The sequence below is a fragment of the Equus asinus genome, chromosome 1, assembly GCF_041296235.1.
Source record: "Equus asinus isolate D_3611 breed Donkey chromosome 1, EquAss-T2T_v2, whole genome shotgun sequence".
Taxonomy (NCBI): Eukaryota; Metazoa; Chordata; class Mammalia; order Perissodactyla; family Equidae; genus Equus; species Equus asinus.
The window spans coordinates 188316670-188447251 of record NC_091790.1 but is presented as its reverse complement, the minus strand read 5'-3'; the positions used below and the strand labels follow the sequence as shown (position 1 = coordinate 188447251).

General features: G+C 40.3%; 1 protein-coding gene, 1 long non-coding RNA gene and 1 pseudogene across 2 annotated transcripts; 1 reads left to right on the top strand and 2 right to left on the bottom strand.

Annotated features, from left to right (window-relative positions):
• Nucleotides 1-21688: 21688 nt before the first annotated feature.
• Nucleotides 21689-50503, bottom strand: BPGM (bisphosphoglycerate mutase). Its single transcript, XM_014839387.3, has 3 exons — nt 50284-50503; nt 37965-38626; nt 21689-22661 (listed from the first exon to the last, which is right to left on the bottom strand). The coding sequence occupies exons 2-3, from the start codon at nt 38563-38565 to the stop codon at nt 22483-22485; spliced, it is 780 nt and encodes a 259-aa protein (XP_014694873.1). The 5' UTR covers nt 38566-38626; nt 50284-50503; the 3' UTR covers nt 21689-22482.
• Nucleotides 50504-50592: 89 nt separating this feature from the next.
• LOC106830009 (uncharacterized) lies at nt 50593-82987 on the top strand. Its single transcript, XR_006512516.2, has 5 exons — nt 50593-50764; nt 73984-74047; nt 77590-77780; nt 79278-79541; nt 81061-82987. It is a non-coding gene; the product is annotated as an uncharacterized lncRNA (long non-coding RNA).
• A 38403-nt stretch (nt 82988-121390) lies between these two features.
• LOC139046160 (aldo-keto reductase family 1 member B10-like) overlaps nt 121391-130582 on the bottom strand; it is an 11296-nt pseudogene continuing 2104 nt past the window's right edge.

The following is a 130582-nucleotide window of genomic DNA, read 5'->3' as shown; positions in this document are numbered from 1 at the left end:
AGCCTGTCCCATTAGTTTCCCTCTCAACAGAGGCAGAGGTTCTGTGCACACCCGGCCCAGCCTCGGGCTGCCAGGCACATCTCCACGTCTCATTTCAGTTTAGACACCTCCTCCCTGTTAAATACTACCGGGCCCAGCTTCCACCCTTGACGCAATCTCTGCTGCCTTCAGGAGCAGCTGGAAATCCTTTCTGCCAGGTGTATTTTGTCTGATCATGCTTGGCCAGTGTGGAGGTGAATACAGAACTAAAAGGCTCTCTATGTTTTGGGGAGCTGTGAAAGTCTGTGGCCAGGCAGGTGAGCAACAAGCAGCATTCCCAGAAATAGCAACAAAGGGATTCTTTAAGAAGCCTGGTGTTTTCCTTTTGATTTAACACTCTCTTACCTATGAGGGGTTTTGTTCTGGACAAAGAGATCTATGTCCCTTTCTTTGTTACACAACAATTAAGCAGAGCCAGGACACATCGGTCAACCTCTCTGTGCCTCAGTTTACCCCATCTGTTATAAATAAACTCTACTCTGTGGGAAGCACATCGTTTATACTTGGGGAGGGAGAGGAGAGGAGGGAAATGAACAGCTTCTTCTTCCTCATTTTAATCCATGGCCCAAATGTAAACAGCAGCCCATTTCTAAAACTCGGCTGACAGAGGAAAACCAGTGAGGCGATGCTAGCAGGGCCTGGAACCAGGCTAAACAGAAACAACTGACATGGTTCCACCTCTGTCCCTTCACAACCAGCACTCACTGGGAGCTGCTCTTCAAGGCCAGGCCTCCTGGGCCGTCCTGGGTGTCAGATGGAAATGATTTGGGCACATCCGGTATGGCCTGAATTTGATCCTTTGGGTAAGATCTGAAAAAGAAAAGAATGAGAAGAAAGAAGGCAAACGCATCCCCTGAAAAACATGCTTATTGAAAGCTTGATATTTAATGCTCACCCCTTAGAGCTGTATTCCTAACTCTGGGTTTGTAAGACACAACATGTTTTTTCCCCTAATCCTTTCCAAAAATGCATTCCATAAATTGTTAACATCCCTGCCAATGGCCCCAGTAAACTCACATACCAGCTTTAAAGTGAAGCCCCTTTAAACCGATGCGTCAGTTCTTTGAGTTAAGGGGATATTATTTCCAGATTCCTATGGCTGCTAGCTTCTTTTTAAAGTTGCAAATGATCATGTTTCTCTGTTGCTGCTAATTTTTAGAGAGAAATAGATACAGTGGCAGCAATGCTTGTATACAGTAGCTGTGGCATCTTCCAAAGCCCCTCACTTAGCATACTCTGCCATACCCGACACCCCACCACTGCCTCCTTGTGGCACCGGCTTTCTCCTAGGGGCTCAAGATTCTCTTTGTTCAGGCTGGCCAAGAAGTTCCTATAAATATTATTGTGCCATTGTTATTACTATTTGTTTTATAGCAGAGAGGAAGTGGAGGGTGGTGATTTAATGCATGGGCTCCAGAGCCAACCTGCCTAGGTTTGAAGCCCAGCTCCACCACTTGTAGCTGTGTGACCTTGAGCAACTAGGTTAGCCCCTTTGTGCCTCAGTTTCTCTATCTATAAAATGGGAATGATAACAGTACCTACTTCATACACTGGTATATATACAAAGCAGTTAATCAGGGCTTGCACAGAATAATTTCTACACAAGTGCTAGTTAGTATTATACAATTTGTTTAGGTAGGGCTTTTAGCCATCAGGGACTGTTCTAATGACTTTAAACCATCAACGTGGAGAATGTCTAGAAGGATCTGGGGATGAGTTAAAATGGTGCAAAGAATACAGGGAAATATGCCTAGCCACTTGTGGCCCCTCTGGGTCAAAAAAGGAGGAGGCTGATGAAGGAGGAAGTCATAGACTCCTGGATCAGGGGGAGTCTCTCAGGCCATCAGGCCCCACCCCTCATCTTAGAGCCTCTCCTTGACAAGTTGAGGGCAGAACCAGTGCCAGCCCCCAGGTCTCCTGGTTTTCCACCCCAGACCAAGTTCCCCCCATTGCCGGGTGCTGCCCTCAGAGGGGAGAGCCGTCATTTTTGGCACAGGCTCTGCGTTCCCACAGCGCTGGGGCAATCGTCTCCCTGTTTAAGTTTTGCCAGCTCAGATCCCTTTCACATCTCTTTGCCAGAATAGTTTTGCTTAAATACAGTTTTCTCTCCCCCTGCTGCGGAGTTCAAGGATTTGTAGGGCTCGCTCACGTACGTGATGTGCCTTTGGACGTGCCTCAGATTTTCACAGAGACCTAAAGAACCAGTTTCATTGCTCTGCATTTTTTATGTCCCTTCTTTTTCTCTCCAGTGCTTAATAATTTTTTTTCCCAAAGGGTAAGTGTTCAATAAATGCTTATTGCCAACAAATGGGACATTGGGACCTTGAAATTTTCCTGGACATAATGTATATATATCTCCAAGGCTGCATGATGAGTTAGTATCAGGTTCAAGCCAAAAAACACAGATCTCTTGTTTTCTCTGTATCTGTTGGGAGCAGGGTGTAGATGGATGATGCCTCCACTCAGGCAACACAGAAGGTGTGTCTTTATGACCATGTAAGACATCGATGACACTTAGTAGAAACACCAAAGGTTTCATTTATTATCAGGTGACAGTGGCACAGCAGAGAGGGAAAAGGATAAGAGGCGATCTAGACCAGCAAGAGGGGCTGAATGGGAAGTCAGGAGATTACGTGATTGTTAATCGAAGATGTAATGAGTAGGAGCTTTAGAATTCTTAATTACTAATTAAGAATTATTAATAAAAGTTCCTAGGACCTCCACATTTTCTGGCAGCCCATGCAGCTGAGAGATTATCCTCCTTTGAGGGGAACTCCAAGGCCCACCAGCAGCCCCCTGCTCTGGCTCCTGTGCACAACCCCTGCGCAGCACAGGGCTCGCGGAACACATGCCTTGCTCTCAAACAGGATTGTCAGAGTCTCAAAGCCTGTCTGGGACACTTCTCCTGCAGAAGCTGCTTTTTGATGACCTCAAGGAGACTTTAGCCATCACCTGAGCCAGTGCAGTTCAAACTGTCCTAAGATTCTGATGAGGTGCCACATGGGCCCGGGGAGGAAGCAGGGAGCTGAGCGGGCAGGGCTCTGGGCCCCCTCATCCACTCCCAATGGGGCAGCTCTGCTTTCAAAGAAAGTGTCCCAATTTAGCAAGAAGGAAACCGTAATCTAGAGCACTGCCCTAGGCCATTAAGTCTCAGAGATGAAGCAACTGGTCATTCCGCTAGTTGGTGGCAGAGCCTGGAATAGAACCCAAATCTAGGGCTCTAGTGCCCAGGCCCTTTGCATCTCACCATGCTCTGTTCCAACTGTCTCATATACACATACGCCTCCAATAATGAATGCTATGCAATGCTCAAAGAAGGTTTTTTAAAAAACATTAAGGAAGAAGGCACTAAAATCTCCATACAGCATGCACTAGATTATCTATCGCGAACAGCCCAATGAGACAAAGATATCTTCACACCCAGCTTGAAAGTGTGCTGTTTTCTCTCCTCCACCCCAACTGAAGATAAACAATGCCAACCTTTCATATAATCAGTTAGTCAGTAACTTTGTTTTCCAGGTCTTTCTTCAACATAAGTGTCTCTCCACTTTAGCACCCCTTTCTTCTGTCAAACAGGGGGTAGGGGAGTGTGTGCAGCCAATAATTTTAACTGTGGTTCAATTTACTAAGTATTTTTCATTGTGAGTGAGTGCCTTCAGTATGCTCTGTTCCTTAGTGGTATTTGCTTTTAAAGTCTTATCTCTAATGATTTCATAAAGATTACTGTCCCTTAGTGAAGGAATTTGAGGCATCTGTGATAGAAAAAGGGGAAGAGGCTTTTTCTTAATGGTTGGGGAGATTTTGTGATCATATTAGGTGTTCACTGAAGGTGGCCCGACAGCAAATCGTATTTTGAGCTTTCAAAAGCAGAAATCCCTACCTAGTCATCTGGATCTATGAGTAAAACTTGAAGCATCTCTGGATGATTTTTCAACCACAGGCCGCTCACAAGCCCTTACATACAATTTGCCAGAATTCTGCCCGGTAGGTAACTGTGGCGCCCTCTTCCCCTACTTTCTCTTCTAGTCCACCCAAAATCTTAACGTTCCCCTGCCTCTGCCAACTCCACTGTGGTCTCCACTGTTCCAGGAAATGTGGAGTCATTCTTTGTTTCTTGCTTCATAAGGGGAGTGCACCATGTGACTCCCTGAGGAAGGGGGCAGCGGGGTGAGGAGGCTGAAGTGGCTCAACTGGAGCCTGCAGAAGTCCCGGCTCAGGACTCCCAGGGGAGGAGCCTGCTCTGTCCAGTGTCCCTCAGCATCGCCAGACCAGAGACTGCCTCAGCTTGGCACAGCTCCACAGGACAGCGCCCCCCTTCCCCTCGTCCTCCCCACACATCCCCCCTGCGTGAGCTCTTCCCTCCCTCTGCCCTGGGGCTCCTACTCGCATTCCTTCTATCTCCTGGCATTTTTTCATGTTGTTTTACTTTGTATTTAATAATAGCTCCACATTTTCCTCTTTATCTGAAATCAAGAATCATGCCTGTATCATGCGTTTACTTTGGGAATAAAATTTATGGCACCACTTGCCATTGGATTAATTGCTTTTCATTAGTTTCAGGTTTCTTAATAATTACAGATTGTTTGTCTGTACAAGAAACAGTTCCATCCTATTCTCCAAATTTACTAGCCTTCAATTGCAGCCAGAAACTGGAAGTCTTGAATAGCCCATACTTGGGGAGTGAGGTTCCTGGCTTTTGGCATCAGGGTCTGGCCATACTGAGGGTGGCAGAGAAGGTCATCCTAGATCTTCAGACTTCAAAGCTCAGATTATGGTCCATGCGCCAAATAAAAAGTGAACTTCACCATAGACTGTTGTGTGTCTCAGTTCTCAAACCAATAAAGCGGAATGAGAAAGCCAGAAAGACAAGATATGTTTATTTAATAACAAGTTTACTTTAAAATCAGTTTCGAAAAACCTATACTTCATATAATGAATGGGGTTTCAAAAGCAAGCAAGAAAGAGTATACCCACCAAAAGGGAGGGGCAGAATAAATCCCAATGGAAAATTTGTGCCTTTCTGCGGTTGGAGTCATTTGGTGAAGAAATGATGAAATTACAAATTGCAGAAAAGGGTGTGTGTTTTGGAGTTACTGAGATCCAGGTCTCAGCATGATGCTCAGGCAAGGCCAGCGTTAAATTCTGATGCAGAAGAAAGAGAAGGAAGTGGTCTCGACCAACATTCTTTCCCACCACAGCAGCGTCTCCTTGGTCTAGTACTGCCCGTTCTTCTCCTCGTCTCTTGTGCTTGGAATCAAGCTCTCTCAGCAGGCCCGTGCACCCATCATTCTCTGCGAGAGCATTCATCCTTGAACTCTCCAGGGGAATGGCTGGTAAGAGTGAACTGCAGCTGGAGGCTTAGGGACCCTGGGGCTGCCTAACCCTGCACAGAGGACCTGGGTGTGCAGCCGCAGAAGCAGTAGCAGCTCTCGGAGCTGAAGGTCAGGTTGCTGGGGAGCAGTAGGAGTTTCCCACTGTGGAGAAGCCCTGCTGGCCTTGCCCACACCCCATTTATTGATTCCAGTCCTTTCGGTAGCTAGGATCGGCCTCACACTGACACTAGGAAGAGAGAGCTGTAGACCCGGAAGAATCAAACAGTCCAGACCAATCGGTACTTTCTGCCCCCCAAAACACAAGGGTTTACTTATTCAGTCATCCAACAAACAATTATTGAGTATCAGCTAAATTAGGATGCAAGCTAAACTGCTATGACAAAGAAACATACACTACACTGACACCGGCTTAAGAAAGTTTATTCCTCTCTCTTGCCTCTTACGTAAGATCACTTAGTGACCCAAATTCCTTCCATATTGTTAATGTGTTTTCCTCTTGGGCGATGCTATTCAAAGTACGGTCCATACAGGGGCAGCATCAGCATAACCTGGGAGCTTGTAAGAAATTTCAGTTCTCAGGCCCCACGACAGAGCTATTCAACCAGTACCTCTAGTGGTGGGGCCCAGGAATCTGCATTTTATCAAGATCTCCAGGTGATTCTTTTTTTTCTTTCAGTTTTCTTTTACCGTGGTAAAATACACATAACATAAATTTACCATCTTACTCATGTTTAAGTGCACCGTTCAGTGGTATTAAATACCTTCATAATATTTTGTTACCAGCACCACCAACCATCTCCAGAACTCTTCCTATCTTGTAAAACTGAAACTCTGTACTCATTAAACACTAACTCCTCATTCCTTCCTTTCCCCAGCCCCTGGCACCCACCATTCTACTCTCTATCTATGAATCTGACTACTCTAGGTACCTCATATAAGTGGAATCATACAGCATTTTTCTTGTTGTGACTATCTTGTTTAACTTAGCATAATGTCCTTAAGGTTCATTCAGGTTGCAGCATATGGCAGAATTTCCTTCCTTTTTAAAGCTGAATAATATTGCTTTGTATGTATAGACCATATTTTGCTTATCTATACATTCATTGACGGACACTTGTGTTGCTTCTATATTTTAGCTGTTGGGAATAATGCTACTCTGAACATGGGTGTGCAAATGTTTCTTCAGGATCTCACTGTCAATTATTTTGTGTGTACCCTCAGACGTGGAATTGCTGTATCGTATGGGAGTTCTATTTTCAATTCTTTGAAAACCATCATACTGTTTTCCATAGCTGCTGTACCATTTTACATTCCACCAACAGTGTACAAGAGTTCCAATTTCTCTACGTCTTCACCAACACTTGTTATTTTTCTGTTTTGTTTCATTTTTTTTGCTATTTTGGACAGTAGCCATCCTAAAGGGTATGAGGTGATATCTCACTGTAGTTTTGACTTGCATTTCCCTAATGGTCAGTGACATTAAGCATCTTTTTATGTGTTTGTTGACCATTTGTGTATCTCCTTTGGGGAAATGTCTATTCAAGTCTTTTGCCCCCCCCTTTTTTTGTTTTTTTGCTGAGGAAGATTCGCCTGAGCTAATATCCATTACCAATCCTCCCTTTTTTTGCTTGAAGAAGATTAGCCCTGAGCTAACATCTGTGCCCATCTTCCTCTACTGTTTTGTATGTAGGACACCTCCACAGCATGGCTGATGAGTGGAGTAGGTCCGAGCCCAGGATCTGAACCTGTGAACCTGGGCCCTGAAAGCAGAGCATGTGGAACTTTAACATTCGGTCACAGGGCTGGGCCCTTGACCATTTTTTAATCAACTTTTTGTTGTTGAATTTTAGGAGTTCTGTCTATATTCTGGATATTAATCCTTTATCAGATACATGATTTGTAAATATTTCCCATTCTGTGGGTTGTCTTTTAACTCTGTTGATATTGTTTAGTGATACATAAAAATTTTTAATTTATGTTTTCTTGTCTATTTTTTATTTTGTTGTCTGTACTTTAGCATCATATCCAAGAAATCATTGCTAAATCCAACGTCAAAACTTTTTCCCTATGTTTTCTTCTAAGAGTTTTATAGTTTTGGGTCTTACATTTAGGTCTTTGATCCATTTTGAGTTAATTTTTATATATGTCGGTAGGTAAGGGTCCAACTTCATTCTTCTGCAGGTAGATATACATCCAGTTGATTCTTATGCACGCTTAGATTTGAGAAGCCCTGGTCTTAAGCACCATGCTCATTTGCATGGTCAAAGCTGGGTCTCTGGTATGTCTTTGTGCCATCTTGAAGGAAGGGAGAAGAGAAAATAAATCCTGGGCAGTCACTTCCTTTTAAAGGCTGCAAGGTAGGAGGTTGAACTCTTCACTTTTGTTCACAATCCATTGGTGAGAACTTAGAAACCTAGCCACTCTAGCTACAAGGAAGTCTGGGAAAAGTAGTTCTGGCTGGCTGGCTGGCTGTGTACCTATCTACAATGCCTTATTACAATGCTTTATAAGACAGAGGGAATGTGCCTTAGTGGACATCTAGTAGCCACTGCCACTCTCATCATGTGCTAGGTACAGTGCTATGTGGGAGGAGACGATACTCTTCAACAAGGCAGCCCGTGCACTCAAAAGGCCGGTCTAATAAGGTGTTCCCTCCTGGTGTGATAATTAAATAATAGGGTCTGAGTGTGGTTAGTTCCCTCAGTCTAGAGTGTATTAGATATGCAAGTCTCTCATCTTTAAAAAATGCTATTAATGTCTACGGACATTCACATCCTAATAAGGCCATCAATGACATTGCTCTAGAGCAGAGATTGGCAAACTCTGGCCTGTGGACCAAATCAGGCCCACTGCCTGTTCTTACAAGTAAAGTTTTATTGGAACACAGTCATGCCCATTCATCTTCATAATAGTCTATGGCTACTCTCGCACGTCAACAGTAGAGGTGAGTAGTTTCGAGAGTTTGTGTGGCTCACAAGGATGATGATATTTACTACTCAGCCCTTCATGGAAAAGTTTGCCAAGCCCTGCTCTAGGGGGACGTTCACAAACCATTCTTGGTAGTGGGTGACTGGTAAAAGTCTTTCAGGTGGTCTTGGCGGATCCAAGGAAATGCCCAAAGTTAGGCTCACCCATCACCAAGGGAGAAGAAAGAAGTAAAGAAAGGAAATTGTTTATTCTAGGGACTGAATGGTCATTTAAACTTTCTTCTGTGGCCAATAGAGAGTAGGCTCCTTGAGGACCAAGAGCTTGCCTTTGTATTAGTAGTGAGCCAAAATTCCTAAGATTTTTGCCTATAATGTGCTGAGTTTTTTTACCTACACTGACATCAGTAAGAGTTGATCAGCATGTGTGAGCCCATAACAGAGACCTGCAGGTATTAAGAGATGTTGAGTTCATCCAAATGATGCTCTTCCTGGGAGATGGTCAGCTGCTTATTCCCTATAACCACCTGAAAGAGCCTCCAGCCGAGTCTGGCTACTTGATAGCTGCCTCTAAATGATGGAACAGATTTTGACAGAGGGACCCCCCGCCCCCGCTCTTGAGTTTTGACAGTTTAGATGATAATTGGAGGAGATAAGAATATATAAGAACTACTGGCCAAGCTGAAGCCATAATTGTGCTACTGCTTTCCCCCAAAAAAAACAACATAGTCACTGTGTACCTTTTGACTAGGGACTCAAGGTAACCTCCATTCTAGACTCAGCTTTTTTATTTAAGAGCTGTTTGACATTTCACAAGTCATTAAGCTTCCGTGGGGCTTAATTTCCTCCCCCTTGGAACATGAGGATAATATACCTGCTTTTCCTGCCTTAGAGGGTTGTTGTGAGAGTAAAGTGAGATAAGGTATGTGAAAGAGTTTAGTAAACTAATTCAGGTAGCTGTTGCTGCTAATATCCTAAAACACAGTGGCTTATAATAACAACCATTTATTTAGCTTATGATTTTGTGGGTTAGCTGGACTGTGTGGTCTGGACCAGCTTAGTTGATCATTGCTGGGCTCACTCAGGTATCCATGGTGAACTGGCAGGTAGACTAGTGGGTGGATGATTTGGGATGGCCTCAGTCAGGTGTCTGGTCATTGTCAAGCTCTAGGCCTGGGTAACAGGAGTGACTAGGACCTTTGGATCTCACCATCCAGGAGGCCAGCTTGGGCTTCTTCACACGGCAGCCTCAGGGTTCCAAAAGACAAGCTCCACTGTGCACATGCTTTTCAAGTCTCTGCTCGTGTCACGTGTCCTGACAATCCCATTGGCTGAGCCCAGAATCGTGTGGGAAGGCATTCAAAGTTCCATGGTAAGGGAACATGGGTGGATGGATACAGGGGAGGAGAAGAATTTGAGGCCATTTTTGCAATCTACCAGGCCATTGCCAATTGGGATGGCAGCAGCAGATGCTCTAGGACTCAGTGCCCAACATCATTGGTGGGAGCTGCAGTGTCTGTGCCCAGTGGCAGGGGCATTGGAGTCCTTGCTGGAACCATCCCGCACTGTGCTTTGAGTGTTAGTCTCAGCGGAGTGGCCTTCCAAGCTTGACTTTCTGGCCTTCCCAAAGAGCCTGTGAGGCATCTGATATCCTTTAACGAATTCCTTTTCTGTTTAGACTAGCTAGAGTGGTTTCTGCTGTTTCTAACCAAGGATCCTGACACTGATAGTTTTCTAAGGCTGGAGCTCTGTGGCTTTAAATATTCCATGCTGAAGAAGGTACAATTTTCGTTTGGTTTTATTTTTTGAAAGTAAAATCTTCAGTTCACCTACTCCTCTGTATATATTCACATAATTCAGTTAGGTTGAATATGCAAGCTCCGGACTCCTCAAATATTAAAGCAGATGGCTTAAGAAAACAAGAAAAGCAAACTCCATTCTCCCACTTAGAAAAGCAAACGTTTAAATTTTGTGTGAAAAATCTAAGCTCTCTAGCTCCACTCAGCGTCCTGTTGAACTTACGTGGCACCACATCAATTTGTAAGAGAATGAAAATGAAACTTGCTCACTGTAATTTCACTGGACAACCTCAATCTTCAGCCAGTTTTAGATAGACAGGCCAATTTAAACATTTTTTCAAACGAAACACGGTATGGAACTGCGGTCAATAGCAGGGCTGTGTGGTTCATAAACCTGGATGTGAATCCTCCCACAGCTGTCTGCCAGCTTTGAGACTTAGGTCCTATTACTCAGCTTTTCTGAGCCTCCTCTGTAAGATGAGAATAAAAAAAGTGCTCACCTCATAGTATTACTGTGAGGATTTAACAAAATCTAAGACCTGACTTAATGTGACATTAGAGAATGACCCATGGGAGTAATTCATTATACTTAAATGATAAAATTTAAAAGCAAGATGTTACATATAGTAGTTTTGCATGACTTCAACAGTCATAAAAATAGTCATTGTCATTTTTCTTTCATTGTGATGCTAGTCATAACATCATTTCCAGAAGTGGTACATTTAGAAGTATAGAAGTCTTCCTCTTAATCTCTCTCCCTCTTTTTTTATTGTGGTAGAAAAACGTATAACAAATTTGCCATCTTAACCATTTTGAATTGTACAGTTCAGTAGTGTTAGGCATGTTCACATTGCTGTGCGATGTATCTATAGAACTTTTTCATCTTGCAAAACTGAATCTCTAGCCCCATTAAACACTAATTCCTCCTCCTTCCAGCCCTTGACAACCACATTTCTAATTTCTGCTTTTATGACTTTGAGTACTTTAGATACTTCATATGAGTGGAATGATACAGTATTTGTCCTTTTGTGGCTGGCTTATTTCACTTAGCATTACATCCTTGAGGTTACTCCATCTTATAGCACGTGACAGGATTTCCTTCTTTTTCAAGACTGCATAATTTTCCATTGTATGTACATAGCACATTTTCTTTATCCATTCATCTGTCAATAGACATTTAGGTTGCTTCCATCTCTTAGCTATTGTGAATAATGCTGCAATGGACAGGTGTGTAAATACCTCTTTAATATCCTGGTTTGAATTCTTTTGGATACATACCTAGAAGTGGGATTGCTGGATCATATGGTAATTCTATTGTTAAATTTTTGAGGAACTCTGTACTGTTTTCCATAATGGCTGTACCATTTTATGTCTCCACCAACAGTGTACACGGGTTGCAATTTCTCTGTATCCTTCTCAACTCTTATTTTCTGTTCTTTGATAGTGGCCATTCTAGTGGGTGTGAGGTGATATCTCATTGTAGTTTTGATTTGCATTTCCCTTATAATGAGTGATGTTGAACATCTTTTCATATGCTTGTTGGCCATTTGTATATCTTTTTTGGAGAATTGGCTGTTCAAGTCCTTTGTCCATTTTTTAATTGGATTATTTGTTTTTTATTGTTGTTGAGCAGTAGAAGTTCCTTACATATTCTGGATATAACCTCTTATCAAATATATGATTTGCACATATTTTATCCCATCCCGTAGGTTGCCTTTTCACTCTATTGATTGTTTCCCTTGATGGACAGAAGTTTCTAAGTTCTATACAGTCCCATTTGTCTGTTTTTGCTTTTGTTGCTTGTCCCTTTGGCGTCATATCCAAGAAATCACTGCCAAATCCAGTGTCCTGAAGCTTTTCCCCAATGTTTTCTTCTAGGAGTTTTATAGTTTTAGGTCTTATGGTTAGATTTAATCCATTTTCAGTTAATTTTTCTATATGGTGTAAGGGTCCATCTTCATCTTTTGCATGTGGAAATCTAATTTCCCTAACAGACATTTGTTGAAAAGACTGTCATTTCCCCATTGTGTAACCTTGGCACCCTAGTCAAAAATCATTTGGCCATATATGGAAAGGTTTATTTCTGGGCTCTCTGTTTTGTTCCATTGGTCTCTATACCTGTCTTTATGCCAGTCCCACATGGTCTTGATTACTGTTGCTTTGCAGTACCTTTTGAAACCAGGAAGTGTAAGCCCTCCAAATTTGCTCTTCTTTTTTCAAGATCACTTTGGTTATTCAGGGTCCCTTGAGATTTATTTTTAGAATTTTTTTTTTCTAGTTCTGCAAAGAATGCCATTGGTATTTTGATAGGGATTGCACTGTATCTGTAGATCACTTTGGATAACATGGACATTTTAACAATATTAAGTCTCCTGGTCCATGAACACAGGATGCCTTTCCATTTATTTATATCGTCTTTGATTCTTTTAGCAATGTTTTGTAGTATTCAGTGTACAAGCCTTTCATCTCCTTGGTTAAGTTTATGCCTAAGTATTTTATTCTTTTTGGTGTTACAGTGAGATTGTTTCTGTAATTTCCTTTTCAGATTAGTCATTCTTAGTATATAGAATCACAATTGACTTTTGTGTGCTGATTTTGCATTCTGCAACTTTATTGAAATAATTCCTTACCAGTTTTTTTGTGTGTGGAATCTTTAGAGTTTTCTACAAATAAGAGCACGTCATCTGCAAGCAGAGAGAATTTTACTTCTTCCTTTCCAATTTGGGTGCCTTTTATTTCTTTTTTGGTATCAGAGTAACACTGGCCTCATAGTCATAGAATGAGTATGGAAATGTTCCCTCATCTTCAATTCCTTGGAAGAGTTTAAGAAGGATTGACATTAATCCTGTTTGGTAGAATTCTCCAGTGAAGCCATCTGCTCCTGGGCTTTTTTTTGTTGGGAGGTTTTTGATTACTGCTTCAATCTCCTTATTAGTTATAGGTCTGTTCAGATATTTTTTACTTCTTATGATTCAGTGTTGGTAGGTGGTTTCTAGGAAGGTACCCATTTCATCTAGGTAATTTAATTTGTTGGCATACAATTGTTCATAATAGTCTATTATAATCCTTTTTATTTCCATGACATCAGTTGTAATGTCCCTTCTTTCATTTCTAATTTTAGTTATTTGAGTCTCTTCTTTTTCTTAGTTAGTCCAGCTAAGGGTTTGTCAATTTTATTGATCTTTTCAAAAAACCAACTCTTGGTTTTGTTAATTTTTTTCTTTTGTTTTCTATTCTCTATTTTGTTTATCTCTGCTCTAACCTTTATTATTTCCTTCTTTCTACTGACTTTTGGTATTGTTTGTTCTTCTTTTTCTAGTTTCTTGGTATGTAAAATTAGGTTGCTGATTTGAGATTTTTCTTCTGTTTAATGCAAGCATTTGCCACGATAAACTTTCTTCTTAGTACTGCTTCACTATCTCCCATATGTTTTGGCATGTTGTATTTTCATTTTATCTCTAGATATTTTCTAAATTCCCTTGTGATTTCTTCTTTGACTCATTGGTTGTTTGAGAGTGAATTATTTATTTCCACATTTTAGTGGATTTTCCTGCTTTCTGTTACCAATTTCTAGTTTCATTCCATGCAGTCAAAGAAGATATTTCGTATGATTTCAATCTTCTTAAGTTTGTTAAGACTTGTTTTGTGGCTTAGCATGTGGCCTGTCTTAGAGAATGTTCCATGTGCACTTGAGAATGTGCAGTCTGCTGTTTGGGGGTGGTCTTCTGTATATGTCTGTTAGGTCCAATTGGTCCAACTATGTTGTTCAAGTCCTCTGTTTCCTTATTGATCTTCTGTCTGATTGTTCTATTCATAATCGAAAGGGAAGTATTAAAGTCTCCTACTACTATTGTGTTGCTGCTATTTCACCCTTCAGTTCTGTCAATGATTTATATATTTGGGAGCCTTAATGTCTCTTTACATATGATAAGATTTGGGGTTGGCCCAGTGGCATAGTGGTTAAGTTTATGTGCTCCGCTTTGGCAGCCCCAGCTTTGCAGGTTCAGACCTACACACCGCTTATCAAGCCATGCTGTGACAGTGTCCCATACACAAAATAGAGGAAGATTGGCACAGATTTTAGCTCAGGGGCAATCTTCCTCATTGAAAAAAAAAAAAAAAGATAAGATTTGCAATTCTCATAGGGATTATATTTCACAATAGTGGAATGTAAATGTTGCCATGGGGAGATTGTATGCTCAAATGGCTGAAGCTCTTCCATGGAAACAAGGGCTTGGGCCACTCTTTTGCTTAGAAGACCTTCCATATCTTCCATACATCCCACCATGGACCAATGTGGCTTCTGCCTACTTCTCCAATCCCATCCCCTGATGCTTCACTGCTCATTACTATGTTCATGCTACACTGACCTTACCTGTTATGTTTCTTAAACATCCTTTTCTGCCTCAGAATACATGCACATGCACATACATACACACACTATATCATGTGCGGTTTAGAATATGTGAAATCTTTTCAGAGAAGACTTCTACAACCATCATTGATGTTTGGTGGCTTTCTGTCATGTAAAATGACTTTACATATTTTAAAATGTTTTTTGTTATGAAGATATATAAGATACATAAAATATATTTTATATAAGTCTGTTAGCTTGACTGATGTTTTAATATATTTGGACATACAGCATGTGGGCCTTCATTGTGCTCTTGTCCTGGGCCTCACAAATATTTGAGATGGGCCTAGGGAGAAGTTATATGAATAGAATATCTATTATAGCAAAACATAGAAAGCATCTAATTTTTTTCCCTTTGGGACATTTAAGTTCTATTACAATGATGGAACAGTATTCAGCTATACAATAAGATTGTTTGAAGCGTATAAAACATGGAGAAATGCTTATGATGAAGAAAAGAATACAATGTGGAAAGTAAATTAAGGATATATCTATGTGAAAAGTGCATCTAAAAAGAAGGAAGTGAAATAGTTCTCAGGATCCTAGGATTAAGAAATTTTCTATACTTATTTCCAAAATATTTATAATGCTACATTTAACTCTATGACTTGAATAAAAAGCAAGAGTACAACTCATTAAGTAACCTGTTTCCCCACCATTGTCGCAGCTGCCTATGGAGAAATGCTCTAAGTCGACAGGCTGCTCAGCCTCACTTGCCTTCCTGTCCACCAGGGTTCCCTTCTCTGCTCTTGTGAATTGGCATAATGGGGAGACAGCACAGAGCACAGTACAGATTAAGATCAAATATCTGCTAGACAAGAAATATTTTAAAGAATAAATCTACAAAAATGGAGACTTTAGCACTCCAGTGGGATAAATTTGGAGGATTTTGGAGAGTAAGTTTTCACAACCTTGTCTGGCACCCAGCTTCTTGAGGCAAAGGACTTGAATTCATTCAGTTCTCCTGCCACTGAGAAGAAAAGACAAGGAACAAGTGAGATCCAGCACAGGTAAATCACAGGGCCGTGTGGGAGCCTAAGAGTCCCAAAGGATGAGTAGATACTAGGCAGGAGATGAAGAGATGGCAATGGGGATCAGGTGATGGAGGGGAGACAATGAGTGCAAAGGCAGAGCCTCAAAAGATCACTGTTGTCTCTGAAAGTCTGCATGAAGTCCTGGGTGGCAGAACTTTTGAAAAGTCACCCTGACAAATCTCTGCAGAGGATTGGAGGAGAGTAAAAGCAGAAATGGGGAGATCAGCTCGAAGACTACTGAAATGTTTAAAGAGAGAAAAAATGAGAGCCTGACTCAAGGCAGGAGCGGTGGAGATAGACAGGAGATGAATTTGAAAGGTATGAGGAGAGGGGCCAGTCCGTTGGCACAGTGGTTAAGGTCACACATTCCGCTTCTCAGTGGCCCCATGTCTGCTCGTTTGGATCCCAGGTGTGGACATGGCACCACTTGGCAAAAGTCATGCTGTGGTAAGTGTCCCATATATAAAGTAGAGGAAGATGGTCATGGATGTTAGCTCAGGGCCAGTCTTCCTCAGCAAAAAGAGGAGGATTGGCAGTAGTTAGCTCAGGGCTAATCTTCCTCCAAAAAAAAAAAAAAAAAAGGAGAATCAACCAATCAGGAGAAGGGTGATGGTCAGGATGATGGCTGAGCATCTGAGTGCATCAGTAGGACCAATGTTGCCAGATAAGTCTACAGAAACCAACAATGACTTGGTGTTAGTTTACATTTTAGATTGAAAACTGTCTGCCTCTCTCTCAGGTTACAATCCCATGGGGATCCTCCATGTTTATATTTACATTTCATGTTTACATAGGCTGAGCTCTATGGTTACATAATCAGAGAAAGAAATCCCACAATCAATTCCAGACCTCTTCAGACACGACCTTTCGTAAATAGCTAGAGCTAGGTTTGCAGTCAAATCCAGAGGTATTTATGAATAAATACTGACCCCCAGTGTCTAGGTGCGGGAATAGAGATTAAATAAAGATTAAAAAATAAAATACCGACTCCTGAGAGAGAACCTGGAATTCCAGCTATAAATAACGTCCCCTGCAATCCAATTCAGAATCCTGGAGTGCTTCAGAAATAAAAATACTGACCAGCTAACCTATGGTTACTGGTTGCCTAGAGAACGGTAACGAATGTTCTATAGAACAAGTGTCAGAATGGATTCAGCAGCCTCAATCATGGGTGCATAACTATGTGATGGCCTTTGTCCCCTCTGCTCCAAAGTCCAGGTTAAACTACTCCAAAGAGTCTTCTCACTAAAAGGGTGAATGTCACGCAATTAATTTGACTAATACAAACTCTAGCTCTGTCTGATTCCCCGTCCAGGTCAACATTACATCAAATGAAGTTTCCTCTCAAGTGGTGGGCAGATGTTCTTTTTTCTTTCTCTTTTTCTGCTAAAGATTTTCCCTGAGCTAACATCTGTGCCAATCTTCCTCTATTTTGTATGTGGGTTGCCGCCACAGCATGCCCGCCGATGAGTGATGTAGGTCCCTACCCAGGAACCGAAACTGGGCTGCCAAAGTGGAGCATGCCAAACTTAACAACCAGGCCAAAGGGCTGGCCCCTGGAAATTCCCTTTTCAATAGCTGTGTGTCAGGGGTGAATTCACGAGAAATTCTTCAGGCAACTCTCTGCAGCAAAAAAAATTCCTTTAGCTGGAGTAGCGTCATTGTAAGAAACTGACCATTTAACATCTTGGCCCACAGTTGCTGCAGCTGCTATCAGATAGCAACTATTTTCTACAGACACCTGGCTCTTTGGAGACACGCTTATGTCACATTCTGGGTTACGGTGAAGTTTTTAAAAACTTGGCTTTGCAGAGAATTAACAGGTTGAGCATGAAGCTGTCTTGAAAAGGTAGAGCTTCCTTCATGAAAATAGGATCTTTTTCATCAACCTCATTGTTTTTGCTGAGAAAGAGTCACCCTGAGCTAACATTCATGCCAATCTTCCCTATTTTTTAGTATGCAGGCCACCAGCAAAGCATGGCTGCTAACAGAGCGGTGTAGATCTGTGCCCGGGAACTCAACCCAAGCTGCTGAAGCAGAGCACCCTGAACTTAACCACTAGGCCACTGGGCCTGGCCCCATTCACCTTGTTTTTAAAGTGAGAATAGACTTCAGGCTTCAGTAGCCAACCACAACATAAAATGCAAATCTTTAATAATAGAATCCATTTGACTTCTGTTTGGGGCAATAAGAAGGAGTCATTACGGGCCATGGACCCTTAGCAGTCTTAGAAGGGATGCAAGGAGGAGCAGTAGAAACCCTGACTGCTTTGGAATCACATGGATTCAAGCTGGGCTATAACACTGAACTCAGTGACACAAGTGACACTTGTGAGGTGGCTGCTGCAGGGAGGTAAAATTCAAGGAAACAGAAGCCCAGAGATTTAAGTTTAGGAGCCAAATGGTGGCATGAAGGGGTACCACTGTAGGGCACTAAGGAGATAGAAGGTTTTGCAGCAGGAGAAAGACATTCCATTACTATTTGTTCAACTACAAGGCGATGGCAATCATAATCCTGTTTCTGATTTGTGGTATCAGCAGACAAGCTAATTGTTGGTCTGATGCATAACTGTAGCCCCAAACATAATAGAGATAAAATGAATGCATAATTTGTTTCTTGACAATACAGAATTAAGAAGTTTTTCCCTTACCTAACAAGGACTGAGATTTCAAGAACAAAAACATAGAAACCAGGCACGCTTATCCAGTCATTGCATATGGTGAAACACGTTCTAGTGACTTTACTTAAAACAAGGTTGTTTTAGTTGTCAGTTTTTTTCTTGTCACTTTATTTTTCCTGGTTTTACTTTGAAAAATTTCAAACCTACAGAGAAGCGGAAAGAATAGTGCAATAGGACATTATAAACCCTTTTCTCAATTCATCAACTGTAACATTTACTATACTTGCTTTTTTTCTGTCTCTAAATACGTAGGAGGAAGTGGAGGATGGAGCACTTCTTAAAAAGAGGTTGACTAACCAGAAAAATTCTTTTTTCCTTTTTTTTTAAAGGGCTCCATATTTAAGCTTCTGAAAACTTAAGAGTCTGAACAGAAATAGAGAGTTGATGCTAACATACAAAAAAAAATCACTCAAGGGAGGTTAGTGTTGGCTAAACCATTTGAATGCGAGTGGCAGATATCGTGACACCTCACTCTTAAATTCTTCAGCCCCCAAAATGTTCTTTATAACTTTTAATTAAAATATCCAATTAACGTTCAAATGTTGGAGCCCTAACCCCCAGTGTCATCGCATCTGGAGGTGGAGCCTTTGGGAGGTAGATTTATATGAGGTCAGGAGTGTGGCTTCCCCAGATGAGACTATTAGTGCCCTTATAAGAACACCGCTCATCTCTCCATCATGTGAGGATACAGCAAGAAGGCGTCTATCTCAAAACCAGGAAGAGGGTCCTTACCCTGGGCCAAATCTGCCAGCACCCTGATCTTACACTTTCCAGCCTCCAGAACTCCCAGAAATTATTGTTTAAGCCCCCCAGTCCGTGATATTTTATTCCCACAACCTGTTATCTATTACCATCTGTTATCTATTACCATCATTCTTTTATTTAATCTTAAATTGTCCCAAATTTAGCACTTCAAGCCAATTTTTGTATCCCATCAGTCTTGGGTATTTTCTTCTTTTCTGACTCAGGCTATTCCAAGCTTATTTTATACTTTATCTGCCCCAAACCTGGAATCAAACATTTCCCCAAACATCCTTGGTTATATGGAATAGTATTTAGAAACCAAGATCAAGGGAACTAGGTGTGCTCATTTTTACTAAGTTGTTGCTTCTAGGCCCTTTGAGAGGACAGAGCTGGGGACAGGGGTGAGGGCGGGGAGAGAGAGAGAGGAAAATACACATACACACGTTCATACAAATATCTCCCGTTCAAAAGCAATAGCACAGAGTTATTAGTCATTGTCCTGCAAAAGTCACACATAACAGACTAACGCCTCTAGACAGGAACCAGGGGTAACACATACTATCTATAAGTCAAGATTTGAATTGGAAGTTTGGCAATGGCTGCCATTTGGTTTCTCTAGAGTATCATACAAATATCTCCAGTTCAAAACCAGTAACAGTGTTCTTCATCTTCCTCCATTTTGTATCTCCCTTTCCCCACAGTGAGTGACCTAATTTAACCACCACCAATAAACTTGCTCATTTTTTAATCCTCCAAAACCATTTCAGAATTATTAAATATCTCAGGAAAATCTTGATCTTTAAAAACTTGAATTTAACATCAGAGTCACCAAAACATCCCATATCATCCTGCAGAGGTCACACATAACAGGCTAACAGGCCTCATTATCAGCAACCAAAAATAATAGACTATATACAAGTCAGGACTCGAATGAGCAACGGCTGCCCAGTGGTTTCTCTAGAGCACCAGAAAGGACAAAATTCAGAACCGATTACTGACAGCTTCCATTTTAACTGACTGGAAACTATTTAAGCTGTTTTCCTTTTCAAAATCTATCCTGTTTGATGTTTGTCATTTGTTTCAAAATAATCCAGTGAGACAGGAGGAAGAGAGAGAGGTAGTAACTGTGACAGTGGCCATAAGTTAATGAGGTGGCAGATGGGTGATGGGACTATGAGAGTTCTCTGTGCTATTTATACACTATGCTTTTGTGCATGTTTAAAGTTTTTTATAATAAAATGATTTCTTAAAATATATTCCCGTCAAATCAGAGTTAAGTGTAAGCTTAAATGACCAGCCCCAACCTAAATAAAACGCAAATAAGATGTGGCTTTATTATTGGTACACAGCAAGTGATGAGGACACTCTAGCTTATCTTTAAAAATTGTCTAAGGAACTTACAATTTTTTGGCAACTTAAGGTCCCAGTGTCTTAAAGGCTAGACTAGATATCTAGATTATCCTCCAATAAACAAAACTTTACTAATCGTGGAAAAAGAGTGACTTAAATTCTGCAGATAATTTTGCCAAACAACTTTGTCATTAGAGGGAGATTGAAGGATAAAATAGTCTTATATTTTGGACATTTCATATTCCCCTTGGGATCGGTGGTTTACATTCTCACAGTCCAATGTGAAAACCCTCAGGCTACAGTGTAACACGGCATCTGCCACAGCCAGATCCGGCGTGAGGCAAGGCATGATTTAACACAATGAATGGTGCTACATAGGTGAGCCAAAAACTTGCAAAATCCAATTAAGCAAAAGACAGAAACAGGAAACACGATTAGGATCTGTGATGTTGAAGCAATTGTGGTGTGTTTCTGAGGGAAGAAGGACTTACAAAAGGCTTTCCAGGTAAGAGGGAAGCTGAACTTGAAAAGAGATTTGTCACTTAGAAAAGCACAAAAATGAATTAAAAATGATCTCTGAATTCTAAAGAATATTATTTGGTTAAGCAATGGGACTACAAAGAATGGCTACAGAAGAGAAACCAGACATTGGTCAGAAACATAAAGCATCCACATTTCATGTCTTTATGCACCAAACATGTGGCCAGTTGTGAGCAAACCACTTTCATCTCTTCTTTTCAGCCATTTTCATCAGCTAGTGCTCTAAGAGTCCTGAATTAAAGATTAAATGGAGGCCAAGTTGTAGCAAGGCTTTTAGAATTAGTTTCCTTCTAATGTCAGTTTTACTATAAAACGGATACAAATAAACTAATCCACCAATGGAAAAATCATTAAAAAATGGTAAATATTTGTAACAGCTATTATAGCTGCAAATTTTTTACATGACTTTATTGCTGAAATATATGTTACTTGCTTTGAAATAAGGCAATAAATAGCCTAAAGAAATGATGACTTACATACCTACAGCATCTAAAGATATACTGTGGAAAATAGTATCATTAAGCAATCAACTCTGTCCATGGCCTACCCCAGCTACGTTATGCTACATACTATAATCTTCTGCCCTCAGCTGATGAACAACAAATGTACGTGACAAGCCCCAATATACCATTTCCCCTGCTCATGGGAATAAAATTACACCCACTATACGCTACTTTCCCCCTGACCCCGACCTTCAATTTATTGAGAATTAGGAGTGTCCATGTGTTGGAGGAAGTGCAACTCTTTCAGTGTTACAGGAAGTTACGAGCTAAAGACTACTTCAGAGGCCCTTACTTAGTACTTATCAGTCATATGGAGATGCTTTGGTCATATCATTTTCAACCACAGAATTTTATTTTTAAACCAGTTTTAAGTACCCAAAGATTAAAGTTCAAAAACCAAAAATGAAACAAAAAAGAACAACAGCTATAATTGTCTATATGCTGATAATTCTAGCAGCCCAAGAGGAATTCCACCAAATGTCAAACGAAGGATATCTCTGGACTAGAGACAAGGCAAAGGGTCTGCTGTCTGCTGTTGGCTGTCTTGGATGAACCCATCTGTGACTTTCCCATTTAATGGGCCTCTGGTCTTAACTATCGAGGTATCCCTTTTCCTAGAGGAAAAGACTAGTAATAAATACTTAAGTATAGTGTATTATCTAATATCCTTTACTATTATCCCAGTAAGTCTTAGTAAATATAAAGGTGAACCACTTATTAGATTAAGTGGTACCTGTCAATGATGACTTGATAATAATTTATTGAGTGACATATACCTTAAAATTTACCTCCACTTGTTACTCTCCCATCTCAGAAACTGATGACACTGACTAAGCCCCACTGGTTACTAATTTGAATTAGTGGCTAATTCAAACAGGGCTAGCAGGAGAGCTAACTCATAAGGCTTATGACATAAACACTCGGGCATCCTAAAGCCTTTATCTGAGGCAACATAAGTTATCTAGTTACCTATATACACTCTACCCCACAGCCTAGCTCTGGAAAAAAAACAGGAAAAAAGAGAGAGAGAGATCGAGAGAGAGAGAGAGAGAGAGAGATCAGTATGCTGAACACACTGCATGCTACTCCTTTTGCAGCTTTTCCAAGCCAGCACTTGGGACTTTATTTTTCAGCTCGTTTCACTTTTCCTTGATCCTCCACTTTCTTAATGGCTGCTTGGATAGCTTCTTGGTCACCCAGGAACTGATGAGGCCCAACAGCACGCAGGTTCTCATCCAGCTCCAGGAGAATGGGGACTCCAGTCGGAAGGGTAATGTTGATAATGTCTTCGTCTGAGATCCCTGTAGATTGAGAGGAAGGAATAAGGCTTTAAAGACAAGCAAGGAGGAAGTTCTGTTCAGTCGTTTAACTGCACATTTACTTAGTCCCATGGTAACTGCATGTCAGCAGATTTGGTGACAGATTCCAGCTAAAGTTCCTGGAAGCCAAGAACTCCCCAGAAGTTAAAAAAAAAAGCTAAGACAGAAATTCACATCACACCAAATCTTAGTAAATACCTTTTGGGGCAACCTGTTCTTAGCTGTTTCCTATATAAATTTTAAAGGAATGAAAACTATTCTCTCCATGACCACATTTGTGTTACGTGTTTTCCACAGGAATCAATCTTGAAGACTCTGAAAGTGAACCAGGAGAGTTTTCTGTCTTTTTCCTTTTATATGTCGTCCCCAGGCTGGCTAAAATTAATCTCTGAATCTAGTTCAATTGATCAGAATGTGGTCGGTTTCCCAACACTGAGTGTGGAATGCCCTGGGCTGGATCCAGTCGAGGAGGAACACACCCCTTGATGCTTAGGGAGCACAATCAAGGGGAATCAGGAACAGATTATAAGACAGGCCTTGTAAAGAGGCCTCATTCTCCTGGTCCCTTAACACCCCAACTGCTAGGAGAGGAACATATGTGTAATGCACAAGCCTCATTCAATCCTTTTTTAAATAAGGTAAATTACAGGTAGTTCAACTTTGACCAGAAGAGTTGTAGTTGTAGTAAGGGTGGTACTAGCAGTGGTAGTGATAATATTTTTACTATTGTGGACTGCTTTTAACAATAAACAGCTAACATGTACTAAGAATATTCTATACACCAGGTACTCTTTTGAGCACTTTATATGTATTAACTTATTTAATCATCGCTACAATCCTATGAGGACATGAGCTATTACTCTTCCACGTAACAAGTTCTGGCTCAGAGAGGTTAAGCAAACAACTCAAGATCACACAGATAGTATATAGCAGAGCCTGAATTTAAACCCAGGTATCGGTAACTATCGTATGACGTAATGCCTTTCAAGTTTCTCTGAGTTCAAAATGGGCAAAGAGAAGGGAGGAGAAAAGAGATTGAAAGGCAACTGAAACTATTCAGATTATCTACTTTAAAAACACAGCTTTATTACATAGACTTCTAAATTCTAAACATATGCCTCTGTTCTATATTGATAGTAAGGACCTGGGTGGAGCAAGTTCCAAGGAGAGTGCAAGGGTTCATCTTCACTTGGGAAGTGATGATGGCAGAATAAGTTGTTAGCAGTTAGTTATCAATGCACTTTGTCATTTTAATTAACTAATGGTCATAACTATGAGTGCCAGCCAAAAGTCACAGAATCACAGCACTGGATCCCAACCACTGGTGCAGTTCTTTATTAGAATTTCATTTCTAGGCCCAGAAGAGCTACCTAAGAACCCATATGCACAAACTGTACGTTCTCAAGCAGCTATGAAACAATGGAAAGAATCCCAACTTGCAAGTCAGGGTCTCTTCCAAGTACACTGCCCATCTCCTCCTCTGCCAGTCCCCCTCAATATACTAACTAGAGAACTTTTTTTAGGCAAGAAACTTCTCTGGGCCTCCAATCCCTCTGTCAAATTAAACACACACACACACACACACATTCTTCCTCTATCACCAACACAAAGGGTCTGGGGTAGGAGGAATGCACTTAAAAGAGAACATACATGAAAAAGCATAGCACAATAAGTGTTTCTTCTTCACTACCAGGAATTTTCTTCTAGGTAGAAGATTTAAAGGGCAGGCTACTAAAACACTACTTTGCCCTGCCAAGCCCCCAACCCCACACTGCAACTCTACATAAGATTACCATCCCAAACTAAAGCTGGCAAGAACAGATAAATCCAGACCAGACAGCCAGCTGTTTAGCTGGGAGATGACTGCTTTGAATTCTAAGAGCCCTGTGGCTCCATCAGGTCAGATCTGACAGCTGGATGCACAGCAGCTGCCACACGCATCCCTTGGAGACAGCAGAAGCAGAATTCAACGGCACGTGGTTTAGAGCCAGGTGACCACTGAGGCTGTGGAACCCAGTACTTCTCACCCCTAATCCAGGGAAGCTCTGAAGGTCCTCTTCGGAGGACCCTTCAGGCCTAACTCACTCAACTAACCAGTAACTCAGGGCCTATTATATCCCTCTTGGGAAGGACATTTGTGACCCCGGCCAGGATTTTACTTCCATTGAACTATTTCTTCATTTATAAAATGAGGGAGGATAGTCTCTTCTAGTACCACAGTTCCTTTATTTTATTCTGAATGGTTAAGAAAAGTAGAGGCACTCTAGAGGCATGAGAAAAGTGGGGACACTGACTGTTTACATTCATCTATCATGTAAGGACCATGTTTTATCTGTCCCCAGAGTCTGTAAGCACATTGCTTATTGAATTGGAGAGAAAGATGGATTTTATAGATTTCTCCAATTAATCTAAATTTTCACTGCAAAAATCAACTTGTTAGAAGACAACTATTTAGCAAAAATGACCGTGTTTGACTAACGTTGACCAGGAGAAATAGAAACTATGAGTGTACACATCTATCAGCATCTCAGATTCACTGCTTATAGACTGTGTGCCTTTACAACGTTACCAATTCTTAACCTTTGCAAATGTTTCTGGACCTAAGACTTTATTTTAAAATGGCTAAACATTCCACTTTTATTCAACATTGTACTGGAGGTTCTAGCCAGGGCAACTAGGCCAAAAACAAAAGAAGTAAAAGGGATCCAGATCGGAAAGGAAGAAGAAAAACTATCTCTATTTTCAGATGACACAATCCCACTAAAAACTATTAGAACTAATAGATGAGTTCAACAAAGTTGCAGGATACAAGATCAATCTACAAAAATCAATTGTACTTCTTTACAGTAGTGATGAGCAAAACAAAAATGAAAATAAGAAAACAATTCCATTTATGATAGCAACAAAAAGAATAATATACTCAAGAATAAATTTAACCAAAGTACAAAACTTATACTCTGAACACTACAAAACATTGTTGAAAGAAATTAAAGAACTAAATATATGGAAAGATATCCCATGATCATGGATTGGAAGATTTAGTATTATTAAGATGTCAATATTGCCCTAATTAACAGAGATTCACCACAATCTCCATCAAAATCTCAGCTGACTTTTTTTGCAGAAATTGACAAACTGGTCTTAAAATTCATACAGAAATTCAAGGCACTCAGAACAGCCAAAATAATCTTGGGAAAAAAAAAGAACAAAGTTGAGAGACTCACATTTCCTGATTTCAAAACTTACTATAAAGCTATAGTAATCAAGATAGTGTGGGGGCCGGCTTGGTGGCACTGTGGTTAAGTTCGTGTGCTCCACTTCGGCGGCTTGGAGTTCACCGGTTCAGATCCCAGGCACAGGCCTATGCACCGCTTATCAAGCCATGCGGTGGCAGACATCCTACATATAAAGTAGAGGAAGATGGGCATGGATGTTAGCTCAGGGCCAATCTTCCTCAGCAAAAAAAAAAAAAGGAAGATTGGCAGAAGATGTTAGCTCAAGGCTAATCTTCCTCAAAAAAGAAAAATAAAAGATAGTGTGGTACTTGTATGTAGTATGAGTTACTTATATAAGGATGGCCATATAGATCAATGGAATAGAACAGAGAGTTCAAAATAAACCCTCATGTTTTTGATCAATTGATTTTTAGCAAGTGTGTTAAGATAATCAAATGAAGAAAGAATAAACTTTTCAATAAATGGTGCTAGGACAACTGTATATTCACATGCAAAAGAATGAGGTTAGATCCCTACCTTATACCTTATATAAAAATTAACTCAAAATGAAGCAAAGACTTAGATTTAAGAGCCAAAACTATAAAAATCTTAGAACACATAGAAGTAAAATCTTCACGACCTTGAATTAGGGAATGGTTTCTTACATATGACACCAAAAACACAAGCAATAAAAGAAAAAACATTGATAAACTGGGCATATAAAAATTTTAAACATTTGTGCTTCAAAGGACACCATCAAGAAAGTGCAATGAAACCCACAGAATAGAAGGAAATTTTTGCAACTCATGTGTCTGATAAAGGACGTGTATCTAGAGTATACAGAGAAGTATTATACTTCAATAATAAAAAGACAGATAACTAAATTAAAAAATGGGCAAAAGACCTGAATATTTTTCCAAAAACGATATACAAATGGCCAGTAAGAACATGAAAAGGTGTTCAACATCATTAGTCATCAGGGAAACGCAAATCAAAACCACAATGAGATACCACTTCATACCCCCTAGGATGGCTACAATAAAAAAGTCAGATTATAAACAAGTGTTGGTGAGGATAGAGAGAAACTGGAATCCTAATACACTGTAAAATTAAGAGTATAAAATGCTGTGAACTCTTTGGAAAACAGTCTGTCAATTCCTCAAATAGTTAAGCATAGAGTTAACATGTGACCCAACAATTTCATTCCTAGGTATATACTCAGGAGAAAGATGCCCACGCAAAAACTTGTACATGAATCTCCACAGCAGCATTATTCATAATAGCCAAAGAGTGAAATGCCCATTAACTGATGAATGGATAAATTAAATCTGGTATATCCAAACAATGGAATATTATTTGGTAATAAAAAGGAATGAAGTGCTGATACATGCTAACCATTGATGAACCTTGAAAACATGTTAAGTGAAAGAAGCCAGTCACAAAGGACTCCCTGTTGTATGATTCCATTTATATGAAACGTCCAGAACAGGCAAATTCATAGTGACATAGATAGATTAGCAGTTGGCCAGGCCTAGAGGTAATGGGGGGACTGGGAAGTGAAAACTAGGTATAGGTTGTCTTTTGAGGGTAATGACAATGTTCTAAAATTGACTGTGGTGATGAAAGGATGGTGAATATACTAAAAGCCACTGAACTGTACATTTTAAATGAGTGAAGTGCATGGTATGTGAATTATACCTCAATAAAGCTATTTTAAAAAGCGGTCAACAGATTCAGAGAAGTTAAATAAAACTGTGCAAGTCACAAGACTGTTAAGGTAGTAAAACTGGACCTGTTTTTTTTTTTTCATTCCCAAATCCCAGGACTTCAACTCTGGTCATCTGACTCGTCTATGGCTATTTCCATCACAGCATAAGAAGAGAGGAGAATGCTTGTGTGCATGCACTGCCCCGGGTACTAAATGGACACCAGCACCCAGTGTTCTCATGTTTTCAGGACTAGTAAAGGGCATGCACAGATTTGTCAGACCCCCTTGAAAGAGCTAACATACTGGGATCACGATGGGCAAGGTTTAGGAGTTGTAGTCTGTGACCTCAGAAAAAGAGTGCTAGGTCTTTGGCGAGAGGCTGGCGGCACACATGGGACTCACTCGTTTAACCATGGCCTCAGGTCTAACAGGTCCTCTCTTTCACAGCACCAGTCTCAAGTGCATGCCTATGGCTTAGATAACAACCCACTTTTGTGTGGGACCCAACCAAAGAGCCAAATAAACAAAGGCCACAAGAATGACAATATTTCACTGATGAGGGAAGGAGAGCTCAACAAAAATAGAAACATTTCCAATAACTAAATAAAAGTTGACATTCTACTTTAATGACTACTCAAGCCATTCACACACACAGCAGACTAATTACTTACAAATATTTAAAATACTTAGACTGGTTAATAATCAGTCAATAAGACTTAAAGCAACTGAAATTTTAAAATAGCAAACCAGGAAAAAACACAGGGAAGCCATTACTCATTACTCAATTTTGGCATTAGCCACATTCTCTGTCCTAAGAAAGTTAAGCAAACAGAACTCCTAAGGCTAGAATAATGCTTCTGCACTGGATTAACCAAACTGAATCAATACTACATTATGTAATATCATATTACAAACTCATTAACTGGAACATCATGTGAAAGGTTAAACGAGTGACCAGATATCACATCCCCTGTCTGATAACTGGCTTCGATTTTTTACAGCATCCAAGAATGTTCTGAAGGAAACATCACAGAGTGCCCACTCTGCAACTACCCCTCTCCATCACTCCCCCTCTGCAGCCACTCCTCCATGAGTCCCCAGTCATTGTCTTGAATTCTTGAATCTTCACATAGGAGCATCTAGGAGGCAACTGTAATCAATTTAAATGACGGGGATATTTCCAGCAAGAAATAAGGAAAGTTTGGGGGCAAGTCAAAGGGGTAACTCAGGGCCAATATGGGGAGAAATTCAAACAACTTTATCTTCCGCATGCAGGACTAGCTTCAGAAAGTCAAATCTGTACCTACAAGCCCCATCCCCCAAGTCACTGTAGCAGGAACAGGAACCAGTTATTGAGATCACTGTACATACACTACAGCGCTCACACCCTGCCTTCTGTTAGAGGGGGCTGTGCACATGCTTGCCTCTCCCACCAGGATTACAAGCTTCGGAGAACAGGGACCATGTTTTATCTGTCCCTGTATCACTCATGCTCTTAGAACAGTGCCTTACCCACCGCAAGAATTTAGTAAGTGTTTGTTCAACTGAAAGGAACACTATTATGCATTGGCTGCTACGGTCCAGAAATTATTTAGCTATACGATCCACTATTACAACTGTATGTATTATATGGATCTACTTCTTACACATAAATAAAGGCTATAAGGAATGAAACATCAAAATTAAAAATTAAACATTAAAAATTCTAATGCATAAAGCCCATACATGAAAGCAATTTGAGGACTTTGTCAGAGACAGTAGTGGCCGAATTTCAGAAAGGGATCAAAATGGAGACAGAAGCTCCTTGAAAGTAAGGACTTGGTATGCCCAACTGTAGGCACTACTATATCCTTATACCAAGAACAGTGCCTGATTTAATGAACGCTTGGCACATGGCTGAAATGAATAAATCTGAACTCTCTGGGTTTTCAAATTATATCTAGTCTTTTACTGTTGAAGCCTTGATTAAAGATTGTGATCCTTTTATTACCTTACCAAGAAAAAAAGAAAAGCTTGAATAAAAGGTTGTCTGCATGTAGGGCTAACGAAATAAACAATTCAAATTAAATTTATCTCATATATATTTTCTTTGTTTTTCTCCAAAGTGTTTGCTCCCAAACACTTTTTGAATATCAGGAAATAGCAGAGAAGATGTTCAGGGAGACAGATTTGTTGCAGGACAAGAGGACAATCCCCCAATTCTATAAAGCATATTTTGGGGGATTAGAACAAGAGGAAAATAGCTTCGATCAACCATTCCACCATGAGTTACCAGCCATGTCCCACTTCCCTTTCCCAGTCAAGTCAGTCACAATTCAAACCCCACTGCTGGGTGATCTGTGCTGAGTTCTGTCTTCTTCTACTGCCAGAATAAGAGCTGACACAAAAGGTTCCGAATTGCATAGATGATCCACCTGTTTTTAATTATAATTCTTTAAGGTTTGAATGCTATATATGTACAAGTTAAAGGCAGGCTGGAGAACAATTAGAAATGAGTTATTTGAATATTCTAACACGTTAATAGAATAACAGCCTCTAATTTAGAATAAGGCAGAGAGAAGAACCCATTCTACATTTAAATTTATAGTTAAATGGCCTACAACTTTTAAAAATAAAGCTTTCTATAAGTCAATTACACTTATAATGAGAGAAAGCTTAACCATACCACTAGACAAGTATTTGCCTCACATAAGAGAGGTATGAATTGGGTGCTTCTGAAAATATCACACTAAAATGCCAAAGGTGACTGACTTGCCAGTCCCTGTCCCCACAGCTAGTCCCTGCTGACCTTTCCTCTCTGATTCTCTAATTTCATCTCACCACTTCTTTGCCTTGCTACGTGTGCAGCTGCACGCCCTTCTTCAGGGACCGAGTCTGCCTTTCCTGAGCCTCTTGCATGCCGCTCTTATTCCACACTTGAAATTGCCTAGTTCTGTGCTGGAACCCAGACTAAACAATCCACTTCCGCTGGCAAGATGCAGACTACACCTAATGCTTCATTCAGTTCAGTACCTGGCTTCTCCTTCAGTGTGGGCCAGCAGGAAACAAACAGGAAGTGACTATGCCAACCACAGAGAAAGAAACACTCGCCTGTCTGGAACACTGCAGTACAGGATGCGTTCAGATGCTGAGCCTGGGTTTCACGGTGGTGCTTTGTGAGAATGTCTGAGCCAGTGAGAAGTGGGCCCTGCTTTCATCTGGACTCGTGAGCACAGCATGGGTAATTGTTTATACTGTTAAAAGTCAGTAAAGCAGTCCCTTTAGTAGGGATTTTCTTATTCTATAATTTTTCACACGTCTGGGTCAAGTCCTTCTTCTGAAAGTAATAAGAACTACTATCAAGTTAAAAGTAAAGCAATCCCAAAATTATATACAATTTAAGAGCAGAGACATTATATAAATAAGTAATTTGACAGGGTAGAGGCCTGTCCTAGCCACTGACGCACGGTTCCTGTGCTAAACCTACCTCCGGATCAGAAACACTTCCCTCCCCCTGAACTGCTCTCCTGCGTTGACTCCAGGACGTCCTTGTCGATCTACTTCCAGACTAGGTGGTTGGAGAGGGAAAAAGAACAGATGGAAGACCCAATTAAAAAGAGAATTTAGAATCTGGTGGCAAATGAACAGAAATAGTTCAGGGACAGAAAAACCTTTACTGGAGGCGCTCATAACCTCTGAGTACAGAACTTGAGCAGATTACACATAATGTCTTATGGAAAAGGACTTTGAAAGGTAATTCCCTATGCTGATCATGCTTTAATCGCTAAATTAAGTCAGCACCAATAGCTCCTGGAGTCTCCAGAAAGCATAACGATGCCCCCCAGGTTAGTTTTCAAAGGCATGGGTAGGTGTATGTAGCAAGTGTCACCTAATTCTACTAAGTGACAAGCTAATTCTAGAACTACCTTTTCCTGAATGGCATATAAACGGACTCATACAATGCTTAGTGGGTGGTGTGGTTTTTTTTGGCTTTTTTTTTTTGTAATCACAGAATTTATTTTTTCACAATTCTGGGGACATCGAGGAGTTGGCTTTTTTATGAGCCCTCTCTCCTTGGCATGTAGATAGCTCTCACCACCCTGAGTCTTCACATGGTCTTCCCTCTGCATGTGCCTGTGTCCAAATTTGCTCTTCTTATAAGGACACCAGTCCTGTTGGGTTAGGGCCACCTTAATGGTTCATTTTACCTTAATTACCTCTTTAAAGGTCTTATCTCTAAATACAGTCACATTCTGAGGTACTAGGAGTTAGGACTTTCACATAGGAATTTACAGTACTTTGCTTTTTGAGCCCAGTTTCTTTCACTTAGCATAAGGCAGTTGAGATTCATTCGTGATGTTGGGTGTATCAAAAGTTTGCTCCTTTTTACTAGAGCAGTTTCTTTATGCAAAACAGCTTAGCGATCAATAATTGATACATGAAATAGAAAATACGACCTGGATACTAGACTAAACAACACAGTAAAACACAGTATTGAACTATAGCTTTCCATTGAGTTCGGAGCCTACATCAAGCAAGACAGGTCTGTAAAATGCTTAGAACTGCGCATGATACACAGTATGCACTCAGAAAAGGACCACCTTGTACAGGTATACTAGGGAACGCCATTCCAGACCACAGTTTTAGGGTAACAGCAGTAAAAATTTCAGGCTCAATTAGTAGCATCAAATTACCTTTTTATGGTTTACCTGCCAAGGATGCTAGACTCAGTTTCTTATAATATAGTATTCCAAACAAAGAATAGATCAGGAGAAGGGCTACTTTCCGTAAAAATGTAAAACAAAAAAGCCCAGGTGGTAATTGTGTGTGGAGACTCAGTGAACTGGATTTGGGTGGCGTTCACGACTCCAACTAATTATCATGACGATGGCTAAGTCATTTGAGGTCTGTCTGGGTTCCATTTTCTTTCAACAGCACCTGTCTTTGCCAGAAATGGAAGAAGTGTTGCACGGGATTTGACTGCCCTTAGGGTACAGTGATAGCACCAAACAGAGGAGAAACAAAATAACATCTTAATGTTATATGGTATATGCCATCCAGGGTAGACGAGTAACACTAGTGTACTCTTAGCAGACACAGCTTAAGGCATATCGAGATTTCAGGGTAGACCAATATTCTAATTAGTTATTTGACTGGGTCATCATTCTTCCCACCCCACAGTTACGGTCTTTAAACAATAAAGAAGTCTTTGCATGATACAATGGTATGCTGTCATTGATTCTATCAGTTACCACACCCCTCCCTAGCAGAAGGTAAAGTGCTTTAAGTCTGTCAAGTAGTTTAAGGACGATATAGGGGAAAACTGCCCCAGTTCCATAAAGATTCTGTTTTACAGGAGAGAATTTTATATAAACATATCTAGAAAGCATGACTAGGAATCAGAGGAATCTACAACCACAACCATTTTTACTTTTTGATTTAATCAATGCAAAGAATTTCGGAACTTTTGTCTTTATAGGAAATAGGGAATCCAGTCACACCCATTTCAAGGATTCATTCTTAACACTGGTGAAAGCTAACATCTTTATAGTAAGGTGACCATTTAATTTATCATCCATGTTGGGGCACTTCTGAAAGTGAAAGGAGTTGCTATTAATAATTGTACTGAGATAATAGGTATTAACCAGAAAACGGTGGTGAATGGTCATATAACTTTACAGTAAAAATAAATTGGCAATTAAGATGGCAAATTTTATTATGTTTTTTAACACAATAAACACACATGCACAAATAAATTGGAAAGTAGTCCTTTCTACAAGATAAAAATCTATATTTTTCCCCTAAAGTAAGGGGGATTACTTAATTTTTGAAGTCTTGAAAAGTTAGCATCCAAATTCAATGGAATGTTTTCTTTCAGGCTGGGGATTTATCAAGTACCACATGAAGTCCTGTAACTTGAGCTCTTCAAAGACAGACATGCAAGATACGAGGACTAATGTTGGTATTCCTATACCAGCAAGCCCGTACATCTAGAATACATTTTAAAAGGGCTGAAATCTAACTAAATTAACAGGAATGACATGGAAGAAATAACATATGCTATTTCTTCTGATCTTGGGAAAACCACTTATGCTTAATTCTCACAGCTGTGACACAGACTACTTAGATCTTATTTTTCAATACACACTGTAAGAGAAATCATCAGTGGAGACTGGCATTTAGAGGACTCCTAAAACAAGAGATGATAACTAATTGATGAAGTGAGCCTAAAATCTAGTCCAGTCTATTTCATGCACATGAAATAATTTTTTCCATGTCAGGAGTGGGAGTAAGTCCCTATAGGGAGTCAGAGCAACATCAAAGAACTCCATCAATCTTAACAATAGTACCAGAAAACGGACAAAGTTGTTATACCCAAGATTTTAAACCACCCTTATGTCTTCCTAAGGACAAATCTCAATCCTCATATCCACTCCATTTGTGTCCCTGGCTTTGGGCTTTTGTCTCATGGCATATTTTGTGTGTTCGACCAATTTTTTCCCCCGGATGTCTGCCATCCTCCCTGGTCACCAACCTTACCATTTCCATTCCCCATCTCCACCATATACACCTCCCTTCTCCTCTGCTGCAGACAGCTGCCAGCCCTAGACTCACCTACTTTCACATACTTCCCACTTGAGCCTCTTTGTACAATTTACCTCTTCCAGCATGGACACCACTATTTTAAATCAGTTATTTCCGGCATGGACACCACTATTTTAAATCAATTATCCCGAAAATAAAAATATTTTCTATAAAGCCTGTTTATAGTGACAGGGATAGGAATTATAATTTAAGGTTGCTTCAGTTTCATTCATCTCTGAAAGGCAATTTAGTTCCATACACTCAACTTAAAAAAAAGGCCTTCAGGGTTCGGCCCGGTGGCACAGGGGTTGAGTTCGCACGCTCCGCTTCAGTGGCCTGGGGTTCACTGGATTGGATCCCGGGTGCAGACATGGCACCACTTGGCAAAGCCATGCTGTGGCAGGCATCCCATATATAAAGTAGAGGAAGATGGGCACGGATGTTAGTTCAGAGCCACTCTTCCTCAGCAAAAAAGAGGAGGATTGGCAGCGGATGTTAGCTCAGGGCTAACCCTGCTCAAAAAGAAAGGCCTTCAGGAAAAAGGTTAAATGAAGCCTGAGGACAAATGTCTGCTAACTTTCAGCGATCCCTGTAAACCCATTTCTGCGCCAGGAGTCAAAGCTGTATTTTAATTTTTCTCCTTATTCTATACTCCACATCCATGGATTTCTACTTTATCACTTCCATATATTTGCCCTAAACTATTGTTTTCCAGGCCAATGCCAAACCCTTTAATCTTTCAATTCTGTTGATTAAATTATTTTTGCAGCTTGAATGAAATAAGTCACATATGATACAATTGACTCACTTAAAGTATACAATTCAATGGCTTTTAGTATCTCCAGAGTTGCGCAACGATCACCAGAACCAATTTTAGAACATTTTCACCACCCCAACAAGAAACCCTGTACCTATTAGCAGTCACTCATCCTTTCATCCCCTCCTCCACCTCCACCTCAGCTTAGGAAACAAATAATCTAATTTCCATTTCTATAGATTTGCCTATTCTGGACATTTCATGTAAGTGGAATCCTACAACATATAATCCTTTGTGACTAGCTTCTTCCACGTAACAACGTTTCAAGATTCATCCATATGTAGCATGGATCAGTATTTCCTTTTTTTCTATTGCTGGATAATATTCCACTGTATGGCTGTATCACTTTTAATTTATCCATTCATTAGTTGGTAGGCACTTGTATTGCTTCCACATTTGGCTATTGTGGATAATAGTGCTATGAAAGTTTGTGTACCAGTTTTTGTGTACATATGTTTTCATTTCTCTCAGGTATTATAATGGGTTGAACTCTGCTCCTCGCTGAAAGGACATGTTGAAGTCCTAATATCCTATACCTCAGAAGGTGACCTTCTTTTGAAATAAGCTCTTGATAGAGGTAACCAAGTTAAAATGAGGTCATTGGGGTAGGCCCTAATCCAATACCATTGGTGTCCTTATAAAAAGAGGAAATTTGGATGAGAAACACAGACACACGCAGAAAGAACACCAAGTGAAGATGGAAGGTTTCAGTGATGCATCTGAAAACCAAGGAACACCAAATATTTCCAACCAACACCACAAGCTAGACAAGGCAAGAAAGGATTCTCTCCCAGAGCCATTAGAGAGAGCATGATCCTGCCATCAGCTTGATTAAGGATTTCTAGGCTCCAGAATCGTGAGAAAATTAGTATCTGCTATTTTAATTCATTCAGTTTTTGGTACTTTGTTACAATAGCACTAGGAAACTAACACAGGCACACACCTAAGAGTGGAATTACTAGATCATATGGTAACTCTACGTTTAACATATTGAGGAACCGCCAGACTGTTTTCCAAAGCAGCTATACCATTTGATTGCTTTTTTGATAAATTGATAGTTCAAAACCTCCCTCAAATATAGAAAGTAAGCTTTTCTATATGTAACCTCACCCTCCACAGGTAATTCTCCCTTTCTCCCTCCATCCTCACCATAGTGACAGTCTTCTTTACCAGCTGTTAAATTTTCCTATTTCCTTAAAAAAAACAACAAATAGTTAAATCTTCAACGCACTAATAGGAGGGGGTATCTAGAATGAGCTGTGGTTGGGGATGCAGAATAATCCTAGAGATCTAAACGGAAGATAGATGAGGAGTAAATGGTACTGAACAGCAGGAAACTGTCTTTAAAAGGAGGATTTCCTAGCTGAGATGGGGAAGAAAAGAGGATCCTGAAGGAAATTATGGCATTTTCTTTAGAGAAGAGAGCCTGGCCACAAAGAGGTCTATGTCCCACCTCTGGAGAAAGGAATTGGCATGGTGAGATGGAATACGTCTTCCAGCATAAGCTTGGAAATTCTGAATTTCACTTTGTTGTTGTCCTAAGAGGACCCTCAACTTTCTTCAAACAATAAAGCACTATGGTCCAATAATGATCAAGTTGTATATCATTTAATCAAATATCTGACTATTCTGAACAAAGAAGAACAGAACCTTTTATGTAGTTGAGTAAATATGATACACCCACACACACACAAACAGATCGAGCGCTCTGTCTAGTCAACAAAGTTTTTAATAGGCAATGAAGTCTCTAGATTTTAGATCTCTGCACAGCTAATGGATGCAGGCATATTAGTAATGATTTGGCTCTTGGCCATGTTATAAAAACTAGGGGCAAAAAACACATGCTAAAAAGTTTACAATAAAATCTCATAAAGATCACTTCATTTTGTTGTTACCAATAAACTATTTTCACTTACAGTGTCAACCTTTTCATTTTTCACAGCCTCAGATAGAAAAGCAAAGCAGAATGGAAAAGGAATGTTGGAGAAATACACTCTAATACCAGCGAGCTAACTGCTGACAGTGACAATAGACAGGAAAAAGCCAGACACAGCAGGTCATTCAAAAAGCACAATCGTCTGGGATTGTTTAGTGAAGGAAGAAAGGGGAACGAGAAATCCCCAGAAGGTGTCACAGTGCTATCACTGACACCCAAAACTGGTAAGCTTGAGCCCTCAAAAGAGTTCATTTAGTTCACATTATTTAAGAGGAAGGTAACAATACAGTACATTTTAGAATACAGCTAGAACACAACATCAAGTAGTTAAAATAAAATTGAGGCTACCGATTATCTCCAATAAGCCATCCTTTTATTTTCCTTCCTCTAACTTTCTCCCAATGACTAAGGCAGGTCTGGAAAGAGTGGACTGGAACAAGGGGAATGTTCAGGAAACTTAGGTCTGAAAACATGGCAATAATTGTGTAAAGTTGGGAGAACGTGAGCAAAACTGAAGTCTAGATCATTTTATTTATCTTGAAAGTCTCACATAAATAAATTTAATTTGAATCCCATTCCTACAGAAATCTCTTCCCTCTTTAGCCTTCTTTCATCTTACTACAGCAAAAGCCACAGAATCTTTTAGATCAGTGGTTCTCAAAGTGGCGAACTCCAAGCAGCAGTATCAGCATCACCTGAAAACTTCTCAGAAATGCAAACTCTCAGGCCAAACCCAGGCCCACTGACTCAGAAACTCTGAGGTCAGGGCCAGCAATCTGTGGTGGACCAGCTCTCCCTCCAGGTGATTCTGATGCTTGCTAAAGTCTGAGAATCTCTGTCTCAGATAATATGAATGAAAATGCCCAGAAGTTTTGATTTATAGAACAAAATGCTTCTTAAAAGACTGAAGTGACAAAAAGGAATAGACAAGGAAAGTCTATTATGTAAATTGTGCATTAGTAGCTTCGAAATCATGTCCTTTCTAGATTAAGGCCCAACTATAACACTTAGCAACTTCTAATAAGTAGCAGCAGAAAGATGGTACCTTCCAGATGTTTCAGGAGTGCCCTACTGCTGTTTCCATGAGCAGATATCAGAATGGTCTTGCCCTTTAATACTTCAGGAGCAATCCTTTCATTCCAAAAAGGAAGGAGTCTCTCTAGAACATCCTTTAAGCTTTCAGACCGTGGCAGTTCATCCACAGGTACGTCGCACACTTTATACCTCCGGTCACTGTAGATTTCATGGTAGTAAGGATGAGACTCGTCAATGGGAGGCGGGGTCACGTTGTAGCTTCTTCTCCAGACCCTCACTTGTTCTTCACCGTGATTCAAAGCCATCTGCTCCCTGTTGAGACCGATCAAGCCTCCATAGTGACGCTCATTTAGACGCCAGTTGCTTTCCACAGGAACCCACTCCTGCCCCAGTTCTTCTAGGATTAGCCAGGCTGTGTGGATGGACCGATTGAGGACAGATGTGAATACAAGATCAAACTCAAAGTTTAGAGCTTTGAGCTGCTTCCCACAGTTCCGAGCTTCCTCCAGTCCTTCACTGTTAAGTTTCTGATCCACCCAGCTACAAAAACGATTCTCTTTATTCCAAGCACCCTCGCCATGTCTTAACATAATCAGTTTGTACTTGGACATACTGATGGCTGAGCTTCCCTACTGCTTTCAAATGGGCCCGTGTTTAGTGACAGCAGTACACCTATAAAGAGAAGAAACAAAAAGCACAAATTATATTCTTCATTCAACTAACTACTTGGGAATGGAAACACAACTTTACAGCAGGCAGTTTCTAAAATAAACTGGAATAATCCTTTGAACAGTTTTGACATCAAGCATCCGGCAACTCCTACACTATGGCACATACAGGCATATTCTGCAGATAATTAATTACAGGGAAACTAGTTGACGTAAATTTTCTGATGGCTGGATAGTGTGTTAATTATATGACGTAAAAATAACAGAACACTTCATTCTAATGGCATGCTGCATTTCCGCCAGATAGAAAGGCAGTTTGCGCTTACAGAAGCGAGGATTTAATAGAATGAGTTGTAGACGTCTAAAAGGATGATAAGTACCTAGGAACTCCCAGCTCCTAGTAGCTGACTCTAGATTGGAGGCACCCTTCTCACTTCGTTTTTCCTCTGGCAGAAACAGAAATATTTACCAGTCTCACCTTCCTACAGAAGTTATTAAACATGTGAATTCAATGAGCCACCACAAATACCTGACATGTAAACCACTGACTGGTGGCAACTAGCTCTTCAATGCCACAGGCTATACCACAGACAAGCAGATCTGAGGTTCAACATTCAAACGACATTAAAAGTGATTTAAAGCAACATCAATGTCAAATATGGTACTCACCTAACTAACCTCTCACCTGCCTCAAGATAGAACTTTCGGCAGGAATAAATCCAGATGCAAAACAAGCTATCAAGTGCAAGCAGCTGAGAGATGCTGCCTGTAGAAGCAGATCAACAGGAGCAGGCCTGCAGGAGTGAGAGGAAGTGCACTGATAAGGAGGCCCCGTCTTCTCCTCTCAAGCCTCCAGCCATCCTACACACCAGCCACATGTCAGTGGGAGAAGAATCTAGTAAAGTGGGACAGGCCACCCTGAAGTGCTTCTGAACTCCCTGGGTTAAGGTGCTGGGCCCACTCTGTCCACTGGAGCGTGGGCTGCCCTGGCTGCATCAGCCTGCCAGCCCTCTCCTGCAGTGGACATATCTACACTGTTCAATGCTGCTCGGTTCACGCGCCCAGCGCTCTCCACCTCCACCCCAGTGTCTTCTCCACTGGGGAGCAGAGATTATAGGAACACCGGGCCTGATCTGCTGCCATTCCTGGCAACTTCCATTAACTGGAGACTTTCTGTCCCACTTAAACTGCCATTCATCCACAGTTATATAACAGTGACAAAGGAAATTGGAATCTAGATCTAGTTTCTTCCTTTCTTTAGTAATTCCCAGAGATTCTGAAGGGAGAAAAGTCTTTAAAGTAAGGCTTCATATTTCGGCGGAAGGCAGAGGACCAGCGGCAGGAGGCTGACTGAGGTGATCTGCAAGTGGTTGAAAGGCTACAGCAGTCAGGCTGACGGTTGCTCTTTCTCCTCCAGCATCAGGTTTGAAACTTGAGTGCACAGGAGGCAGGAAAGCCTCAGGTCACAGGAAGAGCCAGGGCTCAGGGCTCAGGTGACAGCATCTCAGAGAGCAGAAAACTTCCAGAGGGAGAGCAATGCCTCTACCCTCAGCCCAGGGGGGCGTAGGGGTGGCAGAAGAACAGAGGATGGGATGAAAGGCGTCTGGGCAGTGTTTTGCTAGGTGATGACTAGTGCCAAGAGCAGAATAATTATGAACTAAAGAAGCTCAAGCTTCAGGGCCCCTCACTTGAACAAACTCCTTCTAAGGTGCCGGGAGAGACCAAATAAGGAATTCATGGATGAGAGAGACTGTGTGTGTGTTTAATATGCAAAAGGAAGATATTTTTATATTGTTTCTTTAAAGTGCCTCAATCCACGAAGTAGTAGGACTTTCATGCCCAATAAAAACTGGATCTAGCCCGTGGTAACCATTTATTGTTTCGTTTTGGTGGTGGTGGTGGAGGAGGGGATGGAGAGAAGAGAAGCTATCAGCTATTCCTCTACCTCAACCCTTAGCTGGTCTTGTCAAGCAAGAAGCCTCCATATGCTAATGAAGCTATTTTCCCTTCAAATGAAGAAGGGTGTGATGGACAAATTTTGTAGGCAGGGACACTTCTCCATCATCTTCTGATTATGAACTATATTGAGGGGAACAAAAAAATGTAGCAATAACATGAATACTCAGGCACCTAGCACCAAGCTTTGCAGTATTTTAATCTGCCATATTTCTTTACTTTATGAAATGAAACCATTTCTCTGTTTTTGCCCCTCAAAATATAAATACCGGAGCAGAGGGATAGTATTTACAGCCACAAACACTATGCAGATACACAGCCTTCCCTTACTCTGGTGGATAGGGGTAAACACAGGATAAGGTACCAAACCAGTGTATCTGTCTCAGGTGGACAAAAAGCCACTCCCTCTCTCCTCCTCAGTGCCATCAACGGACTTTTCCCATTTTATTAGCTGCTGAATATTGACAAAGGAGCTGCTGAGGTTTAAAGTTTGCAATTTTTAAGATTTTAATCATCGTGGGAGCTGGTATACCAAGTGTTTACCAATAAACAGACAACACTGTAGTCAGTTTCATTTAAAGTTTAAGGCAGGGGCTGCAAACTCACATGTCCCGATCGCCAGACAGGTGTGTGAAGAGCAGTGACGCTGGACTATGGGGGTGGTGGGACCAGTATTGAACTGCATGGAACAGACATGCCTCTCTGATAGACACAACTCTTGCGTAAATGGATGAAGCTTTTGTATAACCTGGTCTCAGTGAACTAAGAGAACCATTCTAGAACTTTTCTGAAGAACAAAGAGAAGATAGGACTGCTGGAACCAAAGACTGGAGAGAATGCAAGACTTAGAGTCAGACCATACAGAACCCATGGATTCTATTTTGTTTTTAGAGTAAATAAGTCTCTTTTATTTTTAAATAAAAATGATCATTTCAGCTTCTAAAAGTTGATATAAAAAGTAAAAGGAGTAGCTGTTACTTAGTTCCATCCCATTTCCCAGGGACACTGAGGAAGTGGGGTTCCTAAACCTTCCAATTTCCAAAATCACTGGAAATGCACATTTTTATGTGATATTTGATATAAATACTGGTGACTAATTTGAGTTCATTTTTTAAATATGAGCTAAACAAAACATGTCTGCAGGCTAAGCTGAGTCTGCTAGCGTGTGACCTGTGACTTCAGGGGGAATCTCCAGGCCACAGATGAATGAGGAGGCGGTCAGGTCGCAAGCCTCCAGGCTCGGATCCCAGCTTTGCTCTGTTATTTGTCCAGCACACTCTTTCAAAGGACAGACCTGCTAATCCCCAAATGTGCTGGGCTTCCATGTCCCTGACCCTTCTTCACCAACCCTTTGCCAGTGCCCTGCAGAGTTCAGCTCTGTAATCAAACTCCTGTTCAACTTCGGACTCTTCCTGGAATGCTTCCGCCAGTCTGAGCTTTAACCCAGCTGAAAACGAACTGACCCGACCTCTCCCAGGTGTCTCTTTAGTGGGTGGTGTTCACGCCTCATATTCCAGGGCAGGGTCCTCCTACCTCTCAATGGTACTTCCTGACCAAATGCCTCCACCCCCACCACGGGAAGTGGACAAGTTTTGATTCTGAGAGTCTTGCTATATTCAGCTGTAGCACTCTCCTCATTTATTAGTCACAAACTTCCTAAAAACTGAGCACCCTATTTAAAACCCTCAGTTACTTCCTATTGATCTTAGGATAAAGTCCAAAATCCTTAATAGGATCTGCAAGGCTTTGGTTTATCTTTTATCTCCTTGAGCGGTCATGGTCTCTCTTGCCTCAGGACCTCTGCACATACTATATCCAAAGACCCCTTGCCCATCCCCCACTCCCCTCCACAGTCCCTTCAGTCCTGCCCTCCTTTAGGGAACCTCTAGTCATCCTTTAGATCAGCTGTGCCCAATCAAAATATAATGCAAGCCACATGCGTAATTTTAAATTTTCTACAAGCCCTATTAAAAAGTAAAAAGGGGCCAGCCCAGTGGTGCAGTTGTTAAGTTCCCATGCTCTGCTTCAGCAGCCCAGGATTTGCTGGTTTGGATCCTGGGCATGGACCTGCACACTGCTTATCAAGCCATGCTGTCACAGGTGCCCCACATATAAAGTAGAGGAAGATGGACACAGATGTTAGCTCAGGGCCAATCTTCCTGAGCAAAAAAGAAAACGGAGGATTGGCAGCAGATGTTAGCTCAGGGCTAATCTTCCTCAAAAAAATAAAAGCAAAAAGCAATAGAAGAAATTAACTTTAATAATATATTTTATTTATCCCTCTAGGTTCAATATATTACATTCCAACATATGATCTATATAAAATTCTTAATAAAATATTTTACATTATTTTTTTCATAGTAAGTCTTTGAAACCCGGTGTGTATTTTATACTTAAAGCACATCTCCATTTGGACTAGCCATATTTCAAGGGCTCAACAGCCATATATGACCAGTGGTGACCTTATTGAACAGCAAAGGTTGAGAACTTAGCTTAAACGTATTTCTTCTGGGCCAGTGGTTCCCAAACTCTAATGGGTATTAGAATCACCAAGAGAACTGGTTAAAACAGATTGCTGGGCTCCACTTAGAGCCTGACTGAGCAGGTCTGGGGAAGCCTGGGAATTTGCATTTCTAACAAGCTCCCAGGAGATGCTGATGCTGCTGGTTTAAGGACCATGCTTAGAGAACCTCTGCTCTAGGCAGACTTCTCTGCCTTCCTTCTCGCCCACTGGGAAGTGGCCAGGCCTGCCTGGGAGACACTCTCGGAGCACCCTGCTTTGCAACATTGGGTGCACTTGTGATGGGTCACTTGTGACAGCTTACTTATTCAATGTGCCCTGTTAGACTGTAAGGTGCATCACAGCTGGTCTGTCTTACTGCCTTATCTCTAGAACCTAGCATGACACTCGACACGGACGAGGTACTGAGTAGGTGTGTTGACTGAATCCAAGTCAGTTAGACAAAAATGATTAAACTGTGCTAATGAGCTAAGACTTTACAGGTTCAGTGGCAACTGTCAAAGTAAAAACAGTCAGCTGGCAGGCCCAAGATGTTAGAAGGCTTTAAATCAAGACTCCCAGGGTTATTTAATGGCAAAGCCAGAGCCAAGAATAATCACCCATTATATTTTTGTACGCTTTACAGTTTGCTATGTTCATGAAGGGCCATAATCTCTACAAAGAAAAGAGAGACTTCGATTCACTTGTTCAAACACACGCAGCCTCTAAGTGGCAAACGGGAGCTGCAGCCCAGGTCTTCTGCCTCCGACCCCTGTGCTCTTCCCACATCACCGCTGAGGACCTCAGAGTCCTGGTCTGAGGATGTAGGCTCACTTGGCTTCACTTCACAGGAGCATTTCCAGTCACGACTTGTCTGGCCAAACCCGGGCAGCCATTTCACAAACACATACGAACAAGGTGAGTACAAAGGAGGGCTCAGCTCCCGATGGCCCCTGAGAAAAACCTCAGGTCCCAAGTCAAGTTGGGCAACAGTCACCCCAGCTTATAAAGAGGCACCATACTGATAATACATAGTCCCCACCCTCAAATTAAAAACTATTCTTTTTTAAAAATCAAGGTTTTTGGTGCTGTTTTTGGTACAGCTCATCGCCCTTGAGTTGGTCCTTAAGGTTCCTCCTTTATCCCTCAGCAAGGGTTACTGGCACTTGAATTAGCACTAATTTTAGTCAATGATTGACTTCATACCAAAAAAAGGCCACATATGTCACTGAATTATACCCTAGAGTTTCTTCCTTTTTAAAGTATAGTATGACTCAAAGAAAAAGTTTCCTACACCAATGTACCTTGTATATGACTCTGTCTCATCTTCCTGTTTCTCCTTCCTTCTGGCCATTACCTTTGCAGTTCCTCACCCCTAACTTGAGCCTTGCCCCCTCCACTGAAATGGTCTCTCAACAGACTGCTGATTAGTTATTTCTTACTAAGTGGAGACATCTCTCAGGATTCACACTGCTTTGACCCCTCTGACGCTGACTGCTTCAAGCCAGGGAAAATGATTCTTCTAAGACTTCAGTGCCACATCTCCCCCAGCTCTTCTAGTGTAATGTCCTGGTCTTGGGTCTTTATTTTTCCTGCCAAGAATACTATGATGTCACAGCAGCCAGCATTCATGGAATGCTCACCATGTACTGGGACCATTTGGATCCTCAGCCAGCATTCTATGGAGGAGGTACTATGCTTACCCCCATTTTATAGATGTAGAAACTTAGGAGAGGTCAACCGGCCCAAGGTAACGCAGACTGTAACAGGCAGAGCTGGAGTTCAATCTCAGGCAGGCTGGACCCCATGAGGGTTCAAAGCCTATACTTATGCCTTGAACCACTCTGCTACACTGCCACACTGACACCCAAGGCTCTATCCTCAGTCCTTGGAAACCCAACTTTTCTCACTAATTTAATCACATAAAAATGGATGATTTATAAACTGACAACCCCAAATATTCATCAGTCTCCCCGGTCTGGTCAATTAATTCATTCTTCCAACATGTGCTGCAAACCCATTTGCACATGGCACAATGCTAGGCCTGTGAGGAATACAGAATCCAACATGGATTATGTCTTCAAGGCACTGGTGGAGGAAAGAGGATGTGTGTGTGTGTATCACTAAAGCAGACAGTAAACCCTTCATTCATAAGGGAGGTGGAAAAGAGACATTATTTCTCAGTAATGCTTCACGGACATGGCACTATTTAAGCCAAATCTGGAAAGATGTTTAATATTTAGGCTTATAGACAAAGGAAAAGGAATTCCACCCTAAGGAAACAATTGCATATAGAGAATGGTGACCCATTCAAACTGGCTGTAGTATGGGTAGGGTCACCATACATCCTGGTTTACCTAGAATGGTCTTGCTTTAGGCCAATTTCCCCAACATAATTATTATAAGGCCCCTTTCACACTTAAGTGTCCCATTTGGAAAATTACATGATCACTCTAAGTATAGGGTAAAATAAGGAAGTAGGAGGAGACTAGCCTAGAAAGATAAGACTGAATAGTGGCTTAGAAGGACCTTGTGCCAAAGAATGTAGGTTGTCCTATAAATACTGAGACATCACTACAGGTTTAATAACTTGTATTTTAGCAGGATCAAGCAGCACTTTTAAATATAGAGAGAGATGGGAAAAACCAGAGATATGAATACTTGTGAGGTTTTGCAATAATTCTGGTAACATATAACGAAGACCTGGACCAGGATAATGGCTGTTGAAATGGGATGGAGTTGAATGTGAGAGACACTACAGCTTAGCTCAGGTGTTGGCAACTTTTTCTGTAAAAGGCCAAATAGCTAACTCCTTAGGCTTTGTGGGCTATATGTTCTCTGCTGAATTACTCAATTCTGCCATTCTAGCTGACAGCAGCCAGAGACAACACGTAACTGAATATATGAGGCTGTGTTCCAATAAAACTTTATGGATGCTGAAATTAGAATTTCACAAAATTTTCAGGTACACGAAATAGTGTTATTCTTTGGTTTATTTGAACCATTTAAAAATGTAAAAACTATTCACAGCTTGTGGGCTGTACAAAAACAGGTAGTGGGCTAGAAAGCCTTAGTTTGCCAATCTCTGCTCTAGCTGGATACCACAGTCAGATCTACTAACCACATCAGCATTTTGAACCTTTAAGCATTCTGTCATGGGATAATCTCGAGATTATTAAATCACCTGATTTTATTCTTGGCCAGAACTGCAAGTACCTTAAGTAATGGAATCCCATTCATAACTTTTTTTTTTTGAGGAAGATTAGCCCTGAGCTAACTACTGCTAATCCTCCTCTTTTTGCTGAGGCAGACTGGCCCTGAGCTAACATCCATGCCCATCTTCCTCTTCCTTATATGTGGGACACCTACCATAGCATGGCTTTTGCCTAGCGGTGCCCTTCTTAACTTTTTATCTTTCACAGAAGATAATAGCGCATTTAAATCAGTCTGAGTAGTTTACTTTTACTTAATTGAATTATTTAATAACGGGTTCAACATAGACCTGGAGGAAAAAACTTATTCATCTTGTTAACCAACTTCAAAAATATAATCTCTCAGTTTGACATGCTTTACCTCTATTAGACACCTTCATAAACTGTCACTGTGCTTCACACTTAGGTGACTGTTTACCTGCTCAGGAATAGCTGCTATGCACTTGCCTTGGCAATAAAGAAACAGGTGATTCAAAGGACACACACGTTGCATGTGACACATATTTTCAAAGACCTTTCACTATAAGTATGTATAGAAATTCCATGTAAGTTGACTATAGAGCAAAAAATATTGTTTTCATAAATGGCACCATGAATTTGAAGTCATGTTTCAAGATTAGCATCCTTTTGACAAGGCAGGATGGAGAGGATAGGCAGATAGGGGACTGGTGCATATGCAAAGCACTGCATTTACTGAGGTTACTTTTACAATACTTCCAGAATCTCTAGGTAGTTTCAAAAGATGGAGCATAACAATCTTGCTGCTGCCTCCTACCCCTGCCCCTCATTAAATCATATAATTTCACATGACTTTCTCCCTCCCACCATAACTGAGGCTCATCCTGTCTTCCAAACTAATCCTCCTGGGACATTGCTTCCTCCCTTCCTCAGGTGTTTAAAAGTAATAATGTCTAATACTCTAGTATGACAACTCATGAACAGGTGGGGAAAACTATACGATAAAGACCAGCCTAAAAACGTAGTTTTCTGTTCCCAAAAACTGAGTAAGAAAAGCGCTCAGTGACATAATGTTGAAGTAATATAAAATAAGGGATACAGAGCCAGAGACGCTTTGATCCAAAGCTTACTCTTAAATATTCAAATGCTCCCCTAGACTGCTCAGATGTTTTCCTTGGTCCAAATCCTCACTGCAAAGCTTTGAACAATTCTTACCCCTATTGCATTAGGAATCTAACTCTATAGAAAATAGGCTGGCGATATTTGAGGATAGGAAAAAGAGAGATTAACCATAAACTAAAAGGGAACAGTTCTTAAGGGAAACGAAATTCTTAGAATCTTAGTTCCTTAGTCTTAACCAAATGTGCCTTCCACCAAATCAAGCTCAATATTAAAAGTTCAAACATGACTGTACCTAAAGGTACCTAGTGTTCCATCACCTATTACTGTTCCTAAAGCTTTACAGTAACTTTTCCATTTGTATTTACAGTACAAGACACCTCTTTACCAGGAGCAAATGCTATTACTCACAGGTGTTTTCCAGGCACTATTACCCTGTCATTGTCCAACTTGACATCTACTAACAGCCTCTACTCATCACTTGTTACGAGGGTGGCAAACCATGGCAGGTAGACCCCTATTCACAGGGAAGAGATATACATGTGTAATGAGATATGTGCTTGCCTGGGGCATGTTGCCTGTTCTAGCCTGCATGGCAACACGGATGCAGACAACACCCATTCACAACACCTCCTTCCTATCTCTGGTTACTCACCCCTCTAGGGTTGTAGCTCTTGTCAACACAAACTCTTTTCACCAAATCCCAAAACTCTGAAGTCAAGAAACCTGGACATTAGTCCCCGCTCTGCTACTCATTAACAGTGTGATCTTGTCCGAGTTATTTAAATTCTCTGGACCTCAGGTTCCTTATCCATAAAGATGAACATAACGAAATCACTATTCTCAAGGGGCTAGTAAGAAGACTAAAAATGAGATTATGGTGAAGCACCCTACCAAAGAGTGGGAAGTATTCTGGGTTGAATGGAGCAGACTTGGACTAACATATGAAGACTGGCACAGACCTCAGGCCCCTGAAAGTGGCCCTACCTTGCTGAAGGCATGAGGAGAAGCAAAAGCTAGGAATAAAGTAAAATGAGAGTAGGGGTAAAGAAAAAAGGTTAAATTAGGTAGTGGTAGGAGGAACGCAATCAAATGTTGTTTGTGTATTGGGGGAGCAGGGAGGATGGTAAGATATTGAAAGCACACCAAATGCTCAGCAATACTCTACAATCCAAATGCTTTAAGTGAAGTAGCTGACATTTAATTTACATTTTATAAAGCATGTTTTTTCCATATGTGTGGCCAAGTTTCAGTGAGTTTTGTTGAGTAAAACTTTTAGTCCTGTTTCCTCATACAAACATCCCCACACACAAGATTTCATTTCAAGGATGTTCAAGAGAACTATGAATTCAAACATTTGCATGTTCTCTGTCCTCCAGGCACCAGACATACAAAGATGATGGTACGGGTGAATTTAAATGCCTCAGTCATTACCTAAAACGAAATGTGCCACTTCATCTCAACCAACCATAGAAGGTAAAAGAGGAAGAGAGAATGAAAGACCTACCCAAACACTAACAGTGGTTCCCTCTGAGTGATGGAATAAAGGATGACATTTTCTGCCATGTTATACTTCTGTACAATGACCACATTTTCTACAATGATCCGTTTGGTTTGGTTTGGTTTGGTTTAAAAATAGACACAAAACAACAGGTACTACCCCTGCAGCTGGGAACTTTTTTCTGCTAACAGATTGGTACAGAATTCACTGCAAAGAGATTTAGTTTATGTACTTTTGGTGGAAAATGTCTAATCATCTTTATTTTAAAACAGACTTTTAACACAGGTAGGGGCCTTGGCAATAATCTAATGCAACATCTGCTCCTTAAAGATGCAAAAATAAAGAGTCAGAGAGTTGAAATGATTTGTTTACGACCATACAAATAGCAAAAGCTTCAAGACTAAAACCTAGGTGTCTTGAATTCCAACTCAGAGTTCCTTCCACTACACCATTTGTTTGAATTATGCTTCTGTAAAATCCACTACCATTTGAGGAGCATGTGTGATGTACAAGGTGCTACAGGAATACAAAGATGGATAAAACCTAGTCTCTGGCCTCAGGGGAGAAAGTTTTAAAACAAAAGACAAACTGACATGTGTTCTGCTTTCATTACAGAAAACCTTGGTAGCTACTGGTGAAAGATAGCATTTGATTTTTTCCCCAAAAGTCGGTTAACATTCTAGTACCACTCACAAGGTATAAATCTCCCATAATTTGGAAGGGAGGCAGTAGAGGAATGGGAGTTATATAAGTTAGCTAACAACCAATTATCCTTCCGAACTTAACTCTGAACTTTACTTCCATTATGCACTTCCACTGCCCTTCTCTAGTAACACAGCCCTATCCCTTTGAAACGAGGAGAAATACACTTACTTTTTTATTTTTAGTGGTTCTAAGACACTGTGATTTAGCTCTACATTTGAGTGCTACATGAAACCACTGCAGATATTCACCTCTTTCTCCTTCCATGGCATTGAGGTTTTTTCTATCCACTTAGACTTTAGGGCCAGGTCTGCCATCGCCCTGAATATAGTGGCATGGCCGTGAAAACACACTGAGCGTCCCTCCAGGACCCCTCCTGTGGGCTCTGCCACACCATGCCCAGACGTCCAGGAGAGATGAGTTCATCACTGCCTTCAACTCCTATTTATTCTCGCCATCAGGACACCACTATCACGGTGGCGTCCTCCTTTCAGCTGACAGATCTGTGACTCCCTGAGAAAGGGCAGCGGAGAGGGACCTGGGCGATAAGTGAGGGTCAGAGCTCGAGGGGCGGACGAGCGAGCGCCAGATTCTCACCGAAGACTGAACAGGGACAGTCAAAGAACTGGCCTTCCCACACTCCAAAATAAAACACCACATCATTTTAAAATGGAAACCTTCGCAACAGTGATATTCAAAAATAAAACACTCACCTGCAAACAGGCCACCAGTAGCTGCCGCTCCTCAGAGCCACCGAGCGGCCAGCACCTCCGAAGACCCATCCCTGCCGTTGGGATAGCCGCTCTTTTCTAGCCCGGGAACCAGAAGGGGCAGGTCCTAACGCCCTGCTTATTGGAGGGTCGAGCTGTCACTCAATCATGGCCCCACCCTCCTCCCAGGAACAGGTCGAGGTCTTTTCCGTTTCCCAAATCCCTGGGGTAGAAAGTGAGTCTCTGATTGGCTCGTTGAGGAGACGAGCACACTCCTGGACCAGTGAGGAGCTGGCTTCGACGCTGGTGGGAGGGCTTTGGCCTGTGGAAGAAGGAAAACAAAGCCGGCCGCGTTGTCCCGGCAGTAGAAAAACCCCAGGTCTAGGGAGCTGTTCAGTGGTGGATATGCTAGAAAGCGTTTCACGTCGTAAAAGAAGTACCTGCCAAGGTAGAGAAGTGTCGACGGCATCTTGGAAGTGATGAGGTGATGCCTTCTTTTACTCATGGGAAACTTCAACCCGGGGAGGAAGGTGGGCAGTCCTTGCAGAGGAAAGCTCCTGCTTTCCTCGTGGTTGTACGTCTTAAATCGTGATTAAAGCAAAAGCCTTTAAAGTGCCCGATTTGTGGGCAGTAACTCATCCTCCCCTTTCTCTTAGTACTTTTATAGAGATTCCCCTTCGGCAATTCCCTGACACTGTTTTGGTTGGGGAAGAACAGTGATAAATGGAATGCATTAAAGGCTTATAGATGAAGGGAGGATGGAGTGGAATGAGGAGGAGGATTATAAATTTGGAGGCCGCGCTTACTGAACAAGAGTAACCGATGAAAATACCCAAAGCCTGGCACGAGGCCCTATAAGCGGTTAAGCAGGCTTGAACTACCACAGAAGACTGAAGCATAAGTGTCAGAACTTCTGGATGGGCCAGAAAGATAAGGAATGGTATATTTGCCTGACCACATGGGAAATTCCCCTTCTTAATTTCCAGAAGCTGTCCTACTTAGTGTTTAGTATCCTCGTTTGAGTTTTTCCTATTTCATCCTCACAAGAGGTCCAGTAGATTTGTGACTGCCAAGCAGGTCTTCAGAAGAATTAAACATAAATTTGAAAAAATAATCTTTCCACATTTTCAGGTATGACACACTATGTCTTGAATTCATTAAGACCTGTGTTTGTAGTTAGTTGTGTATCTCATTTATCCTTCTTAGAGCATAACACTTCCTCCTGGGATCTCAAAGACCAGACCTTTACTTCTGGGAGAGCACAGATCCGAGGCCTGACAGGTCCAAGCAGGTGATAGGTCCCATCTAGTGATAGTTAAAATTTAACTTGCAGAAGATTAATCAGGGTTCAAGTCAGAGCAACTGGAAGAGGTGGCTTCCCGTCTTGACTCCCAGGATTGCAGTTTCCAAATCCTATACTCGGACCAGCTTGCTCTTCCTTTTCTCCGTATAAATGAAAACAAAGTGAAGGGAAAGCATTTCTACTACAGTGTAACATCAAGTCTCCCTGCTTCATACTCTGCAGGACAGGGAGCCATTCAGGAGTGTCAGAGTCTTACAGCATTTGCCATTTAGGGATACTTACTCTGGGCTTAAGGGCACCTGCTCATTGGATTTAGTTTTACTGTTGTTGTGGATACCTGTGGAATGCTAGCTTGTCCCATAGAACAGTTAGAATATCAAATGTCACCTGCCATCACCTGCCGCCTAGAATCTCATTGTACAGGTGAGGAATCTGAAGTGTAAGAGATTTATTCAGAATTGCTTAGCTAGTTGGGGGCAGAGCTGGAACCAAGGTTGCTAATTCATAATTCTGGGAAAATGCTTTCTCTTTTGCTGCCCCCCCCCACAAAAAGCAATAATTATTTTAATCAAGATTACTAGTTTTAAAATTAACTTATGTTAATACCAAGTGTGAGGAATTTAATTCTGTTACAGCAAGCAGTATAGATACAATGAAAATAACTTAGTGTCTCAGTTCACTACTTTACTTCAAATAGCTTTTGGTGTAGTCCCATTTTCATCCAAATAAGTGAAAATGCAGTAAATTGTTATGGCCATGTTGTCTTTTTGTCTTTCTGTTCCGTGTACATATCAAAAAGTCAATATTAACACATATGGTACTTTAAGGATTGGTCATAGATTGACTTATTCAGGACCTGAATACAATACTACTTCATGATAGCATACATACCTGGCGAAAATAATTTCACAGCTATTTACACAGAGCCCCTAGTCTTTGCAGGTATGGTTAAGCTGGCCCACCAGGCATCAAAACATTATCAGCTGACCTAGGCTATTCTGCCTTTTTCTTCCCTGGCAGAGCCATTTGCTCCCTTCCTCCCCTTCCAGCAAACTCTGGAATTAGTTGGTCCTGTATCCCATGTACGGGACTGTCTCCTTGTCTGGACAGTGTTAGGACACATCATGATGTGGTTGTTTGCTGCTAGTATCTAGCATCCCACCACACCCTACCTTCTTCAGGGTCAAATTAAAATCTGTCACCCATGATCTAGTGTAATAGGCCCTTCTTTGGCTCCCACCATTGACCTACTAAGTACAGGACCCCTCCTCTGAAACCAAAAACTGGAAATGCTCTTTCAAATCAGCCATGTAGACCCTCAGGAGGGACTTTAAAGCCATCTGTCCCTTAATTTCACAAGTTAAAACGTAGAATCCTCCTCTCACAGAGCAGTGTGAAGAATAACAGAGGCAATTTTGGAATACCTTTGCAATCTCTGAAGCACCTTACATCTTGCCACTTTGTAGCACTGGGAACTTAGGCACATTGCTTGACGTCAGCCTGTGTCTTTATCTGTGAAATAGGGATAATATCTAATTGGCCAATGTGAAAATCAGATGAGAGAAGGCAGTGTGTACCTGGCACATGGAAGGGGTTCAATAAATGGTAGTTAGTCTTAACAATTACAGCCATGATAAATGTAAAGTTTCTTAACTACCTTGTAAATGCTGTTATTTTAAGAACTCAAGAAAGTCTGGGCCTTGGGCTTTCCTCCCTTTTCTGCTCTCAAGCCAAGACCTGAACTCCTGCAGAGGATATAAGACAGGAATTTCCCAGGTTATCTTGCTGCTACCTCGAGAGGCAACTGTCAGAAAGTGAATGCCAAAGAGAGTGCAGATCCCCTGGCAGGGCCAGGAGCCGCTGGTACTGGAAAGTATGAACTCTGTGAAATTTCCCCACTCGGTCTTGATGTTAGCATCCCTGGGCTGGAAAAGAGCCAGGTTGATTTTTTTCCACTCAATTCTGGGAAAACAAACAAACAACTCTAGAGTGGAGGATAAGGGAAAAAAGGAGGAAACTTAGAGAAAATCAAGAGGCATCTTCCCCTCTTACAAATCCTCTGCCCTACTGCTCAGGAAAAAAAACACGTTTCCTCAAATGCTTGTTTTTCTGTGGTGATGAATAAAGTAGTCACAATTTCTGCCCAGTGGAGTTGTTTTTTCAATACTATATCATAATTACGTATAATTTTATATTTAAAAAATATTCCCTATACAGTTTAGAAAAGAAAAAATTTAAAACACCCCTAATCCTACCAGTCAGAATTTATTGTTGACAATTTTTATTTCCTCCTGTATTTTCCCACAAGTCAATTGTTTGAAAAAGACAAGGATTCATAGGTATATACTATTTTACAGCAACATTTACTTAATTTATTATGACCATCTCCCCATGTCATTTAATATTCTTTTTCGATATATAATTCCATCATGTGAACGTGCCTTCGGGTACTCTCTCTCACAGTTCAACCAGTCTCCTACTCTTGGGCGTTGAGGTTGTTTCAGTTTCTTGCAAACATTCAGGGGTTTAAATGGGCTGCTTTTTCCTTAAATGGCCAGATCCTTTGGGAATGTCCCTTGAACCAAAGGCACTGCCTGCTGGCCTCAGCCCTTCTTCGCAGGGAGGCTGATAAAGTAGCCAGGAATTGTTTCTTCTGTGCCCCGGTATTGCAGAGCTAAGAAAGGTGAAACCAGTGAAGCCTGAACTCTCCTGGAGGGTTGCCCTTTAACCTCTGCCCCCCCAGAGTCTCCTGCTCTTTAACTTGAAGAAAAGGTGGTGAGGTGAGGGAAATTGGGGGAGGGGTTGGAAATCAGGGCTGTATTCATTAAACTTCACAAAACTCCTGGCATGGGTGTCTCCCTTTTCCACATGAGGACGGTAAAGCTCAGAGAATTTGTGCAAGCATGCACAGCGAGTTGGAGAACCCGGGTTTGACTCCTAGCCTTGGTTCTGAAATTTCAACTCTTCCCACCATGCTTCTCACTGCTCCTAAAAACTGATGGATATCACTTCAATCTTCTTGTTTTTCTGTGAGAAATTTTTTGTCAGTCTTCTAAGATAGATTTGTTACCTGCTCCCTAAAGAAAGAAATCCCCTCCTGATTGTCCAAGCATTTCTCCTGTTGTGAGTTTCCTGAGTTGGCCAGCTCTTTGCCAAAAGAACACATCCTCATTCTTTGATGGAGAATTAGATGACTTAGCTTTTCCCCCCATATTTGCTTATTTTCTTACAGCAGTGACCTCTGTATATATCGGAAGGCCAAACTCATAACTGGAAGTTCTCATAAACCCTGCAGCAGTTTAACAACATTACACATAGTTCCCTTAGCTTTCAGGATTTATAAAGTATGAGTGTATATATATATATATAAGCCTGTTTTTCTGGTTTGGTTTATAAAGTGGTTCTGAAGGAAGTCCTAAACGAGGCTTTCCAGAATTGTTTAGAACCGTGAAGCCTCATTGAAATGGGGGTATAACCTCCCAATATGACACTTTGAAGGCAGTAACGCTTGTTTGGAAGTGTAACTCTGGACTATTTTGTTAAAGCCTCTTTACACAATCTAATCAGAATCCGTTTCAATCAAGAGTACATGTTTTAAAATACCTTTTTCCCATCCTCCCCTCCCCCGCCCACACTACCAACCCCCTGGCCCAAACCGTCATCACCTCTTGCCTGGATTTTCTCCGCAGCCTCCTAGCAAATCTTCCTGAATCCACTTTTGCTCTCTTGTAGGCAGCCATGGTGATACTGGTGTAATATCTTTGTGATCATGTCACAGCTAACCCCCTCCTCCCCCGAACTTGAAACACTGCAGTGGCTTCCCATTGCTCCTTATCTGGGACTTCTTTCTTCCTCCCAGTGGCCGTTAGGCCTTCGCACATGCATTTTCCCTACCTAAAATGCTGTTCCTTCCCAAGTAGTTAAAGCACAGAACGAGAATCCAAGTTTTCTGACTCCCAGGCTGCATCTCTACTGCAAGTGTATTACTGGGCACTAATAATAATTATCCAAGGGGGGAAAATATGGTTTGGAGGTTCAAAAGAAGTACGATAGTACAGGGGGTAGGAGTGTGGGCTTTGGGGCCAGTCTGCCTGGGTTCCAGTCCTGGCTCTTTTCTCTACTAACCATGGGATCTAGGGCAACTTGTTTAAGATCTTTGCCTCATTTCTTCTGTTGTGTAATGGGTATAGTCATGGTACCTACCTCATAAAGCTATAGTATTTAAGATAACACATGGAGAGAGCTCAATAAATTTTAACTTTAAAAAGTCTCAGTGATAGATTAAGGACCCAGTATAATTTCTTATGTGTAGAGTTTTCTTCTGGAGAAAAACAGATACAGCAAACCACTGGGAGGCCCTCCCACGCAGGGAAGGACTGGTCCTGGCAGATAAGTTTACAGGGGCCATGCTATGTAGAGACAGACATGGTTACTTACTCAAAACAAGCGCCAGGCCACAGGTGCTAGTGAGTTGAGATAACATGAAGCCAGAGGGGTTTAAAAAACACAGAGAGGGGGAAAAAAATTAAATCTAAAATGGTATGAAAAATTACAATAGCAGACAAAAGACAATCTATTTACGGATGAAATCATCTTCAGCTTCTAAACTAAGCCTTGTTATGTAAAATATCTTTTCCTTGTGTAATAAGCATTTTGGAGGCTACCTGAGGTCCCAGAATTTTTTAACAAAATGCTCTCTGGTGCTTTGAGAGCTGTCATTTCTATGGCAACTTCATGCTATTTTGTGTCCAGAGAGAAGCTCTTTTACCTATAATCTGTGGCTCCAACATGAGTGAGACAAAGCTCTTACATGCTGAATCCTCACAGAATCCTTAGTAGGTAAATTTAGAAAATAGATTGAATGGCTCCATTTATCAGTAAGCTTTCAAGTAAAGAATAATGAGAATAAGTAATTTGTTATCAGTCTTATCCCATCAGTCAGTACCAACAACTGAACGTTGGTCTTTTTAGGCCAGTTGAGGGTCCTAATTAGTCTCTGCTATCATCCTTCTGTGGAGTGTATTTGATCTACTCCCAGCTGGTAGCTCTGGTTCCATGAGAGGCCACAGGAGCGGGAGACACAGGGGCTGCATCCAGGAGCACTCAGCTGGGAAAGCTGAACCCAGAGGAAGTTGGCAGGGGTATGAGAAGTTTACATACATAATGGAAGAGGTGAAGTCTGAGCAATGTTACAAAATGAGTAGAATCAGAATCCAAAATTGGATTGTGATGATGGTTACACAATTGTATTAAATTCACTAAAACTCATTAAATTGTCTGCTAAAAATGGGTAAATTTTATGGTATGTAAATTATACCTCAAAAAAACTTAAAAGAAGAGTTTGGCTTTAGAAACAGACACACATGGAGAGATTCCCGACTCTGCAATTTACTAGCTGTGTGATCTTGGTCAAGTTAGTTAACCTCTCTCTTCTTCAGGGTCTTCATCTGTAAAATGAGAATAATGATATCTAGCTTGAGGTTGTTGGGAAGATTAGATAGGATAGTGTATGTAAAGTGCCTGCTACCTTATCATACTCAGCATGTAATACTTCTCTTCTTCTCCCTGGGATGTTTAAGGGGTGTTGAATTGTCTCTGCTGTCCACCAGACACCTGTTTGCGATGTCTTTTAAATGATATGGGAGCAGTTGTAGCTTCTTCTAACTTCCTTTCACTACAACTTGGTTCTGATGCTCCCACTAGTTACTCTCCCAGTTCTCTCCTTCCTGTCCTTGCCAGGCACCTTCATGAAGTATCTTGCCTCTACTTCCAATGGTATTTCTCTGTGCCTTTGCACATACTGTTCTTTCTGATGCAACTGGTTTCTTGTCCCTCTTCACTTAACTAACCTTTAATCATTCTTTCATTTATTCTTTTACTATTTTAAAATTATATAGTATTTCAAGCATACGGAGAAGAGTAGAGAACAATGTATAAACACTGTGCACCTGCCACCCAGCTTTACCACATCCTTCTGCCATATTTACTTCAGAACTTTTCATGAAGACAAGTCTTTGGATTCATTTACTTTTTTGTTTGTTTTTTGAGATGAATTGTGGTGGGATAGGGACTAGAATCCAAATATTATAATTTTTAAGGTAGACTACATATTGGATTATATAAATCAATTTTTAAATTCTAGATTTACTTTGTTCAGCTGAGCATTCAATAAAGGGGTGATGATTTTCCACAAGTTCATGGGGGAGTGGAAGTGGGGACATTACATAGAGCTAATGGCACCATCCCATGGCATGAGAGTTAAGTTTCTTGTCTTATGGATTCTTTCTCGTTATCACCTCCCCTAATGCAGTAGGCTTTCATTCATGATTTCAATTTGAAACAGAGAGTTACTATGGTCAGTCCATCTAAAATGACCCAAGGAACCTGCTAAAGTTATGTCAATTAGTAACTTTCTGGAAAGACTGAGAGAATCAAATAAAAGACACTGTAGCACTGTAAGGCTTTTTCAGATGTGTGTGTGTGTCTCATTTTTTTGTTGGTAAATCAAGATGTCTACCAGACGATCAGACAATCCTTATTGGTCATCCTGCCCTGTAGTCAGAATTTTGTTCTTTCTCTTTAGGCTGTCTTCTCATTGAAGGATACACAGCCATCTTTGCTTCCGCCCTCTGTATCTGGTTCTCTTTTCCCAATCACAGGGCCTCCATTTGTCCATTGAACTTACTGTGGAACCTGACCATTTAAATGATGTGTTTTCTTTATGCATGTTTGTGGGACAAGTTCCCCAGTGTTTTCACATTTAGCCACAGCTGCAACTTCACCAGGTGACAGACCATGGCCATGCTTCTAAGATAAACCCGACAGTTTTCCAGGCTCTGATTGATCCTTCCAGAGACCCTCCAGAGACTCTTGTTGGGAATCTTGAAAGCTTGAGTCGCTGTCCCCTTTTCTATGCTTCTTAGACTTTTTTCTTATATTCCTTTAATCCACATTTCTTCTTTTTTTCCTTTTTCTTGGCTTTCTTGCCTTTCCCTTTACGTCTCTGTCACTAGCATTTCAGAATTAAGAGTCATTGTCATTTGTGTTTTATTTTGGTAATTTTTTCCTTGACCTTTCTCTTGAATGATTACACGACCGCTGCTGCTGCATCTCCTCCTCCTCCTTCCTTTTTCTCTCAGTAGTAGAAGTAGAAGCTGAAGTGGTGCTCTTCATTCTCTTCTGGTGTATGTTCATCAGACTCTGGCTCAGGAGTCTAAGGAGAGTCCCAGATGTTGGGAACTGCCACTTCAATCCTCTTTCTCTCACTAGATGCTTTCTTCTGGTCTATGAGATTAAACCACAGCTTGTCACCCAAGTGAGGACTTGCATAGCCATTGTAATAAGTAGCAGGAGAGAAAAAGATGCCCCCTTTGCTTCCAGAGGGGGCACCGCGGCGGTTGTTTCCTATGCTGGTGCCTTTGAAAATATAGATGAAATGAACCATTAATAAAAATACATAATCTACTAAAATCAACTCAAGAAGAAATAGAAGATCTGAATAGTTCTATAATCAATAGAGGAATAGAATCCATAGTCTAAAATAAATTCTTCCCCTATAAAACAAAAGCACAAATAAAAACTCTGGTCCAGAAAGTTATGTAAGGGAGGGCTGCAGGAAACCCTTATTCCCAATGCTTGATATTTCCTTCTGTGTGGAGGAAATGTGTTGGTGTAACACAGCTGGCCTCTTTCTGCCTGTTCACTTGTCTCCGGCGGAAGGAGCTATTTATCCAATCAGCGAATTCAGGAGAAAGTTGTGAGCATATCTCGCAAAGCCCCTCCTTTGGATTTGGCTGGTTTCAGAGAAAGTGTGAGTGATCTGAGCAGTAAAGCACGTGCCCTTGCGAGTGAGACCTTAGGATCTAGGGCTGCCTGTCTGGGTGGATAGTCTGTGTCTGCCTGGGGACAGTATTAAGAAGCTTATTGTTGCCTCATACTTCAGGCACATTATCCGGCCACTTTAACAGGAATACAGCAGATATTCTGACCTTTACCTTCATGACACTTATCTGTTCCTCTCCATACTTAAATACCATTTTTGAATTGACGAAAAACTGTTTATAAATCTTTTTATTTTGAACGTAATTTAGACTGATAGAAAGGCTGTCAGAATAGTACAGTTTCCATGTATCCTTCACCCAGTTTCCTCTAATGTTACCATCTTGCATAACAGTACTGTAGTAGTCGGAACCAGGGAATTGGCCTTGGCATACTACTGCTGGCTAAACTGAAGACCTGATTCATATTTTGCCAATAAATTTCCACTAATGTCCTAATGTCCTTTTTTTTCACTTATTTTATTGAGATCATAATGGCTTATAACATTGTATAATTTCATTATTATTTATCAGTTTCTGTATAGATTGCATCGTGCTCACCACCAATAGTCAGCATACATATGTGTCCCTTTACACCTTTTGCCCTCCCCTCAACCCCCTTCCCCTCTGCTAACCACTAATCTGTTCTCTATCCATGTGTTTGGGTATCTTCCACATATGGGTGAAATCATGCAGTGTTTGTCTTTCTCTGTCTGGCTTATTTCACTTAACATCATAGCCTCAAGGTCCATCCACATGGCAAATGGGATGATTTTGTCTTTTTTTATGGCTGATTAGTATTCCATTGTATATATATACCACATCTTCTTTATCTAGTCATCAGTTGATAGGCATTTGGGTTACTTCCATGTCTTGGCTATTGTTAATAAGGCTGCAATGAGCATAGGGGTGCATAAGTCTCTTTGAATTGTTGATTTCAAGTTCTCTGGATAAATACCCAGTAGTGGGATCGCTGGATCGTATGGTATTTCTATTTTTAATTTTTTGAGAACTCTCTGTACTGTTCTCCATAGTGGCTGTACCAGTTTGCATATCCACCAGCAGTGTATGAGGGTTCCCTTTTCTTCACACCCTCTCCGACATTCATTATTTTTTGTCTTGGTAATTATAGCCATTCTGACAGGTATAAGGTGATATCTCATTGTAATTTTGACTTGCATTTCCCTAATGATTAGTGATGTTGAACATCTTTTCATGTGTCTGTTGGCCATCTGTATATCCTCTTTGGAAAAATATCTGTTCAGGGCTGGCCCAGTGGTGCAGCGGTTAAGTGCACACGTTCCGCTTTGGCGGCCCAGGGTTTGCCGGTTCGGATCCCAGGTAAGGACATGGCACCACGTGGCAAGCCATGCTGTGGCAGGCGTCCCACATATAAAGTAGAGGAAGATTGGCAGCAGATGTTAGCTCAAGGCTAATCTTCCTCAAAAACAAAAAAAAGAAAAATGTCTGTTCATATCCTCTCCCCATTTTTTGATCGAGTTTTTTTTTGTTGGTGGTGAGTTGCATGAGTTCTTTATATATTTTGGAGATTAACCCCTTGTCAGATAAATGACTTGAAAATATTTTTTCCAAATTGATGGGTTGTCTTTTTTTGTGTGTTTGTAGTTCCCTTTGCCTTGCGGAAGCTTTTGAGTGTGAGGTAGTCCCATTTCTTTATTTTTTCTTTTGTTTCCCTTGCCTGAGTAGACATGGTATTCAAAAGTTGCTGCTAAGACCAATGTCAAAGGGTATATTACCTATATTTTCTTCTAGGTGTTTTATAGTTTGAGGTCTTACATTCAAGTCTTTAATCCATTTTGAGTTAATTTTTGTGTATGGTGTAAGATAAAGGTCTACTTTAATTCTTTGCATGTAGCTGTCCAGTTTTCCCAACACCATTTATTAAAGAGACTTTCCTTTCTCCACTGTATGTTCTTGGTTCCTTTGTCAAAGATTAGCTGTCCTTAGATATGTGGTTTTATTTCTAGGCTTTCAGTTCTGTTCCATTGATTTTTCTGTCTGTTTTCATGCCATACCATGCCGTTTTGATTACTATAGCTTTGTAGTATATTTTGAAGTCAGGGATTGTGATGCCTCCAGCTTTGTTCTTCTTTTCTCAGGATTGCTTTGGCTATTCGAGGTCTTTTCTTGTTCCATATAAAGTTTAGGATTCTTTGTTCTATTTCTGTGAAGAATGTCATTGGGATTCTGATTGGATTGCATTGAATCTGTAGATTGCTTTAGGTAATATGGACTTTTTAAGCTGTGTTTATTCTTCCAATCCATGAGCATGGAATATCTTTCCATTTCTTTATGTCATCTTCACTTTCTTTTAATAATGTCTTATAGTTTTAATTGTATAGGTCTTTCACCTCTTTGGTTAAATTTATTCCTAGATATTTTATTCTTTTTGTTGCAATTGTAAATGGGATTGTATTCTTGATTTCTCTTTCTTCTAGTTTGTTATTAGTGTATAGAAATGCAACTTATTCTTGTAAGTTGATTTTGTATCCTGCAACTTTGCTGTACTTGTTATTTCTAATAGTTTTCTGATGGATTCCTTAGGATTCTCTATGTATAAAATCATATCATGCACAAACAATGAGAATTTCACTTCTTCCTTTCCGATTTGAATACTTTTTCTTTCTTTTTCTTGTCCAATTGCTCTGGCCAAAATCTCCAGTACTCTGTTGAATAGGAGTGGAGACAGTGGGTATGCTTATCATGTTCCTGTTCTCAGAGGAATGGCTTTTAGTTTTTTATCAGTATGTTGGCTGTGGTTTTGTCATATGTGGCTTTATTCTGTTGAGGTACTTTCCTTTTATACCCATTTTATTGAGAGTTTCTGTCATAAATGGATGTTGGATCTTCTCAAATGCTTTCTCTGTGTCTATTGAGATGATCATGTGATTTTTATTCCTCATTTTGTTAATGTGGTGTATCACATTGATTGATTTGCAGATGTTGAACCATCCCTGCATCTGTGGTATAAATCCCACTTGATCGTGGTGTATGATCCTTTTAATGTATTGCTAAATTCAGTTTGCCAATATTTTGTTGAGGATTTTTGCATCTACGTTCATCAGCGATATTGGCTTGTAATTTTCCTTCTTTGTGCTGTCCTTGTCTGCTTTTGGTCTCAGGGTAATGTTGACCTCATAGAATGAGGAAAGAAGAATTCTGTCTTCTTTAGTTTTTTGGAATAGTTTGAGAAGGATAGGTATTAAATCTTCTTTGAATCTTTGGTAGAATTCTCCAGAGAAGCTATCTGGTCCTGGACTTTTATTTTTTGAGAGGTTTTTGATTACTGTTTCCATCTCTTTACTTGTGATTGGCCTATTCAGATTCTCTATTTCTTCTTGACTCAGTTTTGGGTGGTTGTATGAATCTAAGAATTTACCCATTTCTTCTGGGTTATCCAATTTGTTGGCTTGTTGATTTTCATAATATTCTCTTATAATTTTTTGTATTTTTGTGGTATCCGTTGTAATTTCTCCTATTTCATTTCTAATTTTATTTATTTAGCCTTCTCTGTTTTTTTCTTTTCAGTCTGGCTAAGGGTTTGCCAATTTTGTTTATCTTCTCAAGGAACGAACTCTTTGTTTCATTGATCCTTTCTACTGGTTTTTTGTTTTCTATTTCATTTCTTTCTTTTTTTTTTTAAAGATTTTATTTTTTTTCCTTTTTCTCCCCAAAGCCCCCTGGTACATAGTTGTATATTCTTCGTTGTGGGTCCTTCTAGTTGTGGCATGTGGGATGCTGCCTCAGTGTGGTCTGATGAGCAGTGCCATGTCTGCGCCCAAGATTTGAACCAACAAAACACTGGGCCGCCTGCAGTGGAGCGCGCGAACTTAACCACTTGGCCACTGGGCCAGCCCCTATTTCATTTCTTTCTGCTCTAATTTTTATTGTTTCCCTCCTTCTGCTGACTTTCGGCTTGCTTTGTTCTTCTTTTTCTAGTTCCGTTAAGTATAATTTAAGATTATTTGAGAATTTTCTTGATTGTTGAGGTGGGCCTGTATTACTATGAATGTCCCTCATAGAACTGCTTTTGCTGCATTTCATTAGAATTGGTGTGATGTATTTTCATTTTCATTTGTCTCCAGAGTTTTTTTTCTTTTTTGCTTAGTGAGATTTGTCCTGAGCTAACATCTGTTGCCAATCTTCCTCTTTTTGCTTGAGGAAGATTTGCCCTGAACTAACATCTGTGCCAGTCTTCCTCTGTTTTCTCTGTGGGTTGCCACCACAGCCTGGCCACCAATGAGTGGCCCACTCATAGGTTCATGCCCATGAATTGAACCCAGGCTGCCAAGGTGTAGCACACCAATCTTAACCACCAGGCCACAGGGCTGGCCCTTATGTCCAGATATTTTTTTGATTTCTCCTTTGTTTTCTTGATTGACCCAATGGTTGTTCAATAACATGTTGGTTAGTCTCCACATATTTGTGACTTTCCCAGCTTTTTTCTTGTAGTTGATTTCTAGTTTCATAGCATTATGGTCAGAACAGATGCTTGATATGATTCCAATCTTCTTAAATTTATTGAGACCTTAGCTTCTTTCCGAAAATATGGCCTATCTTTGAGAATGTTCCATATGCACTTGAGAAGAATATGTATTCTACTGCTTTTCAATGGAATGTTCTATATATATCTACTAAGTCCATCTGGTCTAGTTTTTCATTTAATTCCGTTATTTCCTTGTTGACTTTCTGTCTAGCTGATCTATCCATTGATGTTGGTGGAGTGTTGAGGTCCCCTACTGTTATTGCATTGATGTTAATTTCTCCCTTTAGATCTGTTACTAGTTGCTTTATGTACTTTGATGCTCCTGTGTTAGGTGCATATATATTCATAAGTGTTATGTCTTCTTGGTGGAATGTCCCTTTTATCATTATATACTGCCCCCTTCGTCTCTCATTGCCTTTTTTATCTTGACGTTTGCTTCGTCTGATATAAGAATGGCAACACCTGCTTTCTTTTGTTTGCCATTTGCTTAGGGTATTGTCTTCCATCCCTTCACTCTGAGCCTGTGTTTGTCTTTAGAGCTGAGATGTGTTTCCTGGAGATGTCATATTGTTGGGTCTTGTTTTTTAATCCATCCAGCCACTCTGTGTCTTTTGATTGGAGAATTCAATCCATTTACATTTAGAGTGATTATTGATATATGAGGGCTTAATACTGCCATTTTATCTCTTGTTTTCCAGTTTTTCTGTATTTCCTCTGTTTCTCTTACCATGTATTTCTGACTGCCATTTCAGTGTGGTGATTTTCTATGATGGTTTTCTCAGTTTTCTCTTTATTTATCATCTGTATCTTTGTTCTGATTTTTTGTTTACCATGAGAGTTGTACAAAAGATCTCAGAGATGAGATAGTCCATTTTCTGGTAGCCTCTTATCTCCATAGGCTAAGCAGTTTCTATCCTTTTCTTCTTCCCTTTCTGAGGTATTGTCACAAATTATTCCATTTTGTGATGTGAGTCTGTGATTAAGATGAGGCATTTAGGGGCCGGCTTTGTGGCCAAGTGGTTAAGTTCGCACACTCCACTGTGGTGGCCCAGGGTTCGGACATGGCACCACTCATCAGGCCACGTTGAGGCGGCGTCCCACATCCCACAACTAGAAGGACTGGCAACTAAGATATACAACTGTGTACTAGGGGGGTGGGGGGGGGGGGTGGTTTGGGGAGATAAAGCAGGAAAAAAAAAAAAGATTGGCAACAGTTGTTAGCTCAGGTGACAATCCTTAAAAAAAAGAGGAAGATTGGCAACAGTTGTTAGCCCAGGTGCCAATCTTTAAAAAAAAATGAAGCATTTATAGTTATTTTTGATGCTTTCCTTCCCTTTAATGTTATAATTAAGTGTTTGCTAACCTGTTCTGAAAGACAGCTGCAGTTTTCTGATCTTTTGCTGTCTATTTATCTCCTTGCTCGAGGCTTTGTAAACGTTTTCCTCTGTTTCAGGTATGAGAACATTCTTGATCATTTCTTGCAGAAGGAGTCTTGTGGTGATGAACTCCCTCACCTTTTGTTTATCTGAGAAAGTTTTTATTTCTCCGTCATATCTGAAGGATAGTTTCACTGGATAGAGTATTCTTGCCTGAAAGTTATTGTCTTTCAGTATTTTTAATATATCATTCCACTCTCTCCTAGCCTATAAGGTTTCTGCCAAGAAGTCCACTGAAAGCCTGATAGGGGTTTCTTTGTAGATTATTCTCTTCTGCCTTGCTGCCCTTAATATTTTTTCTTTGTCATTGACTTTTGCCTGTTTTACTAATATATGCCTTGGGGGAGGTCTTTTTGCATTGATGTAATTAGGAGTTCTATTGGCTTCATTTTCTTGTAATTCCAGTTCCTTCTCCAGGTTTAGGAAGTTCCCAGCTATTATTTCTTTGAGCAAGCTCCCAGCTCCTGTCTCCCTTTCTTCTCCATCTTGAATATCTATAATCCTTATGTTGCATTTTCTAATTGAGCTGGATATTTCTCAGAAAATTTCTTTGTTTTTTCTTTGTCTATCTCTCCTCTTCCACTTGAAGCATTTCTATATTTCTGTCCTCTGAATTATTAATTCTGTTCTCCGTAATGTCAGCTCTGTTTTTAAGCTTTCTGGATAGTTTTTTGTCTATTCATTCTGCTTTTCCTCTCCAGCATTTCTGTTTGTTTTTTTCCTAGAGTTTCAGTCTCTTTTGTGAAGAATTCCTTCTGCTCATTAATTTTATTCCAGAGTTCATTGCCTTGTGTTTGTGAGTTTTCTTGTAACTCATTGAATTTCTTTATGATAACTATTTTGAATTCTTTGTCATTTAGATTGTAAATTTCTTTGACTTCAGGATTGGTTTCTGGAGACTTGCCATTTTCCTTCTGATGTGGAGTGTTAATGTATTTCTTCATGGTGTTTGATGAAGTGGACCTTTGCCGACACATAGTGGTAGTATCTTGTTGCAGATTCCACCTGCAACCACTGTGGCAGGGTGTAGGGGGCGGGGCAGGAGCTGTGTTTTCTGAACCCACCATATCCACTGGAAGTTGCACCCATCTGGTGGAAGTTGTACCCAACTGGTGGAAGTCATGCCAATAAGGCTCATCTGCTACCACTGCTTGATGGGTCCCTCACGCAGCTGCAGGTCCTCTGGTGCAGATCTGCTGTCCTGGCTGACCAGCCAAGTTGGTGCACCAGGCAGGAGAGGAGGGGAGGGGTGCTTTCTTTCACATGCATGAGCCAGCTCTGCACTCACTGGCAACCAGCCTTGAGTCCTGGTCTTGGTGGGGGTGTCCAAGTAGTAGCTGAGCTGCCTCGGTGTGAAGTGCTCCCATGGGCTGGGATGTAACTCTGAAAGCAAAAGTGTTCCCACAGAGGCCTACCTTTTCCCCCATCTCCTCTTAGAGTTGCACACCAGCCACTGTTTGAGATCCCATGCCCTAGAGCAGTGCCACTGGGGAGGGGGAGGAGATCCGCTCACCTCCTTCCACTGCTTCCTGGGGATCCAGTACCCCCAATTTCAATTATATGGCTGTGTGGATCTCTCAGACATCCAGTTGTGTTGTGTGGCTATCCTCTGTTGGCTAATGACTATCCTTTTGGTTGTATCTTAGAGGGGAGAGACTAAGGGAACAGCTCACATTGCAATGATGCTGACCTCACTCCTCTATTAAATTTTTTTTTTAATTCCAGATTTGGTGGTAGTACACCAATAGAAGCCTCAGGGGGAATACTAAATCACTTGAATTATTTGTGCTAGAAAGGATCTTCCTTCTATAGTGGAAGCATCCCAAAGGGAAAAAAACAACAGGAAAGTTCATCAAATATGTCTCATTTACAGACTCAGCTCCTGTACTTTAATTTTCCCACTGTCCTTTGGGATAATCATCTTCACCACATTTTGACTGGACCCAAAACAGGCTGCTTGTTCAGCCTCTGACTTCTACTCTAATTACTGGCTCCTGATCTTTTGCTTTTTTGATCTTTTATTCTATTAATAAAATCCAGGGGCCAGCCCTGTGGCTGAGAGGTTAAGTTTGTGTGTTCCGCTTCAGCGTCCCCAGGTTTTGCTGGTTCGGATCCTGGGCACGGACGTGGCACTGATCATTAGGCCTTTTGAGGTGACACCCCACATAGCACAACCAGAAGGACCTCCAACTAGAATATACAACTATGTACTGGGGGGCTTTGGGGAGAAAAACAAGAAGAAAAAGAAGATTGGCAACAGATGTTAACTCAGGGTCCAGTCTTTAAAAAAAAATTTCATTCATTGATCACTTTATAGATATTCTAGTATTTAACCATCCTTTAACTTCTGAAATAAAACCTGTTTGGGCACAGTGTATTTTATAAATATGCTGTTGGAATCAGTTGTTATATATTTTATTTATGATTTTTCATTTATATTTTCTTGAGAGGCTGGTCTACAGTTCTGAACGATTCTTGGCAAGATTTTGGTCCCAGGTTATTTTAAAATTCCCTCTTTTCTGATGCTTTAGAATAATGTGAATATCATGGGTATTACCTGCACTCTGAATGTTTGACAGAGTTCTTGGTCTAACTTGGGGACTTTTTAAAAGGCAGGCATTTTTACATGATTTTTACCTCCTCCGCCCCACCTCTCATCCCTGGTGCTACCTGGTCTGTTTAGGTTTTCTCTCTCTTCCTGAGTCAGCTTTGGTAATTTGTGTTTCCTGTATAATCATCCATTTCGTCTAGATTTTTAATTTCATAGTACCAAAATTTTATGTAGTGTTCTCTTACAGCTTTCAAATATCTTTTTTGACTGTACTATAACCCTTTTATTATTCAAATTGCCATCATTTCTCTTTCACTGCAACAACCTCCTGACTAGTCTCCCCATATCCACTCTAACTGCTCTCTCTCTCTGTGTATATCTACTCTACCTTTTATCATTCCCTGCTGCCTCTATAAGTGGGCCAAGGAGAGCCATAAGAGCTTAATGGGCAAGTCCCACACACCAGAGAAGGTTGTCTAAGTAGTGAAACAGATGTAGTCTGTTCCTAGCCAATCTGTTACTAATCCCAGCTGTGAGCTATGGGACAGATGGGTCCATTCTTGGGTATCCAGAGTTGTCTCTAGCTCTCCTCACCTATATGTATACAAACACCTGTCCTTCATTGCTGTCTGCTCTACTCAGCCTAGCTGCATCCATCCTATACACTCGGCCTCCCCACCCTGCCTCCATAGCTCACCTCCGTTATTGGGGAAGAAATGCAGAATGTCCTGTACATGTCATCCTGGATTCCAGCGTGGTAGAAAACAACTGCCGCATCTGGTGACCAAATCTACAGTGCTACAAGCAAGCCCTCGACCATGCGGCACCCTTCCACTAAACAGATCTCTAAAGAAACTCCAGTCTGGTTCTGCTTAGCCCCACCCTGAAGGGAGGTAGAAAAGTGGACAAAGACAGCATGCATTGAGCCTTCACCACTTTAAAACCTCCCCAAATCAGCCAAGCATATCCATCTTAGAATTTCAGATCCCAACCTAACCCACTTCACACAGGGACGGCTCTTTCTTTCCCTCTTAACCTCAGCATCACATATTTGCTGTTTATATCTCTGTCTGAGCCACCTTGATTCTGGTGCACAAATCAGCTCTTTCCTGCTCTTTAGCTAGAGCTGTGTTTCTTGTTTACTCCTGGAGTAGTTGAACTATTACCAAAAAAAAGAGAAAGATTTTGTCCTTATAGTGAAAATTGTTTTTTAAAAAACGCACAATAGAGGGTTTATATTCATAGAAAATATGTGCCTTCAGCAAACAAGCTTATGTATGAAGTCATCAGTTCTGTAAAAGGGAAAGAAGAAAAACAATTAATTCAAAGAGAGCTTTTTTCCCCTTCTTTTTGGTATGCAATGCCACATACTTGAACAATTCATTTTGACTCAATTCAATGGTGTAGTGTGGTTAATAGACAAGCATGGCCTGGAGTAGGAGACTTTGGGTCTACTCCCATGATCTGTTACACTAGCTATGTGACCTCAGGATAAGTTGCTTAAAACTGTAATCCAAGTTATTTGTCTTTAAATTTAAAATGTTAAACTACGTGACCTTTAAAGATCTTTTTAGCATAGCAGTTTTAGATCCCAAAGAATACGTAAGTGCTTATTCTATGTTGGGGCCCTGGGCACGGTGAAAGAAATATATTATTCTCAAGAAGCATATCATTTCGTGAAAACATGACTTATTTTAAGTAGTTAGGTATGACAACATTGTTTCTTTTTCACTATTTAAGGTGAATTTGGTTGAAGCCATTTTAGCCCCATTTATAACTAACTATTCTCCATCTATTCCACTATCCCTCTCTCTAGCCCTCAGGAAAAGAAGCATGGTCTAATCATGGTCCTTGAAACCAAATCCTCTTATTAAACACATCTACGTGGCTTATTATTTACTTCTCACTTCCTCTTTTTTCTTCCATAGTTATAACCTCCAACTGATAGAGATAAAAATATTTCTTATGCTTTTCACTGCTAAGATTATGATGGACTAGAGAGAATGACTCTGCCACTACAATGTGACTAGAAACTGGATAAATTTCAAATATAATTTTAATACATTGCTGACATACAAGAAATGAAGGATATCTCCATGTGCCAGATATGGATAGTGAAAACATTAAAACTGGAATAATGAACGTTTAAACAAATTAAAAGACAAGGATTGCCTTTGGGGGAAAAGGTCAATCCCAGCACCGAGATTGGAAGATTAAGCCTTGGGTTTTCTGCAGCTTAGAGAGTGGGACTCTTCCATTAAGCCAGGATCTTTGAAGAGGACTAGAGTGGCCCCAGATCAGTAGTCTCCACTGGATCCATGAAGAAACAAATATAAGTCCCCGGTTGAGGCTTTCTGATTTGCAAAGGTTAAACACAATCAAATATAACATAAGAAATTAACAAACATACCATGGATGAAAGTCAGGAGAAAACAATAAGAGCACATTTAGATTCTTGAGAATTTAGATTTGAAATTATCATAGAGTATAAAGTAATTATGGATCAAGTCTTTTAAGAAATTAAAGATGAAGGGCCGGCCCAGTGGCACAGCGGTTAAGTGCACACGTTCCACTTTGGCAGCCCGGGGTTCGCAGGTTCGGATCCCGGGTGTGGACATGGCACCACTTGGCAAGCCATGCTGTGGTAGGCATCCCACATATAAAGTAGAGGAAGATGGGCACGGATGTGAGCTCAGGATCAGTCTTCCTCAGCAAAAAGAGGAGGATTGGCAGCAGATGTTAGTTCAGGGCTAATCTTCTTCAAAAAAAAGAACAAAGAAAAGAAATTAAAGATGAAATAAAAACTGAAAAGGGATCAAAATATAAGTCTAATAAAAAATATGAGGCATATTTGAAAAACCAATTAGAATATTTATAAGTAAAATACAGTTACTGAAATTAATAACTTGGTGGATGAATTAAACAGCAGAATATTTGCAGGTGAAGAGAGAATTAAATATGAAGGAAATAGACTGTCATACATAGAGACAAGGCAGTGAATATGATAGAGAGGTTAAGCTACATGGAGGAGGTAAGGAGTAGGTATAACACATCTAATTGGAATTCCAGAAGGAGAAAATAGAAAAAAGGCAATATTTGAAGATATAAAGACTGAGGATTTTGCAAAACTGGTGAAAGGACATGAATCCACAGATAGAGGACACAAGAGTCCAAGATAGAATGGATAAATCAATAGAAAGCCACACCCAGATCTGTTTTAGTAAAACCAAAGAATATCAAAGATGGTCTTAAAAGGTCTTAAAAGCAGGCAGAGAAAAAAGGTAGATAATTGATTATTACAAAGGAGGACAAATAGATACCAGGTTTTACAGTAGCAACAATGGAAGTGAGAACACAGTGGAATGATACCTTCAAAGTTCTGGAGAGAAAATAACTGTCGACCTAGATTTGTGGATTTAGCAAAACTGTTTTTCAAGGACAAGGGCAATAAAGAAATTTTCACACAAACATAGATTGAATTTACTACCAAGAAACCTTCCCTGAAGGAACTTTTAAAGAATGTACTCTGGAAAGAAGAAGAAATATGTGAAAATAAGTTCAGGATACCCACATGCAAAAGAATGAAGTTGGACACTTTACCTCCCACTATATACAAAAATTAACTCAAAATGGATCAATCCTAAATGTGAGAGCTAAAAGCATAACACCCTTGGAGGAAAATGGGTAGACCTTCGTGATCTTGGACTTGGCAGTAACTTCTTAGATATGAGCCCAAGAGCACAAGCAACAAAAGAAAAAATATATTGGACTTCATCAAAATTAAAAATTTTGTGCATCAAAGGACATTATCAAGAAAGTGAAAAGACAGCCTACAGAATAGGAGATATTATTTGCAAGTCATATAAATCTTTTGTCTAGTATCCAGAATTTATAAGAGCTTGTACAACTCAACAACAAAAAGATAACACAATTAAAAAGTGAGAAAAGGACTTGGATGGACATTTTTCCAAAGAAGATATACAAATGGCCAACAAGCACATGAAAAGATGTTCAACATCATTAATCATTAGAAAAATTCAAATCAAAACTGCAATGAGATACCACTTCATGCCCAGTAGTATGGCTATAATTTTTTTAATGGAAAATAAGTGTTGGGGAGGATGTGGAGAAATTGGAAATGTTGTACATTGTTGATGGGAATTTTAAATGATGTAGCCACTGTGGAAAAAAGCTTAGGGTTCTTCAAAAAGTTTGACATAGAATTACCATAGGAACCAGCAATTCTACTCGTGGGTATATGCACCCAAAAGTTGAAAACATATATACAAACAGATGCTTATATACAAATGTTCATAGCGACACTATTCACAGTAACCAAAAAGTAGAAACAACCCAAATGTCCATCAGTAGATGAATGGATAAATAGATCTGGTATATTCACACAATGAAATATTGTTCACCCACAAAAAAGGAATTAATTACTTATACTTACTACAGCATGGATGAACCTCAAATGTTATGCTAAGTGAAAGAAGCCAGACGTGAAGGTCACATATTGTATGATTCCATTTGGAATATCTAGAATAGGAAAATCCATAAAGACAGGTAGCAAATTACTGGTTTCCAGAGCCTGGGAGAAGAAGGAATGGGGAGAGACTGCTTAATTGACCTGGAGTTTCCTTTCGGGATAATGAAAATATTCTGAAACCCATGGTGGTGATCGTCGCACATTGTTGTGAATGTACTAAATGCCACTGAATTGTACACTTTAAAATGGTTAAAATTGTGAATTTTATATTATGTGAATTTTACCAAAGAAATTAATAAACATGTAAGTAAATCTGGACATTGTTTATTATGATAAATGATGACGATAATAATGTCTCATTGGTGTGGTTCTAAAAATGACAATTAAAATAGTAGACAACACAAACACATGAGTTGAGAAAGGAGTAATCAGAGTTAAAGTATTTTAAAGTCCCCATGAGAACCTTTGAGAGCCATTGGCTCTCAAGTCCTTTGGACTGTGATCTACAATAAGAAATTTTTTTACATTGCCACCCAGTGTACACACATATGTATGTGACTGAAACAAAAATTTCACAAAATAATCCTTGCCTTAACTTTGTGTGTTGTACACTATTTTCTAATCTAATTAATATTATTTTTTTAAGATGCTGACTGTATCCCACTGATTTGGTAACCAACGAATGGATTGTAACCCACCACTTGAAAAAACTGGTGTAAAGATGGTGTGGTGGCACCCAAGTAAAGATGTGGGCAAGAAGAGAAAGTAAAGAGAGGAAAGGGTCTTGGGCAGTTCAATATCTACTCTAATGCTGTGTCAGCAAGCATATGTAAATTGTGAATTAGCAGTATTTTCCCAAATCTTTTTGAAGATGTCACCCTGTTCCAGTATTATAATCTGGTATAATAAAAACAGTATTATAATCCAGTATAATACTATTCCAGTATTATAATCTTCATAGGCCAAAAGAATATTTCTGCTAGTGTACTGGAAACCTTTTGAACAATTCTGTATTTTTATAGTGTTCTGTGAATTGCCAAGATAAACTTCTCTTGAGTTACTCAATATGGATGCAGCTAATGGGAAGCGTTTCATATTCATGCACATTGTAGAATAGTCTGCCTCAATTTGAAGAAATCAGAAAATCTGAGTGGTGGTCTTACCCCTTGTTACCTTGAACAAATCACTTCATTTCTCCTGGTTTCACTTCTCTCATCTGTAAAATTAAACGGCACTTTAAGTTTTTCCTAAAAAAGAAATCTACGGTGCACTCTAGCAAATCAACACAGACCCCTGATTTCACACAAATACACACACATGCACACACAAATGCATTGCATTAAGATGAAGGAAATTTAATTGTAGACTCTTACGAAACACCCACAATATTGACATTAATCTGTTTTAAAATAGAAAATGATGAGGGATGCTGCTTTATTGAGCATATTTCTTATATATTTTCAGACATATAATTTTTAATTTATAAAGTTGTTGATTGGGTGTGGTGTAGTTACTGCAATTTCAGGAACTTTACCAAGTTAAGAAAGGGATTATGCTTGTCTAAGCCTGTACCAGTAAACATGTCCATATTCCATGGTAGGTAAATGGCTCAAGTTTAAAGCCTTGTTCCAGTTGCTGCAAGGTGCCTCAAGGAACGCTATTTGGTGAGTTATGTTTACACATGAGATATGCACTTCTGTTTTTCCCACCGCAATTGTTGGTTTATGTTAGCTAGTCATCGTAACCATCCACACTCTGGAATGAGATGTGACTACAAGATTTGGTATCTTTGGTCCGTCACTGTCTGGGAAGACTCCTGTGAGATGAAAGAGTGGAAAAGACATTGTCCACTCCAGCCATACTAAACTATTTTTAATTCCCTGAAAGCCTTTTGGTGATTTTCACCTATTGTCTTTTTTAAAACTTTTTTTATGGAAAATTTCAAACACAGATAAACAGAATAGTATAATGAACCCCACTTACTCATCACTCAACTTCAGCTATTAATATTCTACCACACTTATTTCAGCTATGCCATCCATTCCCCAGCCCCTCCGTTTGATTATCATTATTTTTACAGTTGTTAAGGTAAAATTTACATACATTAATATGCACGTGTTAACAATTTTGACAACTCGATATGCTTGTGTACCTACACCCTTACCAGATTTCCATCTCATGAGGAAGATCTTCCTTCTTTCTCAGGTGACCCCTCAGTCCCCCAAAAGCAACCACTGACTTTTTTTACTCTAGATTAGTTTTATCCATTCTAGAACTTCATATGAGTGGAAACATACAATGTTTATATACCTTTTTGTGTCCAGTGTCTTTTTTCAGCATTATGTTTGTGAGATTCAGACATGTTGTTGCATGTATCAGTACACTAATTCATCCTTTTTATTGCTGAGCTCTAATATACCGCAACTTGTTTACCCATGCTCTTGGGTCGTTTTCAGTTTTTGGCTATTATGAGTAAAGCTGCTTTGAACATTGTTGTACAAGTCCTTTTGTGAACATATCTTTTCACTTGGATAATTACCTAGGACTGCCATTGCTGGATCGTAAGTTAAGTATATGTTTAACTTCACAAGAAACTACACATTCTTTGCCACAGTGGTTATATCATTTTCCACTCCCTCCAGCAATATATATGAGTTCTAATGGTTCCACGTCCTCATCAATACTTGGTATTGTCTGTCTTAAATTTTGGCTATTCTAGTGGGTATTGTTGATGCAAGTATTCCATACCAACCTATCAATCAAAATTTGGGTGGGTTTACTATGAGCCAGAGTGAGGATTATAACCTGGGAAGGCCTTAGAAGGCATTCTGGAGAAGCATGGGTTTCAGTACAGTCTTATATCTTTTTAGAACAAGGAACATACATTAAAGACACCCAGGATATATTTTCATCAAAATTCCAAAGAGATACTCAGTTGCAAATTAGCAAGTGAACATGACTGTAATACCAGGAAAGGGACTAATCCAAATGTTACCAATAGGGCATTACCAATAGTGCGTAGGAGGGGAAGTATGCATTCTTACCTTAAGGGAGTGCATTATTTAATGGTTAAGCAGATGTACAGTGTATGTTTGATAGGCCATAAGTCAGGCATTTTAGTTCAAGCCAAGTAAGCTTTGAACCCAAATGGTTACCCCATGTACCTCAGTATGTGAAAATCTCTTGTCAGTATGAAGTAGTATCTCAATTTAGGATAAATTTACATTTCCCTGATGACTAAAGATATTGAGCGTGTTTTCATGAGCTTCATACTTCAGCCTCATATATTTTTCACGTGAGTTTCCCTTGCCCACCAGAACACTTAGTACCACCCTTATCTAGTTAACTGCTCACGCCTTATCTTGTCCTCACTTTATTGAAAGGAATTCTTCCTCCAGTGAAGAGAGAAGGAAATCAGCCTAAAAGCTACCTGAGAACCAGTTTTCTAGAATCAATGGCAACCATTATCTTTTTGTGGCGCCCTGGAACCTTAGGCCAGAGGAAACTCCCCTTTCCTGCGTCCTCCTCCATGTCCCAGTTGAGGAAATACAGCCCAAGTCTTAGCTGCTCATTCAAGTTTGACATTAAGAGGTTTGAAAGCTTTGTAAGACTGGGACTTAAGTTGAGACAGAGTGTACCATAAAATCTAAAGGAAAGTACTATGTGGAAATTTTATTGAAGAACAGTAAGCACCTCCACTTCAGTGTTTCCTTTTGAAGGGATAATCCTGTGGCTTTCAAGCCTGTGGAGAAATAGGATGATTACAATTTACAGCATGAGAAAGAAATACTGTTTCCTTGGGATACAGACACTAAGTTCCCATTGATTAGAAAGGCAGTGCATTCTCTTGCTGGGTGTGCTGTGTAAAGCCCCTCCTGGACCTGTTGCCAACGTCTTCTGAGAAGAGAGGCAGAAATTTTTCTCAGGCCTCCCTTAGCCTGGCCTTCAGTGACTGCCTGGGGGTTGAGGAGAAGCATGCAAGGATCCTGTGTGGGAAGAAAGTAGGACTGCTATCAGGAGGATTACAGTTTATGCTTTTCATATCTTGCCACCCTCAGTTGCTGGCCTTTGGTTTCCTCCCACTAAGAGGAAGCTTTCCAGTGTGTTTACAGTCAGTTAACACCTCCAAGGTAGGTACTTTTGGTGCCCCGCTCATATCCACTGGGCACTCAACATTCCTGTACATGCTGACAGCTTTCTATTGCCAATACCTGCATCCCTTAGCCTGAGAGCTTTCTCTATCAGAGCATGCTGGGTGCCAGGCAGGCTGAAAGTGCCAGGGAGTTAACATCCCTGGGAACAGCCCTCAAACTAATGACAGATGGGATTTAGAGGCTAAATTCTCCCATCTTCTCATCCTTTGGTGGGGCAACTCTCAGATATGCTCCACACCGCCTCCCAGAGTTGCACAGTAGACTTGAGCCCCAACTCCCCACAGCAGTAACATACTTATGATTGCATCTTCTGTGGGCTTCCTCCCCTCCGCTGGCTCCCTGTCCCTTCCCCTCCCAGTGCTTCGTGAGATTGCTTCCAAATAAACTCCTGGCCTCAATCCTAGTCTCAGGGTCTGTTCTGGAGAAACTCAATCTAGGTTAACTTAATATCAAGAAAACACTAATAAAATAATATTAGGGAGAACATATTGTTAATAAATCATCTGATACTCTAAATGCTTCACTCCACATCCAGCATTCCTAAAGACCTAGAATTCACTCCCTTTGAGTTTACCTGTTTTTATCCCCGAAATATTATTGTTAGGGAATTCTTCTCAGGTGAAGATCTAGTTTAGGAAATAACCCCCAAACTAAGGGACTTTGTCTCACATATTTGAGTTTAGATGGATAATCAGCTACTTGATTTCTCAAAGCAAATTGATATAATGTATAATATTGCCTCCCAGCATATTAAGATACTTCTGCATAATAAAAGATATCCTCAATGTATTGATGTTTTGGTTTTACTCACCTCCGCCTGCTTTTGGAAACAAAAATGGAAAGCAAGAATAATTTTGCTGAAGAAAGAGAGAAGGCTGATGCTGGTATATGTGTGTGTGGACCCAGGAGTCCTAAGCATTCTTTGCCCTCCACACTCTCCTCCTTCAAAAACGTTAACACAGCAACAACTAAAATATTCTGGCGAGTTTGGGTTTATGACTGTGTCATAGGTTGATAAATTTGGTAAATAGCTCCACATAATATTTTTACAGGTCAGTCCTCAGAAGAGGATCGCAAAATTGAAACGTCAGGATTCCGTGGCTCAAGATGCTAGAAATCTGGCACCAAGATAGGTTTGATTCCCCGTCCATTAAAATATTTCTTCTTAAATCTCACTTCCAAATCCAGAGATTCAGGTGTGAAGCTTAATTCCATAGCCTCCCTCCAAATAATTATCTTCCAGGTAATTTAATGTTAATTTCACTGTTTTTTAAAACAATATAATTGCTACTTGATAAAGATTGAACATTATTCTAGTTTCATATTTAATTTGAATCAAATATATTCTGTGGTATATATATATATATATATATATATATATATATATATATATATATATAAAACAACCTTCTAGTTTGTCTCACGATGGTTTTAGAGAAATCCTTGAGGTCAGCATAGTGCAATACAAAGATATCTACTAGTCCAGTCACTGATTCTCTAATTCTCCGTCTTTTTGCCAATCTGTCCTTGTAAACATAACACCTTTCTTGCCCTTCCTCCCTCCGTGTTTTCTTTCCTGAGGAAAGTGGGACAAGCGTTAATAAACATCTCTTCTGGTTGTTCTTTGATTCTCCCCAGATCTGTTCTCTGTTCTTCTCTGCTGTGTTCTTTGTCCTGGGGAAGCTGACCTCTATGGACTGTGTCACCCTCTGCTCAGTGGGAGGCACCAGCAGGAGATCAGAATGTGGGAGGAGAGAGATGCCAGGGTATTTGTTCCCTCCCACTCACTGTCTGTTTCTCTGTGGTTTTAGCAATGGCCTTAGCACCAAAACTACAGCTACCATTGGGCAGTCCATCTTGACTCTAGGTTTCAACCAGCCTCTCCTAATAGGTTTGTTTTCCCCTGCTGTTGATGCCTGGGGGTTGCAATAGCGCCCTGCTGTCCCTAGTCTCCGGGGACCTCAACATCCCTAACTGGTTCCTCTAGCCCTGCCCATATCACTATAAATAGTTCCTGCTCTCTATTTCTTGCTGAGCCCTTGGCTGATATAGCCTCTTACCTTCAAGGTTTCAGCAGTCACACGGTGACAGGTTTAGGAATCACTCTCAGATTCCTCTGAGCCTGGAATCAAATTAAGTACCTGTGCACATAAAGACATCACATTTCCCTCTGAACACTCCCATTACTCAGAGGGAAACATGATATCAGAAACCGAAAAAGGCAAAAAAAAGAGAGTAGAAGTGTTAGTGTGAAGCACACTATGCCATTTGATCTAGAGGCCCATGGGAAAATATTGTTTGCATCTTTTAGGGTCAAGAACAGTATTTTCTGGGGGCCAGCCCAGTGGCGTAGTAGTTAAGTTAGCGCTCTCTGGTTTGGCAGCCCGGGGTTCGCAGGTTTGGATCCTGGGCATGGACCTAGCACCTCTCATCAAGCTATGGTGTGGCAGCATCCCACATTAAATAGAGGAAGGTTGGCACAGATGTTAGCTTAGCGACAATCTTCCCCAAGCAAAAAGAGGAAGATTGGAAACAGATGTTAGCTCAGGGCCAATCTGCCTCACAAAAAAAGAAAAGAATGGTATTTTCTGGGAACTGAACCAAACTTGGGAAAATCTCACCATTTGTAGAACTATTGGTATGTACATCAGTTAGCTAGCTATTGCCACAAAAATTCTAACAAACCAGTCAAAAACTCACTACCTCCAGATAACAATCATTTAATCTCACATAACTGCAGGTCATCTGGGCGGCTCTGCTCCCTGTGTCTTCACCCTTTTTGGACCAGTGACTAGTCAAGACACGCTCCTCCCATGGCGATGAGAGAGGCGCAAGAGGGCACACCCATGCACTCACGCACATTTCAAGCCCCTGGTTGTGTCACATCTGCCAAAGCAAGTCACATGGCCAAGGCCAAAATCAAGGGGTGGGAAAAGGATATCCCCCTTAATGGAGGTGAAAGGATGAAGGAGTAAACATTTTTGACAATAACCTACCACAGCAGGTAAGCTACAGAAAAGTCAGTCAAGGGCAGGCTACACTTTGTTCAATTAAAGGGAGGAGAATTTTTGTTTCAGTTTTCCTCTCATTCAGCACAGGTGAACCAGAGTGACTTTAAAAAATATCAGGCTAAATTTCCTGGCATCCAGAAACAGTTTCTTAAAGCAGAGATCATATTGCCCTAGAAATGGAGGCATTTTGAGGTTTCGGATGTTAAGCCAATCTTATGGTTAGGAAGATCCCATTATCTGTTCATGACTAAACTGAGATTGCCAGACTTTGAGATCTGAACTAGCCTTGAACATTTATTTTTCCCTGCAAGGTTCAGATCCCGAAAGCATCACTTTCATTCTGAATCCTGGGACGAGACTCAGCAGATACCAGGCAATATGCCTGTTAGTGATTCCACAGTCTGGGTATCCAAACAGTGGTCAAAGTGTCCAAAACCAGTATTTCCTTATCCGCACAGGCTTTCCTTAATTAGTAACTGATTTGTACTTTGAGGTTTATTCAATTTGGAAGAGGTTAAAGTTGAAGATTCCAATAGCTTTCACCAGTTTAGTATACACTGATTCTTTCTCAGTCCAAGGAGGGGAGAAAGGTGTTTCCCCTTGCATAGGATTAAAAAGGAGCAAAAAACCCTTAGTTATCTTTGGGAAGGAAAGAATTATTTACAATGGTGAACAGCAAAGAAAATAGCAGAAGATTAACCAGAAATCTTCATTATGCTCCTAGTGCAGTGTGTGAATCCAATGAGTGTCCTTAAATGATGAGTTGATTTCAAAAGAAATATTAGCTTCAGATTCTAGCTCTTGAGTGACTGTATAGAAATTCAGAGCAGAGAGACCAATAGGGTTGCAGTCATGACAAACCCAACAGATCAGAGGACCCACAGGTACTGGGACTGGAATTTAAGAATAAATTGGTTTGAATAGATGACGAAGAAGGAAAATGTCCTGGAAAACAAAGAATGTGAGTAAAGTTTTGGAGTTATAAATGAACATGGGTATAGGGAGTAGTGAGAAGAACACCTTGACCCAAATGGGAAAATGGTCACAAACTAGGTGAGATAGAGACTATAAGGCAGGATTATGAGAGTCTTAATAGGCATAGGAACTTAGAGGTTATGTGGTGGATGTTAGAAGCTGTTGGGACTTCTTAGTGGGGAAATTTAGTGCAAACATCTCCAGTTGTCACAACAGGCTGGTTTTCATTGTGACTCTTGGCCAGCTTTTGACTTGGAGATAGTAATGATCATCGTGGATGAAAGAGGAGATGATTCATGTGTATTTTGACTCCTTTACAAATGTGATTTTAGCCTGAATCATAGAAAGAGTCTGTAGCCTTTTCCCATGGCTTTTGTTGGCAACAACTGTATGTTCCCATGGGAACATGCATACTTACCTATCCAAACCTTCCTCTTATGTTTATGCCCTCAACTTCTGTTCACTTGGATGTTTTCATCTTTTCTACGGAGCACATTCACATACAAGCTTAAAGTACAGTCTATATTTTTATTACAGCTGAGGATTCATCCTGAACATTTTCAAATACATAAAACTCCAGGTATAACTCCAAACCAAACATGATGAAAGGAGGCATTTGGATAGACCACAGAAAGATACACCATCACATTGCACACCAGCTGCTGTAAACACTTCAGCTTTCTGCAGCAACCAGAGGAAGGAATTATGACTCAGCGTGCTTCTTCAGTGGTTGGTTCTGGACAGCCTTTTTAAACTCTAATCCAAAATAGAAATAACGTACCTCCCATGTGTTCAAGAAGCTTGCACTCCTGGGGATGACAATGCCCTTTCCATCTGCAGGAAAGAAGTTCTCCTCTGATCGCGACGGCAAAGCAGCAAACATTTGCTGACCTCCATAATTCCGCACTGAACTCTTCCCTCAGACAGGACACCCTAATTTCTCTGTTACTTTATTCCTTTGCCAAATTCTAATAGTTTAAAATCAAAAAAAGATGAAGTTAAATAATAGCTGTTGTGTGTTTTTGAGAAAGTTTGAGTTTGGTTACTGTGGGTTTTCTAAGATATTGCTTTCCTTAGTTTATACAAAAAAGCATTTATTGATCTAGGTTTTAGACCAAGTGCTGATGACTCAGACATGAATAACAGTTCCTCTGGAGTGTTTCAAGTAAAACAAATATGTAAAAACTAAGCTATAATACAATTTAATATGTCTTTTGACAGAGGTGCACAAGCTGTGGGAACATGGGAGAAAACATAATTGATTCTGTGGTTCCAGGGAAGCCTTCAGAGAGCAGAAGGCATTTGGGCAAATCTCGAAGGATGGGCACGGGCTCCGTAAGTGGAGTGAGAGCACTTAAGGCAGAGAACAGGAAGAATAAAAGCACCAGTACATCAAAGTGCAGTGTTGGCTGTGATTTCCTTTCATTCCAGATGAGACAAGTCAGGAATCCGGGGACAGACATGCATCTGGGAGGCTGCCCTCCTCAACGCAGACTTAGCTCAGACCCACTGCAAGCAGAAATTTCAGGACTGCAGAATCAGGCTGATTAAATCATAGGGGTCAGACTTCCTTGAGAGCAAAATGTTTGCAAACACCTTCATGGAAATGGGACAATGGACTCAAGAGAACTGCAGGTTTTCCAGACTACCAGGAAACATGATTTCTGGAGGAGGAGCCACATTCTTCTAGAGGGAACCCAAGGGGAATGCCACAAGGTTTTAGGAACTACAAGTGGTCCCAGCTTCCTCCTCTAGTCCCCAGAATGCTTCATTGTCATTTTCCTGATGACGTACTCTTTACTTTACTGAAATATGAGCTCACTCCGTGCCCCGGTTTCCTAGGACTGCCGTAACAAGTTCCTACAAACTTGGTGGCTTAAAACAACAGAAATTGATTCTCTCACCGTCCAGGAGACCAGAAGTCTGAAATCAGGATGTCAGCAAGGGTGGTTCCTTCTGGCCACTCTGACGGAGAATCTGTTTCATGCCTCTCCTAGTTTCCAGTGGTTGCCACCTATCCGTGCCACTTGTAGACATAGCACTCCCATCTCTGCCTCGATCTCCACGTTACCTTCTTCTCTGTGGCTCTGTGTGTCTCAAATCTCCCTTTCCCCTTTCTTATGAGGATATAAGTCACTGGATTTACAACCCACCTTAAATCCAGAATGATCTCATCCCAAGATCCTTAATTTAATAATATCTGCGAAGATCCTGTACCCAAACAAGGTCATGTTCACAAGTCCCAGGAGTTAGGACTTGGACGTATCTTTTGTGGAAGGGACGCTATTTAACCCATTATGCCCCCCTTTCATTGCGACATCCTGTGGGTTAGTGCTATAGATGTCTTCTGAGCACCTGTAAATGGACTCTTTGATCTTGTCCAGAAACTGAGTACTGGGACAGAAAGACACAATATCTTAACTCCCATTGGCTAGGAGTAAAATAAAGGTTCAAATTATCCAGCTGCAGGTCTCCAAGACTTTTATTACTAGAATCTTTGACCAGACGCTCATCAGAGGATGTGAGTTCTATCTGCAAAAGGTCCAGAGTAAGACATTTTTACTAGAGAAATGTGTGACTACTTCAAACACACCTTTCTTGCTTTTTATAATCCCTGTGGTTGTCATATACTCAGCCTCTTATAACCTGGAATGGATTATTTACAACTCTAACAGTTAAGTGTCATGTAGGGTTCTGATTCCTTAGCCAATCAGTGGATACAGGGTCCACCAGATTCAAGAGACTTAGGAAAACCAGTTCACAACGTCTGTTGAGGGCAAAAGCGTTAACCTATTGTTTCCTGAGAAATCCCAGATCAGGTTTTGCAGAGCAACACTTTCAAAATGGATTGAGTAAAGCAACCTCTGCTTTACTTTTCTCTCTTTGCTTATAACATGTTCTCAAAACTCTTGGAATTCAGGATGATTTTCCCAAGACATTTTTATTTCTTGACTAATTACTATATAAATGTTGTCCCGAAGCCAAATTACATGTTGGGGGTTGTAAATAAAGCCTCTGCAACCTTAGTTAAATCTAATCTCTACTCCAGGGCTGCACCCAAGCAGCTGAAAGGGCTGGAGAAAGACTCAGTCGTGCTGACTGCTCCCCCTTTAAACTGATGACCACTAAGCTCAAGTAGGCCTTTGGTGCTACTTGGCCATTCTTCTCCATTTTTCTCATCTATTCCCAATCCTAAATGACTGTTTCACACCTTTATCTCTCTCGTCAATCCTCCCACAGCTCCTCCTCCCCAATCCTCAAATATCAGCTGACTTCCTTGCTCCTGTGAAAAGTGTGTAACTCAGAAGAGAATTTCCACACGCTCTACCACCTGTCTACATCTATGGCCATATCTTCTGCCTTTTCTCTTTTACTGTCAGTGAACATCTGCGCACCCAAGAGAATCTCCTCCCATTGTGCACAAGATCCCATTTCCTCTCATTTGCTAAGAATATCACTTCTGTAATTTTCCCTCTTTTTCCAGCATCATCAGTTTTTTCCTCTTGACTGGATCAGTTCTACCAACATACAAACACGCTGCTACATTTCCCATCTCAAACATGCACACTCACACACCCCTCTCTTTTGACCCCCACCCCTCCCTCCAGCTACTATTCAATTTCTCTACAACAAAACTATTTGAAAAAGTTGTCTATACAGACTAAAACAAAAAGCTATACAGACTGTCTCCAATTTCTTTTCTCCTTTGAACTCACTCCCTTTCCTGAACCACACCTCCAAACCTAATTCTGTCAAGGTCACCAGTGGCCTCCAAGTTGCCAAATCCAATGGGCAATCCTCAATCCTCACCTTACTTGACACTTCTGTAGCATTTGACACAGTTAATCTCTTCCTCCTGCTTGGAGCACTTTCTTAACTTAGCTTTCCATCTGTCAGTTGCCATGCTGTGGCAGTGGCCCACATAGAAAAACTAGAAGGATTTACAACTATGATATATCACGAGGCACTGGGACTTTGGGGAGAAAAAAAGAGAGAGAGAGGAAGATTGGCAACAGATGCTAACTCAGGGAAAATCCTTTCATGCAAACAAAAACAAAAACAAAAACAAAAACAACCCTGTATGATCTGCTGCCTGTCCTCCCCTGTGGTCTCATCTCCTACCACTCTCCTGATCATTCTCTCTGTTGTATGATCATTGGCTCCATGTGCCCATTAACACACTCAGCATGCTACTTCCTAGGGCCTTTGTACTTTGTTTCCTGCAACCTGGAACATTCTTATTCCAGGTAAGATGGTTTGCTTCTTCACTTCTTTCAAGTCTCTCCTGAATGTCACCTTATTTGGAAAAGTCTTCTTTATTGGGTATGACCCTGCATGTTCTTAGATCATTCCCTTGCCTGACTCTGCTTTCTGCTACATGCTGCTTTTCTCAAACTCCTGTATCAGCTGGTTTCTGGTTGGGTTCAGTCAATGGGAGATTGGAGAGTGGGAGGAGAGAAAATAGAGAAAGGGATATTTTCTCCTGTCTCAGGCTGCATCTCCAGGCAGCAGCAAATCTTCCCTATGGCTCTAGTTTCCTTTGAACTAGCTTGTAGCTTCTTGCAGGTAACTCCAACCTCTGGGATCTGATAACATGATATATTTCCTTTGTCCTTGCAGCATAGGGATGGTAGTGGCTTCCAGCTGTTGCTGATTTCTGGGTTCCTTTACTGATAGTTATTTGGCCTTTCAGGTCTTGCAAAACCCATATAACCAATTCTCTCTATTAAATTCCTCTCTTTTAAATTCTCAGACTTATTTCTGTTTTATTCACTGGATCCTGACTGGCAACTTGTATCAGTTTCAGTTCCAGAAGGAGATTTGTAATTTGAGGAGAATTTAATAAAAGGACTCTTTACATAGGGGTCAGTTTGGTTTGGGAAAAACAACAAGGTATGGTGCAGTAATTTGGGGCCAGTAACCAACCCCTAGGCTTCAGGGGACAAGGCAGGGCTTCTCAACTTCAGCACTATCAACATTTTAGGCCAGATAATTCTTTGTTGTTGGGGGCTCTCCTGCCATTGTAAGATTTTTACCAACAACCCTGTCCTTTACCAAGGAGATGCCAATAGCATTCACCCAGTGGAACAACCAAAATTGTCTACACATTTCCAAATGTCCCCTGGGGAACAAAATTGCCCAAGGTTGGAAACCACTAGACAAAGGTAACTATTGGAACCCTAAAAGAGAAAGGTATAGGGAGATGGCCATCCAACTAGACAAACCATGTGTAGAAAGACGTAGTCAAACCGTTGCAGTCCAGGAAGGAAAGAGCCAGAAGAATAAATATCAAAAATCTACTCTTGTCTTTCCTCTGATCTCTTGCCAGGGGTCCCACTGGCTAAACCCACCTGGAAGCCAGAGGGCATAAGAACCTATTGTGTATTAAGTACAGGTCAATCTCCTATGGCAGATGATGGAGTAGAGAAAGGCAATGAACAGATCTGGAGAAGCAAATGGAAGGTAGCTAACATACCATCCTATGTATATCATAGTAAACACCACCTGCATGCTGCCCTTTATTGTTCTCCATGACATTTATTGCCATTTGACATGCTATATATTTCCTTATTTGTTCACTGCCTTATGCTCAGTGCCTGGTACATTTTAGATGTTCAAAACATATTTGTCAAATGAATGAATAAATGAAGGAAGGAATCCAATTGGAGAGAATTAAATTCTGGATATGCAATAAAATCTGGAAACTAATTGTGTGTCACAGGGCTAAAAGGAAATATTTTGGTTTCAGAGAATAATACTACACAGCAAGTATTTTAGTCACTTCTCTACAGAAACAGAAACAACAAGATAGTTGTATGTATAGAGAGATTTATTTTAAGGAATTGACTCATATGATCATAGAGGCTTAGTGAATCTAAAATCTGATGGAGTAGGCCAGCAGGCTGGAGACTCAAGGAAGAATTGTAGTTTAGGTCCAAAGGCAGTCTGGCTGGCAGAATTCCTTCTTGCTAGAGAGAGGTCAGTCTTTTCTATAAGGCCTTCAACTGATTAGTTAAGGCTCACTGACATTATAGAGAGTAATATGCTTTACTCAAAGTCCACCAATTAAAGTGTTAATCTTATCCAAAAAACACTTTCGTAGAAACATCTAGAATAATGTTTGTCCAAATATCTTGGCACTGTGGCCCAGGCAAGTTAACATATAAAATTAACCATACCAGCAAGATTATAGTGTATTAAATTATATTTATAGTGTATAAATTATATTAGGAATTTATAGTTTAAAGAGAGTAAGCTAAGCTCTTCAATCCTAACCTTTTCATAAGGTAGAAAAATTCATACAATAAACTGCTACTGTTAACCTAATAATGAAATGAAAGGTTTACATAACACACACTAATTACCAAAACTTACTCAAAAAGAAATAGAAACTTAAATTGGTACAGCCACTATGGAAAACAGTATAGAGATTCCTCAAAAAATTAAAAATAGATATACCATATGATCCAACTATTCCATTTCTGGGTATTTATCTAAAGAACATGAAATCAATAATTCAAAAAGACATATGCACCCCTATGTTCATCATAGCATTATTCACAATAGCCAAGACTTGGAAGCAACCCAAGTGCCCATCAATGGATGAATGGATAAAGAAGATGTGGAATGGAATACCACTTAGCCACAAAAAGAGACAAAATCTTGCCATTTGCAACAAAATGGATGGACCTTGAGGGTATTATGCAAAGTGAAACAAGTCAGATAGAGAAAGACAATTACCGATAATTTTATTCATATGTACAAGATAAACAAACAGAAACGGAAACCAGATTGGTGGTTACCAGAGATGTTGGGAGGAGGGGAGGGCAAAAGGGGTAAAGAGGCACATGTGTACGGTGACAGGTGGCAACTAGACTTTTGGTGGTGGTCATGATGCAGTCTATACAGAAGTCGAAACATAATTATGCACAGCTGAAATTTATATAATATTATAAACCAATGTGACCTCAGTAGAAAAAAAGAATGAAACAGACCTGTAATAAGTAAACACATTGGATCAGTAACTAAAAACAAAGACATAAAACCTCCCACCAAAGAAACGTCTAAAACCAGATACCTTACTGGTGAATTCTACTAAACATTTAAAGAGAATTAACACCAATCCTTCTCGAACTCATCCAAAAAATAGAAGAGGAGTGAACACTTCCTAACTCATTCTATGAGGCCTGTATTACTCTGATACTAAAGCCAGTCAAAGACACCACAAGAAAAAAAAGCTACATGCCAATATGTTTTATGAATATAGATGCAAAACTCCTCAATGAAGTGCTAGGAAACAGAATCCAATGGCATATTAAAAGGATTATACTCCCTGACCAATTAGGATTTATCCCAGCAATGAGAGAGTGGTTCAACGTAAGAAAATTAATCAATATAAGGCACCATATTAACAGAATAAAGAGGAGAAAAAATTCACATGATTATCTGAATTGATGCAGAAAAAGCATTTGACAAAATCCAACACCGTTTCGTGATAAAAACACTAAGAAAACTAGGAATAGGAGGAAACTTCCTTAAAAGGGCATTGCTGGAAAACCCACAGCTAACATCACATTCAATAGTGAAAAACTGAAAGCTTTCTTCCTAAGATCAGAAACAAAGCAAAGATGCCCACTTTTACGACTACACTTCAACATTTTACTGAAAGTTCTAGCCAGAGCAGTTAGGAAAAGAAACAGAAGTAAAAGTTATCTGAACTTGGGGGCCGGCCCAGTGGCACAGTGGTTGGGTTCGCACGTTCTGCTTCTCGGCAGCCTGGGGTTTGCCAATTCAGATCCCAGGTATGGACATGGCACCACTTGGCAAAAGCCATGTTGTAGTAAGCATCCCACATATAAAATAGAGGAAGATGAGCATGGATGTTAGCTCAGGGCCAGTCTTCCTCAGCAAAAAGGAGGATTGGCAGTAGTTAGCTCAGGGCTAATCTTCCTTAAAAAAAAAAAAAAGTTATCAGAATTGGAAAGGATGAAATAAAACTATCTCTATTAGCAGATGGCAAGATCCAATACATAGAAAATCCCAAAGAATCCCCCAAAAACTACCAGATCTAATAAATGATGCAGAGTTGCAGGGTACAATATCCAACACACAAACATTAGTGTTGTTTCTATACACTAGCAAGGACTAGTCTGAAAAGAAAATTAAGAAAGCAATTTCACTTACAATGGCATCCAAAAGAATAAAGTATCTAGGAACAAATTTAACCAGGAAAGTTAAAGACATGCACACTAAAAACTACAAAATATTGCTGAAAAAAAATTAAAGAGCTCTAAATAAATGTTCGTGAATTGAATGATTTAATATTGTTAGACAGCAATACTACCCAAAGCAGTCTACAGATTCAATACAATATCAAAATTTCAATGACCATTTTTACATAAATGGAAACTCTGATCCTCAAATTCATTTGGAATTTCAAGAACCCCAAAAAACCAAAGCCATATTGAAAAAAAAGAGTAAAGTTGGAGGACACACACTTCCCAACTTCAAAACTTACTACAAAGCTACAGTAATCAAAACAGTGTGTTATTGGCATAAAGACAGACATATAGACCAATGGAATAGAATTGAGAGTCCATAAATAAATCCACCTATGGCCAGTTAATTTTAGACAAGATCATTCAATGTGGAAAGAATGATCTGTTTAACAAATGGTACTGGAACAACTGGATATCCACATGCCAAAGAATGATGTTGGACCTCCACCTCACACCATATACAAAAAATAAAATCAAACTGGATCAACAATCTAAATATAAGAGTTAAACCCACAAAACTTTTTGAAGAGAACATAGCTATAAATCTTCATGACTTTATATTGGCTATGGATTTTTAGATATGACACCAAAAACATAAGTAATAAAAGAAAAATTAGACAAATTGGACTTCATCAAATTTTAAAACTTTTGTGCATCAAAGGATATTATCAAGAAAGTGAAAAAACAACCCACAGAATGGGAGAAATTATTTGCAAATCATAAGAATGATAAGGGTCTCGTATCTAGAATATATAAAGAACTTTTACAACTCAACAACAAAAAGACAAACAACGCAAGTAAAAAATAGGCCAAGGACTCCAAAAAAGATATACAAATGGACAACAACCACACGAAAAGATGCTCAACACCATTAGTCATTAAGGAATTGAAAATCAAAACCACAATGACATATCACTTCACACCTACTAGGATGGTTATCATTAAAAAATGCAAAATAAGAAGTGTTAGTGAGGATGTGGAGAAATTGAAACCTTCTTATAGTGCTGGTGGGAATGCAAAATGGTGCAGCCACTGTGGAAAACAGTTCGGTGTTTCCTCAAAAAACTAAACATGGAATTAACATGTGAACCAGTAATTCCACTCTTAGTTATATATCCAGAAGACTTGAAAACAGGTACTCAAACAAATACATGTGCTTACATGTTCGTAGCAGCAGTACTCACAATGGCCAAAAGACGGAAACAATTCAAATGTCCATCAGTAGATGGATGGATAAACAAATTGTGATATATCCAGATAACGGAATATTATTCAGCCATAAAAAGGAATGACGTACATGCTACAATGTGAATGTACCTCAGAAAGATTATGCTAAGTGAAGGAAGCTAGACACAAAAGGCCATATATTATATAATTCCATTTATATGAAATTTCCAGAATAGGTAACTCCATAGAGACAGAAAGCATATTGTGATTGTCAGGGCCTGAGAGAAGGTTATGGGGTTTCCTTCTGGGGTGACAAAAACGTTTTGGAACTAGATAGAGGTGATGATTGCACAACATTGTGAATGTACTCAATGCCACTGAATTGTTCACTTTAAAATGGTGAATTTTATGTTATGTGAATTTCACCTAGATCTAAAAAAGTAGAGTATAAAATGCACAGGAGCGGGCCAGCCGGTGGCGCAGCGGTGGAGTTCACATGTTCCGCTTCGGTGGCCCTGGGTTCGCCGGTTCGGATCCCGGGTGCAGACATGGCACCGCTTGGCACGCCACGCTGTGGTAGGCGTCCCACATATAAAGTAGAGGAAGATGGGCACGGATGTTAGCTCAGAGCCAGTCTTCCTCAGCAAAAAGAGGAGGATTGGTGGCAGATGTTAGCTCAAGGCTAATCTTCCTCAAAAAAAAAAAAAAAAATTGCACAGGAGCTTAAGAGGGATCCCAATTTTATAGGGATTTTTTTCTGGTAAAAAGAAAAGTAGTAAAAAGTACTAAGTTATTTATTTAATTATCCAGTACTTATTAAAATATTTAAAATGATTTGGAAAAGGAAAGCATATGTTCATTAATGTAAAATACATATATGAATACTGGACCGTAATAAGAAATCCTAAGTTCTGGAGATGCAATATATTCTCCTGAAAAAAATTGTGAGTCTAAAACGTTGGGAAGTTAACAGAGACTCTACCTCTGGTCAGTTACGTGGCTTGTGGTTTATTTTTGTTAAGAAAACTACAGCTTCCATGTTTACTACGGTGATCTGTGTTGCTATACTCTGCTGCTAGAGGGGTATCCATGGTTTGATGTTTTGAGCCTTGCTCTGACATCTGTATACCAAAGCAGTGGATTTATTTTTTTCACTTATTTGTTTAACAGGAATTTCTATGTTGCCTACTAATGTGCCAGAAATGGTTCTAAATGCTTTACCAATTTTAAGTTGTTCAATCCTCATGCCAACTCTATGATACGGGTTCTGCTATCATCCCCATTTACTGATGAAGAACCCGAGGCACAGATTGGTGAGACAAATTGCCCAAGTTCTCACAGCCAGTGATTGTGGGAGCCAGGATTCAAGCCTGGGCTTCATACTCTTCATACTCTTCATCACAGTGCTACACTGCCTCTATGAAAAATGGAGTACATTTTAGAAGCTGTTTTTTGTAGGGAAGGGGGATGGTGAGGTGCACCCCAGATAGTGATAAAGACAATATTCATGAAGAGTAAGCCATTTCACAGTAGATTTATTTCTGTTTTTCATAGAGTTTCTAGACTGGAAGATGGAGTGAATGCAGCATAAATTGTGCATGTGGACAAGGCATTTGGCGAGTTCCCTCAGGATTTATTTTAGGAAATGTGTAATAATGTGAACCAGATTCTAGATCAATTAGGTGAATTCATATCCAGTTGAATGACCATACCCAAAGAGTGGTACTTACTGAATTTCCTTTCAACCTGTTAAGAGGCCTCTTGTGGCAGGTCACAGGACTTTGTGCTGCCTCCTGTCCTTTTTAAACTTTTTAGCAGTGCTTTCAATTAAGGACATCATTGGAAAATCAATCTAATTTGAAGAAGATATGTAACTGGTTCTTATGGAGTGGAGATGGGACAGCATAGTTAATGTGCTAAAGGCTAGAATGGAGAAAATTAATCTAACAGGATGGAATTTAACAGACATGAGAAGTTCTTTACTCAGGTCTGAAAAAACAAACAACTGTCCAAGATCTGGGTGGGGAGAGATGGTTTAACAGCATCACATGGGAAAAAAAGGATCAGGGGTTTCCGTGGGCTGGAAGCTAAATATGAGTCAACATTAAGTTGTGGCTGCTTAACAAAACAAAACAAAACAAGATAAAGCAAAACAAAACTCTAAAGAAATCTTAGCCTGGAAAAACAGAATTGTGGTGTCTAGGCCAAGGTTAAGGAACTCTTGTTTTTCATTCACTAATCAGCCCAAACCTGGGGAACAGAGTGTTGTTCCAAGTATCGCATCATAGAGGGACAGCATCAAACCACAGGGGTCTAGAAGAATGGCATGGGAAGGTGCAAGGCTGAAACCACCTCATATGAAGAACGTCTGTAGGAGTGGGGAATCTAGTGAAGGATACGTATATCTTCAACTCTCTGGGCTGGGCATGGGGAGGTTCAAGGATGGAGCATGTAAGGGATAAATTGCTAACTCTGTGCCCCTCTCTTCTATAGAAAAATGACAGAAATGGAAATTAATATTGAGTGTCTACCCTGTGACAGAAAATGATAACCACTTAACATGTGTTTTTACATTAGATCCCTACACCAACTCTGAGACAGTTACTGATGTGTGTCTAACAGCTTAGCAGCACTCTAATAAATCTCTTCCTTTTGAACATCAAGAGAGGGGAAAGTATATACTTGCTACTGTAAACACAGTGTTTTAATACTGGATTCCAGTGTTAACTTGAAAATTAAGCAATCAGCTTCAGAGAGAAAGGGCCCTTTGTTCCCAGGGTCTGACATGGTGGTGTACCACTCACTTCCTGTGCTCAGACTAGGGTGAGACAGGGACAGGGCAGTAGCCTCAAAGAAAGGAAGTTATTGGAAGCTACCAAATCCAGAAGTGGTGCCTGAGAACAGGCACCTGCCTACTTCCACCTTGGCTATTGCGGGCTAGTAGACAGAACAAGGACTTTAGAGCTTTCTCTGTTTCCAGGTCACTCCCATTCAAGCAGTAAGGTACAGCTATCCCATCCCTGCAGTTACTCATCTTGAGATTCCATTTATAAACAAAAGCTTGAAGATCATGTTCAAGAAATTATTTGAAAAATACTAAGGAAGTGTTAGAATTTCAATCAATCACACCTATGCCTCCACATGAGATATAAAACCTGCTCCCTGGTGTCCAGGACTCTCCAGATACTGCCAAATATGTTTTTCAGGCTTTGTTTTCTGTTACACCCCTAGGTGAGTTCTTCATTTCATCTAAATAGAATTTCTCATCACTAGTATCTCGCTGCCATGCCTTTCTGTGTTGCTCCTTCTACTTGGAAAGACTTCTTTCTCTATATCTTTCAAAATCCTACTTAGCATTTCGAGTCCCTTTTAAATATCATCTCCTTCATGAAACCTTCTTTGACCAGCAACCACCACCCCGTGGATGAGATTTTCCCTTCAGCAAGCTCCACAGCACATGGCTAAGACTTTTGTATGGCACTTATGTTACTATTTCCCATCTCTGGGACCAGTTCGCATATTATGGTATGCAGATTTAACATATTTTGTTCCCTGTTTTTATAAAAACAGAATGTCTAGTGGTTTTGCATTACATAATGGCTCATTGTAGCCCATTTTGTAAATGGAAAAAACAGCTCAAAGGACTAGAAGGCAGCAACACCACTTTGCATTTCAACACTTGTACAACTGGTTATTTGAGTCATCCTATAACTGGTAGTGTACTATGAGGAAACAACTCTATTTTTCTTCTACATTTGCCTTCAAAAACACTGTTGGCTCTCCCTTCCCTGTCCCTTGGAGATATCATAGGCAGATCCGATGGCTCTCCATTCACTTTTCATTCTTTCTTGGGTATTAAAACTGTCTGATTTTTCAGGTATTAAAAGGTATTATGCAGCTAAAAACTTCAAAATTGTCATCAAAGTGTTTCCCCTCCCTCAGCTCAGAACTGATTTTTGGTTTGAGGACTTACCAGTGGGAAAAAGATATGTGGTCTATTCTTTCATTCTCCTTGCTCTTTGCCTTATCTCCCCTTAGCTTGTCCTCGCAGTGACATCTAGAACCACTTCTAATAAACTTCTAGGATATCTCCTTAAAGCTTGGAAAAAATTATGCATACAGTAAATGAGGTGGAGATGCTGGAAATTTCTTGGCCAAGGAAGAGGTCAAAGGCTGAGAAGGGTAGGCATGTTAGAACTGACTTATTGTGCAACGTGGGAGAACCACCAGATGACTCTGTTTCCCAGAAAGACCCAGAAGATAGTCTCTTCACTAAAGCAGAGAGGACTGCTTCATGAGAGAGATACCAGCATGTTGGCAAACTCAAAGTTGCCTGGCTTCTGCAGGCCAGGTTGACAGGAGGCTATCTGCTGGGACACTGGGCTCCCTTGTGTCAATGGGGATGATAGGATTCTGGAATAGCAGAAGCCAATTGACAGCATAAAAATGTCAGAGTGAAGGTGGCATTGGTAGAATTCATTTGCTGTGTTAATTGTCATGATACGCCTATAGGAAGACAGGTTGATGCAATTGTCCTAATGGGTAACAAGGCCAGAGTGACAATTAGGAGACCTTGATCCTCAGGAATCTGTGGCAAAGACTGATAAACCATGATATCCTTGGAAAAATTGGAGAAAGATATATGGGCAGGCAATGAAGGTATTTCTTGATTTATATATCCAAAAACAATCTTGAGTGGGTCAGTACCGCAATGGCAAATCATGGTCTCTTATCTAGTTTTAAGAATTGAGGTAGTTTTCAAACCCGGAATCCACTGATTGAAGGTCCATGTGCCCCTGAGGAAGGTCCTGAAATGCCATAGCAAGCAGTAATAGTAGCTATTAACAATTCTTCCTCAAAAGGACCTGCCAACACTTACCAGATTAACTATACACTGGAGAAAGTGAATATGCGGGCATTTTGAGGGCTGTGGATAAGCTGACATGGATAACAAGGGGCTCAAAATAGCGTTAGCCTCCTTATTACAGTGGGGATGTTTAGAGGCCAAGTGATAAATGGAGTCCCAGCCCAAGTCAGAGGGCTGTGGAATACGTAGCAACTGGAAGAGCCCTCACATCCTCTGTGGAATAAGTCTTTATGGCAGGAAAGGGTATGTGGGAACCCCTAGAAGTCCTCCCTACTACCTGTCCCTGGGCTAAGATAGTAAGTTGAAAGCATCTTGCGGTGATTTGTGTCACCCTCAACCACTTAAAGGAGGCAGGAGTGATACTCTCCATGGTAACCCACTCAATTCCCCAGATTGATCCTTGCTTAAAGTAAATAAATCATGTTGATTATGATAGACTTTGATCACCTGGACATTCTGGTCACTGGTTCACTATATTGATGATGCTATGCCAGTTGGACTTGGTAGCAGAAATTGGCTGGAGCTTTGAATGCTGAAGTAAGAATTATACACGTCAGGTGATAAGAAATAAACCCTACAAAGATTCAGGGACCTGACACATCTGTGGAATTTTTAAAGGTACAGTGGTCTAGACCAGGGGTTGGCAAACTATGGCCTCTGGGCCAAATCTGGCCCACTACCTGTTTTTGCATGGTCTGTAAGCTAAGAATGATTTTACATTTGCAAATGGTTGAAAAAAAGTCAAAAGAAGAATAATATTTTGTGACATGAAAGATATTTGAAGTTAAAGGTTATATCTACAAATGAAATTTTATTGTAACACAGCCAGCCACATTTATTTATTCATGTATTGTCTATGGCTGCATTCGAGTTTCGACAGCAGAATTGAGAAGTTCTGACAGAGACCATGTGTGGAACTCTCATGACTTCACACTGATGCTCAGTAAGACATAATGCCCTCAAAATAGTGTTTCGAGTGCCAAGCACAGTGTTGCACCATTACTTATTATTTTCTTTTACTACCAATGTATATCCTTCATGTCAAAACAAGAAAAGTGAACTTCAAATGTTGCACTTTTAAGTCACTGTGGAGTGTGGTTAATTTTATTATTGAATTATATCTATTATGCAATGACACTCTGCTAAAATAACACAATATATATCAACATTACCAGACCAAGGACTTATCACAATATTCCAAACTCACAGGAAAGCAACAGTCAGAAAAATTAGGAAATTTAACATGGAATATCTCATTCTAGCAGAATTTCTTCACGAGAATTAGAAATGTAGAGCCAGCTCTGATGGCCAGGTGGTTAAAGTTCGGCACACTCTGCTTTGGCAGCCCAGGTTCAGTTCCCAGGCGTGGAACCACACCACTCGTCTGTCAGTAGCCATGCTGTGGCAGCAGCTCACATAGAAGAACCAGAACTTACAGCTGTACACACTATGTACTGAGGGTTTGGGGTAGGGTGAAGGCAGAAACGAGGCAGATGTGCAACAGATGTTAGCTTAGGAAATCTTCCCCTGCCAAAAAAAAAAGAATTAAAACTGTAAATGAGTCTGCAACCAAAGTAAGTTTCCAAGTGGCTTATTTCTTAGCAAGCAAGGAAAGTCGCTTACCAATGATAAGTCGATTAAACTGTTTGACTATAGCTGCTGAAGAAATGTGTCCAGAGAAAATAAACCCGTTTAAGATGATCAGCCTTTGGTAAGAATAGTTGGTTGAGGAGAACCTTGGGAGCAACACCAATAGTTAAAATAACAAGGCTAATGGCTTTGAGTATTTTTTCTTGTATCTTGACGAGTTGACAGATGCTACCGATACTGCTCAGTTATTGTTTACTTAACGTGTCAGTGCCAAGGATGAAGTGACTGAAGAAGTGGGTTCTATGAGTAGTCTGTGAAGAACAACTACAAGTGAGAATATTTTCAAAGCAGTTGAGAAAAATCTCTAATTCGGTACCAGCTGAAGTAGAATCTGCTAAAATAGGTTGCAGCTTAAGGGGGTAAAAAATTGTGTGGAGCAGAAAAAGGCTTAGTTGGGCAAATTTACAAAGCTTATGAAAAAGTAAGATGTTAAAGCCTGTGATTATTCATTATATTATTCTCCAGCAGATTCTTTACAGAAAATATCTGAACCTATCTTGTTATTGAACCAGTAGTGTCAAAAATGAACTTTATTCACTTTTGTGGACTTAGTATCTTCAGTTCTATGAGTTTTTGTCAACTATGGAAGCTGATTATCCTGACTTGTGCTACCAAACAGAGGTTCAACGATTTTGTAGTGATAAAGTTTAATTGTGATTTTTTTTTTCTAGTTCAAGGCTGAAATTGAAATTTTTCTGAGCAAGAACTACCCTCAGCCACTATTATTTAACACTGAGTGACTTTGGAAACTTTTTGCTAATTTTTAGGTGTGATGTGGTATTAAGAATTCTTATCTTTTAGAGATATATACAGTTATATTTACAAATGAAAGGGTATGATGTTTGGGATTTGCTTCAAAATAATTAGGGGGAGGGGTAAAAAGTAAGGAAGTACAGATGAAATAATATTGGCCATAAAATGATAACTAAAGCTGAGTGATCTGTACATTACATTCAATATACTGTTCTCTCTAATTTTGTCTATGCTTGAAATTTTCCATAATAAAAAGTTAGAAAAAATAAACAATATCTATAATCACAGCTGACAAAGAAAGAAGCCACCTGATAGATAGGTTGGCCTGCAAAGATGTCTTAAGACTCAAGAGGCAGCCAGAGTAGTCAACAACGTGTTCAAAGCATCAGTCAGTCCTTCCACCGCTGCTGGGAGCTGGGGGAGCCGCTGCAAACTTTGGCTCTGGAGCTAATGAGCCGCATGGGAGTTAAATCAGAGGCTCAGCAGGGATGAGTAGAGCAGACAATTTGGGGTGAGCTCTCATTGGCAGAAATGTCGACTCCACTGAGCAAGGAATGAAAAAATTTCTAGAAATCCTCTACCCTTCGAGGAGCAGAGAAGGGAACCCCTCTGCGTCAGCCAAAGACCCAGCTGACTGAGTACAGTGTGGTCAAGAGCCGAGTCACCCAGGAAGCAGATATGGAGGAATTCCTGGGAGAAGGATGAGAAAACAGAGTAACTAGCTTCCAAAAACTTTTACAAACTCAGAAAGGTGGGAAGAGGTGATGGAACTTGGAGGATACAGAAACTTGCCCGAGATCAAAGGAAGTCAAATTGACTAAAGCAAGGGCTCTTCTTTCATGGGCTATACATTCCTTAATTAATTAATTAATTCCTTAATTAATTAATAATTTAATTTTTCTTAATGAGAGAAAATAAACAAGTGTTCACAAACGTTAAATTTTGCATTTGATTTTAGGGGCTCTCCAAAGCCTGGGATCCATAACCCCAGATTAAGAAGTCCTGGATGAAAATCTTGCTCACAGAAAGTTTACAATGGAGAATAAATGGCAGGGAAGGTAGGAACAGCATTGCTGAATGTGGTGTAAGCATTTCAGGCAATGAGCACCTAACAACATTCAGAATGTTTTCATACCCTACGAGGATATACCTGGAACTGTAACGAACCAGGTATGGGGAGGTTTGCCTGGTGGAGATGTGTTGCGGCGGTCGCTGAAAGGTTGAAAATAGCTGCCTTACTTAAGAAAGCCAAGTATTCGAATCTATCTCTCATCTAAAAGTATGGGTCAGCCAGTTTATAGTTGTAATATTCACTCCATCACCTACAATCACCATTAGTAATTTTTTTCAACATTCAAGTTAGTTCAACCAACATTTTATTTATTTTTTGGAGGAAGAATAGCCCTAAGCTAACATCTGCTGCCAATCCTCCTCTTTTTTGCTGAGGAAGCCTGGCCCTGAGCTAACATCCGTGCCCATCTTCCTCTACTTTCTATGCGGGACGCCTGCCACAGCATGGTTTGCCAAGCGGTGCCATGTCCGCACCCGGGATCTGAAGGGGTGAAGCCCTGGCCGCAGAAGTGGAACATACGAAATTAACCACTGTGCCACTGGGCTTACCCCTCAACCAACGTTTTATAGACAATGTTTCAGGAAGTGTGGGAGATGAAAAATACTGTTGAAACATGAACCCTAATGCAGGGCCACTTATCTCTGAGTGCAGAATGTGAATGGCCGTTGCAACAACCTGGACCTGAATTCTTTGACCTTCAATTTTAATGTCCTTCTTCAGGACATTTCAGCTGCCTGCAACCATAGCCACTCAATACTTAATACTCACTTAAAACTCCCCCATCATCAAGATTTCAAACTCTGAAATTCTCTTAGACCACAAACTCTTATTCTATTGTCTTTCTCATGCCTACTAATTTTTTTCTTCACTCTCATCATGAGCTCCAGACTCCTTGAATGCTCATATCCAAGTCTTCAGCTCTGACTTGGCGTCGCTTGCCTCTTTCCTAGCCCAAACACCATTGCATGTGAAGTGACCAAGGACCACTAGGTGGCAGCAGAGTCTCAACTAAACTGTCCACTAGCATGGGCGCCAAGTCAAGTAAAGTAATTGTTATTTATAATGGGAGCCTCAGATTTGAAGGGGCAAGGCAGTAATGGAATTAAATAAAGGATAGAGAATACAGAGAAATCAGATGGCTGGTGACAAGAAGATCTTGAGACCCATATAAATATAAACCAGACAAGTGGCTAGACCTCAGCAATGGGAGAGATGGCAGGATATTCCTAGGTTCATTGTAACCATTTCATTCCTATACACATGGGTAGTTTCCCCTCGCTTTGAAACATCCCCTTGACCAACTGCTCTGAAGCACTTTCTATTTTTTCTTTTTTAAAGATTGACACCTAAGCTAACAACCGTTGCCAATCTTTTTATTTTTTCTGTTTTTCTCCCCAAATCCTCCCAGTATATAGTTGTATATTTTAGTTGTGGGTCCTTCTAGTTGTGGCATGTGGGCTGCTGCCTCAGCGTGGCCTAACAAGTGGTGCCATGTCCGTGCCCAGGATATGACAAGTGAAATCCTGAGCTGCCAAAGCAGGGCACACGAACTTAACCACTCAGCCATGGGGCCAGCCCCTGAAGCACTTTCTATTTAAGGGTTAGTTATTTAATGACAGCAAGCTTCCTGGAATCCTTTGCTCTTAACTGCCTTGCCAATCCCCAGTGCTAGATGAAGTCAATTCTCTTGTTTCTCTCCTTCTGGGCAGCCAGGTTCTCCCGTAGAAAGATACAAAAGTCTATACATTGGCTCAACTCTAAATCTATAATATGTAACTTCAGTGGTGACCTGAATGCTGCTTAACTTTCCTCTTTTCATCCTTAGTTAATTCCTTTGGATATTGCTCATAGAAGCAATTCTAAGCCTTCTCAACTCCCTGAAATTCCTGATCACATTTCAGCTCCCTGACCACAGCAGCTGACCTCATATCCTCCTTTATATGGAGGACTGGGACCATCCATCTAGTCCTTCCCTGAAGCCTCTCTCCATGTAGACAGAGCACAGAGCCTACAGAGTCCTCCACGGTATGTTTCTAGAGGTGGATGGAGAAGACATCAGAAATTCTACTCTCTTCAATGGAAAGTATAAAGTTAGATATCCTACATCTCATCTCACGATAAACTTACTCCTCTGAAAGATACATTACTCTCTTGCTCTGCTAGGGCTGTCATCATAAAACACCATGGCCTGGGTAGCTAAAACAACACACACTTATTTCCCACAGTTCTGGAGGCTGAGAAGTCCAAGATCAAGGAGCCAACCAATTTGCTTCCTGGTGAGCAGCTCTTCCTGGAGTGCAGGCAGCCGCCTTTTTGCTATATGTTTACATGGCCTTTCCTCAGGCATGCACACAGAGAAAGAGATCTCTCTCTCTCTGTTCCTCTTCTTATAAGGCCACTAATCCCGACTTGAGGGCCTCACCTTCATGATCTAATTTAACCCACACAGCCCTATCTCCAAATACCATCACATTGGGGGTTAGGGTCTCAGCATATGAATTTTGGGGGTACACAAACATTTCATCCAGAACTGTTACAAATGTTGATGACTGGTATGATTTCTAGCACATAGGAAGAAGCCTAGGGTGGCAGCTTTTACCGATGTCATCTGCAAAGACAATGCTTTCAAACTATTCACTAAAAAACTAACAAACTAATATAAAATACATTCTATTCTATCATGTTGCAACCGAAGTTGTCCTATTCAATGATTTCTGGTTCATTTTTCGAACTAGTTAATAAATACTGAGTTGAACCAAGACTCCTAATCACTACATGCTGCCAAATACAGAAGTGTGATGATGGAACAATTTTGTGGCAGATAAAGAATATTAAAACAGGTGACATCAGCAACATGGTGGAGTGAGCTCTTCCCTTTCTCTCTCCCCCTTTGAACTACAAGTAAACGGACATTCATTGACCAACAGAGGATGCCCACCCAGCACAAAGGACACTTGAGACACCCATGCAGCTATATATCTGAAGTTGGGTGGACTGGCTCCCCAGGAAATGGTGGAGATAGGTGAGCACTCCCCTACTCTTCCCCAGCAGCCCTGTGTGCATGCTTGAATGCTTTTCCAGCTGGTGTGAGTGCCCATAGTACTGCTGCAGCCCTGAAAGTGGGAATGCGCCTCAGAATGACTGTGCAAAGGGGTGGTGGCAGCTCTGGGCCCACCCACAAATGCATTCCCGGATGGTGAGGAGAGACCACCCTGCTGCTGTGGTCCCAACAAGTGGCCCAGGCTTGGAACCTGCCCAAAGCCCCACCCACCAAGCACAGTAGCCAGCACCACTGAAGAAGAGGCAGTGGTAGATATATGAGCATGTGAGTGCTTTTCTAGCCATCATGAGTGCCCATAGTACCACTGCGGCCCCACAGTGGGAATGCACCTTGGCATGGCAGCAGCCCTGAGCCCAGGTGCAAATGCTTTCCAGGCCATTGGGAGCAGCCACTGTACCCACACAAGTTCCAGCAGACAGGGTGGGATCAGAAACACAGCTCCTCCTTTCCCCAGTGGTAGCAGGTAGAATCTGCAACTTGATAATACCACAAATGTGCTGGGAAAAGATTAGTTCATCAAACATGAGAAATTAGAGCAAAAATTCAGAGCAGAAGGAGAATGACAAATCTCCAGAAACCCACCCTGAAGTCACAGAAATTTACAATCTACATGCCAAAGAATTCAAAACAGCTATCATAAAGAAACTCAACAAGTTACAAGAAAATTCAGAAAGACAGTTCAATGAGCTCAGGAATAAAATTAATAATAAAAGAATATCTCACCAAAGAGATTCAAACTATTAAAAAAAATGAGCAGAAATTCTGGATATGAAGAACACAATTAATGAGATGAAAAATAATCTAGAATCATTAAAAAATAGAGCTGATGTTATGGAGGAAAGAATTCATGAATTAGAGGATGGAAATACAGAAATGTTTCAAGTGGAGGAGGAGAGATAACTAAGATTCTTGAAAAATGAAGGAATTCTTTGAGAAATACCTGACTCAACGAGGAAAAGCAACATAAGGATTATAAGTATTCAAGAGGGAGAAGTGAGGGAGAAGGGAGCAGGGAGTTTGTTCAAAGAAATAATAGCTAAGAACTTCCCAAACCCAGGGAAGGAACCAGACTTACAAATACATGAAGCCAATGAAACATCTGGTAAAATCAATTCAAAAAGACCTTCTCCAAGGCATATAATATGAAAACTGGCAAAAATCAACCACAAAGAAAAAATACTAAGGGCAGAAAGGCAGAAGAAAACAACCTACAAAGGAACCCCTATCAGGCTTTTGGTGGATTTCTCAGCAGAAACCTTGCAGGCTAGAAAAGAATAGAATGATATATTCAAAATACTGAAAGACAAAAACTTTCAGCCATGAATACTTTATCCAGTGAAACCATCCTTCAGAAACAATGAAGAAATAAAAGCTTTCCAGGATAAACAAAAGCTGAGGCAGTTCATCACTACTAGACCTCCCCTAAAGAACTGATTAAGGATGCCCTCATACCTGAAACAAAGAGGCAAAGGTCTACAAAGCTTTGAGCAAGCAGATAAAGAGACAGATAAAATCAGACAACTGAAGCTCTCTTTCAGAATAAGGTAGCAAATATTTAATTATAACTTAAAAGATAAGAGGAAGGAAAGCATCAAAAGTAACTATAAACACTTCAACTTAGTCACAAACTCACAACACAAAACAGAATAATAGGTGACAACAATAACTAAGAAGGGGAAGAGGAACAGGATGGAACCTGCTTAGGTTAATGGAGATAAGAGGCTATCAGAAAACGGACTATCTCATCTACAAGATCTTTTATGAAAACCTTGTGGTAGCCACTAAACAAAAAATCAGAGCAGAGCCACCATTCATAAAAAATATAAAATCTCCACAGAAAACCACCAACATGAAATGGCAGTCAGAAATACAAATGAAGGGACCAGCCCCATAGCCAAGTGATTACATTCGCATGCTCTGCTTCGGTGGCTCAGGGTTTCACCGGTTCGGATCCTGGGTGTGGACATGGCACCACTCATCAGGCCATGTTGAGGTGGCATCCCACATGCCACAACTAGAAGGATGCACAACTAAGATATACAACTATATACTGGGGGGATTTGGGGAGAAAAAAGCAGAAGAAAAAAAAATATTGGCAATGGTTGTTAGCTCAGTTGCCAAACTTAAGGAAAAAAAGAGAGATACAAATGAAGAGAAATAATGGGAATATAGAACAACTGGAAAACAAGGGATAAAATGGCAGTATTAACCCCTCATGTATCAATAATCACTCTAAATGTAAATGGATTGAATTCTCCAATCAAAAGACACAGAGTGGCTGGGTGGATTAGAAAACAAAATCCAACAATATGCTGCCTCCAGGAAACACATCTTAGCTCTAAAGACAAACACAGGTTCAGAGTGAAGGGATGGAAGAAAATACTCCAAGCAAATGGTAAACAAAAGAAAGCAGGTGTTGTCATACTTATATCAGACCAAGCAGACTTCAAGATAAAAAAGACAATGAGAGACAAAGAGGAGCAGTATATAATGATAAAAGGCACTTTCCACCAAAAGGACATAATGGTTATAAATATATATGCACCTAACACAGGAGCACCAAAATATGTAAAGTAACTATTAAAAGACTTAAAAGGAGAAATTAACATCAACACAATAAGAGTAGGGGACCTCAATACCCCGCTTACATCAATGGATAGATCACCCAGACAGAAAATCAACAAGGAAATAGTGGATTTAAATGAAACACTTGAGCAGATGGACTTAATAAATATATATGGAACATTCCATCCAAAACCAACAAAATACACATTCTTCTCAAGTGAACATGGAACATTCTCAAAGATAGACCATATGTTGGGAAATAAAGCAAGCTTCAATAAATTAAAGAAGATTGAAATCACGTCAAGCATCTTTTCTGACTACAATGCTATGAAACTAGAAATCAACTACAAGAAAAAAGCTGGGAAAGTCACAAAAAAGTGGAGACTAATCAACATGCTACTGAACAACCATTGGATCAATGAAGAAAGCAAAGGAGAAATCAAAAAATACCTGAAGACAAATGAAAATGAAAATACAACATACTAACTCTTGTGAGATGCAGTAAAAGTGGCTATAAGAGGGAAATTCATAGCAATACAGGCCCACCTCAACAAACAAGAAAAATCGCAAATAAGTTATCTTAAACCACACCTAACAGAACCAGAAAAAGAAGAACAAAAGAAGACCGAAGTCAGCAGAAGGAGGGAAATAATAATAATAAGAGAAGAAATAATGAAATGGAGACTTGAAAATCGGTAGAAAGTGTCAATGAAACTAAGAGCTTGTTCTTCAAGAAGATAAACAAAATTAACAAACACTTAGCCAGACTCATTAAGGAAAAAAGAGAGAAGGCTCAAATAAATAAAATTAGAAATAAAAGAGGTGAAATTACAACAGATACCACAGAAATACAAAGGATTACAAGAGAATACCATGAAAACCTATATGCCAATAAACCGGATAACCTGGAGGAAATGGATAAATTCTTAGACTCATACAACCTCCCAAAACTGAATCAAGAAGCTTAGAGAATCTGAATAGACCAATCACAAGTAAAGAGATAGAAAGAGTAATAAAAACCTCCCAAAAAACCAAAGTCCAGGACAGATGGCTTCTCTGGAGAATTCTACCAAACATTCAAAGAAGATTGAATACCTATCCTTCTCAAACTATTCTAAAAAATTAAAGAAGGCAGAATGCTTCTTTCTTCATTCTATGAGGCCAGCATTACCTTGATACCAAAATCAGACAAGGACAGCACAAAGAAGGAAAATTACAGGCCGATATTGCTGACTAACATAGATGCAAAAACCCTCAACAAAGGATTGGCAAACCAAATACAACACATTAAAAGGATCATACATCACAATCAAGTGGGATTTATACCACAGACACAGAGATGGTTCAACATCTGCAAATCAATCAATGTGATACACCATATTAACAAAATGAGGAATAAAAGTCACATGATCATTCAACAAATGCAGAGAAAGCATTTGAGAAGATCCAACATCCATTTATGATAAAAACTTTCAATAAAATGGGTATAGAAGGAAAGTACCTCAACATAATGAAGCCTTATATGACAAAACCACAGCCAACATCATACTTAATGGAAAAAGACTAAAAGCCATCCCTCTGAGAAAAGGAATGAAAGAAGGGTGCCCACTTTTGCCACTCCTATTCAACATGGTACTAGAGGTTTTGGCCAGAGCAATTAGGCAAGAAAAAGAAATAAAAGGAATCCAAATGGGAAGGAAAGCAATGAAACTCTTACTGTTTGCAGAAGACATGATTCTATATGTAGAAAACCCTAAAGAATCCACCAGAAAACTATTAGCAATAATCAACAAGTACAGCAAAGTTGCAGGGTATAAAATCAACTTACAAAAGTCATTTGCATTTGTATACGATAATAATGAACTAGCAGAAAGAGAAGTCAATAATACAATCCCATTTACAATCACAACAAAAATAATAAAATATCTAGGAGTAAATTTCATTAAAGAAGTGAAAGACATATAGACTGAAAACTATAAGACACTATTGAAAGAAATTGAAGAAGATATAAAGAAATGAACAGATATGCCATGCTCATGGATTGGAAGAATAAACATAGGGAAAATGTCCATATTACCTAAAGCAATCTACAGATTCAATGCAATCTCAATCATAATCCCAATGACCTTCCTCATGGAAATAGAACAAAGAATCCTATAATTTATATGGAACAACAAAAGACCTGGAATAGCTAAAGCAATCCTGAGGAAAAAAGAACAAATCTGGAGGCATAACAATCACTGACTTCAAAATATACTACAAAACTATAGTAATCAAAACAGAATGGCACTGGTACAAAACCGACACACAGATCAATGGAACAGAATTGAAAGACCGGAAATAAAACCACACATCTATGGTCAGTTAATCTTTGACAAAGGAGCCAAGAACAAACAATGGAGAAAGGAAATTCTCTTCAATATATGGTGTTGGTGTTGAAAGTCTCTTCATTAATGGTAAAAGTAGACCATTACCGTGCACCATACACAAAAATTAACACAAAATGGATTAAAGCCTTGAATCTAAGACCTCAAGGCTTTAATAAAACTTCTAGAAGAAAATATAGGCAGTACACTCTGACACTGGTCTTAGCAGCATCTTTTGAATACCATGTCTACTCAGGCAAGGGAAACAAAAGAAAAATTAACAAATGGGACTACATCAGACTAAAAAGCTTCTGCAAGGCAGAGGAAACCATCAACAAAATGAAAGGCAACCCACTCACTGGGAGAAAATATTTGCAAATCACATATACAACAGGGGTTAATTTCCAAAAATGTATAAAGAACTCATACAACTCAACAACAAAAAACCAAACAACGTGATCAAAAAATGGGCAGAGGATATGACCAGACATTTCTCCAAAGAAGATACACAGATGACCAACAGACACATGAAAAGATGTTCAACATCACTAATTATTAGGGAAATGCAAATCAAAACTACAATGAGATATCACCGTACAGCTGTCAGAATGGCTATAATTACCAATACAAAAAAGAACAAATGTTGGAGAGGATGTGGAATAAAGGGAACCCTCATATACTGCTGGTGGGAATGCAAAGTGGTACAGCCACTATGGAAAACAGTATGGAGATTTCTCAAAAAATTAAAAATAGAAATACCATACAATCCAGCTATTCCACTACTGGGTATTTATCCAAAGATCTTGAAATCAACAATCCAAAGAGATTTATGCACCCCTATGTTCATTGCAGCATTGCTCACATAGCCAAGACTTGGAAGCAACCCAAGTACCCTGCTATGGATGACTGGATAAAGAAGATGTGGGTATGCACACACACACACACACAGAGTGAAATACTACTCAGCCATAAAAAAGACAAAACCGTCCCATTTGCAGCAACATGGATGGACGTTGAGGGTATGATTTTAAGCAAAATAAGCCAGACAGAGAAAGACAAACACTGCATGATTTCACTCATATGTGGAAGATACCCAAACACATGGACAAAGAGAACAGATTAGTGGTTACCAGAGGTGAAGGGGGTTGGGGGGAGGGCAAAAGGGGTAAAGGGGCACATATATATGGTGACAGATAGAAATTAGACTACCCGTCTTGAGCACAATGCAGTCTATACAGAAATTGATAAATGATAATGTACAACCGAAACTATACAATGTTATAAACCTTTATGATTTCAATAAAATAATCTTTTAAAAAAAGGAATATTAAAACAGAAGAATCACTCATCCAGAACTTGTCAGAATCTCCCTCCAGCACTATGGAAAGAGAATCCACTCACAGGCCAGCAGGCATGTGCTGGTGGGCACAGCTGTGAGCTCAGTTGAGAGGTCAGTGCCTCAGGCTTAACATTTTTAATATAACCACCCTGATAGTCAAGTAGTTTTCGAAAGCTTTCAATCTAATGAAAAGATAATGTATGACCAGCAGATAGGCATATGTTCTAGTCTCTTTGATGGGTACATCTCTCAGAAGAGTGATGTAAATTAGAATTCTACCATATTTATCACTTTGTTAAGAAGAAGATTATTATGGATCATCCCCCCAGATCACCCGTCAGTGAACTAAAAAAGATGAACTTTTTTTTTTTGGTGAGGAAGATTGGTCCTGGGCTAACATCTGTTACCAATCTTCCTCTTTTTTTTTTTTCCTCCCCAAAGCCCCAGTGCATAGTTGTATATCCTAGTTGTAGGTCATTCTGGTTCTTCCATGTCAGATGCCACCACAGCGTGGCTTGATGAGCAGTATGCAGGTCCACGCCCAGGATGTGAACTGGCAAACCCCGGGCTACCAAAGCAGACCACGTGAACTTAACCACTCAGCCATGGGGCGGGCCCCACAAAAGTGAATTTTTAAGTCTTCAATGCTATAGACTGGACCTTGGCCTCAGAATAACCTTACCAATGTGCTGGCTGGTGTCCTCTAAGGTTCGGCTTGATCCTTTTCATCTCTTAAAGCCACAAGTATTAACTTAAAGACACATCCATTTTAAACTGTATTAATTGAATTTAATTCACTTATTTAATTAACATATCAATTTAATATTAACAAATTAATTTATGGGACAATAAATTAATTTATTAATAGATTAAATTATTTAAAATGAACTTAATTAGTTTGTGCTATATCCATTAATTAGAGATATTCACCAAAAACAATTGGGTATGACATAGGAATATAACTGCTATATCAAATATTTGGAGGGCTTTCACGAGGAATAGGCTAAGACTTGTTCTGTGTGGTCACAGCATACGGAATTGAAGCAGGGGGAAGACATAGGAAGGCACATTTTAGCTCAGCATAAGAAAGACCTCTAAACACAAGACTTTTCTAAACATTAGTTGGGAGAAGTGAATTCCCGGTCACTAGCGGTGTTTGGGCCTCAGCCAGCCTGTGATGTTGAAGACCATCAGTGCCTCCAAGGCCCCACCAACCTTGATAGGCTACGATTAAAGCCTGGCTGGTACAGGCTGAACCTCCTAAATCAACCCTATCATTTCTGCTGCAGCCCCAAAGCACTGCACATTAGCCTTGGGGCCCCTCGGCTGCCTCCCTGGCTCGCGTCCTACACGGAAGCAGGACGTGGCTCCAGGGAGATCACCTCGTCAGTTAATCAGAGCTTGGAGAGCTTGCAGCTGTGAGAGTGCCGCTCTTCCTCTAGTAAATTCACAGCGGATGATGTTTGTGGTGATAACTTCGACGATGCAAGTGTTTAAAATCCTTGTCTGGGTGCTCGGCTTCCAGCTTATAGGTAAAACTGAATAAGTGACAGGACATTAGAAAACCACAGTTATAACTGGATTTTCTTCTTTAGGATATTACCTGTTTAGAAATACATCAAGCAAAGCTGAAAGACAGAAGCTGCAGCCTTAACGTGCTGGAATCAGAGAAGAAAGGAGTGGAGAGATTTATTTTCCTGAGATCATTTCCTTTCCTCTGAAAGCTCAAACAGAAATTAAGGAAATGTATTCCGGAGTTCAGGGCTCTTATGACTAGCTTCAAATTGTTACCAGGAAGTGGAGCGTGTGGGGTCCAGGCAGAGCCTCTTCTGGAGCTACACAATGTGAGAGGCAGGCAGAAGACAGGCAACCTTATTTTGGCAGATATGAGAATATTAATACCTTGGGAAGAGTTGTTCTAACTTCTAACTTCACCAATTTAGTAACACATTTCTATTTGTAGGCCCTTAAGAAAATACTTGGTATTTGATTTATTCTGAAGAATATGTGTGTGTGTCGCTTTATCACATAACTAACCAGGAACAGAGATTGTTAAGAAAAAGAATGAGCTGGGGCTGGTGGATCTTTTTAGTTTTCAGAAGGCTGCTCCTCTCTGAGACTCCACAGCACTTGCCTTGGTGGGGGAGAGAGTGACAACAATATATGCTGACAGAAGACAAAGCCCCAAATCCAAAGACAGGGTGAGGACGATGCATATGAAAAGTCATGGTGTGGGGAACTCAGCCAACAACTTAACAGTTCATAAGATTGTGTTTGGACATAGAAGTGCAAAGTGCAGAGAACCAACACACACAGAAGGCAACAAGGCTGCTCAAAAAGTGGACTCTTGGGGTCAGCCCTGTAGCATAGTGGTTAAGTTCGAGTGTTCCACTTTGGAGGCCCAGGGTTTGCAGGTTCGGATCCCAGGCGCGGACCAGGCCCTGCTCCTCAAGCCATGTTGTGGTGGCATTCCAAGTAAAATAGAGGAAGATTGGCACAGATGTTGGCTCTGTGACAGTCTTCCTCAAGCAAAAAAAGGAAGACTGGCAACAAATGATAGCTCAAAGCCAATCTTCCTCACAAAAAAAGAAAAAAAAGTGGACTCTCACGACCCTGTTTCTGGTGAAGTCTAGAGACTGAAATTTGTAATGTTACAAGGGCAATAAAAAAACCAAAGCCAGGGCTATTTTTTTTTTTTTTACAGAAACCAAAATGTAGTCCCTATGTATTTATTGCATGCTGAATTCTAGGAGAAATATGTAAAAATAATCAGTAAATATTAATTGCTTTAAAATTTTAAAAAACTATTATAAACCCTGCTTATTGCTGTATAAAGGAAGCCACTGTCTTTCTGTAACCACAAGAAGTGGCCTGGGACCTTGACAAAACTCTTGGCATTTCTGTATACATTAAAAAGCATGAATTACCAGGGCAGGCCCATGGCTGAGTGGTTAAGTTCGCACGCTCTGCTTCGGTCGCCCAGGGTTTCCCGGGTTCAGATCCTGGGCGCCGATGTGGCACTGCTCATCAGGCCATGCCGAGGCGGCGTCCCACATAGCACAGCCAGAGGCACTCACAACTAGAATATACAACTAGGTACTGGGGGGCTTTGGGGAGAAGAAGAAGAAGAAGGAAAAGAAGATTGGCAACAGATGTTAGCTCAGGTGCCAATCTTTAAAAAAAAAAAAGCATGAATTACCTTCTTAACACCCTGTCGTAATCAACACTCTATTTTACTGTCTCTCTGAGCTTCACCTTCCCAAATTTATAGACGATTTGTCTGACTACTACTCAGACCAGTTTTATAACTCACTCTGAGTCTATTGCGTTTCCTCCCAGTTAGCAATTTTTACAAACTGATATCCTAAAGGGGGCAGACTTTCATTTGATTTTTTAATATTCAACATAAAACGGAATAGATTTTTAAAAAGAATGTGTGAGACTTTTTCCCCAAATCATTTCTTTTAAATTCTGTTGGGAATCTAGCTCTCCTTTCTCATTTTCTTGATTAGCTAACTAATGATTCCCTTTTTTCGTTTGAAATAACTTAAAAAAATAACTACATAATTAGTACAAAGAGCTTTTTTGCCTGAGTAATTTGCTCGCATGATACCTCATTACCCTTGAATACTGTAGTGTGTAATTCTGACAAACAGGGGCTTACACCTATAGTTACATTACAACTATCAAAATGAGGAAATTATCTGTAATACGTTAATACCATTTGATTTCAGATCCTGTTCAAGTTTTGTCAGTTGTCTCAATAATGTCTTCTATGGCAAAAGGATCCAGTTCAGAATCACACATCACATTTATTTATCATACCTTTTTGTATTCCTTAGTCTGGAATCTGTATTCTAGTCTTTCTCTGACTTTCATGACTTTAACTACTGAAAAGATTACAGACCACTAATTTTGTCAACTGTCTCTCATGGTGGGATTGTCTGATGTTGCCTGTATTTATATTCAGACTATGAATCTTTAACAAGAACATCACAGATGTGATGCTGGGTTTTTCTCATTGCATCCTATCAGGTGGTACATGATTTCCAATTGTCCTATGACTGGTACTATTATATTGATCACTTGGCTCAGGTGGTTGGAAGAATTTTAGGGTGGCCCTATGACCTTGGTCTGTGGTGTTACTCCTGCAATGTTGCTATATCAAATGGCAAAAGGGAGATTATTCGGGTGGGCCTAGTCTCATCACATCAACCCTTTAAAAGCAGAGAGTTTTCTCTGGCTGGTAGCATAAGGAAAAGTCAGAGAAATTCAGAGTGTGGCAATGACTCAAATGCAGGTCTACGTTGTTGAGATGGAGATGACTGATGGCAAGGAACTGTGATGGGCCTCCAGGACCTGAGAGCAGTCCCTGGCTGACAGCCACCAAAGAAATGGAGGTGTCAGCAGATCTGGTGTGTGGTGAGCCCACCTCCTGGTTTGCAGATGACCATCTTCTTGTTGTACCCTAATATGGTAAAGAACAGAAAGAGAGAAAGATCTCCAGTATCTTCTTATAAGGGCACTAATCCCGTTCATGAGGATTCCACCCTCATGGTCTAATTACCTCCCAAAGGTCCTACTTCCTAATACCATCACAGTGGGGGTTAGAATTTCAACATATGAATTCGAGGCGGACACAAATATTCAGTCCATAACCGTAACTGACAAACCTTTTGTGAAGAGGTACTTTGAGGCTAGGTAAATATCCTATCCTTCATCAAACATTTATCCACTCACTCATTTAAGTATCCATTGATGTTTCTTGTTTGGACTAGTTATTCATATGTTTGCCAAAATCATTATTTTCTAATTATATCATTTCATCTATATTTATTAGTTGACAATATACTATGAGGAAAGGTGGTTTTCTTCATTTATTGATTCATTTCAACATGGTCTCATGGATTCCTCCTTTGGTCAATGGGTCATAATCTATTAGTGTCATTATTAATTTCATGGCCTAATTGAGCTGGGCTCTGTGTCCTTTAGGCAGAACCCCATCATTCATTGAGGACCCCCTTACTTTCTGGTGGAAAAGTCTGCTCCCTGCTTCAACCCTGGAATCAGCTATTTCTCCGAGTAGCCACAGTTTCTTTTAGTGGAGAATGGTACATGTATATCTATTGTTATGCAAATCTTTACATCTCAGGGCAAGCCTGGTGGCGCAGTGGTTAAGTTCACACATTCCACTTCAGCAGACCCGGGTTCACCAGTTTGCATCCCAGGCACTGACCTATGTACCGCTTGGCAAGCCATGCTGTGGTAGGCATCCGACATATAGAGCGGAGGAAGATGGGCATGGATGTTGGCTCAGGGCCAGTCTTCCTCAGCGAAAAAGAGGAGGATTGGAGGCAGATGTTAGCTCAGGGTTAATCTTCCAAAATAACAAAAACAACTTTACATGTCTTTTTTAATACCAGTCTATCTATATTGAAAACCATGAATTCCCCTAATTCTAACCCAATTCTGCAAGGTTCATTCTAATTTTGTACCTTTTCCAAGTTGTAGTCTTTTACAGTGAGAAATCTGACACCATGGTTGGCTACATAATTTGCAGAACTCCATGAAAAATGAAAATGCAAGACCCTTGTCCAAAAAGCAGGGAAAAGGTGCTGTTAAAGGTACTAAAATATAAAGCTTTTTCCTTTTTTCCACAATCTGTCTCTCAACTAGCCCTACTGTTTTTTATTTGCTATTTAAAGTCATTTTAAGTAAAGAAAAATTAAAATTGAAATCATTAGCATAAATTTTACTATTCATCTTTATATTTTGCAATATCAGTTTTAAATGCAAATATGAGAGCATTTAACTTGTATGCAGAATCACCAACATTACGCAACTCATATTTTGGAGCTCGTACACACATATGTATGTCGTTCTTACCAGAACAGTGGAAACATTACACAGAACTATCTCAATGGTTGTTTTGTTTTTTTTTCCCCTGAGGAAAATCAGCCCTGAGCTAACATCTGCCGCCAATCCTCCTCTTTTTGCTGAGGAAGACTGGCCCTGAGGTTACATCCGTGCCCATCTTCCTCTGCTCTATATGTGGGACGCCTGCCACAGCATAGCTTGATGAGCGGTGCCATGTCCATACCTGGGATCCGAACTGGCAGACCCCAGCCCGCTGAAGTGGAACATGCAAACTTAACTGCTGCACCACTGGGCCAGCCCCTCAATGGTTTTTATTTCACTTCTTGATATGCACACTTCATGATATTCTTCCAATATGCTCTTCCTTTGGCTTACTGATGAGTAAGGATGTACTGAAAGGAAAAGGAACTATGGTTTGCCCTATCTTTTCCTTTCTTCAGTGTTACTTTCAATATAAGTGATTGTCTAATAAACAGAAGTAACACAAGTAAGAGCCCATGTGATTAGGCTAGGCCCACCCCAAGGTCTCCCTACCCTAAGGTCATCTGATTTGAGACCTTAATTACATCTGTAAAATCCCTTTTACTGTACTATATAACATAACTATGTGACTGCGGTCTTATCATATACACAGGTTCTGACTATACGCCAGGGAAGGAGATTATCCAAGAGGGAAGCTATTTTGAATTCTGCCTACTACATCTACCTTGGGATAGATAATGGTTTAGCTGGGGAAGCTGTTAGGTTTGTATCATGGCCCCAGTTGGGCCTGGCTCTGAAGAAGAAAATGCACCTAGGCCATACGGATAAAGACCCAGTAAACCTCTTCAGTCCTATCAGGCAATTTGAATTCTTCCACAGAGGCAGCAAATGTCAATTGTGAGATTAAACTACCTGAAGTGCAAGTTTCATGTCAAAGTACAAGGAGGGCAAATGCAAAGTCATGGTGTAAGGCAAGCTGCCAACGCTTGCAAACAAGCTGAAAATGCTTTGCGTGATATGAACAGAGTACGGAGAACCAAGAGTGTGAACACATACAGAAAGAAATGGGCTATTGAGAAAAGTGGGGCTTAAATATGATTCAGATGATGTCAAGAGGCTATTTTAGCTACTTGGGTAACAAATTAATACAAAAAGTAAGTTCTGTTCAAAACAGTCCAAAAATGTATTCCCACAAATATGAGGCATTCAACGGCGGGCATGGCAATGTGTCAGACACTATACTGGGTTGAATCGTGTCCCCCAAAAGTCTATGTCTATCCAAAACCACAGAATGTGACCTTATTTGAACACAGAGTCTTTGCAGATATAATTAGTTAAGAGAAGGGCATACCGGATTAGGGCGGGTCATAAATCCAGTGACTGGTATTACAAGAAGGACTTATGAACACAGAGGCACAGATTGGAGTGATGCAGCCACAAGCCAGGGAGCCCCAAGGATTGCCGGCTACCACCGGAAGCTAGGAAGAGGCAAGGAAGGATTTTCCTGGAGCCATCAGAGTATGGCCCTGCTGACACATTGATTTTGGATTTCTGGCCTCCAAAACTGTGAGAGAATAAGTTTCTGGTGTGGTAAGCCACCAAGTTTGTAGTATTTGTTACGGCAGCTCTAGGAAAACTAGTACACACACACTAAGGAAGAAATACAAACTAGAATAATCAGAATATTTCTGTTCATAGGAAGACAGCAAGGGTTATGAATTTCTGCTTATCAACAAATATAGGGGAGCCAATATCTTTCTTTAATTTCCAAGATTCTTCCAAGCTTGAGGCAGTGGTTTATCTTAGATATAGTTTATCTAACTACGACAGCTAAAGGCCCCTGGGAGGCTGACACACAGGCTGTTTTTGGCCCTGCTTCTTGTCTGAGCTATTAGCATCTCTTGCCTCATGGAGAGTAGTAGTACCACGGCCATTCTACTCCTCTCACCGCTTCTCTAGCCTTCTGCAAGCTGTGTCACGGCAGAAAGCAGATCCTGGGACTAAGGCCTACCACCAAGCCCTGTTCAATTCACACTTAGGAAGGAACTGCTAATCAGGGACATGTGCCTGTTTCTAGTATGGAGGAACACAAATAAGATTGAAAGGAGAGAATATCAATAATTTCTCAATTTCTATTTTAGCCCTCACAGCTAGACCTGAGTAAAAATTTGATCATGGGGGCTGGCCCTGTGGCCAGGTGATTGGATTCACACCCTCCACTTCCGCAGTCCAGGGTTTTGCTGCTTCAGATCCCAGGCACGGACATGGCACCACTCATTGGTCTATGCTGAGGTGGCATCCCACATAGCACAACCAGAAGCACTCACAACTGGAATATACAACTATGTACTGGGGTGAGGGGTTGGGAGGGGGAGCTTTGGGGAGAAGAAGAAGGAAAAAAAAGAATTTGATCATGAATTAAGACTGACATTCTCTACATAATCATCCCTGGCTCCAAAATGGTTGTCTCAGTTCCAGGTTAACAGCGTTGGACAGTCCCTGAAATTTATGATTAGTTGTAGAGTCCTTCATACTTCATAGGACATGGATAGACACCATGAGCTGTGCCAATTAAGAGACCTATTTTCAGTTTTCTCACGTGTAAAATCGGAATAAAAATACCTTGCATCTACCCCCCCCCACCCATCCATCCACCCATCCATTTATTCAACAGATATTATTCAGGAACAATGGATACAGTGACGAACAAACCAGACAAAAATTTGTGCTCTTGTAGAATTTATGTTCTACTGTGTAGAAACAGAACAAGCCACCAAGCAAGCAATAAATCAATAAAATATATAATATTTTAGATAAATAAATGCTATGGAGGAAAAGAAAACAGAGAAGGGAAAGAGGGAGTCCGAGAGGAGATGGATTAATTGTAAATAGGGAGGTAAGGAAGGCTTCACTGAGAAGCTGATAAATGAGCAAAGACCTGAAGAAATGAGGCAGAGAATCCGTCACATCCCTCAAGGTAGACCAAGAAGAGCAAGGGCAAAGGCCCTGGGGCACAAATGCAGTGATAATCACAAACTTGTATAACTTTTATTTTTTAAAAATTATTTTGTTTTGGTCACATTGGTTTATAACATTGTGTGAATTTCAGGTGTACATCATTATATTTTGACTTCTGTATAGACTGCCTTGATTTACCACCCAAAGTCCAGTGTCCATCCGTCGCCAGACATATGTGTTCCTTTACCCTTTTTGCCCTCTGCCCACATTCTTCCCCTCTGCTAACCACCAATCTGTTCTCCAAATATCTGGGTGTGTGTTGTTTATCTTTCACAAATGAGTGAAATCATACAGTCTTTGTCTTTCTCTGTCTGACTTATTTCTCTTAGCATACTACTCTCAAGGTCCTTTCATGTTGTCACAAATAGCATGACTTTGTCTTTTTTATGGCTGACTAGTATTCCAGTATATATGTACCACATCTTCTTTATCCAATCATCTGTTGATGGACACTTGGGTTGCTTCCAAGTCTTGGCTATCGTGAATAATGCTGTGATGAACAAAGGGGTGCATGTATCTTTTCAAATTAGTGTTTTCACATTCTTTGGATAAATACCCAGAAGTAGAATTGCTGGATCATATGATATTCCTATTTTTAATTTTTTGAGAAATCTCCATGCTTTTTTTCATAGAGGCTGCACCAGTTTGCATTCCCACCAGCAGTGTATGAGGGTTCCTTTTTCTCCACATCCTCTCCAACATTTGTTGCTTCTTGTCTTTTTAATAATAGCCATTCTGACAGGTACGAGGTGATATCTCATTGTAGTTTTGAGTTGCATTTCCTTAATAATTAGTGATGTTCAACATCTTTTCATGTGCCTTTTGGCCATCTGTATATCTTCTTTGGAAAAATGTCTATTCATATCCTCTGCCGATTTTTTGGTCGGGTTGTTAGTTTTTTTGTTGTTCAGTTGTATGTATTCTTTATGCATTTTGGAAATTAACCTCTTATCGGATATATGATCTGCAAATATTTTCTCCCTGTTGGTGGGTTGTCTTTTCATTTTGTTGATGGTTTCCTTTGCATTGCAGAAGCTTTTTAGTGTGATGTAGTCCCATTGGTTTATTTTTAATTTTGTTTCCCTTGCCTAAGGAAATAAAACCACACATCTATGGACAGCTAATCTTTGGCAAAGGAACCAAGAACGTACAATGGAGAAAGGAAAGCGTCTTGAACAAATGGTGCTGGGAAAACTGGACAGCCACATGCAAAAAAACAAAGTAGACCATTATCTTACACCATACACAAAAATTAATTCAAAATGGATTAAAGACTTGAATGTAAGACCAGAAACCATAAAACTGCTAGAAAACATACGCAGTATGCTCTTTGACTTCAGTCTTAGCAATAGCTTTTGTGTAACTTTTAAACGGTGGTCAAGGACTTCTTCTCGGTCCCCACCAACTCTCCCTAATTTACCTGGAGACTGACCTTTTTGAACCAACAAAAATACTGAAAGACAGCACTACAAAGTTGAAGGTTGAAGAGAAGTTGAGAACTCTGGAATTGCTGGGGAAACATTTACCCTACTGACAACAAATGAGGAACAACAAACTAGATAAGACTGAAAATATTAAATGGAATTGAATTCCACTGGGTAGTGCATTAAGAATATTTGTTTTCTAAAGTTGAAAGTCCAATTAAATGAAAATAATTTCAAGTAAAAGTTTTCTTGGATTTGGCTTTTCGGTAGGTGTGTGAAATAACTAATTGAGTTGAATCCTTCTTTGTTGTTTTTTAAATGCTTATTAATCTTCTCTGATTGCAAAAGTGAATGTCCTTCTGTAGAAAACTTGAAAGTTGTGTAAGAGAATAACAAAAATAAAATTTGCTTGTTACCACATGGAAAAAATCTGTTAATATTTGTATCTTTCTAGATAGATTTTCCTTCAAAGTTTGGTTGATTTGATAGTGAGAATAGCTGGTTTTAATTTGTATTTTTGGTTACTAGTATGAACAACTTACCACATTGTTTATTGGCCAATTTTCATGTACCAACTTTTCTTTAGGCGTCTTAGATTTTTCTTATTGATTTCAATAAGCTCTTTCGATCAAAAGAAAATTACTAATCTGTTTTTTGTCACATTCATGGCAAATATTTTTTTCCAAGTTTCTTTACTGCCTATTATTTTTGCATTGTTTTTATTCAGAGTTTGCCTTTTTGTAGTCATGCATACTTGTTATTAAAGCAAAAAAAATTGCTTGTTTCCAAAAATATTCGCTGTGGAAGTTCCTTTCAAATTTTACTGAAAATTATTTTCTACAGGAGGCTTTCTCTAATCTGTACCCCTTTTAACTCTATAATGTACAGTGAAATCCCACAATAATGCAGTAAGTAGGATCCAAAGTTTTAATCCTGTAAAATGCAGTTATTGCAAGGTTAACGAATGTCTAAAGCTTGGGCAGTTGAGCATTATGAGGTCTGCCTGAGAGACTCAAATCCTTCTAGGTCCCAGCAGTAGTTTCCCAGATCTCACTTAAATACTAATGGGGCAGTCTCTCCTGAGACATCCTGGGACTTGCAGAGCAGCAACGGTGATTCCTACATCTCCAGATTGGCTGGTACCCATTTTTCAAGCCCACCCTCAGATAATGAGAGGAGAGACTTACTTGAGACATGAAGACCTGCTCCCTGGCTCTCTCCTTCCCATGATAACCTCCCTTCCTTTTCCACTCCGGGCCTTACCGTCCTCCCCTCCTCGGTTACTCCCCTTTCTCTCACTCCATAAGATAAGGCAAGCTCCCCATGGCACCATAGAGTGGAAAGAGTTAACTTAACACACAGTTGTGGTGTATACCTTAGCCTCTCTCCCCATTATGACAGCTGCAGGTGTAGTGGGTGACTGGTGTGGCTTTATTCCCAACAATCCAAAAACAGTGAACAAATTTTTGGATGGATTTATTGCATTTGCTAGAATTGTGAGATTGAGGACCCTGAGGCCAGCAAAGCTCTCATTACTTGAGATATAATTGTGGAAAATAAAATCAGGAATAACCAGGAAGTTGCTTTTTTTAAAATACAGCATTTCTCCATATCAGCTTACTTATTTACCCCTGTTTGATTAAATTCAAATGACGCAAAAAATGTCATATAGTTCATTAATAGGAACCTAATCTGTTTATCCTAAAACCTAACCTTTTTAATCAAGGAAGGCCCAGGGGGCCGGCTTGGTGGCTCAGCAGTTAAGTGCGCACATTCCACTTTGGTGGCCCGGGGTTCGCAGGTTCGGATCCCAGGTGTGGACATGGCACTGCTTGGCACGCCATGCTGTGGTAGGCATCCCACATATAAAGTAGAGGAAGATGGGCATGGATGTTAGCTCAGGGCCAGTCTTCCTCAGCAAAAAAGAGGAGGACTGGCAGTAGTTAGCTCAGGGCTAATCTTCCTCAAGAAAAAAAAATCACATGTAAAAATCACTTTAAAAACAAAAAGGCTTTTTTTTCAAGAGGCAGAAACTGAGGCTTATTGGAGTTAAATAACTCACCCTAGGATACTCAGCTAAGACACGCAAACCTAGAGTGACACTGCGTTCAAATCCCTCCCCCTGGTGTGAGAACAGCAGTGTATCCTCCAAACTGAGGTATATTATATTCCCAGCCTCATTTGAGGACTCAGTTTTAGCCTTTGAAAACATAAATAGTGTCAAATTGACCCAAAAGCCAAAAGAAATTAGGAAGGAGTTCAAAGAATTGGAGAATGACAATGGAATGAAATAGCATCAAGAACAGAACGTGGGCTCCTTCACACCACTGTAGATCCTTGTGGATGACTGAAGGAAAGTTTTCACTCCCAGTACACTTAGAAGAAGATGGAACCTACTTCCGAGACATCCGAGAATGTTGTTTTGCTGGTAAGGACAATGCCTTTATCATCTTTGGGAACAAAGTCCTCCCCAGGCTGTAAATGCAGAACAGAAAGCTTAGCGCAATGTGCATTTGAACATTTGGTTCTGTTAAATGGGTTTCAGGATCCTAACGCGTGCTATACACCCACTTTTGCATACCATTTTTTCGAGTTCCAGGGTACAAACTTCAAGAATGTGAGTTTAATTAAATCTCTAAATCAATCTACCTTATTACATAAATTCTTATCTTTTAGAAACTGCTAGATTGATTTTAAAATCTACAATTAGCACATTCTAAAAGCCACCATTATCACCATGGGCATTAACTTCATCAACCCAGACTCCATATACACTTGGGGACAAATTTCAATCTTGAAATTACCAAACAAATGTTAGCTCCCCAAAGAGCGGTTTCCTGGGGAAGATACTGGCCAACTTCTATTCTTGCAGCCTCAAGACACCTGGACTTAGGGATAGTGTGCTATCATCACTCTAGCTGATCATGAGGCAAGAGAGCTGAGAATTCGTTTCCCTCCCACCTCTCAGGAGTAGGCAGGAGCAGAGCCCCAGGTAATGTGTGCTGTGTCTTCCATGAGGACTAGATACCTTCCAGCATGCCTACACTGGGTTTTTCTCCAACGTGGCACTCCCAGGGTATGCTTTGGTTAACAAGAGAGTCAGCCCTGAAATATCATTTTGTAAGAGCTCTCCGAGGAAGGAACCCTTGGCATGGAATCAGGACAATGGTGATGTGGCAGTCACAGCTTACCTGGACTGCCAGAAATCATGATTCTTTAAGATGCAACTGAGAGAAAACAGGCAAGCGGTCAGTCTCCGCAGCCACACATGGACTCGGCCTCCCATCCAGACCAGTGGCTGTCTGCCCCATCGTCTCCTCCTGACAACCTGGAGTTCAAGTCATGAAGTGAGAGACCTCCTGCTTTAGCCCGCCCAGCCCCAAGTCCTGGCACAGCTGCTATTTTCCAGCATCTGATTGGGAACTAGAGATTGGGACAGAGAGGACCTCAAACCTGTAATCCCTGTGGCCAGTGAATAAGATAGATATCCAGATAGTCCAATTCCAGATGCTTGAGGGTCTTCTGACAGGATTTCCTCACTAGAGGACTCTCAAAAAAGGTGGACCATACTTGCAGAGAATGCAACAATGAGATGTCAGTACTTGGGAAAGAAAGCGCCACATCATACTCTTTCCCCCTGCTTTTTGACTTACACCCCTGCTTTTTGACGTAAACCTGGCCAGTCCATTTATAGCAAAGTTGGTTAAGATATATGATCCAGGCATGCAAGATCACCAGGCTGTTCAGCAAGTCAATGGTATTTCTTAAATATCGAGGGCAAGTTATTTCTTCAACTCTCCTGGTGTTCTAGATGTCTCTTCTGTTTAGCATATTTGAGCACTGATTTAGTATTTGTTGATATGTGTTATTCCCTTCCTGGGTTATAGGCTTTCTGAGGGCAGGAATTGTGTCTAGCTTTCAAAGGGCAAGCATTCTTAAGCTTTGGGAGCAGATGGTCCTCTCTCTGCACTCCCATGTCTCCAAGCCTGTGCGCCCCAAGTGATGACGAGTTTATCCAGACTCAACCACTGCATACAGTGGGGTCTATTTGTCCCACCAGATGCATACACTTCCCAAGTACCTGTAACTAGTGTTTTTTAGTGAGTTGGGCATAATACAGATCCAGTGAATCTCAATCCTCTCTTAATTGACTTTCTCCCTGTTTTTTATAACATTTTTAAACTCACCTTTTACCAGATTGAACTAAAAGGAAATTCACATGTGATAACAAAAAATACTCCCGCCACTTTCCAAAATACCCCCTGGCTGACAACCTCTGGGCTACAGCCATTGAGACCATAATGGTCTGAAAGCTGGGCCTTCAGGATCATTCCCTGACTCCACCCTTAGCCTGTGAGTTCCAGTGGAGCCACTAGGTGGCTCAGTGGAGCCATGCCAGTAGGGGAAAACCACATTGAGATGAATGGGGCAGCAGCACTATCACCACGTACCGATACAGGTGTAGCGTGTGGATTTGTGTCCAGGGACGTTATAAAGGTAGTGATGAAGAGGGCTGGGAGAAATGATGTGAGTACTTAAAGGGAAGGCTGGAAGAATTCTGGGTGCTGACCAAGTCCGAATACGTCCCCCTGTCTTGAAGTACAGCCCTCCCACCAAATGAGCCATATATGCCTTGCTCACAGTGAAGAGGTCCTCCCTCTTCACAACCTTCTCTTGGATCTTCTCTCGAATGGCTTCCCCCAAATCATTCTCATTCTTGTAAAGATAGGCACAGTCCATGGATGGTATCCTTCATCAATGGCCACCTTCACAGCCTCTTTGACTTTGCCTGGGGCAGACTGAAAGGAAAGAGAAAAGACCGTCATATACTGTTATCCCCAGACCACCTTCAGTGGGCTTTCCTACATAACCCAGCTTCGCCCAACCAAGGCTTCTCTAGGGTCCCATTTTCCTGGGGACACCTGGGAGGAAAACACACCTAGGAAAACTCCTCAAAAGAGAAGGAAGCAAAACGAATTAACTTTATGAATATGGCCTCAGGTCTTATGCTAGATGAAAGCCCATTCCCTCTGATTCAGGTTAGCCCTCCAGACCTGAAATGTCTCCAGGTGTGTGGGAGAGACAACTGGCCTCTACTGCAACCCTTTCTAAAGACCAGGCTGACAACTGGATTCTGAAATAACCCAGAGGAATTTTCAGACAAGTTCCCAAAATGGCCATTATGGCATAAATCCAGGCTCACTACCTCCTAGGTATGTGGTCTGAGCAGATTACTTAATTTCTCTAAACCTTGTCTGCAAAATGGGAATAACAATAGAACCTGCCTCCTGAGGTTGTGGTGTTGACTAAGCACACTGTGAGTGTAAAGTTTTGGCCCAGCACCCAGCACACAATAAGCATCAGCAGGTGCAAGCCATTATATAATTATTGTTTCAGAAAAAGGAGAAATATAAAACCTTGTAAGAATGGGGTTTCTTTCCCCCACCAAAGGCGCAAAGAAAAAAAAGGAAAGAAAAGCATTAGAAATACCACATTCTGTCTAACCTACTTTAGCCAAACAATGGGAAAAAAACAACTAATATTAATCTTTCATTAATTAATATGAATAAAATCTTTTTTAAAAGGATTTTAAAAATCTTTTTAAAAGCTCTTCCATTGTAAAATAACAAACATGTTCAGAAGCATCTCTTGCTGCCCTTGGTACTGCACAAAATTGGGTTTCTCTGCCCTGTGCGCATCAACAAGCCAATTAATGATGGCATCAGCCTTTGAGGGAGATGTCAGCTTTATTTTGCAAAATCAATCTGCAGGGAGACAGGGGGCGTGTGCCCTTAGACTGTCTCCCTGATTCAGGATTTGAGATGTAGGGGAGGAAGAAATTTCCTCTACCCACTCTAGGTCCTTCTGCTGGCCAGGCTACAAATTAAGTTCACGTGAGACAGAATAACAGGAGAAAATTAAACAGAGTTTTATAACATGTATACGTGGGAGAGACTCAGGCAAACTGAGTAACTCACAAAAATGGCAGAAGCTCTCACCTTAAATACTATCCTCAGCTAAAGACAAAGGAGGATGTTTGGGGCGGGGTGGGGAAGAGGGGGAGTCAGTTATGGGAGATTACCACACAAGTACAGTAAACAAGAGTTTGGTTATTATGCAGATTTGAGTCCTTGCCTTCCACATTGATAAGAATTTCTAGAGATAAGGTCATGCCCCCTTCATCTTGATACAGAGAGGGAGACAACTTTACAGATGGAGATTTCCTTTACAAATGTAAATGTCTCTTAACAAAGGGTAAGTAAATTCTACTTTTCAGAGTTTCTCTCATGTCTCCAGTTTTTTAAAAGTAATTAGCCCAAAAGAATCCTCATGCCAGAGAGAATACCTTGGGGTGTCCAATTCCAGTCCCCCACAGAGGCAAAATTTAAGAGATTAGCGAGAACAGGCTGGCACACAGAAACAGCGATGGGACAGGCTTTGATTGGTGGGCTTTAAGCATTTATGACAGGGTGGGGGAGGAATTTTAACACTAGATCTTCCTGAATGAGGGACCCCTCACTTCTGATAAGAGTCCAACTTTCAAATTGGGTTATGTCCCAGTCCTTGGGTTCTGTGGGAAGGAGGATCTTTGGTTCCAAGGTCGTTTCAGATCATGATTTCTTCTTTTGTGAGTGTCCTGGCTACATGACTTTGCAGTCTTTCTGAAAGGCATTTATTAATCACTTTGATGATAAGAGATCAGATCTGTTCCAACTGGTCCTGGAGGCTACTATACCCTCCTTTACCTTCACTGGTAAAAGTAAATAATCCCTTAAAATTAGGTCATCTCTGCATCTTGAAAATGGCTCCCTTCATAATCTTTACTTCTGAAAAGAATTTTCTGGTAAGTTTATATGGGGTGAGCTGATTCACTGGAGATCCAGAAGCGATTATTTGTCACATCTGTATCAAGGTCAGTACTCTGATTTGGGGCAAAATAGTCCTGTTCAAGTAAGAAAAGCTGGGAGTGAATCCAGATAGAATTGATCTGCTCACTCAAACTGGCCAAGAATGCTTCTTGAGAATGACCCAGTCCTGGGATGAAGAAGAATCCTACTCTCTTACCCTGGAGAGGAGATGGGAAAGACAAGCAACAAGAGATTTTGACATTGAGGTATATGGGATAACGATTCAAGTTCAAAATAGATTTGGCTTGAACTAGAAAGCCTGACTTATGGCCTATCAAACATACATTAAGTCAACAGTGCAGAGTTTATATGAGCTGTTTCAAACCTTAAGACTAGGTGTCTTAGGGGTACCGGGACCTACTCTAGGTAAGAGGAACCTAGAGGGAACTCCTAGGACCGAGGAACCTAGGGGGAATTTCCGAGGCCAGGGGAGCCTAGAGGGAACTTTGGAATGAATGGGGAAGGCTAACCTTTTTAATTTGGTTTTAAATTGTAAAGAATTGCATTTATATAAAGTCTGAACAAACTGCTTGATAGAGAAATGAGAGACTGATGTGTTCAGCTCCAAAGAAAAGGGACATTTCTCCTCCTGTCTGCAAGGCGTTCTCAGGCTACTGAGGACCTTAGCAGGAATGTTGGAGGGTCAAACCCTCACGACGCATAGCGGTCCCATAGGGAACTCCACTATTGTTCACGTTAATAAATTAAAGGCTCAGATGGGAAAGTTCATATGAGGGTTGGTCTCCCAAGCTCTGAGCCCCCACGGCGATTTTAGGCTGCTTGTGGGAGAAACCGAGGCACATAAGAGAGTGTTTACAACCTTTCTTTAGGGAGTAACACTCACAAGCAGCACATTTCTGACCCACTACACTGTCCCTAGGAATTGTTCCGACTTTATAGCAAAACAAAACTAAAAGAAAAGTGGGAAATTGAGCTTCTAAAAGCTGACCAGTTCCTGAATGGGCAGCCTCACCCCCAAACTCCAGCCAGATTCATGCTGTGACTTGCAAGTGCTTAACAAAATAAGGGTAGCTGTTAATGGCTGGCAAGATAACCCGGGATAATTTGAAATTACAATGGCCACTGTGGGGCTCCCTTTTAAGAGGCAGGTAACAAAGAAATTTTTAAAAAGTCAAGCTTGCCAACTTCCAGCACAATTGCTCAGAAACTAGAGGGTCTGGGAGCTGTAAATATTTACAAAGAACAGCAAAAAAATATTTTACTCAGCTTGTTTCATGTCCTGAGGGCTTCGCTTAATAATCGTCAGGTTAGAGGCCCTGAAATATGGTCAAAGAAAATGCGCTGCACCCCGTTTTGCAGTCAGAGATAGTAAGAGAAAAATGTGGGTCGCACTCCATTCATGGCTAAGGGTCCTACCAAGCTGCTGCCAGCCTCAGGGGAATTACATTGGCCATTAGAAGGAACGTTCTGATTGGATAAGATCATTTTAAAAGTGCAGTTAAAAGGCAAAAGCTTCAACAGTGTGAAATAATCCTATTGAAAGTTTCGTTGCAAAAAGCCAATAGATAATTGTTATAAATAGTAATTAAAGGAATATATTAGGCCATGACTTTACAGAAACCCCCATAATCTACAAGTAAAAGAGACTCTGAGAGATTTTCTGGGAAATTGGTACACTAAAGATTTCTGGAATTGGGGCCAGCCCAGTGGCGCAGCAGTTAAGTTCACACGTTCCACTTCTTGGTGGCCCAGGGTTCTCGGGTTTGGATCCCGGGTGTGGACATGGCACTGCTTGACAAAAAGCCATGCTGTGGTAGGTGTCCCACATATAAAATAGAGGAAAGTGGGCATGGATGTTAGCTCAGGGCCAGTCTTCCTCAGCAAAAAAAGGGAGATTGGCAATAGTTAGCTCAGGGCTAATTCTCCTCCTCAAAAAAAAAGATTGCTGGAACTATTCAATACCACCAGGTAGTTACTGTTTGTCCTGGCTGAAACCAACAAGGTGTCTGAAAGGATTTAAGCAACTTAGAATCAGAAATTTGGCCAAAGTGGGAGCTGATATTCAGAATCTGATAGGAATTTTCTTTCCAGGCCTTCTTCCCTAAATTAAATGAAAACTAAGCACGCCAGGGTGAAAACAACAGCAAATTAGGGTGATGGGTTGGACAAATCAACTTACAAACCCCTGTGAGACTGGAAAAGCAGTTCTAGAGGCAGTTCAGATTCCACCCAGTTCCTTTATCTGGAAAAGAATTATGGCCTCGCCTCTGTGGGAACTGTTGTCTAGCTTATCACCAATTCCTAAAGCTGAAGAAAAAAAAGGAAAAAGGCCAGAAAAATGGGCCACAAGACCAGCCTCATCCAAAATCTAGCATCTTTAGTGTCTTCTCCACAAATAATAGTAAAAAGGCTTAAAACAAAAATTTGGATTCATAACTAGGGAGGCTTGTACCTGATTCACGGCAGTAATTTTAAAACAATAACTGTGCAGTCTCTGTGTATGTGTGTCTATATGTATGTTGGATGTTATATGTGTGTAATATTTTTACCTCCAGATGGTATAGCCAAAAATTAAGAGCTCTGTTTAACTGGCTTAAAGTAAGTGCTTACCTAAATTATTTCTAAATGGAAAAGAAATTAACCCAAATGCCTTTAAGTTAACATGATATAAAATTAATCTTTGGTAACTGAAAGCTTATTTAAGATTGTCGGTTTGATTGAAATAAGCATGTCCTCAAAATTGTCAGTATTTGGTTATGATGCAAACACATCTGGGTTTATTGGTCAAATAAGCTGATGTTATCTCTATTACAAAACTGGTTAGCAAAAATAATAACTTAAAATGATGGCTAATTTTGTCTGATGTCTCATGAAGATTTATAGGTAATCTAAATAATTATTGGGAATGAGTAAACTAAATAAAAGTGAAAAAGATAAAAGTGTTGGGTAAACTTCTTAAAATAATTGTCTTATGACACGTATACTTAAAATAACTTCCAAAATCCTTCTGGTAACTTGAGACTTTAAAGTGTTGCTAGGTAAAATTGAATGATAAAAAATTCACTGAATATCTGGGTCATTTTTCAAATAAGATAAAATACTGAAACATTATCATTAGACATATTTAGATTTGTCTACTTTTGACTTCTTCTTACAAAGAAACTAAAAGGTATTTGGGTCTATTAGTAAACATGCCTTGTATTTTATTAAGGTTGTACCATGAAGTATCATGTTTCTAGAAATTATAAAAAGTATTTATAAATTTTCCAAGCCACAGTATGCTAACGTAAAAGACAGTTTATAATTACTTAGTTTTTACTAGGGTCTGTAATGGTTAAAAATTTTAATTAATATATGTAATTAAAGCCACTGAAATTTAATAATAAAAATAAAACAGCTCTGTATACAAGGAAATTAAAATGTACATTTTCAGTAAAGAAGGTATAAAGAATGGAAGTATTTTCATTTGTTGGGTTAAGAAAGATAAACTTGTCCTAAAGTAGTAGAAGGGAAGAAAGAAAGCATGAGACAAATTCTGAATGTAAAAAAGTTGTTGAAGGTTGTGAAGGAGAAATTCTGAAGGGAGTTTTATGCCTGGTCAAGTGGGCCAAGATTAAAGTAAATCCAATTAAGTAAATGAGTTTTAATGTTAAAAAAAATTAGCTGGTACAAAAAATTAAAATTTGATTTTCTCTCCCTCAAAAGGATAATTTTCTTGAACTTTTGGTCTGCTCTTGATAAGGAGGTTATAAAAGGTTTTTCTTTAACTTTACCTAAAAGACAGAAAATCTGTTTTGTTAAAATAATTTCCTACTTCAGAAAGACTGAGGTCTTTCTATTAAGATTTTTTGACTGTTTTAACTGTTTACCCTTGACTGTTTTGTTGTCACTGGATTGAATGGAGTGAGTGTTGTTTCCTATTTGACTAAGTGTTTTGAAATCTTTTGATATTTTTGACAAGCTCCCCTCCACTCTCCCCAACCAAAATACTCAAATCCTGCATAAAGGCTTTCTTTTGACCTGGAAGAAGGAAGAGAATTTTTCTGAGGATTTTCAGAGGGCCCCTGAGACTTCTCATTTGTCCTCTCTTCCTATAAAGGGGGAGACACTAATTAGGCTTGTTTGGTATGCTAAATTGCATGGGAAGCATTGTTAAGTAAATGATGATAAACCTTCTTAGGTTATATTGTGTAGGTAAATATTATTCACTATTTTAAGCTTGTTACCTTGCTTCCAACAACACAAGGGGAATAAACCACGACTGCACTCTATTATTTAATTGGTTTATAGATGGGTCTTACTTAAACTATAAGCAAGGATGTTATCAAGCTGGATATGCTATCCAGCCTCAAGAATGCCTGCTACTTTCTATTAACTCTGCTAACCCACTAAAAGTTTTCATTCTATAGGCTCAAGAAATCATCACAGAAGAGAAGAAATAAAGGTGGTAACAAAAGAGGGAAAACAATACTTTTGGAAACTTTCTCCCACTGCGGCTCATAAAGCCTGTACTCATTGTACCATATGCCAAAAATATAATCTAGGGAAACTATCTCAAGAGTCACAAGGCCACTTTCCCCTTCCTAAGGAACCCTTTGAAGTATGACAATTTGACTTTGTCCCAATGCCACCATCTCAAGGACAAAAATCTTGTAATGATCTGTGTATTCTCATGTTGGGTTGAGGCCTTTCTTTAGAAGAGTAATGGCTTTAGGTAAACAATTATTGAAAAGGATAATTCTTGTTTGAGGAATTCCTATGGAGTTACATGGTGACCAGGGAACTCATTTCACCAGACAAATAATTAAATCTATTTGTAACATTTGGCCAATAAAGCAGCATTTCCACTGCACTTATTATCCCTGATCCCCAGGATTTGTGGAAAGAACTAACAGCATAATCAAAACTTAATTGGCAAAGCTTTCAGAAGCATTTAATCTCTCATGGCCAAAAGCTCTTCAATCTTAGATCTCCACCCTTTGGTAAGCATTGACTGTCTCCTTTCAAGGTAATAACTGAATGGCCTATGCAATTAGATGAGGAAATATACAAACCAACTTTGCTTAAGGGAGATATTACATTGTTATCACGGTCCCATCGAGATGCTTAAATGAAATGTTGGTAGCTGATTCTTTCCACAGAGCTCCCAGACCTTAAGGATCATGGACTATAACCTGGAGAATTTATTTATTAAAAGAGTCATCAAATGAAAGACTTTTTGCAGCCTGTTGGAAAAGACCATACCAGGATGAGAAGAGGATGGCATCTGTGTAGACAGCTGTCCAAAGACTCCAGACCAAGCCTGTATTCCCAACAGTGTGTCTCCGCATTTAAACCTTTGTTATGCTTAAACTGTATACCTATTTTATAATTGTTCCACTTAAGGTATCAAAATGCTATCATAAAGTGACTGATTTGGAACAGACTGGTCTTGAAGGCCAGGCATTTATCAGGTGGGTCATAATGGGAATCAATGGTTATGTAGAACAAATCTCTGGCCTTGGCTACTGCCTGGATGGCTAAACACTGCACCCTGAGTTTCCCTTGGATGCGGGGAAGGATTCAGACTGAGCTAGCATCTGTTGCCAACCTCCCTCTCTTTAAGGCCAGATGAGCTCATTCACTGTTCCACTCATATGACCACTGAGAAACTAGCCTTATTTGTTCCTCCTTTGGGGCTAGAGGATGTCATATCACGTACAGAAGCCCTTAACAGTAGTCAAGCAGGAATAGCCTTGTTAGATACTGAAATGTCTTTAATGAGAAAGGC

Bases quoted from the DNA above. Each gene is read 5' to 3' on its own strand.
- BPGM (XM_014839387.3), bottom strand. From the start codon at position 38,565: ATGTCCAAGTACAAACTGATTATGTTAAGACATGGCGAGGGTGCTTGG. The intron at 22,662-37,964 runs GTACCATCTTTC...CTCAATCTACAG, and splicing joins ACTCCTGAAACATCTGGAAG to GGATCTCAGACGAAGACATT.